We start from the raw sequence: 124,688 nt of genomic DNA, 5'->3' as shown, positions 1-124,688 counted from the left end.
CATCAGCAGAGCTCAAACAGCTAGCCAATCAGAGAGAGCCGAGGAAAAAACGTGGACTAGCTGAGTGTCTCCTGCAAGTTGGCAGGCACCCAGGGCAAGCGCCTTGCTTGCCCACCCCTGGCTAGGGCCCTGCACACCGGGGGCTTTGCTGGGGAGGACCACAGTCAGAGTGCATCAGGGGATGGGTGTGTGTGTGTGTGTCTGGCTAAGCTGGTTTGGCACATGTGGAACTCAGCCCCCCATTCCAGAGTGCTCTCTGGTCTGCTCCTCACCAGCACGGAGGAGGGTTTGCCCACCTGGCCACTGGCTAGGACTTAATAGCATCGTCCCATCACACTCACAGGGCAGAACATGCCAGAGCCAGGCATATAAGACTTGCAAATCAGCTAATGCTGAGGGCCCCCTAGGCCAGTGTCCCATCTGTGCTGGTGGCCAGCACCAGCTATGTTCGAGGAAGGCACAAGAACCACTTTAACAGGCAACAGGGAACTAACCTAAGCAGTGAGCAAGCGTCTTGCTGAACACAGGCAACCCGGGGCTGGTTTCTGGCCTGGTACCAGGCCTGGATTAATCAATGGGCACTCACTGCCCGTGCTCAGGGCTCCGATCTGAGGTCCCCGGACTGCTGGGGAAAAATAGTAACCTGAGTGGTGCTGCTACCCCAGGGCGCCACTCACTCCGATTTGGCCCAGATGCCCATGAGTGGTGTGGGGCCCTGTGGGTGCAGGTCGTGGGAGTATGGGACAGGCTGTGGGCGTTAGTGGAGCTGTTGGGGGGGGGTCAGGACTGGGAAGAGCAGCTCCAGTCTGGGACAGAAGCAGAGAGCTAAGGTGGGGCAGGGTGGAGGTGAGTGGCCAGGAGTGGGGGGAGGGGTGAATGGGGGATACTGGGGGGCTGTAGCATGAGGGGTTGGAGGAGTAATGGGGTAGGGAACATTGGGGGGCTGTGGAGTGGGGGTTGTGGTGTGAGAGGTGAGTGGGGTATGGTGGGGGGTGAGTGGGTGAGTGCGGTATGGTGGGGGGCTGTGGAGTGGTGGGGTTGGAGGTGTGGTGGTGAGTGGGGGACATTGGGATGCTGTGGAGTAGGGGGTTAAAGGTGTGAGGGAGTGTGGAGGGGTGTAGCTGGTGGGGGATATCGGTGGTCTGTGGAGTGGTGGGTTGGAGGTGTGAGGGAGTGGTGGGGGTGAGGGATGTTGGGAGGCTGTGGAGGGAAAGGGTGAGGGATGTTGGGGGGCTGTGGAGTGGGGATTGGAGGAGTGGTGGGGTGGGGGATTTTGGGGGGCTGTGGAGAGTGGGGTTGAGGGTGCAAGAGGGCTGGTGGAGTGGTGGGGTGGGGGACATTGGGGGCTGTGGAGTGTGGGGTTGGGGTGTGAGAAGGATGGTGGGGTGAGTTCTGGGGGCTGTGGGAAGAATTGGGATGTTGGAGCAGGTGGAGGGCTGTGGGAGCAATGGAAGAGGTTGGGGTGGGTTGTTGGGGGCTGGGGGACTGAGGTGTGGGGCTGCAGGGTTGGGTTGGGGGGCTGTCGGGATAAATGTGGCTGAGGGAAGTTGTTGGAGTATATAGGCTGAGGGGGCATGCAGAAGTGTAAGAGAGGGGTGGCCGGGCCAAAGCTGAGTGGTGCTGTGCCTTGGTGTTTGCCCTCCCCACCCCACCCCGCCTCACTTCGACTATAACCACTAACCATCCAAAGGTCTACGCTTGCTGGTAGGGGGCTGGCACAGGCATCCCAATGACATTCTGCCTAGACATTCCCTGTGGAGCCCCCAATTTTCATAGCACACAGGGTCCCACATTTCTTTACCCTGGGCCTGCCTGCCCCCAAAAATTGGGGATTGGTCCTGCTTTGAGCAGGGGATTGGACTAGATGACATCCTGAGGTCTCTTCCAACCCTGATATTCTATGATTCTATCCCACGTCATCTCATATAGATTCTGGACAGGGGTGCGACCAGAAGGCTCCTGCAGAGGGGGCCCAGGACACTCCCTCCCCTGCTGTGGCCCAGCTCTTGCCCCACTCTCACACCCAGGCCCTCCCCTCACCCCCTGCTGCCCTTGCACCTGACTGGGACTCTCCCCGTGCCCTCAGAGCCAAAACCACTCCCCTCCTGCTGCCCCATACCCAGCTCTGAGCTCCACCCTGCACCCAGACCTGTACCGTGCCCAGACCTGAGTGCAAAGGAGGCGGTCTGCCTGAAGAGTACCACCCCCAACAGCAGCCAGGCAGTTCTGGGAGCCCCTGACCCATGCACCTTCTGCACCTCTGCTTCCCCAGGAAGTACCAAAAGCTGGACCTACCCCTCCCGGGGCTGGGGGGTCCTTGTGCCCCCTGCCCTTCTTCTCCCCAGGCCCTGGGAGTGGCCACAGATGCCAGGACTGCAAAGAGGGGTGGGGGAATCAGGTATGAGGGGGGTTGCAATGCCACTCAATTTGGCCCAGCTGCCCTGAGTGGTTGGCCAAATTTCCAGCTCTGGTCAGGGGCTAAGGAGGGGACCTCAGCCCTCTACTCCCCCCTTTGTTACACCCCTGCCTCAGTAACAATTTAGCTAGTGCACATTCTGGGCAACCCATCTTCAGGACCCACAGCGTCTAATTGCAATAGACTTCTAAAACCTGGAGTCAGACAAATTGCTAGTTGCAGACATAGCCACTTATCACAGTCGTACTTTACATGTAGCAATGAAATAGCCCCATGCGGTGCTACGGCCCAGGAGATGGGGAAATAACCAATGGAAAACCAAGGAAAAACATGTCTGAGCTTTTTTTTACTGTCTGAGCAAGGCAAAAACGTCAGGCTTTTCTGGTTCCCTTGGATTCGATTTGCGTCTGCTAATTTAATTGTCTCGTCCCCTTGGCAGGATTGTAAAATACAGTCTGCCCATTTGTCAGGGTTGGGAAGGGAAGATGAAATATAACTAGGGCACTGAGTTTTGGCACCAGTTGAAATGGCTGCATGAGTTGTTCTCGGACGGTAATTGGAGGTGGGGGAAGGACGCCGGGGAGTGTGCTGTGGAGAGCAGCGGGCGATGGGCACAGTGGGCAGCACGTTTTTAGGACAGGCCTTTCTCAGCTGGTGCATTCGAAATGTTCTCCTCTTCAGCTGGCTGGAAAGCACTGCTCTAAACCAGACATTACTGCTTAGGAAAGCCTGACTCAGCCACTCGGTGACACAGCCTGTGGGATCCAGCCTCTCCCAATGTCCTAGACTCCACCCTGGCCATCTCTGCTCTCCTCCCTTTCCCAGGTGATACGGACATAGTTGAGGGAGGGACACAGCTCAGGAACTGAACTGGAGCAATCCCTCTCCTCACGTGGTAACCCTTAGGAGACTGGAGTTTCCAGGCAGAGAAGAATTCAAAGGAGCAGACTGGGGAGATATCCCAGCTCTGTCAGTGGGTGTCCGACCCCTGGGAAGAGGACAGGGTAGGATTATAGTCTAAGGTCATGTCTACACTACAGCCGCTAAGCACAGCTATGGTGCTGCAGCTGTGCTGTTATAGCACCCTAGATTTGTCCTATCCCCATCCATGCAGTTACTCCACCTCTCTGGGAGGTGGTAACTAGGTCAATGAAAGAATCCTTCCAACAACTGAGCTGTGTCTACACCAGCGACTAGGTCACTGTAACTACCGCGCACCATGTTTCACTGCCCTGCGCGCTGTGGCTAGGTTGATCTTATTTCTAAACGTAGCCCAGGTCTAGGCAGGAGAAGGGGGAACCAGCCGCTGGCTGGGTTGGGGGCGTATGAAGGGGAAATGGAAAGGGATTGGGGTGGGACCTGTTTTAGTAGGCGTGGAATCACTTGGCAGCGCGTGAAGGCAATGTAGACATTTGACAGTGGGACCCTAGCTAAGATGGGAGTGGTTTCCCGGCTCTAGCAGAGCAACCAGCAGCAGTGGTCCTATTACTTGTTATACACACCCTGCACTCTGGGCAGAATGGGTATTACAGCTGTTCTGGAGCAGGCCAGGCAGCTGGGACAGGAGAGATCTGGAGCTGAGAGCTGGTCTAGTCAAGGCTCATTCTCTCAGTGCAATTTCCCACAGCCATTGTTGGCTGTGTGCTAAAGCCGAGTGCTGCAGGCAGAACGAGGAGTTGTGAGAATGTTGGGCCATGTGCAGGCAGCTGCTGCACTGGCTGCCCAGACATAAACCTGCCAAGAGCCCCCCAGCCTCAGCCAGCTGAAACAGCCCTGCAGTCTGGGGATGCTGGGTGCTGGCTGGGGCCATGGGAGAAGCGTTTGTACTTGTGATGTGAGCGAGGCCGGGGTAGGGTCTTTGAGCTGAAAGCCACATTCACCTCCCCACAGTGCCCCAACAGTGTGAAATACACGCTCCAGTTTAGATTCCAAAGCGGGCAGCTAAGGAGAAGGCTGGGTTTGGCTGTGAAGCACAAATGGGGTTTTCCTCAGTCTTTGTCTGTTGCCTTCTGCCTGTGCACTGGAGACCCAGGAGCCGGCCCAGCCCCTTCTGCCCATGCACTGGGGGCCCAGAGCCCGGCCCAGCCCCTTCTGCCCTTGCACTAGCAGTTTCGGGGCCCAGCCCCTTCTGCCCACACACTAGGGGTCCAGGGGGCCCTTCTTATTTAATTTTGCCCATCTTTTCTGCAATATTTGTCCCCTCATCAGGATTCCCTCATCAGAATCTCTGTACCTGGTGCTCCCATCTCTCTAGGGGAATCCCCCCCCGGAGCATGCTGGGGCTCCCCCAGAAGCACTCCCCAGTGTGGGGGAGTACATTGGTCTTACGTTCATACAGGGCTTCTTCCCAAATCATCCCCAAGTGGTTCCCTGCAGCCCCCTCTGGAGGAAACGGGCCGGCTGTTTCAGAGCACCTAGTCCCAATGCCCGGGGGTGGCTCTTTGGAGTGCAGCTTCTTTCCCCTCTAGCTCACACCCCAATTGTCTCCCCATGCTCCCCTCACATGCCCCTGCCGCCCGCACATCCCCTCTCCCAGTGCTCAGCTTCCCAGAGCAGCTGGTTGGTGCACCTGGGGAGCCGGGGCAGGCAGGCTGGGGCTGTGATTAATAATGGCGATAACTCCATGCACGCTCAGCGTTCAAAGGGGGCTCTGTCTCTGAGCCTATGGATTGGTAGGACTCTGGTTGGTTAAGTCTGGGAGGTCACGGACAATTGGTAAAAGGTAAATATAGTGCCCATATTTTAAAAAGGGAAGAAAGAGAACCTGGAGAACTACAGACCAGTCAGCCTCATTTCAGTTCCCGGCAAATTCATGGTGCAGGTCCTCAAGGAATACATTTTGAAGCACTTGGAGGAGAGGAAGGTGATCAGGAACAGTCAACATGGATTCACCAAGGGCAAGTCATGTCTGACCAACCTGATTACCTTCTATGATGAGATAACAGGCTCTGTGGATATGGGGAAAGCAGTGGACGTGATATATCTTGACTTTAGCAAACCTTTTGATACGGTCTCCCATAGTATTCTTGCCAACAAGTTAACAAAGTATGGATTGGATGAATGGACTATAAGGTGGATAGAAAGCTGGCTAGATTGTCTGGCTCAACGGATAATGATCAACAGCTCGATGTCTAGTTGGCAGCCAGTATCAAGCAGAGTGTCCCAGGGGTTGGTCCTGGGACCAGTTTCATTAAACATCTTTTTTAACGATCTGGATGATGGGATTAATTGCACCCTCAGCAAATTCACAGATGATACTAAGCTTGGGGGAGAGGTAGATATGCTGGAGGGTAGGGATAGGGTCCAGAGTGACCTAGACAAATTGGAGGATTGGGCCAAAAGAAATCTGATGAGGTTCAACAAGGACAAGTGCAAAGTCCTGCACTTAGGAAGAAAGAATCCCATGCACTGCTACAGGCCGGGGACCGACTGACTAAGCAGCAGTTCTGCAGAAAAGGACCTGGGGATTACAGTGGACGAGAAGCTGGATATGAATCAGCAGTTATTGGCAAGGAGGCCAATGGCATATTGGGCTGTATTAGTAGGAGTGTTTCCAGCAGATCGAGAGAAGTGATTATTCCCCTCTATTTGGCACTGGTGAAGCCACACCTGGAGTACTGCATCCAGTTTTGGTCCCCCCACTACAGAAGGGATGAGGACAAATTGGAGAGAGTCCAGCGGAGGGTAACAAAAATGATTGGGGGCTGGGGCACATGACTTATGAGGAGAGGCTGAGGGAACTGGGCTTATTTAGTCTGCAGAAGAGAAGAGTGAGGGGGAATTTGATAGCAGCCTGCAACTACCTGAAGGGGGGTTCCAAAGAGGATGGAGCTTGGCTGTTCTCAGTGGTGGCAGATGACAGAACAAGAAGCAATGGTCTCAATTTGCAGTGGGGAGGTCTAGGTTGGATATTAGGAAAAAACTATTTCACTAGGAGGGTATTGAAGCACTAGAATGTGTTACCTAGGGAGGTGGTGGAATCTCCATCCTTAGAGGCTTTTAAGGCCTGGCTTGACAAAGCCCTGGCTGGGATGATTTAGTTGGGATTGGTCCTGCTTGGAGCAGGGTGTTGGACTAGAAGACCTCTTGAGGTCTCTTCCAACCCTAATATTCTATGATTCTAAGCAGAGGACCCCAAAGAAGGACGAGAGAAACAGGACAAAATTGCAACTGGAGCATTTTGCAACGTTCCCTCTGTGACTGACTGAATATCTTACTAAAACAATTAAACAGATGCTTCCATGGGAAAATGACTTTGCCAGACTGCGGGGCGAGGGGCCAATGGCTCAAGGGTGATTTCCACCATCTGAGGATCTGGCCTGCTACTCTAATGACTAAAATCCTTCTAAGTGCAAATCACAGTGCAGCCATAACTGTGGAACTGCCACCACTGCCTCTATCATTATAGGTGATAAATCATTACATCTCCATCTACTCAGCGTGGTTATAAAATATACCTGTTGATTTCTTCAAGATGAACCCATCACTTACAGGGAATAACTGGAAACAACTACAATAATGGGAGGAAGTTAGACAGACACTACATGCCCCCTCAGCATTACAGGCAGGCGGGCATGGAAACAAGAATCAATACACCTTGGAGGACATGGGCAGCATTACTGGAGGACATAACCATGCAAGGCTTGTGCATCAGACCAATCCAATGGAGGCTGGACACTCCTCAGAGCTGGTGTTCTCACCCGCTGGGGTCTACTGCAGTGTGAGCTAGAGGATGGCTGCCTAAGATGGGTTTGAATGTAGGACTAGATTGTGCCCTCGGACCATCTCCCCGCTGCATGTTATCCGTGGAGCTCAGAACGGCACCAGCCTGACGGCTGCCATCTGGCTCAAGCCATAGCTGGGCTCGCATGGTGCCCCGGCCAGCTCCTGGATGAAGGAATGGGATAGGTGCCACAGAACCACTTTCCTCCATCTGTCCAAGTCCTGCGCAGAGCACAGCTCAACCAAACCCAGGAATTTGGCGCTGAGGCTTCAGACTTTCCCAGCATTCCTGAGATGGTGTATTTCCTGCAGGGGGATAATTTTAGCCAGGGCAGAGCCAGACAAGTCACTTCTTTGCCTGGGTTTGTCCCGCTCCTGGCAGTAAATGGACATCACTCAATATCTGATCAGATGGTTTTCAGCTTCAGCACCTTGGAGAGTGGTTCCCTGGCACTCGAGTAGATGAGGTAGGAGCCCGCTGTTGTGTGAAACGCTTCCCAATCTCGACAGCCAAACGTCGGAAGACGATGAACCGCTACAAAGCCTTCATACCCTTGCCACCTGAAGCACAGAGGATATGCGTTAATACCCACAGCATGGGCTTGCATCTCCACTGGGCACCTCCCCACGCTAGTGACTCTGAAGGGCTGTCCACGCTGCAGTCAGCGGTGGGACTACAGCAGGTGTAGACGCACCCGAGCTAGCTCTGACCTAGCTAGCTCCAATAACAGCAGCAGTGAAGCCGCTGCAGCATGGGCCAAGCTAGCTAGATCAAAGCTAACTCAGGTATGTCCGCGCGTGCTGCAGTCACACCTCTGAGTGCAGCGTAGACAGACCCTTGCTAGTTCAAACTGACAGAAACATTGTCCCACAAAGATGCATTGGCCCCTCCCAGCCCCCATCACTCCATTGCATGCTTCCTTATCTGGAAGGGCTGTGACTGGAACAGAACTAGAGGAAGATCCCGCTGCTTGAGGCTTGGTGTTGTATTAGACCTCTCCCTGTCAGGGACATTTTGTCCAGAAGCAGACACTGGATTCATTCCCTGTCTGAACAGCTTCATACCTCTGCCCCCCTCCAGATGATGAGACACTGATGACTGGTCATGAAATACTGAACCTTTTCCCTCTAGGCTGGTGGTTGAAAAATTGCCCAGTAGTGGCCTAGAATGGTCACCTGATGGCTGGGTGGGGTGGCCTATGGGAAAAGGATTTGGTGGCCTCAGTCCAGGCCCTAGTGATCAGGGTCAGCACCGCCCCACAGGTCACTGAGAGCAGGTGGGCAGGCTCAGCAAAGGTCAAACAGCAGCCCAGCCATGGAGACTCTCGCCCTGGTGGTGGCACCTCCCGGTCAGGATTGCAGGGGGGCAGCGCGCAGAGCTCGCGGGGCTGCTGCCCACACAGCACCGGTCCCAAGCCCAACAGAAGCCTGCAGGACACTCGCTCGGGTGCACGTTAACAGCTCTGCATCCACTGGGAAAAGCCTGAGGGGAAAGGCCTCTGCATGGTCCCCTCTAGTCACTGCTTGTGGGCACTGAACCCAACACATCCACTGGCCACCAGAGAGCAGTGGAAGGTGCGGTCTCGCTCCTTCTCTCCTTGACTCCTCCTTCAGGCCCACTGCCTTCTTTTGCTGCTTTTGGCTGAAATGACCCAGCTCTTCATGGGTTAGAAAGACACTCGCTTTGCACTAGGGCCCATTCAGAGGTATGGATCTGCAATCAGGTAGCAAAAGTTGAAGGAAAGGGTGGAATAACCTCCCCTGTACATTTCCGGCTTGCTCTGCTTCTGGGCCACCTGGCCCCACGCAGAGTAGCCCAGATCCTGAGGAGGCAGAGCAGGGTGAAGGGACGAAGTGAATCACTCCAGCCTTCTGAGCCGTCTCTGTCTGCATTTCCTCTGGCCCTTGGCTGCAGACAATTGACAGTTCCTCTCCAACTGCCTGTGGCTCTAAGACGGGGCCGCCGCACCATTCAGGCACCGTTACCTGTATATAATACTGTTCACAGAGAAGGTGAATCCGTCAAAGGAGTTTGCTACCACCAGGAAATAATCTTCTCCCACTGAAAAGAACTCCCAGTCCAGAGCACTGTGATAGGGAGCAAGCACACAGATGGGTCATTAGAACTATCCCTAGAGAGGCTCACCAAGTCCCTTTGGGGCACCAGCCGCCATTCATCCCAGGGCAGCACAGAGACACAAAGCTGTTACCATCTGCTGGCCATTACCTGGGCTTTGTGATGAGTTGGTGGCTCCAGTACAGGTCCTAGTGTTCCCGGGACAGAGGCCATGACCGCAGCTGGCATGGAGTGGACGTGGCAGCAGGAAGGGATGATGGGTATAAAGTACCCTCCTCCCAACAGGTATGGTCTCCCCAGGTCAGAGTGGAGGCACATTGGTGGGACAGTTTGCTGGGCCACTGCCCACAATGCACTTCTTTTGTGGATAAACAGTTGCTAATTCAGCCCTTTCCAGAAGCACTTCATTCATAGCAAGCCTGGCCTCTGGTAACAGTGGCCGGTCCATATGTGGGCATGAGGTATTCATGCCACAGAGTCATGTCAGCCCTGGCCAGGTGAAGGCCATCATACCAAGCCTTGCAAACACAATGTGGGTCATTGCTGTGGCTGTACTGTGACATCTAGCACTACAAGAGGTTAGGATTTAAATGGGTGACAACACCTTACCTCCTTTCATCATGGTCAAATTGCACTGTGGTGTCCAGACCCAGAGGAACTGTTACAGGGAATCATTAGGGATCACAGCCAAGCTTTCCATTTGAGATATGCTTGCTGCTAAATTCAGAGCCACACATGACTGGGCTGGGCACTGAGGAGGACAGAACTGGGCCTGTATGCTGTATACAGAAGAGGCAAGATCACTTCTCCCTTAAAAGTGACTTACAAAAATTATGTCAGTTTGAGGGGAATGCAGCTATTTTTTTCATAGATTCATAGATACTAAGGTCAGAAGGGACCATTCTGATCATCTAGTCCGACCTCCTGCACAGCGCAGGCCACAGAATCCCACCCACTCCTATGAAAAACCTCACCCATGTCTGAGCTATTGAAGTCCTTAAATCATGGTTCAAAGACTTCAAGGAGCAGAGAAGCCTCCCTCAAGTCAACCATGCCCCATGCTACAGAGGAAGGCGAAAAACCTCCAGGGACTCTCCAATCTGCCCTGGAGGAAAATTCCTTCCCGACCCCAAATATGGCAATCAGCTAAACCCTGAGCATATGGGCAAGATTCACCAGCCAGATACCCAGGAAAGAATTTTCTATAGTAACTCAGATCCCATCCATCTAATATCCCACCTCAGGGGATTTGGCCTATTTACCCTGAATATTTCCATGTAGAGGCAGGTTTTCCCCAAGCTGCCTTCAGTTATAATACATTTTGAAAATAATCTTTTCAACAATTGATCCTCATGGATTTTAGTTCCTGACTATCATGTTCCAGAATGAGCTACCATTCAGCAGATTCCCAGTGTGGGTCAGTGGAGAGAGAATGGGGTAGTCAGTTATTTTTTGTCAAGCTCCACATTTCTCAGCTAAGGTACAGTCAAGGTCCAGACTCCAGAGAAACATTTTTCACACCGCAATAACAATAATATGTAAATAACAAGATTTCGGGGTCCGTTCAAAAGCAGTTGGTGGCCTGGATTTGGCCTGCAGACTGCCTATTGATTAACCCCGGGACAGGGTATGGGTGGGATCCAGCAGGTATTGCTGGTGCTTGCTATCAGACCTGATTTTAAGAAGTGCTGAGCAGCCCTGACGATGAAGCCACTAAGCTTGCTGCCGCCATTTCCTTCCCTGTAAAGAGGGCTAAAGCCCTAAGCTGAGTGGCTTGAAACTGGTGGCTGAGAACAGCCAGACTGGCACTGTTTGTTATTGCCACTCTTGAAGCTCCACCCACAGTGGGATTGGCTGGCAGAGATTTCATGGGGCACCTCTCCGCGTGTCCTGCAGACAGCTCCAAAGAAGATGACCTGAGTGCTTTGCTCTGGGGAATGAAGTAGGACACTGCTCGTACACAGGCCAAAGCACCAAGGACTCACCCACTTGCCTTTTCCGTAACGGCTGCGGGTTGTGAGAAGGAGCAGGATACAGCCAGCTATGGCAGGGGGCCTGAAACACACGACCTTGCTTTGGTCTCAGCCAAAAGAGACACGCTGCCCTTTGAGCAGCTGAGGTCATGTTGGGCTAGAACCCCATCTGAGCGGGCTGACAAACGATGGCCAAGTAGCTCACCTATGCCATGGTGCTGGTGCCACAGAAAGGCTGATTTCCCACAGGAGGAGGAGTTCAGTTAAAGACCTGCCAAGGTGCAGGTGGCTCACGGGTGTTACGCCAGTGCACAGGGCTGGCAGCACTCATGAGGGAGGGCTTGTCTGGGCTCAGTTTATTGTGGAGACTCTGATGTGGAAGCAGCTGGCTGAGGGAAGAGCAGTCCTGCCTGGCCCAGGGCTCTTACATTGCCAATCAGGCTTTACGATGTATCCATCCCCCTAGGGTCTGCACTCAGACCGAATGGGGAGAAGCCTCCTTTCTGCTGAGCTACAAATGGCCTGGCAACGCTCCCTTCTGTCCCCGGTCTCAGCACACACAAAGCTCCAGCACCAGGCCTTGAGGCCACGTGATCCACAGCTTCTGTTGGGCTTAGCACTCTGAAAACTAACCACACCCTGCCGGCAGAAGGACCTGGGCCTCCCCACTAGCCCGGCCAGAAGATCCACCTCAGCACAGAGGAATGTGTGGAGCAGAGCGAAGTGCGTGTATCTGGATGGGCTATGGGTATGGTGGGTCCCCACTGGGCACAGAGGGCTGGGGAAATGGACAGAGACAATGAAGGGGTGTTTTCTTTTGTTCTTGTCTGGCTTTGCTGGTGATACGGACTTCTTAACTGAGCTCTGCATAGGACACTGGGCCTGGTTCTCCTCTGCCTTGCACCTTGGGCAGCCTGTTACATGGTGCAAAGGGGACGTATAATGCAGCCACTGAAATCCAGTGTGGGGAGGGGAAAACTGGGTCCAAAGCGGGGGGGTTCCTCTAACCACCTTCTCCCAGTTCTACGCTAGTAGACCTGAGAGAGTAACTATCTAGATAGCTGTTCAACCTATGCTCCCAACTGCTAAACATCAGATAACCTCTGTGGCCAACTGTGTCCTCCTCTTACACAATGTGGTTCATTGAAACAAGATGGGAACAGACGCGTTGGTGGAACCTTCATTGACAAACACGGGACGCTCCTTCTTCTGAGCACCCCAGCCACCCCCAGTCATCAGTCATGTGCCACACTCTCCCTCCTTTGCTTGAATGGGAACATGCCTCAATTTCTAAATCTGGGGCCTGATTCTCAGCTGGTGTAAATCAGCACAGCTATTGAAGTTCATGGAAGTTGGCTGATTTAAGCTAGGTCAGGGTATGGGCCCTGGTGTCCCTACGTAGTGACTCCCTCTCATTATGTTTCCCGAAGGGAGGGGAAGCATAATCATAGGTGTAATTTGGGGGGGTCTCTGGGGCCACAGTCCCCTCCAACAGGGAAGACATGAAGGGGTCACTTGCCATTCCTTCCCCCCTATTTCTTTGAGCGCTCAGCTGCCCTGCAGGGCTTGTTCTGCTCAGCCTGGGGGGCAGGGAGAGAAGGGAACTTTTCATTGCCATCATTCCGGCTCTGGGATGGAGCAGGACTGAGTGAGCAGCTTTTCCTGGGTCCTAGTGCCCACCTGTTTCCTCTACAGCCATGAGTGCCCATGGGCGGGGGGGGGGGAACAGAGCAAGGGGGGTGTGGTGAGGAAAAGAGATAGTGGGGAAGGGAAGTCGGCTGGGGCAGAGGAAAGAGAAGGGGAGAGGAAGAGGGAGGGGATGGGGAAGAAAAGGGGATACAGGAATGGATGAGGGAAGCAGGAGCCCAGCATGTGGTGTTCCCTGGGCAGCAGCAGCCCCAGCAGGGAGGCAATTGCAGCAGCAGTAGAGCAGGGACATCACTGCAGCAGCCGGTGCTGGAGTGGCTGCCAGCAGCAGTTGGGGCTCCCCCATTATGCCCTTCTGTCCTCCCCAGCACCAGCAGCCCAGGTACAACTGTAGGCGGGGGGAGAGAGCCAGTGAACCAAGGGGACTGGCTTCAGCATGCACGTGTGGGTGCTTGCATGTGCATGGGTGCACTTTGCCCCCCCCCCAAATATAGCAGTCAAACTATACCTATGAGTTCAATTCCTGGCAGATGCAGGTATTATGTGAATCCCTGGGTTAAATTCTCTGCCCTGTGCTATGCAGAAGGTCACGGTCCCTTCTGGTCTGAAAAATCTACAAATATCTGACTCTGTGATCACTGGAAAGGATGTTGAATCGGGAATTCTCTGGGACCCGGTACAGATGTTTTTGCACTGAAAAGAGAGTTGGTACCTGTAGGTGAGAAGATCCTGAAACTTGACAAACATCTGTGCCGTGATGTTCAGTTCATAGATGGAGGAGTTGATGGCGTAGTAGTTGTTCGGCACTACGGTTGCACTGTCATAACTGTGACTATTAGCCACAGCGAGGAAGATTCTGTCTCCAATGCGGAAGACCTCCCAGTCGGCAGCACCAAAAGTCTAGGATGAAACGAAAAAGTGAACATGGGTAACATAGCTTTAGATTTTAGTCAGGTTTTTCACACCATCCTACATGACATTCTCATAAACAAAGCAGGGAAATGGGGTCTAGATGAAACGACCATAAAGTGGATGCCCAACTAGTTGAAAGACCATACTCAAGGAGTAGTTTTCAATGGTTTGCTGTGGAGGGTGTGCCTAGTGGGGTCCTGCAGGGGCCAATCCTGCATCCAGTATTAGTCAATATTTTCATTAATGTCTCGGATAATGGACTGGAGAGCGTGCTTATAAAATCTGCAGATGACACTGAGCTGGGAGGGGTTGCAAGCACTCTGCAGGACAGAATTCAAATTCAAAATGACCTTGCCAAATTGGAGAATTGGTCTGAAATCAGCAAGATGGAATTCAATAAAGACAAGTGCAAAATACTTTGCTTAGGAAGGAAAGATCAAATGCACAACTACAAAATGGGTAGTAGTATTGCTGAAAAGGACTTGGGGGTGAATATGAGTCAACAATGGATGCAGCTGCAAAAAAGACTAATATCATTCTGGGGCGTATTAGCACAAGTGTCATATGTAGGACCCAGGAGGTAATTGTCCTGCTCTACTTGTCACTGGTGAAGCCCCAGCTGGATACTGTGTCCTGTTCTGGGTGCCACACTTAAGGAAAGATGTGGACAATTGGAGAGAGTCCAGAGGAGTGCAACAAAAATGATAAAAAGTTTAGAAAACCTGACTAGAAGAATGGCTATAAAAAAGTGGGCATGTTTAGTCTTAAGAAAAGACAGCTCGGGGGAACCAAATAAAAGCCTTCAGATATGTTAAGGGTTGTTATAAAGAGGAAGGCGATCAATTGTTCTCTATGGTCACTGAAGGTAGGACACGGAGTAATGGGCTTAATCTTCAGCAAGAGATTTAGGTTAGATATTAGGAAAAACTTTCTAATTATAAGGGTAGTCACGCTCTGGAATAGGCTTCTAAAAGAGACTGTGGAATCTCCATCCTTGGAGGTTTTAAGAACAGGTTGGACAAACACCTGTGAGGGCTTGTCTAAGTTTACTTGGTCCTGCGACAATACAACAGACTGAACTTGGTGACTTCTTGAGGTCCCTTCCAGCCCGACATTTCCATGATTCAATGAATAAATTTTTAATGGAGGTCTCAAACCTATTACACAGGTGTGTGTAGGCCTGATTTAGGCCACATTTCAGGAGAGCATTTAAGCACATGCTTTACTTCAAGCATGTGTTAAGTCCCTTTATAGTGCATACTGAACTTAAAGGGTACTTGGTTGAAGAGAGATGGTTTACTGAATCAAGGCCTGAGAAGGCTGTTGTATGGGAGGACCAAAGCATTGTACAGTGCATCACCTCTTGGCCCCAGCAGCTTCACACTGTGATGCTATTATACATGTATCAGGAACAGATGTCATACATGCTATTTCAGAGTTGGTGATCCAGAGGCTACAATTGTCACAAATTGAGCAAAGCTGTGAAAGAGAAGAGATTCTGGCAGCTTCAGGACAGGCTTTTGGGACACAGGTTCTCCTCCCCAACACTAGCACAGTCTCTAGGTGACAACCTCCCTGCAAAGTGAAACAGATAGATAGGAAGCCCTACCTGTTAGAGTGACATGCTTAGGAAGATCAATGTCCAGGCAATTTGATGTTGAGGTCATAGCTTGCTTAGCTCTAGTTCTGAACTTTCTGTTCCTTTTATTAGCTCCTGCTGCTTTAGGGAGGCTAGGGATTTTCACAAATCTTTAAGGTAAATTTTAAAATCAAATTGGGAGTTTGTAATTTCCCATTAAAAAGAAATCAAGCTCTCCAGACATGGAGCAGTGTCCAAGAAATGGGACTGAAATGCATCTCCGCCTTGTGAGAATGTAGCTGCCACATTTCACTGGTTGCAATTTGGAGCTTGTTAAATACTCCTCTATGAAAGAAAGAACATACCCCAAGAGGGCAATCATGCCCTGCCAAAAACAACATCCACATAGGAACTGGCTGTTACGGCCTGAAGCAAGTCCTGCTGCTGGTAACTGGCAGAGAGCGGCAGCTTTCCGAATCCTCCAGTGGTTCTTTCTCATAGCGAAGTGTTCCAGTAAACCCAGACTTCCTCTCAGAACACTCTTTGCCCCAGTCCTCCAGGGACTGAAATCTCAGCACCATCATCATGGATTTAAAAATCACATGGAAGGGAAGGAAGGTGAAATTGTATAAATAATGAACCTTCCAAGAAGCCTTGTACAAGGGTGTGGCAACGCCACCAGGTGAGTGATTTGCTGATTTCAGCCAGTTGTTTTCTCAGAAGGATACAGCAGGTGACCTTGGTGATTCCCTTTCTTTTCTGAACCCTGGCTCTGTCTAATTAGGAACACAGGCTATTATTCAGTAGGCAGAACTTTTACTCTAGATCCAGCGAGACCCCGGTAGCTGCTATCCTGGATGTCACCCTCGGAGAGCACAGACTGCAGCTCTAAGGGCTGGGTGAGGAGACCAGCCAAGCACTGGTACTTGCTTTTAAAATGAGGACAGTTTGGAAGATTAACACTCAGGAGCTGGGTGAAACCTACGCTGAGTTCTTGCTCTTGCTGTGAAGGCAGCTCCTGGAGATAGAAAGAAACTCCCAGCAGTCAGCAGAGATTGCTCCAGTCAACGGGATGAGGGTGAAATTTAAGTCAATGGCAAAACTCCCATAGACCTCAGAGGGCTAGAGTTTCACCATCAGTGTCGGATGCTGCTTGGCTAACGGGCTGGGGAACACAGGGCCTGAGAGGGCAGAGGTGTGTATGAAGAGAAGGGCAGAAAGACGGAGCCTAACAGTTCTGTAGGGATGTAGAGAGCACTACGCTGCTGTCTCAGCCAAGGCTGCTCTCTCCATCAGCCCACCGAGCCCTGCTGCTCTGCTGATTTGGAGAGTGGTCTGCAGAGTGACTTGGGAGATCCCCACCCACCCAGCAATGTTTTCCCTAGGAAGATAACACAGCAGGGGCTGTATAAGTCACTTTTTCTATATCCAGAGTGATTGGAAATAGCTGTGGAGAGTTTGGGCTTGTTTGATGTTCACATGGTTTCTGCTGCATGTTTGAGTCAGCCCATGGCAGGATGCACTAGGAGCTGCTGTAAAGCTGTGAGGAAAGGCAGGCAGCGTTCAAGGAGCTGCCCCAGCTCTTCTCCTCAGCTTGTATGTTCGGGTCTCGGCCTCTGAGGGCATGGACATTGTCTTCCCAGCAGTCTCTAAAGTGCCTGACACATGACTGGGACTGTACAGTCAGCAAACACTAATATGTGCATTGACGAAAGCAGGTGTGTAATGGGGTTGGGGTTGCAACCAAGGTCACATAGCACCCCCGCCCTGTACTCTACTATTCCTCTCCTCTGCTGCCCCAAACCGGTTTGGCACCTTACCCAAGGGGGTACCTCCCAGCCACTGATGTCAGATAGCGACACTGTCACTGCATACAAAAAAACCCGGAACTTAGCAAGTCTTTAGGAAAGAAAACCCCAGCAGTACCCCAAGGGACTAGAGAACACTTCTCTCTACACTTATTATCTAGCATTGTCTCGAATCCCTGGAAGGCAGGAGACAGACTTCAGGCTATTACACTCAAGTAGCAAAAGACAAGAGAACAAAGCTGGGGAAGGGTGTACATTTTGTGAGAAGGAAGAAGCTTGATTAGTTTTCTATATTGATTTTTGTCTTCAGTGGGCTTCCACGAGTTCCGTGATCAAAGGAGACACTCTCAGCAGCTTTCGCTTTTTTCACCAATTCACGCACAAAGAGAGAGATTGTCGGTCTGTCCCCAGGCGATGAGCCATGGACCGCCTTCTACAGCCAGATCCCACTGGCCCCAGGAGCCGCACTTCCTCCTACGGCCAGATCCCACTGGCCCCAGGAGCTGCACCTCCTCCTACAGCCAGATCCCACTGGCCCCAGGAGCCGCACTTCCTCCTACAGACAGAGCCCACTGGCCCCAGGAGCCGCACCTCCGCCTAGAGCCAGATTCCACTGGCCTCCATGAGCCATGCACCTCCTCATAGAGCCATATCTGGCTGGCCTCACTTAGCTGGGAAGTCCCATTAAACTCACAGGAACTACTCAGTGCGAAAGGGAAGTCAAATCTGACTAATAGCAACTTCTTACCAGGATTGACTGGAAGAGCTGAAAGGAGCCACCGAGCCAGATGTAGATGTGGGAGTCGATCTTTGTAGATGTGCCATTAAATGTGTTGGCCACGACAAGGAAAGAGTAAGGTCCAACAGTAAAAAATTCCCAGTCGTAGGCTCCAGAGGTAGGAATGGTCTGGTTGGCTTCAAAAAGCCCAGTCCTGGGGTTCCACCAATATATGACACTATTGATGTTGTGATTATTCCCTGGGAATGACAGAAAAAGAAGAGGGCATTAGTAAACAGAATCCAGTTTGGTGATCAAAAGAAATGAGACAGTAACAGGACAGAGATTTAGTGAAGGCTCAGAGGAAATATACAAAAGGGGGGAAAGCAGCTAAACTGTCTGTCCCTTAGGGACTAATTTCTTCCCAAGAAGTAAACTAGCAGATGCTACCAATTCAGTTCCTCTCTCAGCCAATGACAGCATTAACCCAGCAAGGACAGGGAGGAGTAAGTAATACCTAAGTGGAAACCTCTCCTGGATATGTGGGGGCAATTCTAACAGTGCCTTGCAGCCCTCTGCCACTCAGTAGGGGAGCAGCTACAGAGTTTGGTGCTTGGGCACCACTGAAATGTTGCACTTCAAAGGGAATGTGCCTTTCACCCTGGGTAACTGCTGGGTGAGATTGGACCAGTCTTGCTTCCGAGAGACTTGAGGAGAGATTGCACAGGATGGATCAACAGAAAGGACAATCAGTTCCTCTCTGTGCATGTACAGATATAGACACTACAGTGTAATCCTGCCTGTTCACACACACACCCTGACTGGGCTCTACCAGCTCTTACATCTAGGGGTGAGGCTATGCTTTGGGCTGGGGTGTGATTTCCAGCTCGCAGAGACATACTGTGTTAGTTCTCCCTGAGCTAGTGCACTGAAAATAGAATGCAGCCCTGGCAGTATGAGCTGTGGGAAGGACTAACCACCCCACCTGTGTGCCCATCTGAGACCCTAGGCATGTACTTGGGGCAGCTAGACCATCCTGCAGCTCATGCCAGGCTATCCCTATGCCATGGCACTCCCTAACTGCCTGAATAACTCCTTAGGGCTGAGAGCAGCAGACATAATACAGAGCAGTCCTGAGTCTGCTCTGAGTCATGCCAGGGGCTGGACAAGCCCCATCCTCCTGATGCAAAGTTTGCTTAAAGTGACCTTTGGACTCAACTGTGCTGAGTACCTCTGGGCTGCAGCCATGGCACTAGCCCTGTGCGAAAGCAAGAGAACTTGATTCCCAAATACCAAACCTGGTTCCAAAATCCGCCGTGCATGAGAAAAAGTGAGAGGTGCTAGCGCTGTGACCAGACATCGGGGATGACACACAGATGTGCACAATGGAGAATGCTGTTTGGCCCAACTGGCTGGCTGCATTGCCAGCTTTCCCTTTCCCAGCAAAACACTTGAGAATAGAGCTCTCTACCCTCCCTTCCATCCTCCTCACCATGCAAAGTAACCTCCTGGGTGGCCTGATTTTGGGGCTTCCTTTTCATCTCTCCTCTGTGGAGTTACCCCGCACCTTTCAGCTCCCCCCCAGGGTCTTCTGGACCATAGTGCTGCCCGAACGTGTGAGTCACTCCAGCCTGCCTTTGGCACACAGCCTAATGCGTATTAATGCATGCGCAAGGACTAGAGCTGGTCTGAAAAATTACAGCCCAACAGTGTTCCATCGGCACATGCAGTTCCATCAAAATCTAAACACGTCACAAAATCATGTCAATTTCACCAACGTTTCAGAGACAAAGAGAGAGAAAATAGTTCCAGCAATCCCAGTGTTCCATCTCGGCATTTTCACAATGAAACATTTTCAGTTTTTCCTTTTGAAATGATTTTTTGTTGCAACATTTTTATGTTGTATTATATGATCTATTATAATAGAAAATAAAAGGTGATCCTTTTGATTTTCATACTGCTATTGAGCTAAAACAAGTCTCTTTCCTGAATTTTCTTTTCTTACAAGTATGTGTGTAATGGTGGGCCTCTAAAAATGCAGGACTGTTAGTTTTCATAGGCCTCTGATTACCTACTGTCAATATCTCCGATTCCTTCCTCCTGCGGTTCTGCGCCTAATTATTGCACAGCTGGTCATGTGGGATGGTTGGATGTTCGCTTGATTTACAGTGAGAAGGCTGAAATAAATCTTTCCACTTTATATTTGCAGCCGTGCAGTGATTCACACCTTCTCAGGCACATCAGTTTAAACCTGCATTTTTTATCGAATTTTTAATCGCTCATTTTTTTAACTGCAGAGAAGTGGAGTGGTTGATTGTACCGGTTATTTACTATAGAAGCGTAAAAAGAGAGGGTGACAGATATAGAAGAAAAATAGATATCAAGGAGGTTTCAGTTATGGACATGATTGTTTCTCAGGGGGAAATCAGATTTTAAATCAAGATTGAAGGTCTTTCTAATAATATGCTCTAGCTCAACCACAAATATGGACTGGATGCAGAAATCACTAAGAGCAAGTCTCTGGGCTATGGTGTACAGGAGGTCAGACTACATGGTCTAACAGGTCCTTCTGGCCTTCCAACCTATGAATTTATTAACTATTTCCTCACATCACCCTAATCCTTTAACAAACCTTGCTCTTTTCTTTGTGGTTGTGCCACTAGTAATAGAACAATGTGCTTTTCAGACAGATTCAGCTATTTTCATGAAACTGATTAAACCAATGGCTAGTCACTCTTTTTACCTTTGCCAGAGCCCTGACTGTAACTTACGGCCCTTTAGTGTTAAATAATTTGAATGCATCGTGGTTTTATACTAACATTCCCCTCTGGGTGGCAGCACGCTGCAACTTCATGCCTAGCCTCAGTGTGTGGAATAAAAAAAGGAGTTCTTGTGGCACCTTAGAGACTAACAAATTTATTTGAGCATAAGGTTTCGTGAGCTACAGCTCACTTCATTGGATGTATTCGGTGGAAAATACAGTGGGGAGATTTATATACACAGAGAACATGAAACAATGGGTATTACCATACACACTGTAACCAGAGTGATCACTTAAGGTGAGCTATTACCAGCAGGAGAGCGGGGCGTGGGGGGAGGAGGGAACCTTTTGTAGGGATAATCAAGGTGGGCCATTTCCAGTAGTTGACAAGAATGTCTGAAGAACAGTGGGGGGGGGGGGAATAAACATGGGGAAATAGTTTTACTTTGTGTAATGACCCATCCACTCCCAGTCTTTATTCAAGCCTAAGTTAATTGTATCCAGTTTGCAAATTAATTCCAATTCAGCAGTTGGTTGGAGTCTGTTTTTGAAGTTTTTTTGTTGAAGTATTGCCACTTTTAGGTCTGTAATCGAGTGACCAGAGAGATTGAAGTGTTCTCCAACTGGTTTTTGAATGTTATAATTCTTGACATCTGCTTTGTGTCCATTTATTCTTTTGCATAGAGACTGTCCAGTTTGGCCAATGTACATGGCAGAGGGGCATTACTGGCACATGATGGCATATATCACATTGGTAGATGTGCAGGTGAACGAGCCTCTGATGGTGTGGCTGATGTGATTAGGCCCTATGATGGTGTCCCCTGAATAGATATGTGGACACAGTTAGCAACGGGCTTTGTTGCAAGGATAGGTTCCTAGGTTAGTGGTTCTGTTGTGTGGTGTGTGGTTGCTGGTGAGTATTTGCTTCAGATTGGGGGGCTGTCTGTAAGCAAGGACTGGCCTGTCTCCCAAGATCTGTGAGAGTAATGGGTCATCCTTCAAGATAGGTTGTAGATCCTTGATGATGCGTTGGAGAGGTTTTAGTTGGGGACTGAAGGTGATGGCTAGTGGTGTTCTGTTATTTTCTATGTTGGGCCTGTCCTGTAGTAGGTGATTTCTGGGTACTCTTCTGGCTCTGTCAATCAGTTTCTTCACTTCAGCAGGTGGGTATTGTAGTTGTAAGAATGCATGATAGAGATCTTGTAGGTGTTTGTCTCTGTCTGAGGGGTTGGAGCAAATGCGGTTATATCGTGGAGCTTGGCTGTAGACAATGGATCGTGTGGTGTGGTCTGGATGAAAGCTGGAGGCATGTAGGTAGGGATAGCGGTCAGTAGGTTTCCGATATAGGGTGGTGTTTATGTGACCATCGCTTATTAGCACCGTAGTGTCCAGGAAGTGGATCTCTTGTGTGGACTGGTCCAGGCTGAGGTTGATGGTGGGATGGAGATTGTTGAAATCATGGTGGAATTCCTCAAGCGCTTCTTTTCCATGGGTCCAGATGATGAAAATATCATCAATGTAGCACAAGTAGAGTAGGGGCATTAGGGGACGAGAGCTGAGGAAGCGTTGTTCTAAGTCAGCCATAAAAATGTTGGCATACTGTGGGGCCATGCGGGTACCCATCGCAGTGCCACTGATTTGAAGGTATACATTGTACCCAAATGTGAAATAGTTATGGGTGAGGACAAAGTCACAAAGCTCAGCCACCAGGTTAGCCGTGACAGTATCGGGGATACTGTTCCTGACGGCTTGTAGTCCATCTTTGTGTGGAATGTTGGTGTAGAGGGCTTCTACATCCATAGTGGCTAGAATGGTGTTTTCAGGAAGATCACCAATGGACTGTAGTTTCCTCAGGAAGTCAGTGGTGACTCAAAGATAGCTGGGAGTGCTGGTAGCTGGGCCTAATCACATCAGCCACAATATCAGAGGCTCGTTCACCTGCACATCTACCAATGTGATATATGCCATTATGTGCCAGCAATGCCCCTCTGCCATGTACATTGGTCAAACTGGACAGTCTCTACGTAAAAGAATAAATGGACACAAATCAGACGTCAAGAATTATAACATTCAAAAACTGGTTGGAGAATACTTCAATCTCTCTGGTCACTCGATTACAGACCTAAAAATGGCAATACTTCAACAAAAAAACTTCAAAAACGGACTCCAACCAGAGACTGCTGAATTGGAATTAATTTGCAAACTGGATATAATTAATTTAGGCTTGAATAGAGACTGGGAGTGGATGGGTCATTACACAAAGTAAAACTATTTCCCCATGTTTATTCCCCGCCCCCAACTGTTCCTCAGACATTCTTGTCAACTGCTGGAAATGGCCCACCTTGATTATCCCTACAAAAGGTTCCCTACCCCCCTCTCCTCCCACCCCGCTCTCCTGCTGGTAATAGCTCACCTTAAGTGATCACTCTGGTTATACTGTGTATGGTAATACCCATTGTTTCATGTTCTCTGTGTATATAAATCTCCCTACTGTATTTTCCACTGAATGCATCCGATGAAGTAAGCTGTAGCTCACGAAACCTTATGCTCAAATAAATTTGTTAGTCTCTAAGGTGCCACAAGTACTCCTGTTCTTTTTGCAAATACAGACTAACATGGCTGCTACTCTGAAACCTGTCAGTGTGCGGAATGAGTCCAAACTCTTGCATCCTGTTAGTATGGACACAAGCTAGCCGTCAGTGGGAGCTGAAAACCACCAGTGCTCAATTCTGCAAGGTGCTGAGGGTTTGGGACTCAGTCCAGGGGCTTGGCGTTTGTGAGGAGTGCCACTGAAACCAAGCCCCAGGCACAATCCCACTGAAGTTTAAAGGTAAGCGTGTGTTTAAGTGCTTGGCTGGTGGTCAGCAACTCACAGGATCAAACATGCCCAGCACTTGGGAAAACTAGCCCTTAGCTGATGATGTTTGGAGATGCAGTTGATACACAGGGAAAGACCACACTGCTCTTAGAGGCCAAGGGAGAGGAGATGATGTGACAGCAACATGAACACTTTGGGGAAATAATGATGTTCACCTCATGCAAGGCCAGCACAAGGTCTGGGCACACGTAAGTCCCATGTAACCCCCATGCTGATGAGTGAAGGGGTGCACAGGCATTAAACCTAGAGATGTTCCCCGGGGAGGAGAATGATTGACAGCTGGAGTCTACCTATGGTAATTATCTGCTCCCGTTACCACAGCACCTGAGCACTTCCTAGTGGTTAACATATATAGGGCAGGGCTGTTATGCCCACCTTACAGATGGGGAAACCGAGGCCCAGAGAGGCTAAGTGACTCAACCAAAGTCCCACAGGCAGGATGTGACAGCAGGGAACTGACCCCACATTTCCCACACCCCAGTCTAGGACCCTAACCACTAGACCCTGCACCTCCCTTGCATCGTGGCCATGATGTGAGGCCTTGAGGATTCCAGCTGCGAAGCAGAGGTTTCCCCTAGAAATGAAACAGCTCCCAAGGTCTCCTCCCACTTCTTGCTGACTTCCCCAATTCCCCATTACAAACACAGGATTCATCGCTCAGATTCACCAGCCCATATTTGCTAGTTCTAGGTTTTCTGTAGGCAACTGCTGTTTTTACTCCTGCAGCCCACAGACTTTGCCTGTAGACTCCAGGGCTCTGGGGCTCTCTCTCCCCTGACAGGTGTCTCTTACTATATCACTCTCATTTTAGGACCCCACCAGGCCTTGCCTGGCGGTCAGATACAGGGCATAGAATTGTGGCTACAGCACTCAGTGGAAGACCTGACTTCTATTCCTGGCTCTGCGAAGACCAGGCAAGGAACATCATTTCTCTGGGCCTTGGTTTCCCCACCTTTAAAATGGGGAGAATGATACTGACTTCCTTTGTAAAGCACTTTGAGACCTACTAATGAAAAGTGCTGTATAAAGTCTAGCGAGCTATTACGGGAGATGCAAGTTGTGTAAGAGGAAAGGTACTTTCAGAGATTATTTTAACCCATTTAGAAACCAAGTGTGTTTTCACTGCTCCCCAGTAGAAGTACTATCTCTTTAAAACTCTTCTGATGAGCCTTTAGGAATGATGCCACATAATGCAGCCCATCCATTGAATCCATTGCAATATCCCTCCTGGCAGAACAAACCTCAGATGGGGGTGGTAGGTGAGCTATTAGGTAGGATATCACAATGCTCAGCCAGCTTGTATGGGGGTATCCAAATCCCGATCGCTAGATCATCACGGCTGGTGGTACAAACACCAGTGTGAACACATGGAATGAAGTCAGGCCAGCATGGTATGCTCATGGTTACTCCACATAGGATGGAGTTGGGGGTGGGGCAGATGCAAACACACTTTAATGAAGAAATGGCTCATGACTCTCAGTCCAAGCAGTCAATACAAGCAACAGTTAGTCAACCACCCTAGAGTATGTAGCAAGGACATATATGTACTCTGGAGAGTGTTACAAGGTAGTCTCTGTGCTCCCGATGGTTGCCCTAACTTGAGAGTTAAAGGGACACTTTTCTCTCAGGATGAGATGTGGCCAGGCGGACGGTGCCCTTTTGATGCAGATAATTCAGTCATTAACGTCTGACAGATCAGCAGAAGGAGCATCTTTAAAGGGCTGGTGTTTGTAAGGGTCTTCTGGGTGCAGCGAAACACGATTTGGCTAACTCAACAGGAGAAAGATACTGGTTTCTTCGCCGGCCTGGTGTTTCAAAGACCCACTTTTACACTATCCGCTTTCTCCAGTGTGAAGCAGGAACGTATGTCAAGGACTGCAGTGAGGCAATTGGGAACTGTGATAAACAAAAGGATTAGCGAGAAGCAACAACTGCTGGGTCATTAGCGAGGAGTTTCATCAGAGTCCATATGAAGTGGAATCCTTCACTTTAATTGTGAGAAGGGAAATTGTAACTCAAATGTATCATTTCATGTCTACAGCCACTCCGGGATAAGAGGGAGAGGGATCTCTACAAGGCAGAGATGCTGTGCTGGTGATGGGCTAGAAGTGGGCTATGGTGGAAGAGGTCACCTATGAATGACAGGGGATTGGGATTTCTTTGACCTAACAACCAGGGGAGCTCTATGTGTGGATGGCTGGCGGGATTGGAAATTTCCCACGGGGTAAAATGGATCATTGTACACCCTTCCTCCCAGCAATAACCACATTTCTTCCCATCACCACAGTTTGTTTGCTAACCAAAAATCACACCACCTTCTAGGAGGTGTTAGGGAGGCTCACGGTTAGTGGTTAAAGCACTGGAGCTGGGAGATCTGGTGTCTATTTCTAAGCAATTGGCTTATTGTCTGACTGTGGGCAAGACAATTGTGGGCAAGATGCTGTGCCTAGTTTCCCCACCTCGATAAGATGCAGACAATATTTTTCTCTCTCTGCGTGGTTTAATAATTTCTGCAGAGTGCTTTGCTATCTGTAGGTGGAAGGGGTAAGAAGGTTCTGCAGGTAAAAGAGAGGATGTTCAATGCCCTTCATTTACATTAGCGGGGTCAGGCTAATCCATGACAAGGATCAGTCTCTGCTGATTCCAGTAGCTACTATTATATCTTCTTCCGCCCACTTTCTCCTGACAGACAAATGGAAATGAATCACAATATCCAGCCAAAACAGTGCCCCCAAAGCAGTGCTAGCTCCTGCCTTTGCTGCAGACAACACGCTGAGAATGCAAAAGGCTACTGTTTAAAACTTTACTAGGCATCGGCCTTACCTGATACAAAAGCGTTTTCCCAGGGTTTGCATTTTATGAGTGATATCCTTGCCCTACTAAGGTCACTGGCAGAACTCCCATTGACGGCACTGGGACCAGGATCCCACCCCATGTTCCTGCTGTGGAGGTGCCCGCACAATAACGGGGAGATTAACGACACCATGAGGTTGGTCCAGAAAATCCCCACTCTCAAACGGGGCGTTACAGGCAGGATGGGTCCCCAAGTCCTCCTTCAACAGGTCCCAGATGGCCATATCCCACTAAACCTCCTGCACTCAACACCTACTGATCGAGCACTGCCAGGAAGAATAAGGGCAAGGTACCTTCTCGGTGGTTGGCAACCGCGAGGAAGGCCTCTCCCTCAATGTCAAAGGCCTCCCAGTCCCTAGCGCTGTTCGTGGCGATCCGCTGGTACGGGAAGAATTTCTCTGTTCTGTGGCTCCACTTGTAAATTACAGAGAACTCCTGACCCCTTTCATTCTGCTCAAAATTAGCCACTGCTAGGAAGATCTGAAAAATAACAAGCCAGAACATCTCAGTTTCTCCCCTTACAGGGAATGTTCAAGCGCAGGTGCAGTGAAAATGGGGCACACTTTGGAACAGAGTGCTGGGTGTGGCACATGGGCACATCCCACTGGGTCATGGCAGGGCCGGGCAGCAGGGCTACTATTGCTCCTTGGAGGGGCTGAAGGACAGTGCAGCTAAAGTGCACCCACTGCTGGCCACACAGAGCAGCTCTCTCTTCCCCTCCCCGTCCCTGCATCAGAGGGGAAGGAGAGGGAGGAGAGCCATGGAGGGAAAGAGCGGAAGAGAATGGACAGGGCATTCAGAGAGCTAGGAAGGCAGAGCTGAGCGGGTGAGCATTTGGGCCCCTGTAAAGACTCTACCAAGGCTGCTTTGTACCCCAACGGGGCTCTGTGGCACCAGCTGGAGGCATTCTGAGTCAGTCTAGTCTCCGTCTGCCCGCCTTTCCTTCCAGGTCCGTGAGCCCAGGGCTCAGATTGGCCCTTATCAATGATATCTTTGATGTCTATTGTGTCCATGGGGGAAGAGGGGAAGTGAGTTCTCCTGGTTAACAGTTACCTTCGTATCGCTCTGAAGGACACCCCAAATTCCTTGCAAGGTGAGGCTGCTCTGCAGAGCTCTACCGGGTAACAGAAGAGCCCCCTCCACCTGGACCCCAAATTCAAATAAAGTTTTTTTCTGAGGTTCAGAAAAGCAATGTTAACTGGTTTCCCCCACCTCTGAATCTGCAGCTTCTAGCTCGACCAATTAGACCCACGGCATCTGGTGCTAGCTGAGATAAGTGTCCCTTCATTTTGGCACTCCCTTTAGCTAATATCCAACTCCAAGGTGTCTGAGATTAGCTTTACAAAACCAGGCAAACCCATGGAGCTCGTGCAAACACTCGGCATTGCCACCAGCATCCCGGCCTGCATAGCACAGCTCCAATGGAAGCTTTCCGCACAGTCCTGGGCAACTTGTCCAAAGCTAAGGGAATCGTCCCTAGGGAATCCTTTCCAACTGCTAGCAGTTCAGGGCAGGAACTGTCATTTACTATCTCTTTGCACAATATGTCGCACACTGGGGCCCAACCTGGTTAGCCTCAAGGTGCTACCACAGTACAAATGTTTATGAAAATAAACAATAATATTAATGTGTCAATTATTGGGGGAAAAACCAACAGCAGATTAACTGATTTGACAATTAGGAACAATATTCTGTGGATTGACGGGGAATATTCTAAATGTAACCTGCCCTGCTTGGTTATGATTGGCCAGATAAGTCACACGATATTGCTTCTCTTCCCCGACTGGCTGAGCACAAAAACCCTTATAATATAAATATGTACACACATTTAAAATGTCCTTTCTGTGGCTACTCAGCATGCAACTCTGCCATTCTCTTTCTGCAAGCATTTTTGTCCGCTGAAGTCAATGGCTCTCATGTTTGTGGCAAGGGAGTACAAACAGGGCAGAGAGGTGGTGGTGGCAAAAAATTCATTTCATAATTCAAACCCACGGGAGTGGAAATTGCTTTGTGTTATTTGCCCAACTCTAGTGCTGACTTTGCACCCCATTGGCACCCGCAGAGTATGCTCAGTTACCATGCAATCCCGGTGGCTGACACAGCACTAGTCCAACATCCCTGCAATAGAGGATAGACAGGAACATGGCTGTGGGGACAATGAACATGGACCTGCTCTTCCTTTCTGTTCCTGTTTTCCTGCTCTCCTCCCCCCCCCCCCCCCGCCCCGGTCAAGTCCCTGTTAGAAACCCATAGAATTCTACCATACAAGGAGGAATTCATTGGCCCGAACACCTTGCTACTGTAGCATTTGGCCAATTAATTATCTATATTAACCTGCCACTTTGCCATAGACTTTAGTTCTGCCTATATACAGTATTTTCTAAATCATTAGAGACAGGCCTAAATTTGGGGGTGTCCAAAAATCTGCAGCTGAATTGCACATAGTATCTACTTGCCTGAATATGTGTGTGTGCAAGTGTGTCTACATGTGTGTGCACATGCATCCACACTCAATACATGAGTGTTTGTGCGAATCATCAGCAGTGGGGTAACTAGAAATATGTCTGCCACAACACCCATAGTCAGAGGAAGCTTGTAGCGCACTGGCTTTATGTAAAGGATTTCTGTGGTGCTCGTAGAGCACCCCATACATGTTACTGAATTTATGCTCACAGCACCTGGGCAAGGAGCAGTGAGGACACTTAATAATCTCATTCTGTTTTAGAGCTATTCCAGACCTCAGGGACTAACCACTGACTGTCTTCAGGACGAGAATGCACCCCCCATAGGAAAGTGATATTCCCATCAGAAAATGAGGCATAAAGGAACGTCACACAGGGTGTCTTGGGGTAGTGCCAGGCACCTAATGTATATCTCCTGAGTCCATCTTTGGTGGTCACCACCTCAGCCATAACACAGCTAGTTAACAATCCCACAAAGGCATTACAGAAACTCTGCTCCGTTGGTTCTTGATTGCTCAGAAAACACCCTGCCATGACAGCTGTTTGCCTAGCTAGCTACAGGCCTCGCTATATTTCCTAGGATGGAGAAGACCAGCTTTCTAGTAGGGCTGGGCAAACTTTTTCCATTGAAACCTTTTTCCCCCCCAAGGGAAAATTGGATTTTTCATTCAATAAATTTTTTCACAGAAAGTGTGTGTTTTCCCAGGACATTTTTGACAGAAAACTGAAAAATTGTCAGCCAAAAACCATATGTCTTTCCAGTTTTTGGCCTAATATTTTCCCATTTTCAGCAGTATTTGGCCAACATTTGTGGTTTTACAATTAAAAGTATTAAAGGTAGAGCTGGGTAGAAACAGTTTTCCTGCCCCACAAATATTTTTGAGATTTCAAAACATTTCTTGGTCCAGCTGAGAGGAACCCGAGGCCTTTTGAAAATTTTTGCAAGAAACGTGAGAGCGCTCCAATCCCCTGCTATAGGGTGGGTTTCTAGTTAACATTCTCAGAGTCTCCTGTTGGAGTTCTTCCACTTCATACGAACAATTAAATGTACTTTGGGCTAGAGAGACTGACTCTGTAGCCTGGTGGTTAGGGTCTGGGGATATGTGACACCTGGGATCAAGCTCCTGCTCTACTGAATATTTAATTATTTATACAAAGCAGAACAACTCTTACAGAAGAGCTTGTGAGCAACCTGCCACACAACAGCCAGATGGACAGGGCATTCACCAGAGATGTAGGAGACCTGGGTCCAAGTTCTTTCTCCAAATGAGGCTTAGCAGCGATCTCACCCTTGGGGGTAGCCATGCTGAAATCCTCTGCCCCGATACCTCCTCAGATGGTCCTTCTGGGTCACTTTAGATTTAGTCCTGGGCCCCAGCTGGATCCTGTACACTTGATTTATTTGGGTGAGCACTGTGTACGGTTGCTGCCAAGGTTCACTCAGCTTAGGGCTCGTACCCTTCTTTCCTCCTGGATTGTCAAACCAGTTTCCCTATACGACCCTTACGTCCTATAGCCTTTTCACTCTGGTAAAGGAGATCCTCACATTTTCCCTAGCAAAGGGGTAAACTTTTTCAGTTTTGCGTTGTAGGTTTCTACATGCTCCAAATGGTTGAAATCCCTTTGTTCCTTTCCAGAGAAGAGCTTTGCTGAGGTTCTCAGCTCCTGCCCAAACGTGAGGAGTACTGGGGTACACTGTGCACTCTCACTGACAGCCATTCTATAAGCTATCAAAAGGAATTAAATGTGCTGGTCCCAGTCCCTTTGGTGCTGTTCCACACAGGGAACCAGCTGAACCCCCCGAGTCCTACTGACCCTTTCCACCATCCCGTCAGACTGGGGCTGAGCTGGGGTTTGGTGGAATCCTAGAGTCTCGCAAGCCTATTGAAACATATTGGATTCAAAGCCTTGATCTGTATATAATTCACCTGGGACTCCAAATCTGGTGAAACATACGTTCACTGAAGCCCATGCTACTATCACAGCTTCTTGAGCCTGTATTAGATAAACCTCAGGACATAGCTAACAGCAAATGTTGATTGCCAGGCTCTGGCTCAGGCAAGGGCCCAAGAACATCAATAGCACAGTGCTTCACTGGTGCCCCCACATGAGACTGCTGTAAAGTGGCTCTCCTAGTCATAGGGGGCCCATTCTCAGCAATGCAAGCAACACATTCCTGCACCAGCTTTCTATATCTGTTTTCAATGTATCTGGCACAACCAGCTGGCACCTGTACCATCACTCACTGGCTTCCCCCATCTCTGACCTATAGGATACTCCATCTTTGAACTCCAAGCTTCCCCACTGTGACCAGAAAGCTTTTACTGTGGCCTTGGCAGGGGACACTACATCCAGGATTTTTTTGTTGGTTTTCCGATCACACACTATCCTGACATCAGGATCCTTTGTGGGAAGTTTGTAGTTGCTCTGGGGTCCATTCCTGCAACCCCACCCCCATTGTTCCCAAGAATGAACCAGGACCATGGGGACTTCTGCGAATTAGAGGAAGAGAGGCGTATCCATTCTCTTGAGCAGCCAATTCCTTGCTCTCCTGCTTGGGGCAGGGTTTGCAATTAGCTTCCCAACAAGGCTGTCCAAACAAGGCATCACCATTACATGGCCTGTGTATCAGTGTGAAATCACAGCACTGCAGTTTCTCCAACCCCCTGGCAAGCTACCCCTCAGGATTTCTGAATCTAAAGAGCCATTGCAGGGAAGCATGGTCTGTCCTGACCATAAAGAACTCCCCTCACAGATAGGGATGAAAATGTTCTGTAGATCTAACCACTGCCAGGAGTTCCTTTTGGGTGCTGTAATAATTTCTTTCCAGAGACCTTAGATGTTTGCTGTAATAAGCCACCACCCGCTCACGTCCCTTGTGTTCTTGTGTCAATACTGGCCCCAAACCATAAGCACCAGCATCTGTGTCCAATTTGAAAGAGGTTTCGAAACATGGACAGGCCAAGACAGGATTAGTCACCAGAGCCTTTTTCAACTCGGAAAATGCTACATCACAGTCTGCTGACCATAGAAATGGTTTCCCCTGTCTCACCCAGTCTATGCAGTGGGCTTGCAATATTGGCAAACCCACAAATAAACCCTGTGGAACAGGAGCAGAGCCCTGCAAATCTCTGTGCAAACGTGTGTTCAGGGAATTGGCCAGATCTGTACAGCCTCAGATTTCTTTTTGTCAAGGGAAATTCCCCCTCCCTGGTTGTGTGCCCAGGGCAGATTACCTCTATAAGCAAAAACTCACATTTCCCGGGGTTCAATTTCAGACTGGCAGCCATCAGTTTAGCACAGACCAGCTGGGGACCCTAGGTCTCAGAACAGGTTTCAATCACTCTCCATCATTCCCTTGCTGGAAAGCTATCACAGCACATAGCTGACATAGTGTCCATCCCCAGGGGCAAGAGAACTCATTCACTGCAAACAAGTGCCTACAAACCATTCGTCTCACCTGGGCTACATCTTTAAAAGGAATTTCCACAGACTGAATTTGGAGGACACCTTTCCTGGACACCTTTTATTGTCTCATCCACCATTTCAGCCACCCAGACTTCTTGTCTGAATTCCAGAGGACCAATATTCAAACTCAGTTTTCCCAAATTTTTGATGGGTGTCACTGTATCCATTTGAAACCAATTAGGTGCTTCTATTTTGGATCTCCTATCCCTAGCCTTTTTAGCACAGCTGGTCAAATAACTAAGGGCTTGTCTACACTTTAAATGGGGCAGCTGCATCGCTGTAGCACTTCAGTGTAGATACTCCAGACAGCAACAGTGGGAATACTCTCATCAGTGTAGGTAATCCACTTCCCCACAAGGCCATAGCTAGGTTGATGGAAGAATTCTCCAGTTTCCCTAGCACTGTCTACCGAACATTAGATTGGCTTAACTATGGGCATGGCTACACTTGCCGATGTAGCGTGCTTTGAGTTAAACCCGCCTTCGTAAAGCGCAGCAGGGAAAGCACTGCAGTCTGTCCACACTGACAGCTTCAAGCGCACTGGTGTGGCCGCATTTGCGGCACTTGCAGTGGTGCATTATGGGCAGCTATCCCAGCATGCAAATGGCTGCAATGTGCTTTTCAAATGGGGGGTGGGTGGAGTGTGACAGGGAGTGTGTTGTGTGTATGTGGGAGGAGAGAGACTGGGTTTCTGGGGGGCTGAGAGCATGTCAGCATGCTGTCTTGTAAGCTCAGACAGCAGCAGATCCCCTCGCCCCCCCACCTCTCTCTCTCAGCATTCCACACTAATGGTTGCTTTGTCCCGGAGCAGATAAGCAGCCAGCTGTCAGAAACGGAGCTTTCAAAGGGCATTTCCGCATTCCTACAGCCGATTCCAAACAATGACAAGAGTGGCCACTTGACTTAAGGGGATTAGGGGACTTCCGGAGGCTGATCAGAGTGCAGTAAAGAAACACCTCGTTCACACTGGTGTCATGGTGCTCCAGCAGGGGCGCAGCAAACATTTCACTCGCTGAGGTAGAGTACCAGCAGCGCTGTAGCCGCAGAGTCAGAGTGCTCTACGTGCCTTGCCAGTGTGGACTGATAGTGAGCTAGTGCACCCGGGGTTCCTTTATTGCACTGTATCTCGCAAGTATAGCCAAGCCCTATGTCGCTCACAGGTGTGGCTTTTTCACACCCCTAAGCAATGTAGCTGTGTCAACCTAACTTTTGAGTGAAGGCCAGGCCTGAGACACAAGGTGGGTGAGGTAATATCTTTTATTGGACCAACTTGTGTTAGTGAAAGAGACAAACTTTCCAGCTTACACAGAGCTCTTCATCAGGTCTAATAACTGTTATGTTTGAGCCTGTGTCAACTATTCCAATACACAGGATACATCCTATTACGCATTCAATAGCTAAACCCCCAATATAGCGCTTTAGCTGCCCAGATCTGGGGGTCTGATCCTTGTACCTCCCCCAAACTTTGTCCCTTCAGCTTTGTGTTCCCCATTTCCCAAACTAGGAAAGAGGTTTCATTAGACACCTCTGACAATTGGTCTTGGCCTGCCTTAAATTTATTACAATCTTCTTGTGGCCAGTTTTGTCACAGTATCAGCATTTAACTAAACTGTTTCCTTTAGTTTGTGCATTATTGCCAATTTCCTTTGTTTTACAAGCCAAATGTATCATTTTTTCTAATCATCCAAAAGTGTCATGAGCCAGATTAGCATCCCCTCTTTTATCACTCATATTAGACACAGCTGCACTTACCAGGCTCAGAGAGATCAGCTTCCAACTTCCTCACGCGTGGTTGCTTTTTCTTTTGATGCACTGCTGCAAAAAAAAAAAAAGTCTAGCTCGGTGGCAAATTCCACAGCCTCTTGTAGTGTTTGTGGCCTCCTTCCACTGATCTTGATCTGCAGATCCAACTCTAGGTGCGTATCTATAAATTGTTTATCCTGGAAGGTCATATTGGTATCTGGGTATGCCAGGAACACAAGTCTGTGCAGATCCTCTGCTGGTTCAGGTGAAGTTTCTTCTTTCCCTTTTCTCCTACCTCTTAGCTGTGCTCTGGCTAGCGCAAGATAGATCTACACTTAAACAGCTAGAGTGCCACTGTAGTGCTTCAGTGTAGATCAGTGGCTTTTGACCTATTTACCATTGTGGGCCGCATGAGCAGCCCACACTGTGTCATCTACCTGTTTGGGCCTGAGAATGTCACATGGGCCGCAGCTCTGTGTTGAATGGGCTGCAAGTTGACAACCACTGGTGTAGATCCTATGTACGCTGATGGGAGGGGTTCTCTCATTGCTTTAGGTATCCACCTCCTTGAGAGGCGGTAGCGAGGTTGATGGAAGAAATTTTTCATCAATCCAGGTCTGTCTATACCAGGTGTTTTGGTTGGCACAGCTGTGTCTCTCTGGGGTGTGGATATTTCACCCCTCTGAGAGACGTAGCTATGCTGATGTAAGTTCCCAGTTTAGCCAAGGCCTAAGTTAAATGGCTAGCTCCAAACCACATTTCAAAGGTTTGTCCTGGGTCTGGATAACTTAGTCTCTTTTCTGGGGGTAAGTTATGCAGTACCATCAGAGCTGGACCACCTAAGATAGCTGCTAATCATCACCCTCCTTCTGTGCCTCTTCCCAGCCATTCATTTGAACTATAGTGTTGAATTGAGCCAAATAAACCTCCAAGAGTTTAAGTTATTTGAGCTGGGACAGCCTGACCGCTCCCCTCTGGCCCTCTGCGCATTACAAACAGGGTAGCAAACGTCCCCTGGCTGGCCCAATTCATCATCCAGGCAACTGCTTTCTGCTATGGTCAATGCCCCTTTGATTTCCTTCAAAGGGGGGGTTGAACTGCTGCAACTCAGAGTAAGCAAGTTCCAAATTGGCCAAAGCTTGTTTGGTCTACACTACCTCATGGCAGAATTTCTGGTCTGTGGCAGTCAGGTTGTTGGTCACCCCTTCAATCTGTTAGGCCATTCCCAGCCTGGGAGTCGCAGCTGGGTTTCCCAATCCATCTGAGCACTTGGTAGTTGCTGATCCAGAAGGGATCTCATCTCAGCATGCATGTCACCTCTGAGCCCTTTCTGGGTAACCTCCAGCTCTCGCTCTAGATCCTGCTTTAGGTCTTGTTTTAATTTGTGCTGGGGATTTTTGATTTCTGGAAGTAACTCCATTATTTGTTCCATCTTGGTTCAACAGGAACAGCAGCTTACAGTCTTTCTAGTCTCTTTGGAAACTTGGTCCCACTCCTACACATGTGCTGCCCCTCTTTGATCCAAGTGGTTAGTCAAAGCTGGACGGATACATTGATGGAGGCTGCTATTTTCTTTGCTGACATCTTGTTTGGTTATAAAAGGTATTAAAAAAGGGAAGAAGGAGGATCCTGGGAACTACAGGCCGGTCAGCCTCACCTCAGTCCCTGGAAAAATCATGGAGCAGGTCCTCAAAGAATCAATCCTGAAGCACTTAGAGGAGAGGAAAGTGATCAGGAACAGTCAGCATGGATTCACCAAGGGAAGGTCATGCCTGACTAATCTAATCGCCTTTTATGATGAGATTACTGGTTCTGTGGATGAAGGGAAAGCAGTGGATGTATTGTTTCTTGACTTTAGCAAAGCTTTTGACACGGTCTCCCACAGCATTCTTGTCAGCAAGTTAAGGAAGTATGGGCTGGATGAATGCACTATAAGGTGGGTAGAAAGCTGGCTAGATTGTCGGGCTCAACGGGTAGTGATCAATGGCTCCATGTCTAGTTGGCAGCCGGTGTCAAGTGGAGTGCCCCAGGGGTCGGTCCTGGGGCCCGTTTGTTCAATATCTTCATAAATGATCTGGAGGATGGTGTGGATTGCACTCTCAGCAAATTTGCGGATGATACCAAACTGGGAGGAGTGGTAGATACGCTGGAGGGGAGGGATAGGATACAGAAGGACCTAGACAAATTGGAGGATTGGGCCAAAAGAAATCTAATGAGGTTCAATAAGGATAAATGCAGGGTCCTGCACTTAGGATGGAAGAATCCAATGCACCGCTACAGACTAGGGACCGAATGGCTCGGCAGCAGTTCTGCGGAAAAGGACCTAGGGGTGACAGTGGACGAGAAGCTGGATATGAGTCAGCAGTGTGCCCTTGTTGCCAAGAAGGCCAATGGCATTTTGGGTTGTATAAGTAGGGGCATAGCGAGCAGATCGAGGGACGTGATCGTTCCCCTCTATTCGACACTGGTGAGGCCTCATCTGGAGTACTGTGTCCAGTTTTGGGCCCCACACTACAGGAAGGATGTGGATAAATTGGAAAGAGTACAACGAAGGGCAACGAAAATGATTAGGGGTCTAGAGCACATGACTTATGAGGAGAGGCTGAGGGAGCTGGGATTGTTTAGTCTGCAGAAGAGAAGAATGAGGGGGGATTTGATAGCTGCTTTCAACTACCTGAAAGGGGGTTTCAAAGAGGATGGCTCTAGACTGTTCTCAATGGTAGCAGATGACAGAACGAGGAGTAATGGTCTCAAGTTGCAATGGGGAGGTTTAGATTGGATATTAGGAAAAACTTTTTCACTAAGAGGGTGGTGAAACACTGGAATGCGTTACCTAGGGAGGTGGTAGAATCTCCTTCCTTAGAGGTTTTTAAGGTCAGGCTTGACAAAGCCCTAGCTGGGATGATTTAACTGGGACTTGGTCCTGCTTTGAGCAGGGGGTTGGACTAGATGACCTTCTGGGGTCCCTTCCAACCCTGATATTCTATGATTCTATGATTCTATGATTCTATAAGGAACGTACAAAGTCCTGCTCCTCCAAATACAGAAGGACCAAGAACAAAGGGAGAAGTTTTAGCTCACAGGCACAAACCTCTTTAGCCAACAGACCCACAAGGTCTCTCTCTAGCTTTGCCAATGAATTTAGGCTCCCTGAAGGGAGAACCATGCCAGCGTTGCTTCCCACGGGGCCCTGGACTGGGATATGTGGAGAGGGAAGGAACATGTCCCCCACACACAGCCACTTAAGGGCTGTTGCCCAGATGCAGGTGGAGAGTCGAAGATTCCAGATTAGGGTCAGGGACCAGCCCCTCTACTGCCCTAACAGAGAGCAAGGGGCTGGAAATTGGGTATGCTACCTGCTAGGCTGCCTGGCTCTCCAAGCACCCTATCACAGAGCCTACAAATGACAGGCATCTGATCTGGCAGGTCATAGGCTTAAAAGGACTGCAATTTTATTTTTAACTGAACTTTGCTACAGAGTGAAGAAAAAAATTGCTTCCAGCAAAACTCACGAACGCAGCGAGTGCATGGGCCTCTCACAGCAGGGCTGTTTAGAGTGAGCAGCCACTCAAAGGCATGCAACAGGGGACTCTGCTTCATCCTGCAGCAAGGATGGATTTAGGAAGAGAAAAATAATCGCCTGTTTGCAATCTGTTTGCGAACGCATCCCTGATGAGATTGCTGTTGGAGTAGCTTAATGCCGGGGACCAGCAACCTTGGCTGTTTTCTTTTAACAAAAGCTGTTATTTCTACTGTTAGAATACCTCCCATTGCAAAGATGACTTACAAGGAGAGGCTGAGGGAACTAGGGTTATTTAGTCTGCAGAAGAGAAGAGTGAGGGGGGATTTGATAGCAGCCTTCAACTATCTGAAGGGGAGGTCCAAAGAAGATGGAGCTCGGCTGTTCTCAGTGGTGACAGATGACAGAACAAGGAGCAATGGTCTCAAGTTGCAGTGGGGGAGGTCTAGGTTGGATATTAGGAAACACTATTTCATTAGCAGGGTGGTGACGCACTGGAATGGGTTACCTAGAGAGGTGGTGGAATCTCCATCCTTAGAGGTTTTTAAGGCCTGGCTTGACAAAGCTTTGGCTGGGATGATTTAGTTGGTGTTGGTCCTGCTTTGAGCAGGGGATTGGACTAGATGATCTCCTGAGGTCTCTTCCAACCCTAATCTTCTATGATAGATTTCCCCAGATACCAGAGAGAAGACAAAAAGTGCCCATGTAATCACAATGTTAATTTCCATCCAATACTTTACCTTTTCATTCTCCAATAGCTTTCCTCACAGGTTGTGTAGTTGTAACATACCCTATTAAGAACCCTTGAATCATTTATGTGGTAACTGACCCCTAATTGATTAGGATACTCATATTGTTGGATTGTAATTTGTTGATGTGAATGACTATCATGTGGGAAACAGCAGACATTTGATGAACAATGTCAAACTAACGGTGACATTTTGGTGACATTACAAGTTCGATTGATAAAGGTAGTGGTACTGATGTAATACACTTGACTTCTGTAAGGCATCTGATTTGGTACCACATGACATTTTGATTAAAAAACTAGAACAATAGAAAGTCAACATGGAACACATTAAATAGGTTAAAAACCGGCTAATAGATCTCAAAATATAGTTGTACATAGAGAATTGTCATTGAACAGGTGTGTTTCTAGAGGAGTTCTACAGGAATTGGTTCTTGCAGGGGTGCTGGAATGGGGGGCTGGGGGCTACGGCCCCTCCACTTTTAAAAGAGGGAGGGCTATGCCATTCCACCTTTTATCAGCCCTAAGGATGAACAATGCGGGGAGGGGATGGTGTCTTGGGAGGGAAGAGGCTGTGTGGGAGCAGGGCCTCCAGGGAAGGAGCGGTGTGAGGGCAGGGGAGAAGGGGTGGCACGGGGGCAGGGGAAAGGGATGGCATGGAGGCAAGGACTTGGGGAGAAGGGGCGGTGCAGGGGCAGGACCTTAGGGGGAAGGGGAGGTGGAGCCTCGGATGAAGGGGTGGCATGGGGACAGGGCATCAGGGAAAGGGGTGCTTCAAGGGCAAGGGGCTCAGGGAAAGGGGCTGTATGGGGGTGTGGGGCCATGGTCCGGGCGCAGGTGGCCCTACCACTGTTCAGAAGCTTCCACCGCCCCTGGTTCTTGGCTCTATACTATTTAACATTTTTATCAGTGACCTGGAAGAAAACAAAATCATCACTGATAAAGTTTGCAGATGACACAAAAATGGAGGGAGTGGTAAATAATGAGGAGGAGAGGTCACTGATATGCAGCGATATGGACTGCTTGGTAAACTGGGTGCAAGCAAACAATGTGTGTTTTAATTTGGCTCAATGTAAATGTATCTGTATAGGAACAAAGAATGCAGGCCATACTTACAGGACGGGGGACTCTATCCTGGGAAGCAGTGACTCTGAAAAAGATTTGGGGGTCATGGTGGAGAATCAGCAGAACATGAGCCCCCAGTGTGATGCTGTGGCCAAAAGAACTAATGTGATGCTGGGATGCAAAAACAAGGGAATCTATATATTATAATTATATAATCTATATATATATATTAATCTATATATATTCTATAATCTATATTGTGAGCACTGCTGACATCCTGAATCCAGGTTGGTGCCCACAATTCAAGAAGGATGTTGAATCGTGAATGATTAATGGATTAGAAATATGCCTTATAGTGATAAGCTAAATAGCTTGAGCTCTTTGAGTCTAACAAAGAGAAGGTTAAGGGGTAACTTGATTGCAGCCTATAAGCACCCACATGGGGAACAGATATTTATGATGGGCTCTTGAATCTAGTAGAGAAATGTGTAAAAAAACTCCAGTGGCTGAAAGTTGAAACCAGACAATTTCAGACTGGAAAAAAGGCTTAAATTTTTAATAGTGATGGTAATTAAACCCTGGAACCAAAGATTTTGGCAGAGTCTTCATTACTGGAAATTTTTAAAGGAAGACAGACATTTTTCTAAAAGCTCTCCTCTAGGAATTATTTTAGGAACGTTCCCTGCCCTGTGTTATGCAGAAGGTCAGACTAAATGATCACAGTGGCCCCTTCTGGCTTTGGAATCGCTGAAAGTCATGCTCAGTCTGCAGATGTGGGCAGGGCTGGATGATAGCCAGAAGACATGGTCCCTCTATTAATATCTACCTAACAATGCAAAATATAGCAAGAATCACTCAGATAGAAAGGATCTTTAATGACAAGAGGTGGGAAAGTGAGACTCACTCGGGGTGAATATTGGATTATTTCTATTCAATGCATTGTCTGCGGCTGAGGGAGGGTTTATTGAAAGTAAAAAACAAAATCCAACCCCCACACACTTTACTTGCAAGATAATTTACCTTTCAGTCCATGTGATGCTCTGAAGAACAGCATCTGTAGAGTTCCATCCAGGTGGGGAAATACCTGGCTTCACATGATAATGTCCAGTCCCTTCTGGCTCTTTCTTCTTGCTCATGTGGGCAGAAGGCACTGTCAGATAGGGGTTTGATCCTAAGCTCAGTGGAGTCACTGCAAAGCTTCCTCTCTCTTGACTCCCTTGGGCACTGGGTCTGATGCTAGGACCATAATACCAGCTTCTTACAACCAGGCTAGCAGCAATCAGATTAGGAGCATTAACCTCAGAAATCCCCCTCAAACCATCTTGTTCAAGTGCACCAGGTTCGCTCTCACCTCACCCATTCTGCGTCATTCCCTCCACTTTGGCTGAGGAGGTTGTGAATGATGGGGCAGAGAGGCAGGGAGCTGAGTGCTAGGTTCTGTACAGCACAGATGGGAGAACTGATGAACACATAAATGAATACACCCTTACCCAGAGATCAGATTGTCCCATGAGCTGGTAAGGTAGGCTGTTGTCAGGGCGGCCTAGTAAAAATATTATCTGGCTTCTTATAGGTACTAGGCTACAGGCAGACTTAAAAAATCAGAGTTCACTTCCAAGGTGTGCACTTCAGAAACAACAGTGAAAACCAGGAGAGGACTCAGAAGAGCTACAAGAATGATTCAAGGTCATAAGAATATAAGAATGGCCATACTGGGTCAGATCAGTGGTCCATCTATTCCTCTATCCTGTGTTCCTACAGTGACCAGTGCCAGATGCTTCAGAGGGAATGAACAAAACAGGGCAATTATCAAGTGATCCCCCCGTCTTCCAGTCCCAGCATCTGGGAAGCACACCTTCCTGAAGGCCGTTAAAAACTGAAGGAGCTCAATCTCAATAGCTTATTGAAGAGAAGGTTCAGAGGCGACTTAATCATGGTCTACAAACACTTACAAGATGAGGAGCTTTCTGAGACCAGCAGGCTTTGTAATCTAGCTCTCACCAGCAGAACAAGATCCACAGCCTAGATGTGGAAGTTAGAAAAATTCAAATTGAAAAAATGCAATTTGTTAACAATGAAGATAAAGAACCATTGGAGCATCTTACTGAGTGAAATGGTACACTTATCACTTGAGAGCTTTGAATTGAGCTTGCATAGCTTTTGAAAAGACAGCACTAGCATAATCACAATTCATCAATGTAGCGGGTTTTGTACCTCGTCAACCCCTTGAGTCAGGGGGATGAGTGGTAACCCGCCTCTCTATGCCTATGTCTGTTTACACACACACACACACACCGGTAGTCAGCACAGTGTGGCCCAGTGGCCAGGGTCCATATACTGCCTCTCCCCCAATGGCGTAACACGGCCTAGCAGCCGGAGTCCATGCAATGTGCCCCTAGGACAGTGCAGCCCAATGGCCAGAGTCCACCTAATTCTCCCTCCCTTAGTGGGATAGCACAGCCTAGCAGCTGAAGTCCAAGCTGCCCACTTTGGAGACAAAACAGGGGTCAGGTAACTGGGGCAATTGCAAGGGGGTGGTGACCCCTGGTAGGGGGACCCGGATGCACCCAACTCCACCAGGCCCCGACCCAGGGCCCTGCCAGTGGCACAGCAGGATCAGCAGGGAATGCTACCGAAACACGCTGACCTCATTATGGTGGAAGGTACCACTCCCTTACCTTCCCTGGGTCACTTCCTACCAGTTCTCAAGCAGCAGTAATCCATATGGCATCAGGGTCTCCAGGTTCCCCAGCACCAGATGCTCCCTGGGGTTCTGATAGCTGCAAGCCTCTGGTCCAGGTTTCTGGCTCTTCAGCTCCGGGATCTCCAGGCTCCTCAGCACCCGACACTTCCTGGGCTTCTGATAGCGCTAGGCCTCTAGCCCAAGTTTCTGGATCTTCAGCTCTTGTAGGTAAGGGCTGTAGTGGCTCCTGGGTTGGAGCCTCTGCCACACGTCCTTCCTCCTCGGCAGCCAGCCCTGACTGAGCAGCTGAGCAGGCTTTTATAACTGACTTCCAGTTGGAGCATGCCCAGCAGAGCCTCAGGGGTGGGGCTTCCTCTGCTCGGAGGGAAGGATTAACCCTTTCGGTAGCAGTGCGGGGCCGATCCAATCAGACTTAATCACAATCAGACTTAAAACTGTCACAGAGCTGGATGAAAATGTTATCAGTGAATAGTGAATTTGCCAAAAAATGCTTTTTTCGGGGCACTGAAACTATTCACAAATTTAACATAAGAACAAAACAGCCATACTGGGTCATATCAATGGTTCATATAGCCCAGTATCCTGTATTCTGACAGTGGCCAATCATAGAATCATAGCAGATTAGGGTTGAAAGAGACTTCAGGAGGTCATCTAGTCCAACCCCCTCCTCAAAGCAGGACCAACCCCAACTAAACCACCAATGCCAGGTGCTTCAGAGGGAATGAATAGAACAGGTAATCATCAAGTGATCTATCCCATCGCCCATTCCCAGCTTCTGGCAAACAGAGGCTAGGGACACTTCAGAGTATGGTTTTGCATCCCTGCCCATCCTGGCTAATAGCCATTGTTGGACCTATCCTCCGTGAACTTATCTAGTTCTTTTTAGAACCCTTTTATAGTCTTGGCCTTCACAACATCCTCTGGCAAAGAATTCCACAGGTTGACTGCATGTTCTGTGAAGAAATACTTCCTTTTGTTTGTTTTAAACCTGCTGCCTATTAATTTCATTTGGTGACCCCTAGTTCTTGCATTATGAGAAGTAAATAACACTTCCTTATTTACTTTCTCCACACCAGTCATGATTTTATAGACTTGTATCATATTCTCCCTTAGTCATCTCTTTTCCAAGCTGAAAAGTCCCAGTCTCATAATTAATCTCTCCTCATATGGAAGCTGTTCTATACCCTTAATCATTTTTTTGTCCTTTTCTGAACCTTTTCCAAGTCCAATACATCTTTTTTGAGATAGGGTGACCACATATGCACACAGTAGTCAAGATGTGGGAGTTCCATGGATTTATAAAGAAACAACATGATATTTTCTGTCTTATTATCTATCCCTTTCCTAATGGTTCTCAGCATAGCTTTTTTGACTGCTGCTGCACATTGAGTGGCTATTTTCAGAGAACTATCCACAATGACTCCAAGATCTCTTTCTTGAGTGTAACAGTTAATTTAGACCCCATCATTTCATATGTATAGTTGGGATTATGCTTTCCAATGTGCATTATTTTGCATTTATCAACATTGAATTTCATCAGCCATTTTATTGCCAAGTCACCCAGTTTTGTGAAATCCCTTTGTAACTCTTCGCAGTCTGTTTTGGATTTAACTGTTTGGAATAATTTAGATAAAATTCGGCAAATAGTTTCAGGCAAAAAAAACCCTGATTTTGTTTCAGAAAGGCCAACATGTTTTGTTTTGACATTTTTTAAGCAAACCACTTTGACATTTCATTTTGAAAAGACATTTTCAAACCAAAATGTTGATTCGAAGCAACATTCAAAACGTTGCATTTGACCCATGCATAATAAGTTCAGTTTTTTAGCAAGAAAAAACAAACAAAAAAGAAATCAGTTTTGGTTTGAAATGCACTGGGTATTTTTTTTCCCTAATTTATTGGTTCAGCTACCGAACCAAAAATTCCATTGCTCACTCTAGTTTCCAAAATAAGGAAAAATAATTCCTTCTACTGCAAATGTTATCTTTGGTATATACGTTTGATATAGCTCCTTGTATAGTCAGTATTTCCCAAAGTCCCTTACAAGCAATAAGTTAGCTACTGGTACTCGTTCCAGAATAAATGTGTCCATGCAGAATGTTATTCATAGAATATAAGGCCAGATGGGACCATTAGAGCATCTAGTCTGACCTCCTGTATAGCACAGGCCAGAGAATTTCACCCAGGTTTTCCTGAATGTGATTAAACCTGTGTCTGACTAAAGCACACCTTTCAGAAAGGCAGCCAGGCTGAATTTGAAGAGAAAAGATGGAGAATCCACCACGTCCCTTGATAGTTCATGCCAGTGGTTAACCACCCCCATTGTCAACAATGTGTGCCTTGCTTCTCATTGAAACTTTGTCTGGCTTCAGCTTCCAGCCATTAGTTCTTGCTATACCATTTCCTGATAGATTAAAAAGCCCCAGGAAGGTCGTCAGACACTGTCATCTTCTGCTTGAGAAATTAAACAGATTGAGCTCTCTGGGAACATCTATACTGCAACCTCCCCCTGCCCTATTGCAGAAAGCTTCAGGGCCTGGTCAACTGGGCTTGTGGGGTTCACACTACAGGGCTCAATATAGCAGTGTAGACATTCCAGCCCGGGCTTCGAGATCCTCCTGTCCTGCTGGGCTTCAGAGCCGGGCACCTGAATCTACACTATTTTCTCCAGACCTTTCTCCATTTTTGTGGCTCTTTTCTGCACCCTCCACAATTTTTGAACATCCTTTTGAAAACATGGACACCAGAACTGGATGCAAGATTCCAGTATCGGTCTCCCCGATGCCATAGACCAGTGTTTACCAGATGGTGGGTCATGACACGCCAGTGGGTTGCAGGAAGGGTCTAGGTGGGTTGCATGTGCTCTCGCCCCACAGCCCACGCTCTCACTTCCCCTGGGCAGCAGGCAGCAGCATGGGGAGTGAGATCACAGCAGCAGAGTATAGGAAGCAGCGGAGCCAGCAAAGAGACAGTCAGCAGCCTGGTAGTGATCACGGCCCAGCCACAGGGAGAGAGGAGCTGGCTGGAGCTGGGGCTGAGGGAAGGGACAGGGCTGGGAAAGCTACTGCAAGGGAGTTGTGGGGGAGGAGCTCAGCAGGGGATTTGGACTGAGCAGCAGAGTGGAGATGGGGGAGCAGGGAGCTAAGAAGGGGCAGAGGGTGCAGGAGTAATGGTGGGCTCCCCAAAATGGTGGGTTGCATTATAAAATGTTGGGAGCCACAACCATATACAGAGGAGAAATAACCTCCCTACTACTCCCCTGTTTCTACATCCAAGGACCCCATCAGCCCTTTTACCACAGCTTCACACTGGGAGTTCAGGTTAAGCTGTGCACCCACTACAACCCCTAGATCCTTTCAGGGTCCCTGCTCACCAGGATACAGTCACCTGTTCTGTCTATGTGGCCTGCGTTCCTTGTCCTTAGATGTATAACTTTGCACTGGCTGTATAAAAATGTATTTTGCTTGAAATGGCCCACCTCATCAAGTGAGCCAGATCGCCCTGTAGAACTGCCCTGTCCTCATTATTATTTACCAACCTTTGTGTCATCCACAAATTTTATCAGCAGTGATTTTATATTTATTTCCAGATCACTGATGAACATGTTGAATAGTGTTGGGCCTAGAACTGATCCCTATGGATCCTCACTAAACACTCCACATTTGATGATGATTCCCCATTGACAACTACTTTTTGAGATCTCCCAGGTAACGAGTTCATTTAATGTATGCTTTACTGATATCACATAGTACTAATTTTTTAATCATGTGGTACTAAGTCAAATGCCCTACAAAACGCTAAGTCTATAACATCTCCGTAGTTACCTTTATCAGCCGAACTTGTAATCTCCTCTAAGAATAAAATCAGGTTTGTTTGACAAGACCTGTTTTCCATAGAGCCATATTGACTATCATTAATTGTATTCCTATTCTTTAGTAATTGAATCTCCTTATCAGCTTTTCCATTATTTTGCCCAGGACTTATGTGCAGCTAACTGTCCTATAGTTACTCAAGATATCCCACTTGTCCTTTTTGAATACTCGCACAACAGTAGCACTGTTTGAATCTCTGGAATTTCATTGGTATTTTGAGATTTATTAAAAATTAACATCAATGAACTGTCAGCTCTTTTAGGACTCTTGGGTGCAAGTTATCCAGGCCTACTGATTTTAAAATGTTTATCCTGAGTAGATGTATAACATCCTCCTTACTTAATAAGGGACTGGAAAGTACTTTGCCATCCTCATGCAATATAAGCACATCATCATGTTTTTTTCTAGATACAGAACAGAAATATTTATTGAATACTCTTGATTTTTCGGGATTATTATTAACAATTTTATCATCTCTATCTAGTAATGGGCCTATATCATTGCTATTATTTATTTTGTTCCTAATATACTTAAAAATCTCCTTCTGACTGTCCTTAGCACTTCTAGTCATGGATATTTCCCTTATGTCTTTAGCTTCCCTTATCAATTTTCTACACTTCATAACTTTTAATTTATATCAATTACTATCTATCTGCCCTGGTTTTCCATTTGTTATACTTTGCCATTTTATTTCTAGTTACTGCCTTCACTAAACCAAGATAGGTTTTAGTTAAAGTTGTCCTCTTTTATTATGGAATCGTGGCTTTTTTTCCATCTAATAAACTCTTCTTAAAGAACTCCCAATTTTCATTCAAATTTTTCTGTCTAAATGTTTTCTCCCAGTCAATTTCGCTCATAATTTTCCTCAGCTTTGGGAAAGTAGCCCTTTTGATGCCCCAAGTGCATATATCAATGATTGGGACTATCCTCTGTTTCCCCATGTTGAATGTAATCAGATCACATTCACTGGTCCTTAAGCAACCACCAATTTCCAGTCTAGTGATTAATTCATCTTTAGCCATCACAAGGAGGTCCAAAATAGAATTACCTTATGTTGGGCGCTATACCTTTTGTGTCAGAAAATTATCATCTATAATTTTTTAGAAACTGTAAACATGTTTTACTGCTAGTTGCACGAGACCTCCAGCATATGTCTCTCAAATTGAAGTCCCCCGCAACAACAGTTTTTCTTTCCACATCTTACAGACAGCAAGGAGCTTAAGGAGTAACTCATCCTGTCCTCTGGTTTGATTTGGCAGTTTGTTAGAGACCCCCGTGACCTCCCTCTTCTGGGCTTTGTTAGATAGCTCATTCAGCCAGACGCATTCATGGTCCTGTGGTTCTGAGTTATCGATAATTCTAAAACAAGCAGTGGTATCTTTAATTTAGAATGCCACCCCTCCACCTCCTTCCTGAGCACATTATAACCAATGATTTTAACATTCCAATACTGTGAATTGTCCCAGCAGGGTTAAGTAATGCCAATTATATCAAATTTCTTCTCATCAATGAGAATTTCCAGTTCCTGTTGCTTTTTACCCACACTCCTAGAATTGCTATATAAGCAATTGAAAACCGTATTCTCTTCACGTTATTTGCCTGTGGCTCATGCCCAGCATTTGGGACTGGAAGGACCGCTGAGAAGATCACTTGTGATAGTTACCTTCAGTAAATTTCCAAGTGCAGACAAGCTCTATGTTTCCAGCCCTTGTGGTTGCAGAGAAAAGCTTGACATGGAACTGGAATGTACCTTAGGCTCAGAAACCCGACGGCAAATAAAAAGAACTCAATATTTATTTTAAAAATATCTCATGCTTTTTGGGGCCTGATTTATGATTTTTGAATACTTGGGGTTGGCAATACTGCATAAGGATATGGCATTTCTTCATCAGTTTGTTTGCCATCAGTTTATAAACAGACGGGGCATGCAAATCCTTTTGGGCTGGGCACTAAGCAAGCTGGAAATGATTCTGTACTTTAAGAAAACCAAGGCAATCCATGGATTCCAAGGCCAGGAGAGACACTTGTGATCATCGACTCTGACCTCCTCTATAACACAGTCCAGAAAACAGCCCCAGGTAATTCCTGTTTGAACTAGGTCTTTTTTATTTTTATTTTTAATCCATTTGATTTTAAAGTTGCCAGTGATGGAGAATTCACCATGGTCCCTGGTAAATTGGTCCACTGCTTAATTACCCTCACTGTTAAAAATGTGCTCCTCATTTCTAATCTGAAATTGTCCAGCTTCAACTTCCAGCCATTCGACCTTATTATCCCTTTCTCTGCTAGACTGAAAAGTTCATTATTAAATATTTGTTTCCCATACAGGTACTTACAGACTGTGATCAAGTCACCCCTCAACCTTCTCTTGGTTAAACTAAATAGATGGAACTCCTTGAGTCTATCATTATAAGGCAGGTTTTCTAATCTTTTAATCATCTTGTGGCTCTTCTCTGACCCTTCTCCAACTGATCAACAAAACCATATCCTGAAAGCAACAATACATATTCCTTGACAAGTGATGACACCAAATGCCTTTCAATGCATGTTCACTTTAAGAAAAATGGGATCACTGTGTCTTCTAAGCAGATTAAAGCTTCTCGCAACCCACATGCAAAACTGGATGAGCTGCTGGCAAGAGGGCAGAGAATACAAGCAACAGAAAAGCTTGCATCAGCTCAAGACGTGCTTTCAGCAGCAACCTAAAGGACGCTTCCCTGACTTCCTCCTGTAATTTATATTTGACTATGTTTGGAGCTCCTTTTGGAAGGTTGATACACTGTGCTTGATAAGGCCAGTAGAATATTTCCACACACTTCTGACCAACATACTAACCCACAGAATCCTTCCTACCAACACTACAAAAAGAAGGATTCTGCGTGGACTCCTCCTGAAGGTCGAAACAACAGACTGGACTTCTACATAGAGTGCTTCCATCAATGTACCCAGGCTGAAATTGTGGAAAAGCAGCATCACTTGCCCCATAACCTCAGCCGTGCTGAACACAACGCCATCAACAGCCTCAGGAACAATTCTGATAGCATAATCAAAAAGGCTGCAAAGGAGGTGCTGTCGTCATCATGAATAAGTTGGTATATGAACAAGAGGCTGCTAGGCAGCTCCCCAACACCACATTCTACAGGCCATTATCCTCTAATCCCACTGAGGATTACCAAAAGAAACTACACCATCTGCTCAAGAAACTCCCTGAAAAAGCACATGGACAGATCTGTGCAGACACATGCCTAGAACCCTGACCAGGGGTATTCTATCTGCTACCCAAGATCCATAAACCTGGAAATCCTGGACGTCCCATCATCTCAGGCATTGGCACCCTGACAGCAGGATTCTCTGGCTATGTGGACTCTCTCCTCAGGCCCTACACTCCCAGCACTCCCAGCTATCTTCGAGACACCACTGACTTCCTGAGGAAACTACAATCCATTGGTGATCATCCTAAAAACACCATCCTAGCCACTATGGATGTAGAAGCCCTCTACACCAACATTCCACACCAAGGTGGACTACAAGTCGTCAGGAACAGTATCCCCGATAATGTCACGGCAAACCTGGTGGTTGAACTTTTGACTTTGTCCTCATCCACGACTATTTCACATTTGGGGACAATATATACCTTCAAGTCAGCGGCACTGTTGTGGGTACCCACATGGCCCAATAGTATGCTAACATTTTTATGGCTGACTTAGAACAACATCTTCTTAGCTCTCGTCCCCTAACACTCCTACTCTACTTGCGCTACATTGATGACATCTTCATCATCTAGACCCATGGAAAAGAAGCCCTTGAGGAATTCCACCATGATTTCAACAATTTCCATCCCACCATCAACCTCAGCCTAGACCAATCCAAACAAGCGGTCCATTTCCTGGACACTACTGTGCTAATAAATGATGGTCACATAAACACCAACCTATACTGGAAACCTACTGACCGCTATACTTACCTACATGCCTCCAGCTTCCATCCAGGACACACCACACGATCCATGGTCTACAGCCAAGCTCTACGATACAACCGCATTTGCTCCAATCCCTCAGACAAAAACAAACACCTACAAGATCTCTATCAAGCATTCTTAAAACTACAATACCCACCTGCTGAAGTGAAAAAACAGATTGGCAGAGCCAGAAGAGTACCCAGAAGTCACCCACTACAGGACAGGCCCAACAAAGAAAATAACAGAACGACACTAGCCGTCACCTTCAGTCCAGGGTGTCTGTGTGTTTGCGTCAGGGAAGCCTGGCTGTTTAAAAATAGCCGGAGCCTCGCGAACCAGCTGAGCGGCAGCGAACCAGCGGAGCAGCGGGGACAGCAGAGCAGCTCACAGCAGGAGTTTGCCTGGGACTGGTAAGTATCCGAGTGTGTGTGTTTGCTTGCTGAGGAAGTATCCGAGCGTGTGTTTGCTGGGAGGGAGCCTGAGTGAGTGTCTGATTGGCTGCTAGCCTGCAGGGGGCGGGCATTAGGGTGTCTGTGTGTTTGCGTCAGGGAAGCCTGGCTGTTTAAAAATAGCCGGAGCCTCGCGAACCAGCTGAGCAGCGGGGACAGCAGAGCAGCTCACAGCAGGAGTTTGCCTGGGAGTTCGCCTGGAGTGAGCCCAGTGAGGCTTACATCTTGCCAACGTCTCTGAGGAAGCTCCGTAGTAGGTAGGTGATATGGAAGGGGGGGATTCAGCTGTTGTGACCTGCACTGGATGTGCCATGTTTGTCTTTCTTCCACAGGACAGAAGCGACTTTGTCTGTACAAAGTGCAAGCTGGTCTCCATATTGGAAGAGAAGATTGAAGGTCTGGAGCAACAGGTAACGACCCTGCGTTGTATACGAGAGACTGAGGATTTTCTGGACCAAACTCAGGATAGCCTTCTAGGGGCACAAAGCTCTAAAGATGTAGAGCAGGTTGCACAGAGGAGCCAAGAGGCCAGTGAAGAAGCTTGGCAACATGTGACCTCCAGAAGAGGTAAGCGGAATGTCCGGGTTCCAGTAACACAGACACAGGTAACTAACCGCTTTCATGTTCTCTCCACAGGTACCATTGCGGAGAGTGGACCAGATGATATGTCTGGGGGGAGAAAGCAGAAGGAGACCCCGCTGGTTGGGAGGCATGAGATGCGATGTCCTGAGGTTGGGGGTTCCACGACCACCACTCCCAAGAGGAGAAGGCGGGTGGTGGTGGTCGGGGACTCTCTCCTCCGGGGGACTGAGTCATCTATCTGCCGCCCTGACCGGGAAAACCGAGAAGTCTGCTGCTTGCCAGGGGCTAAGATTCGTGATGTGACGGAGAGACTGCCGAGACTCATCAAGCCCTCGGATCGCTACCCCTTCCTGCTTCTCCACGTGGGCACCAATGATACTGCCAAGAATGACCTTGAGCGGATCACTGCGGACTACGTGGCTCTGGGAAGAAGGATAAAGGAGTTGGAGGCGCAAGTGGTGTTCTCGTCCATCCTCCCCGTGGAAGGAAAAGGCCTGGGTAGGGACCGTCGAATCGTGGAGGTCAACGAATGGCTACGCAGGTGGTGTCGGAGAGAAGGCTTTGGATTCTTTGACCATGGGATGGTGTTCCATGAAGGAGGAGTGCTGGGCAGAGACGGGCTCCATCTTACGAAGAGAGGGAAGAACATCTTTGCCAGCAGGCTGGCTAACCTAGTGAGGAGGGCTTTAAACTAGGTTCACCGGGGGAAGGAGACCAAAGCCCTGAGGTAAGTGGGAAAGCGGGATACCGGGAGGAAGCACAGGCAGGAATGTCTGAGAGGGGAGGGCTCCTGCCTCATACTGGGAATGAGGGGCGATCAACAGGTTATCTCAAGTGCTTATATACAAATGCACAAAGCCTTGGAAACAAGCAGGGAGAACTGGAGGTCCTGGTGATGTCAAGGAATTATGACGTGATTGGAATAACAGAGACTTGGTGGGATAACTCACATGACTGGAGTACAGTCATGGATGGTTATAAACTGTTCAGGAAGGACAGGCAGGGCAGAAAAGGTGGGGGAGTAGCACTGTATGTAAGGGAGCAGTATGACTGCTCAGAGCTCCGGTACGAAACTGTGGAAAAACCTGAGTGTCTCTGGATTAAGTTTAGAAGTGTGTGCAACAAGAGTGATGTCATGGTGGGAGTCTGCTATAGACCACCGGACCAGGGGGATGAGGTGGATGAGGCTTTCTTCCGGCAACTCACGGAAGCTACTAGATCGCATGCCCTGATTCTCATGGGTGACTTTAATTTTCCTGATATCTGCTGGGAGAGCAATACAGCGGTGCATAGACAATCCAGGAAGTTTTTGGAAAGCGTAGGGGACAATTTCCTGGTGCAAGTGCTAGGGGAGCCAACTAGGGGGAGCGCTTTTCTCGACCTGCTGCTCACAAACCGGGTAGAATTAGTGGGGGAAGCAAAAGTGGATGGGAATCTGGGAGGCAGTGACCATGAGTTGGTTGAGTTCAGGATCCTGACGCAGGGAAGAAAGGTAAGCAGCAGGATACGGACCCTGGACTTCAGGAAAGCAGACTTTGACTCCCTCAGGGAACAGATGGCCAGGATCCCCTGGGGGACTAACATGAAAGGGAAGGGAGTCCACGAGTGCTGGCTGTATTTCAAGGAATCCCTGTTGAGGTTACAGGGACAAACCATCCCGATGAGTCGAAAGAATAGTAAATATGGCAGGCGACCAGCTTGGCTTAATGGTGAAATCCTAGCGGATCTTAAACATAAAAAAGAAGCTTACAAGAAGTGGAAGGTTGGACATATGACCAGGGAAGAGTATAAAAATATTGCTCAGGCGTGTAGGAAAGATATCAGGAGGGCCAAATCGCACCTGGAGCTGCAGCTAGCAAGAGATGTCAAGAGTAACAAGAAGGGTTTCTTCAGGTATGTTGGCAACAAGAAGAAAGCCAAGGAAAGTGTGGGCCCCTTACTGAATGAGGGAGGCAAGCTAGTGACAGAGGATGTGGAAAAAGCTAATGTACTCAATGCTTTTTTTGCCTCTGTTTTCACTAACAAGGTCAGCTCCCAGACTGCTGTGCTGGGCAACACAAAATGGGGAAGAGATGGCCAGCCCTCTGTAGAGATAGAGGTGGTTAGGGACTATTTAGAAAAGCTGGACGTGCACAAGTCCATGGGGCCGGACGAATTGCATCCGAGAGTGCTGAAGGAATTGGCGGCTGTGATTGCAGAGCCCTTGGCCATTATCTTTGAAAACTCGTGGCGAACGGGGGAAGTCCCGGATGACTGGAAAAAGGCTAATGTAGTGCCCATCTTTAAAAAAGGGAAGAAGGAGGATCCTGGGAACTACAGGCCAGCCAGCCTCACCTCAGTCCCTGGAAAAATCATGGAGCAGGTCCTCAAAGAATCAATCCTGAAGCACTTAGAGGAGAGGAAAGTGATCAGGAACAGTCAGCATGGATTCACCAAGGGAAGGTCATGCCTGACTAATCTAATCGCCTTTTATGATGAGATTACTGGTTCTGTGGATGAAGGGAAAGCAGTGGATGTATTGTTTCTTGACTTTAGCAAAGCTTTTGACACGGTCTCCCACAGCATTCTTGTCAGCAAGTTAAGGAAGTATGGGCTGGATGAATGCACTATAAGGTGGGTAGAAAGCTGGCTAGATTGTCGGGCTCAACGGGTAGTGATCAATGGCTCCATGTCTAGTTGGCAGCCGGTGTCAAGTGGAGTGCCCCAGGGGTCGGTCCTGGGGCCCGTTTTGTTCAATATCTTCATAAATGATCTGGAGGATGGTGTGGATTGCACTCTCAGCAAATTTGCGGATGATACTAAACTGGGAGGAGTGGTAGATACGCTGGAGGGGAGGGATAGGATACAGAAGGACCTAGACAAATTGGAGGATTGGGCCAAAAGAAATCTAATGAGGTTCAATAAGGATAAATGCAGGGTCCTGCACTTAGGATGGAAGAATCCAATGCACCGCTACAGACTAGGGACCGAATGGCTCGGCAGCAGTTCTGCGGAAAAGGACCTAGGGGTGACAGTGGACGAGAAGCTGGATATGAGTCAGCAGTGTGCCCTTGTTGCCAAGAAGGCCAATGGCATTTTGGGTTGTATAAGTAGGGGCATAGCGAGCAGATCGAGGGACGTGATCGTTCCCCTCTATTCGACACTGGTGAGGCCTCATCTGGAGTACTGTGTCCAGTTTTGGGCCCCACACTACAGGACGGATGTGGATAAATTGGAAAGAGTACAACGAAGGGCAACGAAAATGATTAGGGGTCTAGAGCACATGACTTATGAGGAGAGGCTGAGGGAGCTGGGATTGTTTAGTCTGCAGAAGAGAAGAATGAGGGGGGATTTGATAGCTGCTTTCAACTACCTGAAAGGGGGTTTCAAAGAGGATGGCTCTAGACTGTTCTCAATGGTAGCAGATGACAGAACGAGAAGTAATGGTCTCAAGTTGCAATGGGGGAGGTTTAGATTGGATATTAGGAAAAACTTTTTCACTAAGAGGGTGGTGAAACACTGGAATGCGTTACCTAGGGAGGTGGTAGAATCTCCTTCCTTAGAGGTTTTTAAGGTCAGGCTTGACAAAGCCCTAGCTGGGATGATTTAACTGGGACTTGGTCCTGCTTTGAGCAGGGGGTTGGACTAGATGACCTTCTGGGGTCCCTTCCAACCCTGATATTCTATGATTCTATGATTCTATGATTCCACAACTAAAACCTCTCCAGCACATCATCACAGATTGACAACCTATCCTGAAGGATGATCCCTCACTCTCACAGATCTTGGGAGACAGACCAGTCCTTTCTTACAGACAACCCCACAACCTGAAGCAAATACTCACCAGCAACCACACACCACACAACAAAAACACTAACCCAGGAACCTATCCTTGCAGCAAAGCCCGATGCCAACTCTGTCCACATATTTATTCAAGGGACACCATCATAGGACCTAATTAGCCATGCCATCAGGGCCTCGTTCACCTGCACATCTACCAATGTGATATATGCCATCATGTGCCAGCAATGCCCCTCTGCCATGCACATTGGCCAAACCAGAATAAATGGACACAAATCTGACATCAGCAATCATAACATTCAAAAACCGGTAGGAGAACACTTCAACCTCTCTGGCCACTCAGTAATTAAGATTTAAGGGTGGCAATTTTGCAACAGAAAAGCTTCAAAAACATACTCCAACAAGAAACTGCTGAGCTTGAATTAATATGCAAACTAGATACTATTAACTTCGGTTTGAATAGAGACTGGGAGTGGCTGGGTCATTATACAAATTGAATCTATTTCCCTAAGTTAAGTATCCTCACACCTTCTTGTCAACTATCTAAATGGGCCATCTTGATTATTACTACAAAAGTTTTTTTCTCCTGCTGATAATAGCTCATCTCAACTAATTATCCTCTCACAGTTTGTGTGGCAACTTCCAGCTTATCTGTATGTATATATATATCTTCTTACTATATGTTTCATTCTATGCATCCGATGAAGTGAGCTGTAGCCCACGAAAGCTTATGCTCTAATAAATTTGTTAGTCTCTAAGGTGCCACAAGTACTCTTGTTCTTTTTGCGGATACAGACTAACACGGCTGCTACTCTGAAACAAGTAGAAATACAGGTTTTCTCTAGAAAGGGCCCCAGAAATACAGCAGAAGCTAATATCTTCATAATTTTTAAAAGGACTTTTTCAGAACCTGTCCCAACTTTTCTTTCAGTAAGATGCTATTACATTTTCTGGACAGCTAGACCAACTATTTATTTTATTATTCCTATCACTAAGGCTTCCACAACTGAGACATCCAGGGTACCCAGCATGAATTGAAGAGTACATCCAGGATCCTTAAGAAAAGGGGGCCAGTTCTTTCCCTTGCCACAATAGAAACTGGACAGGAGCACGATCATGTTGCAGGTGCTGCTGCAGTACCTGTTTACAATGGAATGAGAGTGGCAGAGAGGAAGAGGAGGAGAGGCAGGTACTGGCAGGCCACCCTGACTGCCTTCCTTATTCTGGCATGGTGAATTCTGGCTCCACGGAGTTCTATGCTTCAGCTGCACAAAGAGCTGGGATGTGATTGTTGGGGGGTTGGATTGGGAGGATTTGTGTATGGACAGAGGAGATGTACAGAGGTTGGGGAGGTCGTAAGCAGTGCATGTGCATAGTTGGGGAGGCCTTTGTTTTCAACATGCGTTTCAATCATAGCAGTATGTCCATGAGTGTGAAAAGACATTTCTCAAGTGTTTGCAGACAGCAGGCCAGCTCTCCCACGAGCTGCGGGCCCAGCTCCCTACCTCTGCCTGCAGGCACCAGAACAGAAGCCAGAGAACCACCACCAACAGCGGGATTCAAAGGGCCAGCTTTGCAAAAGATCCCAGGACCAAATTTTCAAGGTCTCCGCACTCCCAACTGGGGCCAGCTTTTCAAAAAAGCTCAGCCCCCAGCAGGCTCCAGGGAGAGCCACAGGAGCTGCTGAGAACTTTTGAAGATTCTGTGGCTGAGCAACGTTGGAAATCTGCCCCTTCAGACAGGAAGCACAAAGCGAGCGAGAGAACAAACACCCACCACAGCATCACCTGCACAGAGCTGCCAGCTCTCAGCCAAGAGCAGCCCCACTAACATTCCTTGGAGGACGCTGAACCCTGTGGTCTCCGAACCCTGGGGCCCAGCTGTTATGGTGGGCTTTGGAGCTGGTGAATTCCCGATGTGGTTCTCCTGTTCTCTCAATCTGGTAGGAAAGTGCTGCTGTTCTTCTACCAACACCTCCCTCCCCAGACCAACATACATTTTCCTGAATCTGGATATTCATGAACATCATCCAAATGTCAGACCCTTCAGAGCCAAACATAATCTAAATCCAAATACAAGCCTCTTTGCCCATCCCCAACAGACAGCATGTGCATACGGCAGAGCACGAAACATATGCACCCACCCTGCACAGAAAGCTCCCATGCGACTAGGAGCAAGGTGCCGAGCAGTGTGCAGAGCAAGAGGTCAGTGTGAAGGAGGTGGGGCTGAGATGTAATAACATAGGAATAATGCTACTACAGATCTGTATTCATTCACAAAGCTTGTATGTGACCAAGTCATGGGCAATGTGCACTTTAGAACTATATTGAATAGCAGAGGTAGCAGGAAGGGAACACAAATAGACAAGAAACCTTCGAATAAACCCTTGCAAGGGGCCTGGGCTAGTGAGCTAGGTTACACAGCTGTTTTGCCTGGGTTGGCACAGCCGGGTTCAAAGGACTGAAACAGATCAAAAGTGACTGCCAAGGAGGCAGTTGTCAGTGCCCATTTGTAGAGAAACAGACTGATACAGAGACAGGCCCTGTGGGACGGGTCTGTAGCAGCTGGTCCCTCTTGAGGGCCGGGCCTGGTCCGACCGACCAGTGTAAAGGCCTTCACTGTTTAAAATCCTCTCTCTCGTGATACTCTGTTTCCCTGCTGCTAAGGGGAAACAATCATTTGTTTTAAGAAGTCTGTTTGGTCACGCCCTGTGCTACTACCTGCTAAGCAGTCACAGGGCATTGCAGCCCACAGCCCAGTCTAAGACTAGGAGAGTCATGGGATTCCCTGCAGGACAGGTGAAGACACGAGGTCTGACACCGGGAGTGGGGTGCACTTGGGGAAACAAGAGTTGGGCCATTGGGGCAGCTGGCCCTGAACCACGACAGTCACACACATAACATAAGGTGCGATTCCATTTACGAGTACATCAGAAAAGGGAAAGCAAACTACAGCAGAAGCAATGTCCAATGTACTGATTCTGCACTCCATCACCCACAACTTTTATGCTGGAAATAGACTGGACAATCCATGGAGTCACAACAGCATAAAACCAGGACAATGGAGAAGAGAATCTGGCTCCAGATCTCGTAAATGGAAGCATGTCCTGGCTAAGATTCTAGAAGGTTCATGTTACAGTCATGGAGTTCTGCCCAGGTTTGGAAATCAAATTTATTTTCTGGACAGTGGGGACTTTTATGGAATCAAAGGGGGCATGTGTCACAAAGCCCAGTTCTCAGGAAAGCCAATTATTAGACTGGGAAAGTCATACCCAGTAGACTTATTAAAATCCATCCATGATACAATTCTGCTGGATACATGACCTGCATGGGAACAGGACACTGCGACATTCACAAATATGATTTTAATAGAAACCTATTAATGTCTGAGCTGAGAGCAGACAGAGTCCACCAGAAATCAGCAGCAACAAACTGTTGTTTTAGAGAGTCTTGAGAAGAAAATCATGGGCTTGGAGGCTTCATATAGACCTACATACTGTGGAGAATAGTAATTCAAGAAGGACTGACTGATGAGCTTTGAATGTTATGGAGAGACAAACAAGTATCTATTTCCTATGGCGTGTAAGTAACTGATATCAGCTTAGCTAGGATTTTTGCTGCTTTGTACAATAGTAAAACCAAAAAAAGCAACATTTCCTTCCCAGTCATCTATGTACAGTTGCAAATTAGCCATGGGGACAGCCCCATTATACCAGCACAACTCTAGTGAAATTAATTGAGCTACACTAATTTACACCAGCTAAGGATCTGGCCCTAAAACATTAACCCTGACAAGACTCAAAGTTGGGCCAGCCCTTCTGAGAAGAAACTGTCATCTAGCATTTGCAATTTGACACAGCACCAAAGGAATCCTAAAAGCGGAATTACCTTTTTTCCTATGGTGAAATAGCGCCAGGATTGAGCTTGGTAGGTGGGGATGTTTTGGTAAGACAGGAATTTTCCATCAGTCCATTTGTAAATAGCTGACCCAGGCGGAGTGTACCGATTGGCTGTGGCCGCAAAAACCCCCACCTTTGGAATGACGAAGGTCTCGATGCCCATGGTTTCAGAGTTGGTCATCAAGTTCTGATATTCTTCTACATAATCCAGCCTCTCTTTGACTAGGAAATAACAAAAAAGGATGGAAATGAAAAATAGATTCCTCCTTAGTTCAACTGTGTTCCAAAGTTCAATGGAGGGCTATATTTTTGGTTATTTTGTATGCATGGCACTGAGTAACCAAATTAAAAGTCCTGTGCTAAAGGGCTTAACAATCAAAGGGCAAGTTAATTTACTGTTGGGATCTACCTGCACAGTCCAGGCCTAGACAAAGTGACCTGACAAGTGATGGCCACAGACAATGGACAGCATGGAACAGGAAGACAAGGGTTCCGTAAACACAGCGCTGTGAGTGGAAGGATGTTACATGTATTGCAGAGGCCACTCTGTTTAAAGATGCAAAACAGTTGCCTTTGTACCTCCCTGTGCATAACACATACTGATCATTTTCCAACACATTCACCTCCAGAGCTGCATTCTGTGGTCTGGTCTCTGCCAGCCCATGAATGGTTCTAGAAAGTTGGAGCAAAATCCTTTCAGTCAGGCATTTTCCCACTATGAGAGGGTTAAAAAAGATCACCTTTTTTTAGTTTAAAAAGGGGTGAGGAAGGTCCCTGAACTTTGAATTTAATTGAGGAGACCATTGGAGGGAAGAAAAGCAGTTACAGCAGGTATAGCCTCTAGGGGAGAGCTGAGATCAGCTGGAGTTAAGCCCTCTCCCCAGCACCCCAGACCCAGAACTGTGCAAAGGATTCCCCTTTCAGGGACATCAGATCTCCCACCTTCCTATCAGCCACAGGTGGAAGACACTATTGGGAGGAGACAGCCAGAAACTCAGCCAGCCAGAGCTGAGCCTGGCAAAAAAAAAAAAATTGTGGTACTATCATGCCATAAACACGTCACTATAATATTGTTCACTCTGCTTGTATGTTATACTCCTTTCCCTTACCCTCCTCTCTCTTGTCTATCTAGATTGTAAGCTCCCCAAGGCAGTGTCCAGTTCTGGTGTCCCCCATTCAAGAAGGATGTTGATAAATTGGAGACGGGTTTAGATAAGAGCCATGAGAACGATGAAAGAATTAGAATACGTGCTTTAGAGTGATAGCCTCAAGGAGCTCAATCTATTTAGCTTTGCAAAGAGAAGGTTAAGGGGTGATGTGATTACAGTCTATAAGTATCTACATGGGGAACAAATATCTAATAATGGGCTCTTAAATCTAGTGAAGAAAGGTCTAACACAATCAATGGCTGGAAGTTGAAGCGAGACAAATTCAGATTGGAAATAAGATGTAAATTTTTAAGAGTGAGAGTAATTAACCACTGGAACAATTTACCCAGGGTCATGGTGGATTCTCCATCACTGACAATTTTTAAATCAAGACTGGGTGTTTTTCTAAAGGATCTGCTCTAGGGATTATTTTGGAGGAGTTCCCTGGCCTCCCTGATACAGAAAATCAGATTATCACAATGGTTCTTTCTAGCCTTATAATCTGTAAATCTAAGGTAGGGAGTGTCTCTTACACTATATATAGTGCCTAGCAAAATGGGGCGTGATCTTGGTTGGGGTCTTGGGTGCTACTGCAATACACATAAATAATAATCAACCTAAAAGCACATCCACAAGGAGTAGGAAATGCATGATTTAGACACCTGCAAAAACTGGAAGATAAAATGGAGAAGTTATGAAGGTTTGAAAATATTCCACAGCCCATGCTCAGTAGAAAAGAGCTTTTAGTCTGTAGGGCAGTAACCCAGTAATCCTCCTTTGTCCTAGACCTGTAGAGGTGTTATCTACCCACTTCACCTTGTGTGATCTCTTGCAACATGTATTAACTCCTTCTCTGTTCCACACTTGTATGTAGCTGTGACACTTTCAGTTCCTTTCCCAGACCTGAAGAAGAGCTCTGTATAACTTGAAGGCTTGTCTCTCTCACCAACAGAAGTTCATCCAGTAAAAGATATTACCTCACCCATCATCTCTGTCATTAGCTTTTACACAGCCATTTGAAACATGGGTGTAGTAACCATGCACACACAGCTATTTAACTATCCTCTGAAACACCCGCTACACCAAGAGAATTCAAAACATGCAAGCATAGGCACTGACTAGAGCAACATTTTTCAAATGCGGCCACTGGGGGTTTTTCATGCGGCCACGACAGTCTCCGGGGGAGCGGGGGCAAAGCATCGGCCCCTCCCTCCTTGTTGCTTCTGGATGCACCGCCTCTGGAGAGAAGTGGGGCACAATGCTGCAGGAGCAAGGTGAGTTCTTGACTCACCTTGGGGGAGGGGGTTTGGGCAGCATGCTCCAGCAGCGGGACTTCAGGAACCTGGCTGTGCAGCCACAGGCTCCAACTGACCACCCCCCACTCCCGCCCCCCCGGCTCTAGCCACATGGCCGTGGCCTCCAGCTACAGGGTTTCAGCCTCTGGATCCTGGTTCCAGCTGTATGGCAACAGGCACTGGCTCTCGGCTCCAGTCCTGAGCTCCAACCACACAGTGGCAGGTGCTGGCCACAGGCACCAACCCGCAGACCCAGCCACACGGGAGCGGGCTCCAACCATAGGACTTTGGGCGCCAACCCCTAGCTCTGGCGGCAGAGCTTCAGACTGCCTCTGGCAGTTCCAGCCATGCGGTGGTGGGCATTGGCCCCAGGCTCCAGCCACGTGGCCCTAGCCCCTGGTGCTGATCCTCTGCCCCAGTTGCATGGCAGCAGGCACCAAACCACAGCTCTGTTCCTGGGCTCCCGCCACATAGTGGTGGGAGCTGGCCCCAGGTGCCAACCCCTGGCCCTGGCCACACAGCAGCAAGTGCTGGCTCCAGCCACTCAATGGTGGGTGCTGACTCCTGGCTGCAGCCACAAACCCCTGGGCTCCAGCACCCACCTCCGAGCTCTGGCCATGCTGCGGCAGGCAATAGCCCTGGGCGCTGACCCACAGCTCCAGCTGCATGGCAGTGGGCTCCGATCCCTGGCTCCGGCCATGTAGTTCCTGTCCCCAGCTCTGGGTTCGGGTACTGAGCCTTGGACACATGGCAGCAGACACCAGGCCCTGCCTCTGGCCATGCAACAGTGGGGCTCATCACTGACCCTCATCACCCAGCCCCTGCTGCCTCCCACAGCCCTGTATCCATTCCCACCCATTGCCCCTGGACCCTGCTGCCTTTCTGGCCTCACATCCACCCCTACCCCCATTACCATGGGCCCCCACTGCCTTCCACAGCCCCACATCCATTCTCCCCACCCCCAGGACCCTTCAGCCTCCCCCAGCCCTGCATCCATCCCACCATCGCCTCTGGCCCCTGTTACCTCCCCACTTTGCCCTCCCCCTCCCCATCCAGGGCTTAATAGGTCCTGGGGCTTGCTGAGAAAAGTGATATTAACAAACATGCAAGTATCACTTTTCACAGCAGATTTACTAGCTATCTATGAAAAGTGATACCTGTATATTTGTTAATATCACTTATGCCTTTTCATAGCCTCCCAGGTAGCTACTAAGTGTGCTGTGATATTAACAAATATACAAATATCTCTGTTCACAGCAAGCTCCAAGACCCATTAAGCCCTGCACAGGGCGAGGGAGGGGAGGTGAAGTGAAGGGGGAGGCAGCATGATTTTTGTTATTGAGTCTGCCAAGAAACCCTACAAATACACATTACAATTATTTGGATGTGAATCTGTGCCTATGTAATTGTTTTTCCGAAAGATAGTTAAGTATTTTAGGGGGAAAGTGTCGGTGTGGCCACTAGCGAGAGTTGGTGGCTGCACCTGAGGCCACCCAAACATTTGTTATGAGAATCCCTGGACTATAGGCTGGAGCACACAAGGGGAAAAAATAGTGTGTGCTCTGCACCCATCAGCCACAGCTGCTGGCAGCCGGGGGGAGGCACTTGCAGGAAGGCAGAGAGCAGCAAACGGTAGATGGTCAGGGCCTTGGGGGAGGGGTTAGAGCAGGCCAGGAAGAGACAGAGATGGCAGAGCCTTGGGGAGGAGGGGGAGCAGGGGTGGGAAGAGGCAGAGCGGGGGGGGGGGGCTTGGAGCTGGGCAGCGGGGAGCACCCCCAGGGGAAAAAGAAAACTTAGCACTTATGCATGCAAGGAATGTTAAAAGCTGCTTTCTCCCCAACCACAAGACTTCACTGAAATCACACGGCTTAAAAGGAGAGTACAGAGAGGGTTTGAGTCTGCAGCTGAAGTTCCAGTCCCACCCCTATCACTGACCCACTTTAATTATACTTTGTACATAGCATTATTTTTCAGTTGCTCCTTAAAGCTCTTAACTATGCAGACCCCAGCTACATGTAAAACCTCTTTCATAATAGAGCCATTTTATACTTAATGCATAGCATTGTTCAGTCCCAGATCTCAACATGCATTATAAAGGCAGGTGAGTCTTGTTACAATGATTGAATTTGCTTTCACTCAGTAAGTTCTTCACACACAACCCGCCCACTCACACACAAACAGCTAGTCATGCTAGTTCTCCTGCAGGAGTGGAAGGCAGGCAGTAGATAAATGTTGCTACCATTTCTAAATATTGAGAGGTGCTTATGCTACATTGATGGGGTCAAATCCATGTCCAGTTTACAGATAGGTACACAGAATTGAAATGATTTCCCCAAGGCCATTTCATAACAGAGCTGGGAATAGAAACCAGGCACTCTGAACCCTAATTTAGTACCCTATGCAGTGCAGTTCTAGAGATGAATTTTCCTAGTACTAAGCAATCAAGCAGTTTTCAACCAGATGCTAAATAGGTGTGAAAGCCTGACCTTTGGTCTTTTAATATTCAGATTGTGATATCATTTTATTTCTTTTGAAAACCAAAAACCAACAAACACTCATGCTGATGCAACATTAAGGTTGAGAAATCAGAAGTCAGGAAGTACAGAGTAAGACTGAAAGCCATCCTTAGTTTTGACAACAACATTATCATAAATATAAAGGGAAGGGTAAACACCTTTAAAATCCCTCCTGGCCAGAGGAAAAACCCTTTCACCTGTAAAGGGTTCAGAAGCTAGGATAATCTCGCTGGCACCTGACCAAAATGACCAATGAGGAGACAAGATACTTTCAAAGCTGGAGGAGGGGAAGAAACAAAGGGTCTGGGTCTGCCTATGTGATGCTTTTGCCGGGGACAGAACAGGAATAGAGTCTTAGAACTTAGTAAGTAATCTAGCTAGATATGAGTTGGATTATGATTTCTTTAAATGGCTGAGAAGATAAGCTATGCTGAAGGGAATGTATATTCCTGTTTTTGTGTCTTTTTGTAACTTAAGGTTTTGCCTAGAGGGATTCTCTATGTCTTGAATCTAATTACTCTGTAAGGTATTTACCATCCTGATTTTATAGAGGTGATTCTTTTTACTTCTATTAAAATTCTTCTTTTAAGAAACTGAATGCTTTTTCATTGTTTTTAAGATCCAAGGGTTTGGGTCTGTGGTCACCTATGCAAATTGGTGAAGATTTTTACCAAATCTTCCTCAGGAAGGGGCGTGCAAGGTTTTGGTGAGGATTTTTGGGGGGAAAGACATTTCCAAATGGCTCTTTCCCAATAATAAACCCGGTTAGATGTTTGATGGTGGCAGTGGAAGTCTGTACCTTGGGGAAGTTTTAACCTAAGCTGGTAAAAATAAGCTTAGGAGGTTTTCATGCAGGTCCCCACATCTGTACCCTAGAGTTCAGAGTGGGGAAGGAACCTTGACAAACATAAAACATGATCACTCTTTTTATCATTAAATATTATTTACCAATGAATATAAAATTATAATAGAATGCAAACTGGGATTTCTGTTTGGAATTGACTTACAATAAATAACAGTGCATAACTGTTGAACTAGGAGGTTGGACTAAATGACATCCTGAGGTCCCTTCCAACCCTGATATTCTATGATTCTATAACTTCTTAAAACTTGGCTTGATTTTTAAGTCTCTATGCAATCTACAAAACAAACTAAGTTTGAAATTGGTTCAGTAATTTAAAAATGATGAAAGTTTAAAGCTGAATGGTTCAAAACTCCAGACAGTTTCCTACTTGTATAAAGCTTTCTTAGCAGCTCATACACAGAGCTATACTGGTTTTTACCTCATAACCAGCATCTCATTCCACACCTCAAACTGAGTGACTATAGACTTCTAAAGGTGTAGACTTCAGGTGTAGAACTGAGTGAAAATCAGAATTTCCAGTCTGGGGGAAATCCACAATTTCAACTTTTTATTTTTGTGGAATGAAAAGTTCAGAAGAATTTTGATTCAAAAATGTCTTGTGAATATATCTGCAGTCATGTGACTCCCGTGATGCACCATGCTGCTCAGGGTCAGTCTTCATTGCAGAGTTAACTCAAATGATCTACACTCGAGTTAATCCTCTTGAGTTAGCTTAGCTTGAGTGAGAGTAGCCATGTTGTGAAATGACACACTAGCTTCTGTGTCCACATTGGTGCTGCACTCACTTGTGTATGGTGCTAAAACTTTGGGGGCCCATCCTGTGGTTCTTTGCACTGCACTAAGGTCAGCTGCTGTATGATTCTTTCCCAGTGAATTGTGGAGAACTTGTCTGTCCTATTTGGGCACACAGGAAGAATCGTGGGAAGGCTCTGGAGGACTAGCAGCTCTTGAGTGGCACTAGCCTGTATCCACACTAGGGTGACCAGATGTCCCAATTTTATAGGGACAGTCCCGATTTTAGGGTCTCTCTCATATATAGGCTCCTTTTACCCCACCCCGTCCCGATTTTTCACACTTGCTGTCTGGTCATCCTAATCCACGCCACAGAGTGGTTGTGTTAGCAGCTAATTCAAGCTTTAGTCTCTACCTCCTGACAAGCTAGCCAACTTGAGTTAAAATCACCATCAGACTTGAGTTAAGGGGTTTTGTTTGTGGATGGGACTCGGGGAAACACTCGAGTTAGAACATGAGTTAACGCAGCGAAGACAAGCGCTAAATCAAAGGGGAGACCATGTTGCATTATGGGAGATGTAGTCCAGCCAGGGAGCCTGGAGAACAGGGAAGACTGGGGACATCAGGCACCCAAAGTACAACATCCATGAAGCAGTGTGCCACCATAGGGAGATCAAATGTAATGTTGAACTGACTTGAAAGAAACATTTCAGTTCAGTTTAGCAAATCAAAATATTTCAATTTGCATTGAACCATCCTGAAACAAAATAACCTGTTTTAATTTTCCATCAGGAAAAACTGAAAAATTTCACCCAGGAGTGGAAACTGCATTTTCTGTCGAAAAAACCCCAACACATTTGGATGGAAAAATTCTGACCAGCTTTAATCATAACAAAAAAGGTGTAACCCACAGGTTGGTAGGATTATTAGCACCATCCAGAATGGCAATAGGGGAAGAAAACAACCCAATGAGCAGATGCTTGAGGGGTATCACCTAATGCCAATAAAGGTCTGTATAAGTGGGGAAAGAGGCTGGGTGGTGCAATGAGGTAATTCACTAGCTATTCCTTTCAGGAGATCCTGACAATCTAGAGATGGATCAGAGTCATAGAGCAGTGCCAGAGGATGGATGTACATCCATACTGTGACATTGCACTCCATATGTTTTATGGAAATATGCTTATGAGTATGAATATGATGTAATTGGAATATGCTGTATGCAAAAGGTCTCTTATAAGGTATCAAACAAAGGTTATAACCAACTGAATATATTCCTCCTATTTGTATGCATGTATCATTCTTGTATCTGAAGCTAGAAATATGAAGTACAACGCTGAGGTCCTATTGTAATTATGCAAAGTGTGGGCCATTAATGGTGGTTTAGAATCCCATAGACTAGGACAACTGGTTGTAAATGGTTTATTTACCTGCAAGCCTTCCTGTGTGTGTGTGGGCCAACCCAGGAAGAATGGAGACTTGAGGTCTTACAATGACATGTGACCATGTCATATGATACTGGAATCCATCTTAATCCTTGTACTTTTCTATTACTGAGGTGAGGGTGGGGACAAGCACAGATAAAAGATTCCTGCCTGTGCCAAAGCTATAAAAGGGGGTGGAGGAGGACAAAAGGGGCCTGTCATGAGAAAATCCCTGCTTACCACCTGAGATGTCTGCTGGGGGATCTAACAAGGACTGTACCAGGGGAAAGGATTGGGCCCAGACTAGGAAGGAGTCTAGTCTGTGAAAGAAGCTTGTTGGAATATCTCTGAGAGTGAGATATTACCTGTAATCAGTTTCTTAATGTATTAGGCTTAGATTTGCATGGTTTTGCTTTATTTTGCTTGGTGACTTATTTTGTTCTGTCTGTTATTACTTGAAACCATTTAAATCCTACTTTTTATACTTAATAAAATCACTTGTTTATTAATAAACCCAGAGTAAGTGATTAATACCGGGTGGAGCAAACAGCTGTACATATCTCTCTATCAGTGTTATAGAGGGTGGAAAATTTATGAATTTACCATGTATAAGGTTTATACAGAGTAAAACAGATTTTATTTGGAGTTCAGGCTCCTAGAAAGGCTGAACACTGGGTGCTGGGAAAGTCCCTGTTAACTGAGAAGCTCCTTGGCTGAGTGAATCTGTTTCAGTGAACTGCAGAGAGACGTTGTCCAACCTTTGGGTCTGTGCTGGAGTGTCTAACTCAGCAAGACAGGAGTGGAGGGGCACCTGTTCTGGCAGGAGGGTTGTTCTCAGTGGTATTCCAGCTCATCGAGTGACACTCTCGAGGGGAGTCTCTGTGACAGAATCCATCACACAAAGAATGAAAAATGAGGGCAGGAGAGCAGTGAAAAAATCTTTCTGTACCTCTGCTGAGCTCTCACACACCCATTAGCAAAGAACAACCCTGCACAAGAGACAAAGAGAGAAAACATCTCATCTTGCCATACTTGCATCTTTTGTTAATCATCATTATTATTATTATTATTTATTATTCATATAGCACCAAATATATGCTAGGTGCTGTCACGTTTCAGGGAAACTGCACCTGTTTCCCCTCAGTGGCACAGCAAGGGCCCCTAGCTCCCCTGCCATCGCCTCTCTTGTGTGGAGACCTGTGTCTCTTTTCTTCCTGAATAGGGTGTCTACAGGCTGAACAATTCCCAGCCATCACTGTTATTCCCAGGAAAAGACAATCTGTCTAACCACACCTGCTTGCTTTATCTCCAAGGACTAATAGTGTTTGCTGGCCACAATTAAGCTACCACACAGCTCTTCCTAAGCAAGCATGTTTATTCTTTGGGTAAAAGCACTACAGAGAAAACATATTAAAAACGAGAAGAGAACCTATGTGCACACAGACAAGTTTACCAGAAGTCACTCCAACTCTACCATGGGCTATGGCAGGAGAAGTTCTTCCACACCTCACAAAGCGGTCTCTGCTGTAGTCAGAAGTCTCAGCTCAGAACCAGCACCCAGTCCTATGGGGCCTCAGATGGTCAAATCCCTCCAACCCTAAAGATTGGCGCCCTCTGTCGCCCAGAGGTCTTGTCCATTTGTTGGATCAGGGAGAAGACCCTGAGTCATCTTTCTGTGAAGTCCTTTCCGAGTCTGTAGGTCCCTGGAGAATCCAGATTGTGTCTCTGAACTGCCTGCATATAACAGGTCATCAATAGACAACAGGTGCCCCCCATAGGGTGAAGTTTCAAAGACTGAGTGTGTAGGTGGGGGGTTGCAATGCCCTCACCTCATGTATTTCCTAGGAGCTCCACTTCACACTTCTTGTCCCCAAAAAGTCCTCGGAAGTTCCTAATCCATCCCAGAGATTGTACTAGTCAGTCTCCTGTAGATGCTCCACAAAACACATCCACATTTGCATTTTTAATACAATAGACCCCAAGTATTAAACTTAATTCAATAATATTTATCTTAATTCCATAAGGTGTGTCCAGGGGAGTGTCAGACCAATCACAGGTGCTCCCAGATGAGAAGACTGAGTCCTAGCTCCACAGAGCTCGCAATCTAAATCTCTACCACTAGAAGCAACAAAGTGAGCCATAATAGCAGAGCTGTCCACCAATCACAGATTCCTTACCTTCTAGCATGGTGATCCATGCACTCCCATCACATAGATAGAGCCCTTTCTGAGAAGCGTTAAACCAGAACTGAGCCTTTTCATTCTTCGTGCAGGGAGGTCGGGATCCCAGAGTCACTTTCATGTCAGCCTCTGAACACAAAACAAAAGCAAACAGGTGCCCTCAGTACAATGAAAGATTAAATTGGACCATTAAAAATGGAGACCACTGCACGCTGCCCTGTCAGAGCATATAGCATAGGTAGCCTGGATTGGGTAGAGACTCCTACAGATCACAGTGGATTACATGACTTAGGACCCACACTCAGCAAAGCATCTAAGCACACACTTAGTTTCAAGTACATTAGCGTACCCCACTCATGTCAATTAGAGTACCGCTGTGCTTAATGTCAAGCATGTGCTTTAGTGTTGTGCTGAATGGGGCCTTCACTCACAAGAAAGAGACAGTATGTCCACTTTGCAGGAGCAATTAGCAAGGGCACTGTTCCAAGACAAAGCCAGACGCAGCAGATATGCTGCAGAGCTCCGAGGGCCTAATCTAGTCCATATCTGTTAAGGCACAAGGTCCAGAAATTTGGAGATATCATACAAATGTACAAGAGCTTAATTTGCATATTGATCACTATGCATTGCCTCATTTCCATATGTTTTAAAAGTGAAAAAAACTTTTCTTTTTTTAATTTTCTCCCCCTACTCCGAGCTCTCCCCCTGGTATCTCAGTTCAGCTGCTAGTTCAGTTTCTCTGAGCCACCTACTGCAGAACTCTCCAGAGCTCAGCGTCACCTAGTTCTGATTTGGGCTGGTGGGGTGGAACTGCTCTCGCTCTCTTCCCCCTCTTCTGGCTTACATCACCCCCTGCCACAACCACCTTACAAGCCACAGAGTGTGCTCTCGGATCCCCCTGATCTCAGTGTCTGGCTCTCCTTTGCTCTGCAGCGACTCCCGAAACTTGGGCCTGATTCTCCTCACTATTACACCTGTGCAAATCAGGGGTAACTTCACTGACATCCGAGGAATCACACTGGTGTGAGCCAGAGGAAACTCAGGCATGGAGATTTGTTAATGGATTCCTCCCAGAATTCCAGAGTGAGCTCCCTGCTCTATTCCCTTCGGAGACACAAAGACCTGGACCACACCATCCTTCCAGGTGCTACAAGCCCTGGAAGATGCTGTGCTATGCTTAGAATGATAGTAAATAGCCTGGAGGGGAAACAGAACCACAACAGTGCTTAGAATAACTGCATAGGGAATGGAGGACTTGTGGCACCTTAGAGACTAACAAATTTATTTGAGCATAAGCATTCGTGAGCTACAGCATCCAATGAAGTGAGCTGTAGCTCACGAAAGCTTATGCTCAAATAAATTTGTTAGTCTCTACGGTGCCACAAGTACTCCTTTTCTTTTTGCGAATACAGACTAACACGGCTGCTACTCTGAAACCTGCATAGGGAATAACACTGGGATGTTTTCTGAGCAAGAAAGACCAGCCCAGACCTGTTTCCACAGAGCTCCACACAGCAGTGCTTTAATGAGAATATTACTGTGCATTACAGGCATTACATCCCCAGGACAGCTTTCACAGGCTGATCTGCGATTCTGGTGGCAGGGCCTTGTTCCCTAGCAATTCTCAGAAGTGGCATTTGCAAACTGATACGTACTGCAAAGATCAGACTCAGAAACGCAGCTTCTCTTGCTATTTCCAAGGGATAAAACCAGCTTCCTTATTGACAGGGTTCTACAGAATTTGCCACCCAATCCACTCCTTGCCAGAACTGGATGCTAACCTAAGCTTTCATGTTAAAAAAAAAAAATTAAGATTGTAGCTATTATGGGACCGACAAACACCTTCCAAACAGGAACAGAATGCAAAATACAATAGTGCTATCGGCCTGAGTCTGCAGACAACTTGACACAATGAATATGAATGGCCTGAACTGTCCCCGTTCGATTTAATAAGCTCTTCACGCTGAAGTCTAATGAAGACTGAATGGGAGATTTATTTCAAGAGTGGGTCTCTGGACTGCTGTATGGGCCAACTCTCCTCCCTGTGTCATCCCGCTGGGCCCTCTCTCTATATGCCCCATCCTAAGACTATTCATTAGCGACAACTCTTACCCAGACCAATAGATTAGACCAAATCAGTTATTTCTGGGCCAAGCCATTCTGGAGTTATGACAAGCCAAAACAAACCTTCCTTTTTTAACCCTCATCTCTCTCAAAACCCTCGTCTCTCTCTCTCTTGACACGCCATTCACTTTTCAGAAAGATACCCACCCTAAAATCATCTAGGAAGCTTGTAGCAGAACAAGAAGCTGGGTCTGCTGCTACCCAGGCCCCTCACCGTAGTCACTTTACTATCCTTCTTCTAAATATGCTACCGTTTTAAGATAAGATTCTTCCTATGCTGTACTTACAGGAAATTGCTTAGGGAAATATATTATCTTGCATATTGTTGTTAACTAAGTGTTGTTTTGGGAAAGGACATGAGCTACTGCTATTCCTTCCAAGCTTGGCCCAGGTACCTGATGGGAAATACCCTCAAGATTGCTCTCTTCCATGACTGATTCTGCAAGTTTCCAAGAAAAGGAATAGGATAAAATCAATGGAAGACAAAAATTCCTTCCCCTGAGATGCTAAACACCTTACAACTCCTGCCTTCTTGCTATGCAGTCCACTCACCGTGGCTGGCTTTCCCATCAGACTAGTATCAGGCTACGTGCGGTTAGAAAGCAGCACTAAGGTTCTGCTCTAATGTTCTGCTAATGCTCGATGGTGAAGCACCTCATGAACTATCTGCTGCATGTTACTGACCGTAAGGGTATTTCAGCACCTCATTGCTCGCTGGCTTCACTGGGAGGTCCTGCAGTACTGGGGGGATGGAGACCACTGCTAGCTTAAAGTTCATGTTAGTGCACATCCTTGAGGTAGCATCAGATCCTGGCAACAGGACTAGCTGTCTTAACAAGCCCTGAAAAGAGAGGAAGAAAAACTAGGGAGATCAAATCCATCAAGACTGCAGGGCATGGGCAATGATAGGTGGTGGTCTGTGGTTTGAATTTCCCTTAAACTCCTACAGTCTGAATGGGTGTGATTCATGAACGAGGGTCAGAGTTTAATGACACCATCTTAGCTTTCCAAGATGTCCATCCACAGCAGTTCTAGAGCCATCATCATATTAATAAAAAGAAAAGGAGTACTTGTGGCACCTTAGAGACTAACAAATTTATTTGAGCATACGCTTTCATGAGCTACAGCTCACTTCATGGATGCATTCAGTGGAAAATACAGTGGGGCGATTTATATACATAGAGAACATGAAACAATGGGTGTTACCATACACACTGTAACCAGAATGATCACTTAAGGTGAGCTATTACCAGCAGGAGAGCGGGGAGGGGGGGCACTGTTTGTAGTGATAATCAAGGTGGGCCATTTCCAGCAGTTGAAAAGAACGTCTGAGGAACAGTGGTGGGTGAGGGGAGGATAAACATGGGGAAATAGTTTTACTTTGTGTAATGACCCATCCACTCCCAGTTTCTATTCAAGCCTAAGTTAATTGTATCCAGTTTGCAAATTAATTCCAATTTAGCCGTCTCATATTGGAGTCTGTTTTTGAAGTTTTTTTGTTGAAGTATTGACAATTTGAATAGAGACTGGGAGTAGATGGGTCATTATCTTCCCCCCACCCCCCACTGTTCCTCAGAAGTTCTTGTTAACTGATGGAAATGGCCCACCTTGATTATCACTACAAACGGTTCCCCTCCGTCCCCCTCCCCCCCCCCGCCGTGCTGGTAATAGCTCACCTTACATGATCACTCTCTTGTTCCAGTGTGTATGGTAACACCCATTGTTTCATGTTCTCTATGTATATAAATCTCCCCACTGTATTTTCCACTGAATGCATCCGATGAAGTGAGCTGTAGCTCACGAAAGCTTATGCTCAAATACATTTGTTAGTCTCTAAGGTGCCACAAGTCCTCCTTTTCTTTTTGCGAATACAGACTAACACGGCTGCTACTCTGAAACCCATCATATTAATGTCAATGATGAGACAATTAGCTTTAAAAAGACCTTGATGCCAAATTAGGGACCAAGAATGACCACAGGCAACTGTCCCCTTGCCTTTACAAAATCACTAACACTTCAAAAACCACATCAGTCCCATAGACAAGGGACAGTCAATATTTTTTCACACTTCTAAGATATTTGCTTAAAAACTTTTGAAATTTTAACAAACTGCCTGAGTCACTTTCTATGTGTCATGCAAGTGTGGGGAAATGAGAGGAAATGTTGGGTCAGATTCCAGTGCATGTGGCTAGCCTTCCTCTTGCATTTGCTTCAGCAATTTCACACACGGCACCTCACTCCCTATCAACCCACAGCATAGCCTGCTATGAATGGAGCATATGGCAGGCGTAGCTGACAAACTGACATTGGATTTCTGTGTACTGCACTTTTACATTTCCCATGCTCAGAGCCGGATCCACAGCCCATTGAAATCAATGGGAGTTGCTTTGGGTTAGGGAAGTAGGGGCAGATTTTTCAAAGGTGTTAAGGGATCTAAAGATGAACATAGCTGTCTAGTGGTATTTTCAAAACACACCTATACATCTAGTGGTATTTTCAAACTCTCCTAAGATACCTAATTTATGGGTTTCAATGGGAATTGGATGCCTAACTTGCTTAGGCACGTTGGAAAATCTCACTAGGCCTATGTCTGCATCTTTAGGCACCTAAATAATCTGGCTCTCAGTGCATAGATACGGCAGTGCTCAGCTTTGCATAAAACACCTAAACTACACAGATAGATTCATGCAGATTTCATTGGCCATTTTGTTCTCAGAACTGTCTCTAGTCTGGAACAGAGGAAACGCACACACTGTGCTCACTTTTGGAGACTTTACTTTTGTTCTTGCCTGCTGATTTCCTTAATCTAAAAGGCCAGTTATTTGAGACTGCAGGGGCGTGCTTTGTTCTTGCCTGTGGATACATAACAGCCAGCAGAGCTTGTTCTGTCTAGGGGTGGGCTTCAGATACATGACTGACATTCACCATGCCCACTTCTCTCAGAAAACACATGGGTTAACCTGATGTTTGTGCCAACGGCTTGGCAAAGGAAAAGCAGCTTGAAACACAGGCCTGACCATGCCATGCAGAGGAAGGATTATGTCCTTGCTGCACCACCATATGAGCTAAGGTCCCTGCCTTTGCTCACAGGGGATGGCAATTTACTGCTGGCATGTCTCAACAACAAATTGCTTCCCCGACTCTCTGCACTGGCCAGAAAAGGGGAGCCAATGCTCTGCCCATTCCCAGCCCAGCCCCACCCATCTGCCCCGCTCACTCCTGCACCTGGCCTCAGGGCCTGGACTTCTGTGTGGGGTAAAAGGCTGGCATTCATCCCCACAGGGGTGCCCAGGCCAAGCCACTGCCCTGCCCTTCGAGGGCTGCTCTTAAACCATGTCACCCTCGTGGTGAGCTGGGGGCAGAGCCCCGGTGTGGGTATGGCGCTGTACCTCTCCAAGGCCTTCCTCCTGGGAGCTGCGCTAGCGGCACTCCGAGCCCAACCCAGCTCCTGAATGGCCTCTGTCCTCGGGGATGTGACTCTGTCAGCAAAGTTGGGGGGAGGCAGGCCCTGAAGTGCCACCAGCCCCTTGCACAAGCAGAAGGCCCAGCACAGGGAGGTCCCTTCACCCCTCCCGCAGCCTCACCCTTACAGCCAAAGCCCCCTCATGCCCAAGTTTCCCCCCTCAGTCCTCCCAAACTGCCAGCCTCTCCTCTCCCCAAGCCCCTTGTCCTCCCTTCTCCCTCTTCCCCAGCCCCCTCATCCTCCCCTCCCCTTCCCACCAACCCCCAAATACTCACATCCCCAAACCCCTTCATCCTCCCCTCTTCCCCAGCCCCCTCATCTTCTCCTCCCTTCCTACCAATCCCCCAAACCTTCCCTCCCTCAACCCCCCAAATCCTCCCCTCTCCCAAAACACTCCCAAATACTCCCCTCCCCAGCCACCAACCCCCCAAATCTTCCCTCCCTCAAATCCCCAAATCCTCCCTGTCCCCACTCACCAAGCCCCCAAATCTTCCCTTCCTGCAATACCCTTATCCTCCCCTCCCCCCACCAACACCCTCATTTGCTGGAGGGGCCTATTTCCTGGAGCTCTGACAGCCCATCCAGAGGAAAGAACTTGGCATGTCCTGCAGGTGATTCAGCAATGGCACCCAACATGGTGAGTCCCACTGGCTGGATTGTGTGTCCTAGAGCAGCAAGAAACTACTCCATTAGCAATCCTTTTCCTCCATGGCGTGCTCCACACCTGAGCCCCCTCCACAACCTCCTTTGCAAGAGTCGCTCACCAAGTTCTCCACCTGTGCAGCTAGTAGTGGCAACTCAGTGGACTCTGGCTGACGGTTCTGACCCTGTGATCACAGGGGTGGCTGTAGGCTATTCTCTCACTTTCAAGTTATCCATTATGTCGCAAGCACGCTTTATTTCATATTTGTAGCCTCTGGATGTGGGCCTGGGGGAGGGAAGGTCTCCAGGGATAGATCACTGGGGCGGACAGTGTTGTATTTGTTATTGCTGTTTCAGTGAAGGATGAGGCTGGTTTCAGGACAACCCATTTATCGAACTAGCAACAAGAGATGAGAGACAGGGGAAACAAATTACTGCCTAATGTTTTAACAACTCACCTGGCTGCATAGCTGCCTCTGGAAAAGAGCTGTGAGATATTTCATCTCCTAACTGTCTGGGTGGTTAAGCACTGTAACAAATTGCCCAGGGACACTGTGGAATCTCCATCATTGGAGATTTTTAAGAGCAGGTTAGACAAACACCTAGCAGGGATGGTCTCGAGAATACTTAGTTCTGCCATGAGTGCAGGAGACTGGAGTAGATGACATCTTGAAGTCTCTTCCAGTTCTACGATTCTATGATATGATAACTAATTTTCCAATAATATTCGCTCCCACATTTAAATGAACTCTCTTTGGCCACATTTGCTGCCCTATATGCTTGCTTTCCGCAAACACCAAACCGATTGAGATTTACTCACATCAATGTTCAGAGAAACGCAAATTCAAAGTCATGTGTTTGAGTGTTTGTGGGAAACTAACTTTAAATCCCCACCCACAAGTATTTGGAGGTCCTTGCAATCTCATCGAGCCACAATACCATGTGACTTTCTGGCCACCACAGCTCAGATTTTAATTCTGAAATTCTCAGAGAGACCCATTCTCAATCAATTCAGAAAGTAAAAAACTAATTCAATGCAACATTTGCTGAATAAATGTGGATAACTAATACATTAAAGGAAAATCACCGGGGTCACAGATATTCACCAAGCAGCAGAGAGGCTAAATCTGGATGCATTTGTTGTGAATTATTTGCTCTGCTCTCCCAAGGAGCTCACCGTCAGGTTCCTGAGAAAGGGTGAAGCTCAGAGGCAGAAGACTAAATTTGTTAGTCTCTAAGGTGCCACAAGTACTCCTTTTCTTCTAGAGGCAGAAGTGTTGCAGTTTTTAACACAATGAAATAAATCCCCTCCCTAGTAGTCTAGGCCATGCGTGTAGTGCCCAGCTGCTAGACTGAATCCATCCCGCCACACTTAGCTCTTACACCCGTATGTACAAAGAGCTCTGCAAATGTCACACACTCCTAGGCTTTCACAGCTGAATGAAAATTAGGTTTTCCCCCAGCAGTGATTAGATCAGGGGTAGGCAAACTTTTTGGCCCGAGGGCCACATTGGGGTGCGAAACTGTATGGAGGGCCGGGTAGGGAAGGATGTGCCCCCCAAACAGCCTGGACCCCACCCCCTATTTGCCCCCTCCCACTTCCCGCCCCCTGACTGTCCCCCTCAGAACCCCTGACCCATCCAACCCCCCCTGCTCCTTGTCCCCTGACTGCCCCCTCCCAGGACCCCCGCCCCTAACTGCCCCTCCGGGACCCCACCCCCTTTCCAACCCGCACTGTTCCCTGTCCCCTGACTGTCCGTCCTGAACCCTATCCACACACCCACGCCCTATCCAACCCCCCCGTTCCCCGACCCCTTACTGCCCCAGAACCTCCGCCCCATCCAACCACCCCCTGCTCCCTGTCCTCTGACTGCCCCCTGGGACCCCTCCCACCCCAACTGCCCCCTGTTCCCTGTCCCCTGACTGCCCCCCAGGACCGCCGACCCAACCCCCCCACCACTGCCACCCCCTTACCATGCTGCTCAGAGCGGAAGGAGCTCGCAGCCCCACTGCCCACTCGGCGGCATAGCTGCAAGGGAGGGGGAACAGCGGGGAGGGGCCAGGGACTGGCTTCCAGGCCAGGAGCTCAGGGGCCGGGCAGGACAGTCCCACGGGCTGGATGTGGCCTGTGGGCCGTAGTCTGCCCACCTCTGGATTAGATGCTGATATAGCAAGCCCAGGCACATTGGATCATTTCAAGCCAATGCACCTGAATCTGGCCCCGCAGCCCACCCCCTTATTCCAGCCTTGATGCTCTCAGTGGTTGAGGCTGTCAGTTATGCTGGACTGTGTGGTGGCGAAGCTAAATGAATTCTTTTTATTGGTCTTCACTGCAGAGGATGTGCGGGAAATTCCCACACTTGAGCTGTTCTTTTTAGGTGGCAAATCTAAGGAACAGTCCCAGACTGATGAACAGCAATTATCACAAGACTAGCAACAAAATCACGAGAACTGGCACCATTGCATATGTTTGGGTTTAAACTTGTCACAAAGGGTTTGTAACTTAAACATGACCTGTGCAGGAAAGCCCCAGCATGAAACTGACTAGCTGCTCTTCCCAACCCAAGCTGCGAGAAATGTAAAGATTGAACAAACAACATAAATGGGGAGAGATCAATTAGATGTTTAGAATTCCTTTAATCTGATGCTATTGTGCCATGTCCTGGGTGTGCTTTGGTGCAGCAGAAAGTCCGTCAAAGTCAAGTAGGGGATTGGTACCTACACTCAACCCCACCCCCTGCTCAGGGGCACGGTCCATGATGACTCTCTCCCCTGGCAATGGGAGAGGGCGTCAGAATGGCAAAACCCATGCACAGTGTTTCCCCAGCTCTTTCGGGGAATGCTTTCCTCTGTGGTTCTCAGTCAGCTGGGAACATTCATTGGCTGTGCAGCCTAAGACAGGGTGCTCAATAGCTGCAGCTGTAGGGCAGGAATGGGGGTGGTACCCAGGAGGGCCATCCTCTGTGGTGATCAGGATGGGCACAACTTCTACCTCCACACCTGTGACTGGCCCCCTGAATCCCCCAAACTCCAGGACAGTCCTTATCATTTGACTTGAGGATTTATTGCTCTCTGTTTTTTGAGCACAGATGCAGCAGGGCCCAAACGTGCAGGACTGGGTGAGTTGCTGCAGAGCCAGCTAACTTGTTTTCCCTGCTCCTGCCTGCCAAGTGATATGAGCTTGGGACTTCTCTCATCCTGCTTTGCTACTAGTCCAAGCAAGGAAATGGTCTTTAAAAAGCAACAACGATCTTACCCATCATTTACTCAACCCCAAAACATAAAACCCTTTTGAAAAAAAGAAACAAAAGCTACAACAGACACATGGATCAGTCTCCAATATAAGACCCATGCACCTGTCAAGACTGTTATACTCTTCGCCTATTAAACTACATAGAAAACATTATTCTCATAGGAATTATAAGTAATTTGACAAAATACTGGTCAGTATTTTTGGTGGCCAGTTAATAAATACATTTAATGGACATTACTTCCCTGTTTGCCAACATCTTTTAAATGAAAATTATTTAGAGACCAAAACAAAGACAACAAAACTCCATCAAACCATTGGCCAGAGTGAAAGCTGTTCTTTTGTGATGAAATTGGTCTGATATTCTATAAGAATTATGCTGTTGTTGATTACATGGGCAGTGGAAGGTTTATTATTATAATTATTGGTATTATTGACAGAGATTTATATTGTGGTAACACACAAAGGTCCCATTCCTAATCGGGGCCTCTTGGTGCAAAGCGTGTAAGTAATAAACATGCATCAGTGCTCCATTGTACTGGGTGCTGTATAAACACAGAATAAAAAGTCAGTCTAAGTACAAGATGAGAGACAAAAGGCAGATATAAAAGGAGTAAGGCCTCGGTCTTGCAGAAAGAACCACATGGGTAAATCCATGTGCCCAGTGCTCATAATGGTACCACTGGAACTCCACACTGGCACAGCAATCCGCTTGCATGCTATCAGTTGCAGGGCCGGGGTCTACCCTATTAAGAAGTGACCCCAGATTTTCCAGGTTTGTTCTGTGACATTGGTCATGCTGTCTCACAGCTGAATTCTGTACTGGGTGCAAAGACTGCATGGGAAGAAGCACATGGTCTCGGCTCAGAAATGTGCTTGCGTTTGCAACGATAAATCAGCAGGGAACAGAAGCAGCCATGTTAATCTCTATCAGAATTCTGTAACTGCCATAATAGCGAAAGGAGAACCCCCAACAGTGCAGATCAGTGCTGTCCATCCTGGCTCCAATGCTGCAGGGTTTGCTCACATTAGCAGAGCCATCCAGAGAATTAGGGATAAGGCCTTGCACCCTCAGAGGAATCCAAAGAACTCTGCAAAGTATTAAGGGGTGTCCCAGCACTGGCCGCATACTGTGTATGGTGCAGGGCATGGGCTGTGGTTACTGGACGGAAGCCTGGGCTCATGAATAAAGAGCTGGAATGAAACCCAGTGTAGATACTATCAGAACAATGACCGAAGGCCAATGTGGCTGGGAGCCAGTATGTGCTCAGGAACTGCCTTGGCCATTAGATGCTGTTTAATGGAGGGAGACAATAGAGGCCAGCATACCAGGGAGCTCCTAAGCCTTTTTCAGATGGTGGGGTTTTAAACTGGGGTCCCCTCCCACTCCCTTTGGGAGCTTGGCTGAGAAATGTGCAGCCATCTTCACCAAAGGACAGCCTGGCACTCTGTGCTACCTGGGCCCAGTCTTCCTGAGATGAGTGTGTCTCAAACCAATGATGCTTCTGGCCCAGAGATGGGGGCAACCCTGCACTGCCACTGCTAACATATCTCACCGGAGCCCACATGAGCCAGAGCCCGCCCTGTGTCTGATAATTGTGTTCTCAGAGCACACCGAGCCAATCCCATGCCATTAGTGACACTTACCGTGAATAGCCCTTTTCTTCTCCTCCTGCTCCCAACATAAAACCTGGATCCCTTCACAGCCAAGGATGCGGGGAACGGTGTATCCACCACCCTGGAGGGATTACAATAAGAGGCACATGAGCACAGAGCAGCTAACTTCATGGCATCCACTGGTGACTGGAAAGACGAACTCTGGGCCTGCTGGCCTAAGGAGATTCGTGTAATTACAGTGCTCAGTTGGTAGGAAGATAAATGTAAACACAGGCCTTGCCAGACTAGTTCAGACCAATGCTCATCTAGCCTGGGATCCTGCCTCAAACAGTGGCTAGGATGGCTATTCATATTTGGACTCCTACTAAAAGACTTTTGCCTCAACAATGATTTCATGTGGCAGAGAGTTCCACAAGGAAATTCTGTGATGGGCACTAAAGTCGTTCCTTTTCTCTGGATTTTAGGGAAGAACCGGGTCTCACAGGCTGTTTTGACTCTGATCTGGACAGAACATTCGGCGACTTGTCAGATGACAAGTCCCCTACGCAGGACTTCAGTGAGATCACTTAAGCTGACACTGTCTCTGCTCCCCTTTACATCTGCCTACCAAATCCTCCCTCCCCATTTGTAACACTGCAGATGCCCCAGATTATCCCCTTCCGTCCAGGGAAGGCACCCACTCCCCCAGACCTTCCACCTGGGTAAGTACCTTCCTCCTGAGCCAGCCAAGCTACTGCTGAGCTCACCCCGCCCCGCCCCCAGTAACTCCTCTTCTCAAAAGGGGAGCCAATGATGGACCCTTCTCGCACTAAAGTCACCAGACAGCAGAGCCAATCAGCCTATGGACTGCCTGCAGCCAGTTTGGTGATTGCTATGTAGCATTTATACTGCAATAGCACCAAAGGCCCTTCTCCCCAACTGATCCATCTTGCCCTGGAGCTGGGAAATACACATTTTGAAGGGGTTGCAAAAATTTTGGAAAGAAAATGAACAGTTTTTGTTTTGTCCAATGTTTCACTTGGTTTCGGGTTTTCATTTTTCTATGAAAAATTGCAAAGTGAAAATGGAAATTTTTCATTTTATTTAGAAAAAATTCATTTTGATTCCAAAAATGTTTCAGTTTTAGGAGGGCTCCTTTCCCACACTTTTACTCCCCCTCCCTTTTTTTTAGTGTGGGGGACTAAGAGAAAGAGGGAATTTCTCCAGTATTTCCAAATGAACATTTAGAATTTTTTTTTCAAAATCTCCTTGAAAACAGGCATTTCAGGTTAAAAAAAAAGTCATTTTTCAATGAAACCCTGTTTTTAACTGGCTTTTTGGTGACATTTTTCCAGCCAGCCCCAACACAGCTTAGACCATCAGATCCCTGACCTGAAACACAGGCTAAAGAGACGAGACAAACACAACAGAGAAGTGGAGCATTTGCGGGGGATGAGATGAAAGCAAGAAGACACTTTCTTCTTTCCGTTCCCTACCTCCCCATTCCCAAAACATCTCCCCCACCCCCACCCAGCTTACCCTGCCAATGCTGCCTCACTGCACCCTCCTGCTGCCCTGCCCACCTCATGGCACCTCTCCAGGGTGACTGACAGCCTCTAGCCCAGCATGATTGGACTCCAGCCAGCTCTGTTCTTCGTAACTCTATGGCAGAATGGCTCAGAAAAGGGGAGACCGTGAACCTGGATTGTCTCAGTGCTCCCGCCCCGGAGGAGACGTTTGTGGAACTCCTCTTGGTGCAGGCAGGTCACCCCCAGTGACTGGAGGAGCCTGGCTCCAAACTTGGGGAAGAGAGCAGAGTCCTCCAAAAAATTGTTGACATTGCTGGGTACTCTCTGAGAATGCCAGGCTGGTGAAAGCTGGAGCAAGACTCTGCTTTCCAGGACTCCCTGCCTGAGGGCCAGGGACAGGACATAGAGTTCTGTCCTTTGTGCTGCATTGGGAAGCATCCAGGTTCTCTGCTTTGTTACGTGTTCCAGGGTGAGCTGGCAGGATTAGACAGAGCAATAGCAAAACCTGCAGAGTACCCACATCTGAAAAGCTTTCACCACCCCCCAGCCAGCCCTACACCCTGGAGGTCCCTCTGAATTGCACTTACTATACATACACGTCAATGGGGATACTGCAGTCCACAGTTAGGGAGAAGAATGGCCCAGACACGGCCAAGACAAGCGTGTGCCACTGGTTGTCAGTTAAGGAGATGCCCTGGAAGGTGACCTGGGTCTGCCAGCCGTTGGAGAACTCTCTGCTCCAGAAGAGGAAGTAGAGTTTGTTCAGCGAGTACCTGAGCCCAACCAGCACCATGTTGCTCTCCTCCTTCATCACAGTGAAGATATACTCGTTTTTCTGAAAGAGCAGGGAAAGGGCTAGTTCTGAGGCCAGCATTTGGGGCGTGGAGGCTGCGCATGGACGACTATACATTCAAACCTTTTAGCTCATTGATTGCACTGGAGAACTGAGAGCTCATAGGCAGGAAGGATGAGTTTGTGGTTGAGACACTGGAGTGCAACTCAGGTCTGGATATGAGCTTGGGTCCTAACCATTCACCACAGGGGAGGGGCATCCACACCCAGGGCTCTGGTGGAGGCGTGGTTGGTGTTTACCTTTGGTGGGATGCTGAGAACCCTCAGGGTGATGATGATGGAGAATTCCTCTGGGAAGAGGTCACAGTAGAGGAAAATCTGGGAAGCCGGGAAGCTCAGGGCATGGCGTGCTGATGCAGAGAACTGAAACCCACGTGCCCCCTGCACTTGGAGCATCCGAATCCCACTTCTCACACCACTAGTCGGAACCACTTCCGAGAGAATATCCAGGGGGCGCAAGTCTGTGTCAGAGAAATCACAGAGCCACATCACTAAGGTTGCTCACGACCCTTGCCAATGGCATGAAGATCATCAGTAGGACTAAGCTAATAATGGATTTTTCCATTTGGGTACCGAACCAGAAAAAAAATCTGGTTAATTCAAAACATTTTTTAAAAAAAAAAATTCCAATAAAAATTTGTTGGAATCAACTGAAATATTTTGGGTTGATTCAAAATGATTTTTGAGTTTTTCATTTCAAATTGGCTTTTTTCAGGTGTTTTTCACCCTTTGTGTGTGGGGGGGAGGGTTTTAATTGGCCAAATTTGAATTCAAAACACCTGTTTCAAAATGAAAAGGCCAAACAAGCTGTTTCTAAATGGCCAAAGTAAAACGTGTCGGCTTTTTCAAAAAGAAAGTTCATTTTTTTCCCTCAGCCAAAAACCATTTGTTGAATTTGACCCAAATTCACAAATAGTTTGGGAGCACTGAAAAATGCTTTTTGTGACCAGAAAATCAATTCAGCTAAATAAGTAACTAAAACCACCCAGCTGGAATCATCAACAAATGTTGGGGGGGGAGATGATGGATCAGATGTGGGGAGAGGGGCGTAACATACAAAACCCCCAATAGCACAGCTGCCATGCCATGTGCACATGCCTTACCAGAGTCCTGACCTGGACTGACCACTGTCAGTTCTGCCCACCTGCTTCCCCTCCCCCTGGTCTATTTCTAACCCTCAATATGCCGTGTCATTTTGGATGCAGGCTGTGCGCTCCTCTGGGTAGATGTGCCTGTGGTTGCTTTTGGGAGGTGCCTCCCACATTGTGGGGGCTCAGAAAGAATCCTGGACAAGCACTCATCACGACACTTGCAGATGGCTCACGCACTCCTCACGCTGCTGCATGGTGTCAGCACTGTAACATCCCTGGTTTGAGATGGCTGGATTCCTCATGAGCGGTGACACCCACTCACTTCTATAGCCCTGGACAGGGATTTGTTTGATGCCCTGTATTCTGCAGAGAGTCACAGAGTTTAAGGCCGGAAGGGGCCACTAGATCATAATCTGACCTGTACAGCACAAGCCCCCATCACCACCCAGCCACAGTGCTTGAAGTGGGGAGAGGGCACAAGGGATTGCAGACCTGGCTAAATAATAAATAAAATAAAATAATAATAATCATCATCATTTCAGGTGAGCTAGGGGATTGAGGGGGACACTTCAAGCACCATCTTACCAGAGCTGCTGCTCCCAGTTTCAGAGAGGAGCCCCCACCATTTTTTCAGACCACTTTGGGCACTGTTCAGCCACCTGCACGCCAAGCCCAACAACCTGAATTAACACAAAATATTGCAGTCCACAGGACACGAGACTATTGTGTGCCAAAGGCAGAGAATGGAGAGTCTGTGATGCACCAATGCCTGAGACCCCTGCATTAGCAGGAATGATTCAGTGAGAGATATCCAGATAATCTTGACAAGTGGCCTGCACCCATGCACTGCAAAGAAAGGTGAAACCCCCTGAGGTCACTGCCAATCTGATGTGGTGGAAAACTCCTTCCCGACCCCACATGGCGATCAGTTAGACATGTGAGCAAGACACAGCCAGCCAAGCACCAGAGAGAGAATGTCCCGTGCCATCTCAGAGCCCTGGCCCGCCCTGTCTAGTGTCCCATCTCCAGCCATGGCCATCCCTGATGCTTAGAAGACAACCTCTCCCCTCAAAAAATACACTGGGGGCGGGAGTTTCCTACCTGACCACAAAGGATTAAGTATGCTTTTTAACTCATGGGACTGGTCAATGAATCAGCGCCAGTTCACTCCGCATTGTAAACAACATCTGTATCCCTCTGCCTGTAAAGCCATCCCGGCTTGGAACCCAGAGTTCAGCTGTGCTTGGAGGGAGAGGAAAAATCACTGCTAATACATTTCAGATAATGCGACAGATTATCTCCCCCATATGCACTGGGGCCCAGGATCAGCCCAGGATCCACTTCAGTCTCTGCTGGCACAGATGCCCCGATTGATAGAGGGGGGGTGTAGATGGAAAGTGGTTTCTCCCTTCCCTCCACTGTGGGACCTGCATCAGAGTCGCCAGGGAAGCTCTGATCTAGCACGTCCTTTCCCATGGATCCCTGGCCATAAATTAATGCTGCCCACACCGAGCAGAATCACCAAGAGGGAATGCCGGGCTTAGCTCCACCTCCGAAAAAGGACTGGTGATGTCCACGTACAACCCAGCATGGATGGCTGACAAACTGTATTTGTCATGCACCTTTGAGCACCGCCCCTGCACTCCTCCCACCTTCCATGGGACTCACTCCAACATCGCAAACCTGTGAGATGCTTCAGACAACTGCTTAAAAAAACATTTCTTTCCTTCTTCAGCCCCCTACTCCCATCCTTCGGATGTGGATTTCCCCTCCCCACCACAGGGAAACAATGACCCTGCTCTGAGTTGCAGGGCAGTCGCTGCTCAGTCCTGTGCCAGGGACAGGTTTAAAGCCAGTAGCTCTTAATCCATCAGGCCAGCTTCCCGCTGAGACATAGCACTTGATTGCCAGCCCTGCTATGGCCCAGGAGATTGGCCCCTGCAATCCTGGCATTATAACAGCCACTCTAGGGATTTCTCAGTGGTGTTGCATTGAATCTGTGTGCTGCAGACATGCTCAAGGACTAGGCTAATCAATGACTAGGCCAATCAAGCATGCGGGAATGGGGGAAGTCGGATTTAGAATAGAATCCTGGCCCTTCTCTTCCAAAACTACTGGTCATTGTCACGTGAGCTAAAAGCCGTCTCCCTTCAATGGGGCTCATATCCTCACTGCCACTAGGGGGCAACGCACAAACACCTAGTATAACACAGTCTTTCAAGTACAGTATGGTATTGAGGTGCCTGGCTTTACATGCCCCCTGGGACACAAACAACAGCATCAGCACAGCTTTCTAAAGACTCCTGGAAGCGCAGAACACCCTGGGGAGGAATGTGGCCAGCCCAAACTCCTGCTGGTAAACGCTTTGTACAGCATCACCCCACCCACTGTGTGTCTGGCAGGCAGAGAGATGGGCAAAGGCGATGGAGTGTGGATCCCGATATAGTTTTAGGCTAGAAATCATCCTTAACCAGAGCCTGCATCTGCATTTGCAGAAGTTCAGGTCTGGATTTACACTATGATTCAGGCTGGAGGCTCAAGCAGCATTGGGGTTTGGGTGCAGAATCAAGGTCATCAAAGCCTCGGGAGCTGTTCCCACAGGAATTCAGTCAAAATGGGGGAAAGTCCTGGGAGCTGCGCCGCTCTCATGAAGTTTCAGAGACCCAGAATCCTACAGCGGGCTCTGAACATTTCTGCATCCGAACTGAGACCAAAGTTGTAGGGGCAGGTTTAGATCTGGGGCTCAGGATCCAGATGGCCCTGAAATTTGAAACAGTTCCAGGTTTTTTGGCTCATCCCTAATTATGCACCACCCACCTGCCTGCACACAGAGCCATAGGACATCGTTGTTAAAGAACTAACACCTACTCAGAGAAGAAAGCAATGCACAAGTGGCCTCAGGGTATCCCCCGGACTGAAAAACTCAGTGAGGAGACAGCCTTTGATTGGGCACAGCTGGGAAGTGCAGACATCAGCCTGGCAGCCCTAGGCCACCCAGAACCTGTCTGCAGCACTTCAAACCCATGCCAGCAATGCCAAATTATAGCCAGTTAAGAGCACCCACCGTTTGATCTCTTCACAAATACCGTGCTGTGGAGCAACTGCGAAAGAACAAACTTTGCCTGGGTGCTTCACCTATTAACTGGCATCAGCATCATGTCGGTCCAATTTTTCTTAATTGCTGTCGGTGTCCCTGACAACATTCTTTGTTTAACAAAAGTAGACCAGACCAGAGTGTTTGCACTGGTTGTGCACTTGAGTAAAGATCTGTCTGTTGCGCAGAATCTGGTGCACTGATGTTCCTCCCACCCTCAGCTACACTGATGCTTTTAAGGTGAAGATACTTTTCAGCAGAACTGTGCTAGACAGCGAGCTTATCTGGCTTTGGTATCTACTGGCTCCTGCTTGTAGGAGAAGATATTATTATTTGTATTACTGTAATGCCTAGAAGCCCTCATCATGGCCAAGACCCCCATTGTGCTAGATGCTGTACAAACTCAGAAGAAAGAGACCATCCTGCCCCAAAGAGCTTCGGGAACTCCCAGAATTCACTAAGAGATTCTCCAGGTGTCTGTAGCAAGTGATGGCCCCGCAATGGGCCAGATTCTGATCCCCTTATTCCTGGGAAGTAGCACCTTGCTCAGAGAGCAGGCTCACTGAACACAACAGAGTATGATGCTACTCCATGTGAGTCAGGGGGTCAGAATTTGGCCCACAGTTTGTATGAGGCAAACGACATCCCCTCAGAGGACAGAGGAAATGAAACCCGGCCTGTAGTGTCCCAGAAGCTATGGCAGGGCATTGGGTCTCACCCGGACGATCCCATTGTCCATTCCTGCGTCTCCAAGCATTTCCAATGGGCCGAAACCATAGGATCAGAGTGAAATAAAACTCACCAGGCACTCAGAAAACCTAAACCTCATCTGTGAAGCAGCTGGACTGGCTGACTGGCAGCACTCTGTGGCACCAAGGAGATGACCTTGGTTACCATTCTAGGTTCAATTTCTCACCATTCTGGGACACAGCCATTCTTGTTGCTTTGGGGTTTGTTGGCTCCGTGCTATAGCCTCCCTTTGAATTTGTTACATTTTAGGGAATGAAATTAACACATTTTTCGTACAAATTTGTCCTCATTTCCATAATCTGGTTAAACAGAGAAATTCCCAGGTTCCTAGTGGAGCACTCAATATCTAGTTGCGTTATGAGTGAACACATTATTTGGTGAATTTCACCTCTTCTTCTGCTTGTAAAAGGTTAGCAAACAAATCACAAAATTTTTGATTGCGTGTATTACACCAAACTCCTTGCTCATTTCTTCTGTGCTGTTTTCCTTATATGAAGGGCTCGTGAACACTCGGTTGGAAATGATCCTCATTTGAACTTGGAAAATAGCTCCACAATGGTTAATAACATAAGTCACAGGCTATTATTTCTGCCTCCTAATTTATGTAACGAACCACCAAATGTACAATTCAAACAAATTATAATTCAAAATTTCCTTTTAGCCAAAATGGGTGCTTTCAAGCTTAGCATTTGCTTTTAGCCTCTATTTATGCTAAGCCTTGACTGTTTAAATGTTCATGGCAAGCCAGCTGCAAAGGGTCATGAACAAGACTGAAACTGAATTTGTGTTTGAATTCAAATCAATGATCGTGGGAAAGTCCTCCCCCCAATTTACTCAGCTCTACTTTGCTACCATCAAATTCCAGCCCTCCCTCACAGCCTCTGGTCTGCGGGGGTCACCAGTTAGGAAGACCACCTGGTACACTTTTCTTCCAGAGAACAATGGCTGTCTCTCTAAGGGTAGGCCAGCGTTGCAGTCACGTGGTATGATGTAGCTGGAGTAGACCTACCTGAGCTAGCTCGCATCTGGCTAGCAGTGCAGAGAACTAGCCCCAGGTGGTTAGCCTGCACTGAAGCCTAGAGCTAGCTAGCTGTTTATGCCTGCTGCAGCCACACCTCTGGCAGCAGTGAGGCACACCCTCAGAAATACATTCCAGCTCAACCAACATTATGGGCTCCATGTAATAATCACTGGGTGATACTCTGTGGCCTGAGTTACACAGGCAGTCAGACTACATGAGCAGATGGTCCCTTCTGACCTTAACGTCTGTAAAAAGAAAAGGAGTACTTGTGGCACCTTAGAGACTAACAAATTTATTAGAGCATAAGCTTTCGTGAGCTACAGCTCACTTCATCGGATGCATTTGGTGGAAAAAACAGAGGAGAGATTTATATACACACACACAGAGAACATGAAACAATGGGTTTATCATACACACTGTAAGGAGAAAAGGAGTACTTGTGGCACCTTAGAGACTAACAAATTTATTAGAGCATAAGCTTTCGTGAGCTACAGCTCACTTCATCGGATGCATTTGGTGGAAAAAACAGAGAAGTGAGCTGTAGCTCACGAAAGCTTATGCTCTAATAAATTTGTTAGTCTCTAAGGTGCCACAAGTACTCCTTTTCTTTTTGCGAATACAGACTAACACGGCTGCTACTCTGAAAACTGTAAGGAGAGTGATCACTTAAGATAAGCCATCACCAACAGCAGGGGGGGGAAAATGCATCCGATGAAGTGAGCTGTAGCTCACGAAAGCTTATGCTCTAATAAATTTGTTAGTCTCTAAGGTGCCACAAGTACTCCTTTTCTTTTTGCGAATACAGACTAACACGGCTGCTACTCTGAAACCTGTGCTTAACGTCTGTGTAACTATGAATCGTTGCTAAGGGCTGGATCCTCCACTGCCTTGGAGCTTGTTTAGTCATTGGGACTCGGACATTAAAATACTGTCCAATCAGAATTTTCTACCGCCCTGGAGGTAGCCTTTTGTGACCCATGCACAGCTGATGGGTAGCTTACACCACTACTCAACATGACCCAGAGACTTCAGCGGGACCTGTAGCCTCTTACAACAGATTTGGATTTGCTCCGTTTCCTTGTACCCATGTACCTTTGCAGAACAAGTAGGAAAGAGGCGACATGTGAAATGATCCTGCAGTAGGGTTGCCAACTTTGCAATATTTAGAAACAGTAACACTCCAGCAGGAGTGCTGGAATCTCCCCCACCCGCCTCTTACCTGCAAGGCCCTGTCCCACCTCTTCCCGAGGCCCCGCTTCTGCCTCCAAGGCCCCATCCCCGTTCACTTCTCTTTCCCATCACTCACTGCTCTTGCCCCACTTCCCCCCCACCTACACAGGTCGGGAGGGACTTGCCTGTGGACAGGGCCTTCCCTAGCTATTCTGGAGCCCTACGCAGCCCCTCCTCAGTGGGCGGGGGGGGGGGCAGGCCTCCACAGGGGGTTGGCGGGCTGGGCCCTGCAATGACCTAACTCAGGGGTTCTCAAACTTCATTGCACCGCAACCCCCTTCTGACAACAAAAATTACTACACGACCCCAGGAGGGGGGACCGAGGCTCGAGCCCACCTGATTCCTGGCATCCCGGGGGAAGGGGTGGGGTGGGATGTCAAAGCCCAGGGGTTTCAGCACCAGGCAGGGGGCCTGTAGTCCCACCAAACAGTGGGGCTCAGGCTAAGTCAGCCCTGGGAACCCCATTAAAATGGGGTCAGGCCCACTTTGGGGTCCTGACCCACAGTTTGAGAACCGCTGACCTAACTTAACTCCAATTGAAGTCGATAGTAAAACACCTGCTGACTTCAATAGGAGCAGAGCTAGACCAATACTGAAGATCCCAGCCGAATGCATGCACCAACTCTGTATGCGTATCTGAGGTATGACAGGCCTGCCGACTGGGGGGAGGGAGGGGCAAAGGGGGCAATTGCCCAGAGGCCCAGGTGATTTAAAAGAGCCTGGGGGCCCCTGGCCACCGCCAGCAGCACAGCTGGGTGAAGGCAGGCTTCCTGCCAGCCCTTGCTCCGCACCACTTCCGGAAGTGGCCAGCACGTCCCTGTAGCCTCTGGGGAGGGGGTCTCCATGCACTGCCCCCACCCTGAGTGCCAACTCTGTAGCTCCTGTTGGCTGGGAACTGCAGCCAATGGGAGCTGTGGGGGTGGTGCCTGTGGGCAGCGGCACGCAGAGAGCCCTTGGGCCCCCCGCCTAGGAGCCAATGCCAGAGGGATGTGCCAGTTGCTTTCAGGAGCTGCCCAAGGTAAGCGCTGACCCCTGCCCCTCTCCTGCACCCTAACCCTCTGCCCCAGCCCAGAGCCTGCACCTCGCACCCAAAGTCCCTCCCAGAGCCTGACCCCTCACCCCCTCCCACACCCAAACTTCCTCCCAGAGCCTGCACCCAGCTCCCCAACCCCCTGCCCCAGCCTGGTGAAAGTGAGTGAGGGTGGGAGAGAGTGAGCAACAGAGGGAGGGGGGATGGAGTGAGCAGGGGGCGTGGTCTCAGGGAAGGACAAGGGTTTTAGGGTTTTTGCAATTAGACGGTTGGCAACCCTACCGGTCAGTTGGCAACCCTACTGGGCGGGCCGGAAGAGTGCACCCAGCAGCGGAGCCGGCAGCTCGCTGGGCACCAGCCAGTGCAGGCGCAGCACCGCCCAAATGTCAGGTGGACTATGCGGGTGTGGGGGCCCATTGACTATTCTGCCCTGGGGCTCAGACTTGCTGTTGGAGGCAGCCATGGACTGTAATGTTCTCCTGTGGCTGGCAACTCTCAGCAGAGGGTGATCTTATTTGGCTCATGAGGGAGACATCTGTACTTCTGAAACTGAAGAACTAGGGACCTAGGACTGTGTTTCCAGCTCTGTTTGGATTTACAGAGCCATTGGCTGTTAGCAGCCCATGGATTCTTTCCCTAATCACAGCTGTCTTGTGCAGATGAATCATCCAAAATTCATTTCCCACCGGGCTATGCATCTGGAATGAGGAGTTTCATAAGTTGTATTAATGGGAGCTGTTCTTGCACCCAAGCTCTCCATAGCTTGCAGTCAGATTTTAATACGATGGAGAGCCACCATCCCTCCAAGTTGATCTTCAGTTAAAACCAAAGACAAGGATTTGTGTTTTGGTTCAGCTCCCACATTACAGGCACTGTTAATGATTAAAACACAGTTGATGATTACACACAACCTCATTAATGATTAGAGCAGCAGCTGGGGTGGTCTAGAGCAGTTTGGCCAGTTTATAGATCCTGAAATCTGGCTGCTTTCATGTCTTGGAATCTGGTGAGCTACCTCTTACCTTTGGCAAAAAGGAATGCTATTCTTGGGTGGAAGCACTGCACAGACAAGAAAAAAAAGTCTGAATGCTCTTACAAGAAAATAGGTGCATTTCAGTGCGTAAGGGATTGGCTGAATGTATTATTGCATTTAGAGCCGGGCTTGCCAATGCGGAGAGCAAATATTGCCTGCACTCAAACCAGTCTGGTCATTTTTGTGAGACAAGGTGGGTGAACTAATGTCTTTTACTGGACATTTTTGTCTTTCTCACCAGCAGAAGTTGGTCCAATAAAAGATATGACCTCACCCACCTTGTCTCTCTACAATCATGGGACTGACACAGCTACCCCTACGCTGCATACAGCCATGGTCATTTCTGGGACTAGAACAGAACTACAAGTCACTGAAAGAGGCTGCCTTATTTGTATTACAGTGACCCCTCATTGCCTCAGTCCTGGCTCAGAGCCCCATTGTGCTAGGCACTGCACAAACACCTAACAGCGAGATTGTCCCTACCCTAAAGAGCTGACAATTGAAGTGTTAGAGCTGCCCAGAAAACAGAATTTCTGTCACAGGGGAAATTCAGAACTTCCCAAAATGTTTTTTGGTCCAAATTAGGAAGAAAAGTTGAAATTTAGAAATTTTCCCGAATGGAAATCCCAAAACATTTTTATCTGGAAAAATTAAAATGACCTTATTGAAAGGTTTCATTTTTATAATATTAAATATTTTACACACAAAATAATTGAATGAAAAGAACATTTGTAAGCTTGCAAAGTCAAGTACTCAACAGTTAGGAAATGCCAGAATTAATGTTGTCTGTGCAACCTAAATGTGGCCCCCTTGTGTGTGTGTGCGCATTATGATATGATCTTTAATGACATGATCACATAGTATTTTTTTCCACAGGACACCTGCCTCATTCAGTGCACAGGATGGATGGTGCTCACTTAATGAGCAGCCATTGAATATTTTGTATTCTCCTCATTCAGGGTGTGACCCCAGAACTTATTTATTGGAAACTATTCAAACTGTTCTCTAAAGGCAGAATTATTAATCTCCCCCGGTCTTTTCCATGGCCCTCATCATTATAGTATTCAAGTGCTTCATAGCTTATTATAACAACAGCCCTGTGAAATGATGGGTGTGGTATTATCTCCAGTTTACAGCTGAGAAACTGAGGCACAGAGTGCTGAAAGTCAAGAGTTTCCACTAATTTTGGGGCTCAATTTGAGACACCTAGGAATTCTGTGGCAGAGGCAGGGATAGAATCCAGTTCTCCAGGGCAGCGTTCAACTGCCTGAACCATGAGACCCTCCCTTCTCTACCTGCAAACCCTTGCCTCGTTCATTAATCACCTTTCAACCTCTGCAACAAATGAGACAGGGCCTACAGACAAAAGCCTCATTCACTACACAGGTTTCAGAGTAGCAGCTGTGTTAGTCTGCAAAAAGAACAGGAGTACTTGTGGCACCTTAGAGACTAACAAATTTATTCATCCCCAGAGCAACTTTGTCCTGTGCCCTGAATGAGGTAGGGGTCCTGTGGAAAAAATAGAATATGATCATATATTTAAAAACTGTCTCATAATGTATACACCAAATTCTATCTTGTGGCATTGTATTGACACCTGCATGATTAATCAGCAGGGTTGGAATTGTTAGATCCACTGCACAGAGCTCTGCCGCTCAAGCTAACAGAGTATCTGAGAGATGTAGTAGGTTGTTATCCTCTATGTGGACCAGCACTAAAGGGGAACAAAACATGCACTTTGCCATCTGGATGCCAGTAGGTTTCATAGCCAGTCGGAGTTCATAGGCATCTGAGGTTCCATTTCATGCTCTAGAGGGGAGTGTGCTCTAGTGGTCAGACTCTTCTGCCCATTTTCCCCTTCTGCCCTGGCCCCTCCAATCTGTCCCTGTCCCAGTCAGCTCTTCCCCACCACTGGCTCCTTCTTTCAGTCCCATTCTCCTTGCTTACCCAGGACCAGTCTCCACTCTCAGGCTTCACATCCCAATCCCATTCCCCTTGCTCAGCCAGTCCCAGTTCCCCGCTCACAACTCTTGGCCCGATCAGTCTTTCCCCTCCCCCACCACTGGCTTCCAGTCCCAGACTCCCTCCTTGGGCTCCTCATCCAATCTCAGCCTCCCTACACCATCCCTTCCCTGGCTTTTGGCCCAGCCAGTCCCATTCCTCTCCCCCCCACCCCTCCCCCATCTCCTTTATCAAATGCCAATTTGTCAGAACAATCTTTTGGCAGGAATGCACCAGTCTCAGTCTGGACTAAATTTGCGTCAGGGCCAGGGAGGAATCTGTGGCCAGAGAAAGACAGTCACCTTCCCTAGACCAGCCAGCATCCAGGGGACTAGGTCAGGCACCTGGGATATGGAGGAGCCAGGTTCAAGGGCCTGGTCTGAATCAGACAGCGCTGGCTCTTGTACCTGGGTCCCGCACAGCCCAGGTGAGTGCCTGAATCACTGGACTATTGGCTCAGCTCTGCTCACGATTCCATCCTGACGAAGAACAAGACAATACCTGAAATCGTAGAAACGTTCATGGGCCAGGAAACCCAGTTCCCAGCCTGCCTTGAGCACCCCAGAGCTGCCTCAAACCACCATGAGACAGACCAAGAGGAGAGCCAGCTAAGCATTTCTGAGGGGTATATCTAAGAAACCCCATTTCCTTTGCACTTCAATTCACCCTTTATGCTCTGTTCCTCCTCTCCCTTCCCCCAGTCGGGGCATTTCAGACTAAAAATGCAACACAAGCTGGGTGCAGAACCAGCCTCCCAGAAGGGCACCACCAGCACCAAGCCCAGCCCTTGGGATGCCAGCTCCCAGCCCTGCTCCTGCCACGCCAAGCAGTGTCCCTTGCCTCCCACTGGCGTCATTCCAGCTCACTCCTCTGAGCACCACCCCTCAGCGCTCCCATGCCCTTCCCTTGGCCTCGGTACTGGCCCCAGCCCAGCTGCAGCGCAGGTCCTGCAGGTGGGGTACCACCCTGTGCTGGGGTTCTCCACTCACTGGTCACAGCGCTAAGGTGTGTGGGCATGGCTAGACCTCCTCCCCTGGTTGAGATGCACACCTGCCTCCATGGGCCATCAAACCCCCTGAGAGCTGAGTGACGTAACATTGGCATAAAAATGGTCTCCTTCCAGCCTCCTCCCCATTTCTGCCCCTCCCGCCTATCAGGGTCTCCTCCCCTTATGCCGAAGTAGAGCTGTGGAGAAGGTTCTGTGAATGGGATCCCCCAGCAGCTCTCCCCGCATCCTAGGGGCAGCACTAGAATGGCACCCAGTGCACAGCAAGCTCACAAGACGGCTCTCCGAATCGCAGCACTACCAGCCTGTCCCAGCACCACAATCTCTTCAACTGGAAACATCCACCTTCAATTTTGCAATATGAATTGGGTCGTGTTACCCATTCCCTGCAAGGATGCTGGTGCTGTCTGGGCAAGGCCTGGGTATTGAGGGCTGCTTTCCTTACCCTTCCGTTCTTAGTGTTTTCATTTAGGCCTTGTGTTAAGCACGTCATGAATCCGCTCAGAGAGCACACTGTGAATGCAGCCGCCACTCCTTGCTTTAGCTGCCGGAGCAGCAGGGACAGAACTGACTCTAATTCCAAGATGATCATGAAGCAAGAGCGTGCGCCCACCCCTGAGCAGCAGGAACAGAGCCTAACCCTGGCTCTGACACTGATTTCTCTGTGACCTTGGGCAAAACACATAATCTCTGCCTCAATTTCCCCGGCTGTGAAGTGAGGATAATAGCACCTACTTAGGTACCTCCCGGAGCTGTTGGAAGGGGTGTTCGGTGCCTGCAAAGCACTTAAAGATGTTAAATGCTTTGCACTGTTATTACACGCAGCAGGCTCAGGCTTGTGGGCTCACCATGAGCCCTGACTCTCCCCTGGCAGAGATGACTAACTCCATCAGTGCCATGGTAAAGGATCCCAGGGACAGCCTGTCCAGAAAGGGATTCAAACCTCTTCCTGGTGTGTGGACCTGAACCAGCGCATACAAGCTCAATGGCATGGACCTGCCATGGGCACACGGCTCAGGCCCCACCTCATACAGGACCTACACAATGCACAGCAGATCAGGATCTACTCTGGCATTTATAAGGGATGTTGCCACTAAATCTTTGGGCTCAGCAGTGCCTTGCAGGTCTGTACACAGTCTGAAGAGTGAGCGCCACTATCTGCTGGGGCTACTCTCACCTACTGTAACCGCAAGACACAATCTGGTGCTGCCCCTCCCTCCAGTCCTCCAGCACCCCAATGTCAGCCTTGCTGCACCCGACACTGTAAACCCAGCATGCATGTGAAGCAAGGAGGCAATGGGGTTTCAGGCTGAGGAGCTGGCAGACCCCGGCTGTGGGACGGGGACAGGCAGACATCATCACCTGCACCTGCCCTGCTGCCCAACACCCAGCTTGGGGGCACTGCTGGGGCCTGGCTGGATGGGGACACATCACTAAGCGGCCCCACTAGTTAATCAGCTGTGGCTGCTGTGCAGCAGAAATGCTCAGCCTTCCCTTTGCCCACTGGCTCCTCATGGCAGGTCTCCTGCCAGGGGGGCTAGGGACCACCCTGAGGTCAAAGCACTGCCAGTCCTGCTCCCACCCCACTTCCCATCCTCCATCATCATGGCCAGTCCCCATCACTCACTGATCTCCTTGTGCCCCCGTTCCACTCAGCAGTCTTCCCTTTCCCCAGCTCCCAGCCATAGCCTCGTCTCTGCTCCATCACAGTGCTGGTTCAGATCCCACTCCCCACACTCCATCCCTCTGCCCCCCAGCAGCATCCAGCCAGAGTCCCTGTCCCACCCTGCACCCCCTTCCACACACTCCTCACCACCTGCCCGAGTCCTGATTCCCCCCGAGCTATATTCCCCTGCAACTATCCTCCTGCACATGGGCAGCCCCTTGTCCCTGCCACGCTGTATTCATGGGTTTCTGCAAGCAGAGGATGCCACTGGAGGCAGGAGAACAAGGTGGCAGCCCCACAAGGGCCACTCCTCCTCCTCCTCTAACATGTGCTATATATTGCCCACTCTTCCCCCCTTCCATGCCCCCATCCAGCCTGTCCACTCCCAGCTGCCACAGCCCTACCAGGAACTCCGTCTTTGTCAGCTATCACCTTGCACCATGGGACTCCGGAGTCCCTGGGGAGATTTGCTGATGGGAGGAACTGGAACTAGCCCCTACTGGAAAGATGGGCAAAGAGCTAGGGCCTTGGGAGACCCAGCTTTCATTCTCGCCTCAGCCACGGACTTCCTGGGTGACCTTGCCAAGTGATATCATCCGCCCTGTGTTGTGGTTCCCTGCCTACTAAATGGGGATCTAACACCCCACACACACACCCTCCCAGGAGGCAGGGTTGCAAGGATCAAGTTCCATTAATGATGGCGATGCTTAGAGGGCCAGATGAGCACCCAGGTCAGTTGCTGTGACAGTTCAGGATGGAGGACATTTGGGCTGGGTTCTGAAATGGCTCTAGCTGGCCCAAACAAAGCCCTAGGCACCATCAATAGCCCCATGCCCCTTTTACACTAGCAAATCCAGGAGGCTGGTAGTTGCCTCAGTCCTTTGCTTACAACCCTCACACACCCTCCTAAGCAATATAGGCCATGGAGATAACAGCATATCCTGGCTGATTAAATCCGTGTAACTATTGGCCACATCTTCTGCAGCCCCCAGCCAACGGCAGCTGTAATACTCCAGGCCCGGAATGCCTGATTTCCTCCCTTATTTTTAGCGGAGGTCATTGGATGAATGGCAGGGCACATGCTATTCATCACACTACTTGGTATGGTGCCAAAGCCAGCTCGTTAGCAGATAAATCAGGTCATCTTTAATAAATTGCAGAGCCAAAAGCCCACAAGCAGACCCAGCAGTTCACTTAGCCCTGGCTCAGTCAGATGCCCCACCTGCTTTTACAAATTTCCGTCCATAGGTTACAGTTTGGGGATTTTTTTCTGCAAAAACTGCAAGAGCCTTTGACTTGAGGTTCCGATCATTGTGACTGGAAGCCAAACTAAAGCAAAGCAAAACGTCCAGAGGCGGCAGCACAAGATCCTCGAGGGAGAAGGAAACAAACACAGCTGTGCTTCTGAGAGCGGATTAGGACACTTCGCCGGATAGAGGTTCCCGGGCAAGCAGGACTCATGGGCTCTCATGGAAGAGAGAAATATCCAAAATATCCGGCATGTCCACCAACTTAATTCGGCCCTAAGTCAGAGTCAGCACTGAAGGGTGAGTGCCAGAGGACATTGTCAGTGGCAGAGCCATGCTGGGTGTAGTTCCACATCAGGGTCCCTGGACTGCAGCTGTGGCTCTTCCAGAGGAGGGATGTTTGACACGTTTGTGATGATCTCCCAGATTTGGAAGAGCAGCGTTGAGCGCAGAGGTTGGATTGCAAGCTCCTCCACACCCAGCTCCCCACCCCCACACCCAGCAAGATGGCTAATCGTTGCTTATCAAACGACTTATACTAACTCCCAAGACAAGCTGCTCCTACCTGTGCAATGTCTCCATGACGTCCCTCCGCTGGCCAGGTAGCTGGTGAACCTTGAGTGCAGGAGCACAGCCCAGACCACCAGCAAAGCAGACATCAGGGGACCTTCTTCACTGGCTCCATGCACAAGAACACTCCTGCCCTCCTGTCTTCAGACCCCAGGCAAGTGGCACTCTGCTCAGGAACCCGCTCCAATTTCTCATAACCAGCTCACAGGACAACCACTTCTGGAGACCTCCTCATTCTGGATGTAAGCACCCTCCCTCCCCCGCACAACCTCCCCCCCCCCGGGCACTTCCAGGAGCAGGACTCTGCCAAGGCTCTCACTGTAGTAGCCTCACAGCTTCAACTGCTCCTCTGACAACTGGCCACGCAGCCTGCCCTTCCGCTTTGCTTCTCCTCCCAGCCACACGTGCCGGCTGATCCCAGTCTCCACAGGCCTCTTAGCTGGCATTAGGTAGAGAAAAGGTTTCCAGAAGGAAGCACAAAAATTAGCACTGAGGTGGGAGGCTCAGAAAAGAGGAAGCATAGGAACTGCCTGTGTCAGCTGGCACATGTGGCCGGTGAGCCTCGGAGAGGCCAGTGCCCTAGCCCGAAGGAGACTTTCTCCCAGCAGCCACAAAAGCAACTCTAGCTGGAGCCTGTCTTTGCAGACATTTAAAGGAGAAGTCAGTTGTCAAGAGGAGGAGTCCCACTGCCTTGGAGAGCTTTGTATCTTTTGCCCAGCCCTCTTGAGGTTGTTTCTTTTTGTTTGTTTTCAGCAGGGGGTGGTAGGAATCTTCGGTAGAGGAATTTCCCTCTCCAGAGAAATCAGAGAGGGAATCAAATGGGAACAAGGGGAAGACACGGCTTTGCGCACCTGAGTGCTTTAGTGTCTACACTGCCGCTAGCTTGCAGTTAGCACACAAGGGTGTGGGTGGGGTGGGTGTGAGCCCATCTATTTAATTACACCCCTCTTTTGTGCAAAAAGGTTTTGTTTTAATGATTCCTGGCAAGGCGGTGCTGCACAGCTGCTGCTGGGATCCTCTTTGAATATTATTATGGCTCAAGGAAATAACTGCCTGCCTAAATGCCAGACAACAAAACCTGATCTGCTAGAAAGGAAGCACTTGAAGAAAGAACTGCTCAAGAGTGTCGCTTTAGAAACCCTGGAGGTAAAAATATTCAAACAGACTGAGCAATGGAAAATCTCCCCGAATGCAGCAAGCTCCATTTGGTGTCTATAGCCACACAAAAAAAGAAAAAGAAAAGGGACTTCTATTCTTAGAACAATGCAATTAGCATCCTCCCAGTTCCCCTACAAGACAAGTTACAAAATGGAAAACTGCTGTCCAGGAAGAACTGCCAAGAAGTTTCAGTTAAAACTTGGGTTTGATTTGTTTTTTAAAGAACTCAAGATGACAACTTAACGAGGGGCTTCTTTGTGGGGCCTAATCTGACCAAGCGCTGTGCGTGAGGGGACAGACCCCCCCAATGGGGCACTCATACAGAGTCGGGACCACAGAGGGACTTAATGATGATTTTAATGCACTTAATGCAACTCAGCTGACACTTCCTCCTTTTTCTTTGTTCTTGCCATTTAAAATTCTTTGTATCATTCAACTCGCATTTGTCTTTTTAATTACATGAACATAAAAGATTAAATATAGATCCTGGCATAGTGCTTGGCAGCAGGAGATCGCAGAGTGCTTTACAAAGGAGGTCAGCAGCATTAGCTACATTTTACAGGTGGGGAAACTGAGGCACATAAGGGGGAGTGACTTGCCCAAGATCACCCAGCAGGCCAGTGGCAGAGCCAGATCTAGAACCCAAGTCTCCTGAGTCCCCATTAAGTGCTCTATCCACTAGACCAAACTGCCTCAAGCCAATCGCATCAAAGACAGGAACCTAAAGTTAGGTGTCACAAACACACACAGGCACTCTCATTCGACCTTATTCCTATTTACACTAAGGCTGCTCACTGGGTGTAGGGGTAATTTACTCATTTTAAGGCCCTTACCTACTGCCAGCAAGGGGCTTTGGTATAAATGAGAATCTGGCCAAGTGAGTTCAGTGGGGCTACTCATGTGTGTGAAGTTAAGCATGTGGGTAAGTGTTTGTAGGATCAGGGCCTTAATCCTTAGGTAGCTCTTACATGGCCTGATTTTCAGGCATGTCAGCATGTAGCATCTTCCACTGAAGCCACAGGCTGGTTTAGGCTGTCGCTGATGATTTTCCATAAAGACATAGATCAGCCAAATCTACATATTTGTCTACCTGAAGCCTGTGCCAGCTGCTTGGGTCACTTAACACCTGCATTCAAATACAATCATCGACAAATGAACAGTGACATTATCCTTGTTAGTCCAACAGTGAGATTGGAGGAAGCAAGTTCTCAGAGGCTGGATCAGAGCTGGGCTCCTGTCTCGGACCATGACTAGCACCAGCTGCTTCAGAGGAAGGGGCAAGTACCCCCACTGAGCAATTATGGAATGACCAGTTCCTCCTTCCCTCCTACTCTGCAGAGCTTGGTGTATCCTGTCCTCATTTTTTTAAATCCCTGTCTAATGTAACTATAGACATCCCCTCATCTATATAAACGGATGATCCTTTTTCTTGAGTCCTGCTTAGCTCTTCAGATCTTGTGGCAATGAGTTCCCCAGGCTTCTTATGTGGGGAAAAGTGTTTCCTTTTATCTACCATGCAGTTTGACCAAGTGTTTCTTTCTCCAACACCTCTGCAAAGGCCTGGAGAGATTGGGGGAGTTCTGCCATGTGTAATTGCCAGACTGACCCAATTTATACTAGCTGGATAAGAGCACTCACAGGTGGATCTTTCTGTGTATAAAATAGGCTAGGAAGTATGTTTCCTTATTCATATCTAAGGCTGATGGCAGTTCATGCCACAGGAAATTCAACCTAGCCCACACAATGCTTGCATTTTTCTGAGAAAACAGCTGATATTTGTCAAGACTGCTGAAATCTCTGAATTCGCCCCAGACAGCTCTAAGGTAACAAACTATGCAAGGCCCTCATACCATGTTCATGCATTTGCAAGGCTTGTGACAGGAAGCTCTGCAACAAGTGGTAAATTATTAATCCCTTTGGCATTCTAGATGCCCCACGATTAGTCAGGAGGAAATATTTTACATGTATTAGTGTAGTTTGGGATTACAAACCCTGGCCTTCAGAGATAGGGGCATAGTACAGGACAGAGGGTTTAGGCACACTCGAGTTTGGTTTCACTAAGTCGCAAAGTTGGTCACTCTGGTATGGGAGAGACTCTCCAAATTCCTTTTAGGTGAGGTGACCATGCACTAAGCTGGGAAGGTTCCAGCCTCACCTCTCAGCTGTTTATATTTCAGTTTTCAGAGTAGCAGCCGTGTTAGTCTGTATCTGTAAAAAGAAAAGGAGTACTTGTGGCACCTTAGAGACTAACAAATATATTTGAGCATAAGCTTTCATGAGCTACAGCTCACTTCATCGGATGCATGCAGTGGAAAATATAGTGGGGAGATTTTATATACACAGAGAACATGAAACAATGGGTGTTACCATACACACTGTAATGAGAGTGATCAGGTAAGGTGAGCTATTACCAGCAGGAGAGTGTGGGGGGTTGGGGGAGAACATTTTGTAGTGATAATCAAGGTGGGTCATTTCCAGCAGTTGACAAGAACAGTAGGAGGGGAAATAAACAAGGGGAAATAGTTTTATTTTGTGTAATGACCCATCCACTCCCAGTCTTTATTCAAGACTAAGTTAATTGTATCCAGTTTGCAAATTAATTCCAGTTCAGCAGTCTCTCCTTGGAGTCTGTTTTTGAAGGTTTTTTTGTTGAAGAATTGCCACTTTTTGGTCTGTAATCGAGAGACCAAAGAGATTGAAGTGTTCTCTGACTGGTTTTTGAATGTTATAATTCTTGACGTCTGATTTGTGTCCATTAATTCTTTTACGTAGAGACTGTCCAGTTTGGCCAATGTACATGGCAGAGGGGCATTACTGGCACACGATGGCATATATCACATTGGTAGATGTGCAGGTGAACGAGCCTCTGATAGTGTGGCTGATGTGATTAGGCCCTATGACGGTGTCCCCTGAATAGATATGTGGACACAGTTGGCAACAGGCTTTGTTGCAAGGATAGGTTCCTGGGTTAGTGTTTTTCTTGTGTGGTGTGTGGTTGCTGGTGAGTATTTGCTTCAGGTTGGGGGGCTGTCTGTAAGCAAGGACTGGCCTGTCTCCCAAGATCTGTGAGAGTGATGGGTCATCCTTCATGATAGGTTGTAGATCTTTGTTGATGCTTTGGAGAGGTTTTAGTTGGGGCTTCACCTTCAAACAGCTGTAGCTCACGAAAGCTTATGCTCTAATAAATTTGTTAGTCTCTAAGGTGCCACAAGTACTCCTTTTCTTTATATTTCAGTGCAATTCCTAGCCCAGATCATTGGCCAAGACTTCAGACACCTACCCTCCAAGGCAGTCTAACCACAGCTTCCATTTTATAAATAAGGTAAGAGCAACTGCACGACCTCAGCTGATGCAGAGGTGAAAACAGAACCTGCAACAGGAAAAGCGCAAGTCTCATGCACACCATGCTGAGCATCTGAAATGCCATGTGTCCTGAGCTGCTCCGTCTGCACAGCACATTCCCCTTCGGAGCCAGGATGAAAATGCTGGTCCCCCAACTCCTATTGATATCTAATAGCTCACAACTCTGGCAAAATGTGTGCTGCTTCCCTCCCTCGCAGCTGGCCCATGTGGATTCTAACACTGGCCGTTTAGCTTGGGTCAATGCTCAGGGGCTGGGAAAGGTAGTCCTGGGGAGGGCTGGCTGTTGCTCCTGGGATGCGTCCCTTGGACAGGGATGGAGGAGCAGCAGGCAGGCTGCTCTCCCTGCAAAAAGCCCATCTCAGACACCCGTACATCCAGCCCTGTCCCCAAACCAGCAGCTCACCCCTCCGCACTGTCTCCACATGCACCTGTGCCCTTGCCTGGGACCCCGGAGCCCAGCATCACATGGCCCTGATTGCCATCAGCACTGGCCACGGGCTAGTGCCAGGGCCCTGGAGACTGCCACTCTTTGTCCAGCTGCTGCAGGTTGGTTATTCCACAATTACAGCCAGCTTCTCTGAGTCTCCATCCATCCCACCAACTGGGGCTGCTTGACCTATGCTATCCCCTAGTGACCACCCAGGTATGGTACTGCTGGGATCCTGCAGGCAAGCCCCTCTTCTGCTGAGAACCTCATACCAGGCAAGTCCTGCACGCAGGCCATGGCCACCTGAGCAGGCCAATGCTGACAGCTGAGCAGGTCTCTGCTCGAGTGCCCAGCTTCATTTCCTCTCCCTCCCGGATCCAGACTGGCTCCTAGGCCTGGCTGCACAGCCCCCAGCAGCACAAAGCCTCCCGCAGAGCGGGGCAAGGGTGCAAGGCAAGCCTCCCCACCCCCTGAGGGTACAAGAAGGGTGTGGAGTCTAGAGCATGTGTGCATTTAGGGCACCTACAGAGGAAGCTCCCCTGGAAGGGCACCCAGGAAGCCCCAGTTGCTCCCTGAAGTAGAACCTGGGGGGGAGGAGGGGGTCAGGCTGAGCACTGCCTATGCTGCTGTGGGGGGTCCACGCTCAGAGATACCAGCCCCCACTGGAGCAGTGATGTACCATGGGCACCAGCCACGTCTGTGTGAATGAAGGGAGCTGTCAGGCCCTGGACTATGATGGGTGTTTTAATGCCCTGATACAGCAATTCATTACCACTGCAAGTACTGTGGCAGTATCTGACAGCCCCAGATGGGTTCCATTACACCAGGTGCTGTACATATCCCGAAGAGCTCACACTCCGAACAGACAAGACAGAATGAGTGCTGTGGGGCGAGGATTGTATACCCAAGCAGAGTGAACAAGGTGATGGCCTGCCAGTGTCACGTAAGTGGCAAGGTTTTTTTATGGGGTGGGTAGTAAAAATGTTTCTGCACTGAGGCAAAGTTCAGGATCTGTCAAGCCTATGTTGCTGGATGGTGGTGATGCAGAAACCTGGACCCTCTTACAGCCAGGCTTGGAGCAGTTAGAGGCCTTCCTTAAGCACTCGCAGCACCAAATCCTGAGCACAAAGTGTGAAATGTCAATCTCACAGGCATCTGGCCTTTCTTCAGTCACAAATTACAGTCAAAAGTAGCGCTGCAGCTCTTCAGCTGGACAAAACACCCAGCACACCATTCTCCCCAACTCACCAGCGACACACAAAGGTGTGCACGTTTGGTGCCGCCACAAAGATTCATGGATTTGCATAACTGGGAACTTCACTACACAATATAAACTGGCAACCAGGAAGTTTAGACTTGAAATTAGATGAAGGTTTCTAACTATCAGAGGAGTGAAGTTTTGGAATAGCCTTCCAAGGGAAGCAGTGGGGGCAAAAGATCTATCTGGCTTTAAGATTAAACTCAATAAGTTTATGGAGGAGATGGTATGATGGGATAACGTGATTTTGGTAATTAATTGATCTTTAAATATTCATAGTAAATAGGCCTAATGACCTATAATGGGATGTTAGATGGGGTGGGATCTGAGTTACCCAGGAAAGAATTTTCTGTATCTGGCTGGTGAATCTTGCCTATATGCTCAGGGTTTAGCTGATCGCCATATTTGGGGTCGGGAAGGAATTTTCCTCCAGCGCAGCTTGGAAGAGGCCCTGGAGTTTTTTCGCCTTCCTCTGTAGCATGGGGCATGGATCACTTGCTGGAGGATTCTCTGCTCCTTGAAATCTTTAAGCCATGATTTGAGGACTTCAATAGCTCAGACATAGGTGAGGTTTTTTGCAGGAGTGGGCGGGTGAAATTCTGTGGCCTGCATGGTACAGGGGGTCAGACTAGATGATCCGAATGGTCCCTTCTGACCTTAGTATCTATGAATCTATGAATTCCAGGTGCAACACCATAAACCATGGCCACGCCAGTGGGTGGAACGGTCCTAGGCAGGCTGCAGGTGTTTGATGCGGCTGTAACGGTCTCCTGCTTGCAGAGGAGGAAAGCAAGGCGTATGGGAAATGGCTCGTCCTACGTGCCGGCTGTGGGGGAGAGGCGGCAGGCACATTCCAGGGGCCAAGAGAGCTGATGACTAGCACAGCAGCAGACTGAGGAAATGCCAAACTCTTGTTTATCAGCTCAAGGGGCAATAAAAGAGGCCGTTAAAGGAGCAGTCGGAACTTTGACGGCTTGTCATTATCAAGGAGTCCTGGCCTGGCCTCTGTCATTAGATGTTCCAGTTTTGTTGCCATTGCTAGAAGACAGGCAAACCAAATGGATCATTAAGGGCTTGGCTACACTTGCGAGTTACAGCACATTAAAAGGAGCCCTGGGCGCACTAGCTCACTACCCGTCCACACTGGCAAGGCACGGGGAGCGCTCTGACCCCGCGGCTGGCCTGCTCCTGGTACTCCACCTCGGCGAGTGGAATAACGTTTGGTGTGCCCCCGCTGGAGCGCCGCGGCGCCAGTGTGGACGCCCTGGTCTGTTAGTGCGCTCTGATCGGCCTCCAGAAGTGTCCCACAATGCCTGTGCTAGCCACTCTGGTCATCACTTTGAACTCTACTGCCCTGCCCTCAGGTGACCAACCGTCAGACCCACCCTTTAAATTCTCTGGGAATTTTGAAAATCCCCTTCCTGTTTACTCAGCCAGGTGTGGAGTGCTATCAGCGAATCTTTCCAGGTGACCATGCCTCCACGCGCCAGGTGATCCCTAGCGAGGTGGCAAAGTTTGCAGATGATACTGAACTGTTCAAGATAGTTAAAACCAAAGCAGACTGTGAAGACCTTCAAAAAGATCTCACAAAACTAAGTGATTGGGCAACAAAATGGCAAATGAAATTTAATGTGGATAAATGTAAAGGTAAAGCACACTGGAAAAAATAACCCCAACTATATATACACAATATGATGGGGGCTAATTTAGCTACAACTAATCAGGAAAAAGATCTTGGAGTCATCATGGATAGTTCTCTGAAGACGTCCATGCAGCGTGCAGTGGTAGTCAAAAAAGCAAATGGGATGTTTGGAATCATTAAAAATGGGATAGAGAATAAGATGGAGAATATCTTATTGCCCTTATATAAATCCATGGAACACCCACATCTTGAATACTGCATACAGATGTAGCCCCTCATCTCAAAAAAAGATATACTGGCATTAGAAAAGGTTCAGAAAAGGGCAACTAAAATGATTAGGGGTTTGGAACAGGTCTCATATGAGGAGAGATTAAAGAGGAAAGGACTTTTCAGCTTGGAAAAGAGGAGACTAAGGGGGGATATGATAGAGGTATATAAAATCATGAGTGGTATGGAGAAAGTGAATAAGGAAAAGTTATTTACTTGTTCCCATAATATAAGAACTAGGGGCCACCAAATGAAATTAATGGGTAGCAGGTTTAAAACAAATAAAAGGAAGTTCTTCTTCACTCAGTGCACAGTCAACCTGTGGAACTCCTTGCCTGAGGAGGTTGTGAAGGCTAGGACTATAACAGGATTTAAAAGAGAACTGGATAAATTCCTGGAGGTTAAGTCCATTAATGGCTATTAGCCAGGATGGGTAAGGAATGGTGTCCCTAGCCTCTGTTTGTCAGAGGGTGGAGATGGATGGCAGGAGAGAGATCACTAGATCATTACCTGTTAGGTTCACTCCCTCTGGGGCACATGGCATTGGCTACTGTTGGTAGACAGGATACTGAGCTGGATGGATCTTTGGTCTGACCTAGTATAGCCAACTTTATGTTCTTAATGGGGAGGTGCTAGAACTCATCAGTGTTTGGGGGGAAGAAGCTGTCCAATCTGAACTGCGCTCCAGCCATAGGAATTATGATACCTTCAGGCAGATATCAACGGACATGATGGAAAGGAGCCATGACCGGCACGCACTGCAGTGCAGGGTTAAAGTGGAGGAGCCGTGGAATGCCTATCCCAAAGCCCACAAGCCAAACAGCCGCTCCGGTGCTGCCCCTGTGACCTGCCTTTTCTACAAAGAGCTGGACGTGATACTTAGGGGCGAACCCACCTCCACTCCGAGGACCACCATGGACACTTCAGAGCCCAGTGCAACAAGGCAGGAGGAGGAGGAACAAAGTGGGAGCGAGGGTGCTGAGGTGGAGGAAGACACCCTGGAATCCCTAGATGCGTGCAGCCAGGAGCTGTTCTCAAGCCAGGAGGAAGGTAGCCAGTCACGGCAGTCGGTGCTTGGGGAAGGACAAACACCAGAGGAGGTTCCCAGTAAGCGGCTTTTATTTTCGGAAGGAAGTTATTCGGTGCAGGCTCTTGGGGCGAGGAGGGTTAGGGCTGAATGCATGCCTCGATGCGTAATAGGGCATTGATGTGCTCTCTCACATCGTGGTAATTGGCCACAGTGATCTCTTCAAAGGTCTCATCCAGAATTTGGGCAATGCGCTTGTGCAGGTTTCTCAGGAGAACCACTCTGTTCCTTGTCCCAGTCAGGCTAACGGCCATGCCACTGTGCCATGTGGGGTGGGGCGGACCATTGCTGCACACAGGCAAGCTGCATATGGGCCAGGGCGGAATCCGCATTGCAGTAAAAGACTCTCCCTTGCTTCCCAGGTCACCCTCAGCAGTGAGATATCTTCCAGGACGAACTCCTGTGGAAAATGTAGGGACAGTGTTCAGTATAGGGGGCCCCTGCAGCTGTTGCCTCTTCCCAAGGCACAGAAACCCAGAGGGCAGTACAGCCAGGAAAGAATCAGTCCCCCTTGATCATGTGCTGACTCACCATGTTGGGGCTCCAAGGGGTTATGTGCACTCACTTTAGGACAGGCAAATTATGCAATTGAGTAGACTGTGCTTGCCCTCCTTAAGTACAGGGGAATCATTGCTCTGTCTGGTGTGAACAATGCTGCCTCTGTTAAGTGTTGCATTTTGCCTTTTCACATGCAACCTTGAGATCTCAGCCGTCTGTGTTATCACCGGCTGAGAGACTGCAAAGAACCAGGAAGAGGCCACGTAGAAGCAAAGAAGACATGCTGCATGAAGTCATGTAACACTTCCTTAATGAAAATCAAAAAGTGCAGGAGTGGCAGGCGAGTGAAAGGAGGGTCCGCCAGCAGAATGCAGATTGCTGGCACCAAAGCTCAGAGCGGCTGATAAGCATCATTGAGCACCAAGCAGACTCGAGCCAGGCGCTCATAGCCATGCAGGCGGAGCACTACTGTGCCCCCACCCCGCAGCCCTTGTCCCAAAACTCTTTCCCTTGTGCCCCCATGTCACCTCCAACCCACTTTCCCCAACATTCGGATTCTTATCACCACCAGCTGCCTGCAACACCTGTGACTTCACCACCCAGCCCCGAAAACTACGATCCTTATCCATTGCACTCAGCCCCCATCACCAGGCAGTTCAGCCACCTTGAAGTGCAGCACTCATTGCACAGCACTCCAAAGAGGAAGGCTGAGTATGATAACAGGACACATGCAAATCTGTGATTGTACCGTTCCCCGCCCAGTCCCTTGCCCTGTGTGTTTCCCAAGCTGTTGTGTTTCTTTTCATTAAATGGATTTTTTTGCTTTGAAAACATTCTTTATTATTGCATAAAGTAAAAGCTACCTTAGCCCAGGAAAGAAACAGGCACTGCAAGTCAGCGTAGCAAACACAGATTCCTACTAACATTGGAACCACTACACTTCACTCCCGGGCAGGGCACCAGACATTACTGGTGGCTTTCAGCCTCAAATTGCTCCTTCAAGGCATCCCTAATCCTTGCAGCCCCACGCTAGGCCCCTCTAATAGCCCGGCTCTCTGGCTGTTCAAATTCAGCCTCCAGGTGTTGAACCTCTGAGTTCCATGCCTGAATGAATCTTTCATCCTTCCCTTCACAAATGTTATGGAGGGTGCAGCACGTGGATATAACCGCAGGGATGGTGTTATCGGCCAGGTCCAGCTTCCCATACAGAGAGCGCCAGTGGCCCTTTAAACGGCCAAAAGCACACTCCACAGTCATTCTGCACCAGCTCAGCCTCTTGAACCGCTCCTTGCTGCTGTCAAGGCTACCTGTGTAGGGTTTCACGAGCCATGGCATTAAAGGGTAAGCGGGGTCTCCAAGGATCACAATGGGCATTTCAACTTCCCCTATGGTGATCTTCTGGTCTGGGAAAAAATCAGTCCTAGGCTTGCAGCTTCCGTGACATGCCAGGCCAGGTTCCATAAAGATGCTTGCGTCTGAACACTTTTCCGGCCATAGCTGCGGTTAATGTCAATGAAATGCCCACAGTGATCCACAATTACCTGGAGAACCATCGAGAAATACACCTTCCAATTCATGTACTCGGAGGCTAGGTGGGCTGGTGCCAGAATTGGAATATGCGTGCCATCTATCGCCCCTCCGCAGTTAGGGAAACCCATTTGTGCAAAGCCAGCCACAATGTCATGCATGTTACCCAGAATCACCGTTCTTCTGAGCAGGATGTGATTAATGGCCCTGCAAACTTGCATGAACACGATTCCAACGGTCGACTTCCCCACTCCAAACTGGTTAGCGACTGATCAGTAGCTGTCTGGAGTTGCCAGCTTCCAGATTGCAATCGCCACCTGCTTCTCCACCATCAGGGCAACTCTCAATCTCATGTCCTTGCGCCGCAGGGTGGGCGCGAGCTCCTCACACAGTCCCATGAAAGTGCCTTTTCTCATCCGAAAGTTTGGCAGCCACTACTTGTCATTCCATGAAGATGTGATCCCACCACTCGGTGTTTGTTTTCCAAGCCCAAAGGCGCTGTTCCATGGTGGTGAGCATGTCCATGAAAGCCACAAGCAATCTCGTGCCATATGCATTACTCGCGTCAATATCATGGTCCAAGTCCTCGCTGTCATTTTGGATCATAAGGAATAACTCGACTGCCAAACTTGACGTGCTGGCGAGACTCATCAGCATACTCCTCAGCAGTTCGGGCTCCATTCCCGCAGACCGAAAGGGAAGACAGAACGCGCAGTACAAAAAACATTGAAAGATGGTGCCAATTGTGAATGGAAGCAGAGGGATTGCTGGGATGCGAACCGATGCATCATGGGGCATTGGGACAGGACCCAGAATGCCCCATACCCCCTGCCCCCTTCCCACAATCCACAGCGCCAGAATGGGAAGAGGTGCTCTGTGCAATAGCTGCCCACAATGCACCGCTCCCAATGCCTCTGCAAGTGCTGCAAATGTGGACATGCCAGTGCGCTTGCAGCTGTCAGCGTGGACAGACTGCAGCACTTTCCCTACTGCACCCTATGAAGGCTGGTTTAACTCAAAGCGCTCTACATCTGCAAATGTAGCTATGCCCTAAGAAAGAGTGGGACTTTCAAAGGTGGCTTGGGAAGTTCAGTGAGACACTAATGGGAATCATGTCTTCAAATCCCTTGGGAAATCCTGGCCTGGTACTGTTAGCACTCCTGACATGGAGAAGTTTGCTTGTACTTGATGCTCCAACCTCAATGGCATTGTTCATATGGTTGGGGAACTAGACTATGGTGTTCAATAAGAAACTGGGATCCATATTTTTGCATGATGTCAAAGCAATAAGATGCTATGTACAATACACTTCTGGGGGAGGCCTTGGATGGTGGCTTCTGACCAGGACCAGGAATGCGCTGGCATTTTCAGTCAGGACAATGCGTTTCTCCTACCAATGATTCTTTGCTATTCATCACATCTCAAGGCATCCTTCTGCCCTGTCCATTTTCAGCCTTGATTTGATTGCTGATAATGGAAAGTTCTTTCGCCATGAAGCATATCACTTAGCTAACACCTGGCTGCACCACCCTACCATAGCCTCTCTCTCAGTCAGGGCTCTGTCAGGGGACACATGGGGGCAAATCCTGCAGGCCCTTGCTCTCTGTGAAACCCATGGACTTCAACAGTGTGGGCTGGGGTGCACAGCTGAATCTGGGTCACAGAAGTTCTAGCCCAGCCCCCCAGCTAGAACCACAGCCATCTATTTACTCCAGTGGAGTGTTGACTCACGTGGAGTAATCCCACGAGCCCCAGCACCTCCTAGACTCTGCCTCACAGCAGCCCAGTGAGGTAGGGAAGGATAACTAGCCCTATTTTACCTTCTGGGAACCAAATCCCAGAGAGGGTCAGTGACAAGCCCAAGGTCCCACAGCAGGTCAGAAGCAAAGCTGGGAATAGAAGCCAGCTCTCCCAAGGCCCATCCCAGGCTGTTCTGGTGTGGAAATGTGTCCCGGTGAATTAGCAGATCCTGCCAGGTGTCTGTGCCATCCAGCCCTGGGGTTGGCTGCATCCTGGCCCTGTCTGCTCCATGTTCTCAGAACAGCCTGAGGAGCTGGGAAAGCTCAGGAACAAGAAGAGGGCACGTCTGAGCATGGCCAGGCCTGTTCTCCCTCAGCTGACTGAGCCTCTGCTGTCCTAAAGTGCAGACACTTTACACTGGCAGGGCTGTCAAAGCGCCAAAGAATGAGGTGGTGATAAAGCCAGGCCTGCAGGACTTTCCATGGGACAATCCCCCAGACAGGGGGTGCTGCCTGCTCCTCCCCTATGCGTGACTTGTGGAAGGGACCCTACACGGTTTTAGAGATGGGGTACGGTAGACCGGGCAGTAATTGCACCCTGGTGCATCAAGCGCCAGCATACCAGGCCAAGTTCCAGGTTGGCCTCTAGGTGGTTGGGAGCGAATAGAGTTTTGATCTCTATTAACTCCACCAGGGAAACCTTCCATTGCCCATTGAGTAGCTGCAGCAGGAGCCAGCAAATGGCAGAGTGGCTCCCATAGGAGGCCCAGAAAAGAGCCAGGCAGAGTGGTAGTCAATGCTATCTATACAGCCAGGGCCTCTGCATCCTCTCCTGAAGCCTCATTACAATGCTGCACCCAAGAGAACCTCCCTAAATGTGCCAGGCCCTCAACATTGCAGGGGGAAGTCAGCTGGAAAAGGCCATGAGCAATCGCTCAGCCTGCCTGTGCTGGAGATGGATGTGCCTGGGAATTGCAAACCAGCTGTAAACTGCCCCTGCAAGACTGCATGAGCTGTTCCACACTGCTCGACAATGGGGGGGGGGAGAGGGGTGCAGGTGTCATTTTCAAAGCAAATGCGGGGCAGCTTCCGCACCAGCTGGGAAACATCAGGTGGAGAAAGAAGCCTTGACAAAGCAAGGTGCGTTTTCATTCACTTGTATAAATTACAGCAAGAAAGGCTCCAAATCATTCCTTGTAGCTGCTAGCATGGCTCCAGGGAGGGGATTGGAACAAAGATCCTAAGAAGACTCAGGAGGCAAGAGCCCAAACAGGGGAAGATGACAAATAACAGGTGCTTCCTTCTTCAGACCACACAGATGATGATGACATTTTAGATAAATAAACTCTGGGAACCTGATTTTCAGTCACACTAAGACCCTGCTACATTGCTCCAGGTGTGCAACAGGCTGTAACAGGGCAGTGAATGACAATTCCAACTGGCATGGTGCAAAGGGGCTGGAGTGAAACAATTAAAACATGCCCCTTATCTCTAACCCACTCAGCGCAGGTGTTAGACAGTTTTGTTCAAAAGGACTGTGTTTCCCTCACACGGCGTGGGATGCCATGTGTGCAAAGCTCATTAAAAGTACCAGAGCCTGCAGTCAGATGTATCAAAATAGCCCCCAGGGCCTGAGTCTCTGCTCACACTGGTCTAAATCAGGAGTAATGCCACTCAAGTCACAGTGACTCTGTGGTCAGAGAGAGAAGCAGCAAGGGGAGGGATTAAAATGCCCTTCCACAGGGCTGAGATCTGCTCTAGGATTCTTGTAGGTCATGAATTAATTACTCTGATGAAACAAGCCAAACTAAGGGAAGAACCAGCTGGTGCGATTGACTTGCACTGCACCTCTGCCTGTTCATTTCCTGGAGTCATACATAGCTCGTTAGTGCTTGATTGATAGATCAGAGCCCAGCCCAGTCCTTATAAGTCAGGCAATAAGGCCAAGATTTGTGCCAGAAATGGTCTTCCCATAGCAGCTCTCCAGCAGGGTTAGTTTGATCAACAAACATAGAGAATAAGACACACTTATTGTTTTAATACCAGTAATCTGTGCCTGTTCTCCTGTTGGCCTGCATGGGCGATTGTGGGAAGAATAGCCTTGCGATCCAGTCTGCTGACGTCAGAATTACATATTCTAGGCTAAAAGAAAAGGAGTACTTGTGGCACCTTAGAGACTAACAAATTTATTAGAGCATAAGCTTTCGTGAGCTACAGCTCACTTCATTGGATGCATTTCGTGAGCTGTAGTTCACGAAAGCTTATGCTCTAATAAATTTGTTAGTCTCTAAGGTGCCACAAGTACTCCTTTTCTTTTTGCGAATACAGACTAACACGGCTGCTACTATGAAACATATTCTAGGATGATTCATTCCTCTACCCCAGACCTCTTTCACTGTCCCCAGCCCCAGAGGGATCCATGCTGGGGCGGCAGCCAGAGAGATAGGGCCAGGGAAGGCACCGTCTCAGGATAGAACACTATACTGGAGCCCCCTATGCACCGGGAACCCCATTTTCAGGGGGCAGTGCTAACTGGGGTAGCTCTGGGAGAGTAGTAGAGGGCACAGACCTACCCCGGAGGCCTTCTGAACAGCAGCTCTCTCGGGCTTGTGTGGGTCCCAGGGATGGGGATGGTTTGAGGGGCTCAGCCCCCCCCCCAAGCTGTTTCAGTGGGACGCAAACCCAGCTCCCTCAATCCAATGGGCTGAAGGGAACCTTATGGAGATTTCTCCTCGTAGGCACTGTCCTGTGCTTGGCCCCCTACGGGGGCAACCAGCCCTGCTGTTCCCATTTCACAGTAGACCACGCTGCCAGGCTGGCTCCGAAGTACTAACTTTAGCCCTATTGATCTCTGAACACCCCTGCTTTCTCCCCCACCATCCAGCCCACCCCATCCCACACGCCGCACCGGCCCAAGCAGTCAGCTCCTCCGTGTGTGCAGCCCGTGCTGCGGCCGAGAGTCACATCCACTCCCATGCCTCTGTTCTCAACAGTTGCCATTTAACCCTGTTCCCCCCACACAAGGCATGCCTGCACCGTACAACCCAACCTCTGGATGCTTTCAACACCTTCCATGCCCCTTCTTTAGAAAGAAGAGGTGAGATCCTGGCCCCACTGAAGTTAGCGAGAAACCACCCAAGAGTTCCCAAAATGGATTTCTGCTTCCTAGTCTTTTTGCCTAGCCCTGTCACAGCTGAAACGATCTTGAACCTGCAGAGCAGAGCGTTGCACTTCACTATAGCATGTCCAGCTTTCCCTAGTAGTTTTGTAGGAGGCAGTTGGCTAAAGACTCAGTCCTGCAAGGTGCTGAGTGCTCTCTGTGCCTATTGAACATCCTAGGATCAAGGGTCCTCCGTACCTGCCTGGATTGGACTTCTATCCCTTTGGTTTGCTTTCACCATTGGATCAGATTTCTGCCCCTCATTCTCGCCAGTTGAAGAAGTGGCTGCAAAGTTCAGGCATTGTTGGACCAAATGCCCTGGCAAAAACGGCCGTTTGGCCACACAAGTGGTTGAATGACAGAAAGTAGCAGATGACAGAACGAGGAGTAATGGTCTCAAGTTAGCAGATGACAGAACGAGGAGTAATGGTCTCAAGTTGCAATGGGGGAGGTTTAGATTGGATATTAGGAAAAACTTTTTCACTAAGAGGGTGGTGAAACACTGGAATGCGTTACCTAGGGAGGTGGTAGAATCTCCTTCCTTAGAGGTTTTTAAGGTCAGGCTTGACAAAGCCCTAGCTGGGATGATTTAACTGGGACTTGGTCCTGCTTTGAGCAGGGGGTTGGACTAGATGACCTTCTGGGGTCCCTTCCAACCCTGATATTCTATGATTCTATGAATGACCAACCTCCACCCTGCAGAGTACAAATCAGCTTGACATTTTCATTTTCTTTTATTCCTAGTTCACAATGCCCAAAGCAGCGTTAAACACAGATCCACTTGCCAAACGTAACATTTGGGATAAGAGACAGTACCCAATAAGACACAGATGCAGTTTATCTTGGGAATGTCAGTTTCTTTTTATTATTATTTACTATTTATACTGCAATGGTGCCCATCCGCCAACCAGGTTGGGCCCTATGGTGCCAGGCACTGTACAAACATGTGGAACATTAGAGTCCCTGTCTCCAAGACATTGCAGTCTAAAAGAGGAGACATCATGGGTGATGAGACAAACACGAAGATCAGAGCATGGAGCAGGCGAGAGAGGGTAACAAAAACAACAGGTTAGGCACCCTTCTTAGCCAGTTCTTAGACTGGCTTAAAGGCAAAATCCCACCCAACTGGTTAGTGCAATTCCTGAGCTCCGTGCCTCGGCCACTGGCATAGTTAGGAGTGGACCCTGGATGGGAAATTTTTTACCAAAAAACACGTGAATGGGGCGGAAAACTTTTTTTTTTTTTTTTAAAACCTGGTATCTTTTTTGCAAGGTTTATTGTCATAAGGAAAAAAAAAATATGGAAAAGTTTGTGAAAAATATTGAAAAGACCAGGAATGGGGAGGGGAGAGACCCTACCAGAGCAGGTAAAATCTTCACACTGCAAACGTTTTCACTAGAGTCACAAGCAGTGAAGCATTTACATGTAGCTGGATAGGGTTACATATTCCCCACCCCAGCTTTGGGTCAGCTATCAATTTCCTATTGGCCAGCAGCATACTGACAGGAAGCGGTAAAATGACACCTCTGACAAGATGTAAACCCCTGAAGTCTCCTTCTCCTAAATATCTAACAACAGCATTTGCCTAGGCTCTTTTATGACTCCTATTACCATGGCATCTATAGTCCTCCCCAAAGAAGCAGTAATTATATGTTATCAATACGCTCAATTTAAACAGGTGTGAGACCATGATCTGCACTGCCTGTGTGTGGATAACAAGCACACGCTACAGCCACATACATGTCAGACACATACTGAACCAAAGCCCTATGGAGTCACTAAAAAAAAAAAAAAAAACCATTTGGCAGAAGGCTTTGGATCAGAGCCACAGGGTGTGTCAGAGACACGTGAGCCAGGAGTAGAGATACTGCCCATCTGCAAAGCTCCTTACTGGACCAGACTGAGATATCCAGGTTCTGTTATTTCCAAGCTGTGTTTTGCAGAAGACTTCCAGGGTGACACAGTGTCCTTTGAAAAGATATACTATTTGCTTTTGACCTCAGTTTAAAAAAAAAAAACCCACCGTCTTGTAAAAGCAATAAACTGAGCTCCCGAGGCCAAGCACAAGAATGCTGAGGCTTGGTTCCTCGTTTCTCACTTGCTGCATGAAAAGCACTGCCCACACATGTTCCTGGCCCTTCTGCACGCTGACTCGCTAATGATTTATAAAACACAGCCTATGCACATTGTGGGAAGAGGTTGTGGGCTGACAGAGAACATGGTGCAATCGGTGTTGAGAGACAGGGAAGAATTACAGATGTGTAAACCTTCCCTCCGTCAGGAGCTACAATTAGAATTAATATGCAAACCAGGACCCAATTAATTTTTTCTGGTCCCGACCCCAAAACATATTTGTGGGCCCTCATGGGGGCAATGGAACATGGCACGAGGAGGTCAGTCCCCGAAGACAGGGGCTGGCCAGGGGCAATGGGGCATGGCATGGACAGACCCACTCCACCCAGTGCAAGGGCACTGTTTACAAACTGGCAGTTGCCAGATGCACACTAGCCCACCCTGCCCTGTAATGCCAGCATGTCCCTTCCCCTTGGAGGCAGGACCATGCCACATCACACAGCCCCCCAGCACTCCCCAGACCCGCTATGCCCAGCACCGCCACCCACAAATGCACAGTGCCCTGCACACCACCACCCCTGCACAGCACCCTCAGTCCCACCACACAGCCCAGCACCCCACAGAGAACCCCCACTCCCGCATGCATCTCCCCCACCCATTGCCCATTGTCCTTCCCGACAGCATCTCAGACCCCACAACTGACCACCACCCCAACATGCATAGATCTCCCCCACCCCCACTGCCCAGTACCCTTTCCCACAGCCCCACCACAACCACACAGCACCCCCTCAGACCTCCACTGCCCAACACCCCAAAAACACACAACCTCACCCCCCCTGCCTGAGCCTTCTGCCTCCTCACAGCCCAGCATCTGCCCCACAGACCTTGCTGAGCCAATGCAGCAGGGATCCCCCCCGCACAGCTGAAGCTTGGGAGCACAGAGCAGTCCCATCCCCAAGGGCCCACCCAGCCCTACCCGCCTGGTGCTAGTGGTGCTCATGGCAGAGGAGCAGTTTCCTTGCATGGGGTGGCAGCCGCCAACTCCCCCAGCCTGCAGCTTCCACAGAGCGGCAGGGAGAGGTGGGCCCCGCCCCTAGGTAGGCAGGAGTGGCAGCTGCTGAAGGTTCCTCTCTGTCCCAGTCTCCATCGGCGGCTGCCGGCTGGTGACAGGGACAGAGAAAAGCCCGGGACGGCTGAGAAGAGCGAGCTGGGGGCAGGCAGGAGTCAGCTGCTCCAGGTGCAAGTGGAGTGGGCTGGGCCATGGCCCCTTTTGAGCATGGGCCTGGCGCCATGGTGCCACTGGCGCCATTGTAAACCCAGTACTGATGCAAGCCTAAGGGTTCCCTGTATTGAAATCTAATAAAAAAAAAAAAAGGGCTGGGTGAATGGCCACTGAAGGAGTGCTGTACACGGCTAAGCGGGTGATCTTGGGATAAAACCTGGCTTTGAGGTTTTGTTGGCATCACACTTGAGCACTGAGGGTTAGTGCTCTCAGTAAGGAAGACTAGTTTCCTGTCTACAAAGCCAGGGAGATCCCCCTCTGAAAGGTTTGCAATGCACAGCTTTCTTGGAAGCTTACCATTTAGTACTTGATCTGGGCAGCCCCGGACTGCCAGGGGTGGCCTCTTGCACTAAAAGGGGGTGTTATTAAATACTAACACAAAGTCCTGAGGCTAACATAGGGGAAAGGCAGCCTGAGTTGTTTTGTTTTTCCTGACCTCAATCACTAGCCCTGCACTGAAGTAAGTGAAAGGTGGACTACTACAAACCTAGGTGTGGACACAGTAAGGCAACCCCTGGGGGTCAGTCATGAAATGCAAAAAGGGCTAAGATTCTGGGGTGTATTAACAGGAGCGTCATATGTAAGACAAGGGCGGTAATTGTTCCACTCTACTAGGCACCAGGGAGGCTTCTGAGGGCATAGTTTCCAATTCCGGGCACCACAGTTTAGGAAAGATATGGACAATTCAAGAGAGTCCTAAGCAAAGCAACAAATGACCAAAGGTTTAGAAAAACCTGACCTCTGAGGAAAGGTTTAACAAAAAAAAAAAAAAAAAAACCACACCCCACAAAACTGGGCATGTTTAGTCTTCAGAAAAGATGACAGATAACAGTCCCTGATAACAGTGTTCTAATATGTGAAGGGCTGTTCAAGAGAGAATGGGGATCAATTGTTCTCCACCTCCACTGAAGGCAAGACAAGTAGTAATGGGTTTAATTTGCAGCAAAGGGAGGTTTAGGTTAGAGATTAGGAAAAGCTTTCTAAGGGCTTGTCTACACTTACATTTTATAGCGCTTTAACTTGCTGGCTCAGGGGTGTGAAAAAAATCTCACACACACACACACACACACACACACACACACACACACCCCTCCTGCCCCCCGCCCCGAGCGCAGCAAGTCTGAGCACTTTAAAGCGCTAGTGTAGACAGGCGCTGGGAGTTAATCCCTCATGGGGGTGGATTACCAGAAGCGCTGGGAGAGCTGTCTCCCAGCACTCGACCACACTCGCACTTCAAAGCGCTGCCGTGGGAGCGTTCCCACAGCAGTGCTTTGAAGTTTCCAACGTAGACATAAGTACCCTAACTCTCAGGGTAGTTAACTCTGAAACAGGCTTCCAAGGGAGGTTGTGGAATCCCTGTCACTGGAGGTTTAAAAACCAAACACCGGACCAGATTGGTCTACGTTTACTTGGTCCTGCCTTAGCATAGGGGGCTGGGCCTACATTTCTCATTCTATGACATGGTCCTTAGATGTGTGATTTTTAAGGTCACAAAGGTTCGTTCTTTCCCTTTACCCTCTGGTCTCAGCCTTCAGGTTGCACTCAGGTCATGGTTTTAAGCTTTTCTGAGCAACCACGAGAGCCAGATGCTTCCTTTGTCTTTGCAATGGAAGCTGCGATTCTCCTACACTGACAGCAGCTTTAAAGGGAAAAACGCACACAAGCTATCACAAACTTTGTGACCAAAAAAGAAACCACCCACAAGTTAGCAAGACTGCAGCCATTCACATAGCCAATGGACTTCAGCATTTGAATACTAAAGTACACGTTTTACTGCTACAGGCCTTTACTGCTTCCCTGGCCTTTATTACTGGGTTTACTTAATAAACTCCTTATTGTTTGCACCAGAATAAGTGTAACGAACTGGCTCTCAAGTCAAATCAAACTGACAGTGTGTCTCCTCACTGAGCCTTCTGGATACCAGCCTTCAGACAGAGCCTCTTTCTTATCTCACCACCAGCATCTAGGCAGCTGTGGACCTCCAAGAGAATAGGTTTTCAGACATTTTGGAAGTGGCAGAGGAGATCTTCTCTCACAATAAGTAAACTATGGTAGTTAGTTAATTTCCACCATTAATTTTTAATATCACCTAGGCAACTGCTGAATATTGGTTATACTACAGAAGCCCATGGTGTGCCCAGTGAAGTTCAGTGCTCTCTCGCAAAGAGCATGGGCACAACATACAGCTGCCACCATTACAATCTGAATAGATAAGACTGATAAATGGTGGTAGGAGGAATTGAGGCTTGGGGAACAGAAGTGATTTGGCTCACTGTCACAGAACAAGACAGTGGTGGCGTTGGGAACACAACCCAGCTTTTCTGACTCAGCCCAGTGCTCTACCCACTAGGAAACCCTCCCCTGCAGAAATATGCTACATTTAAACAAACACCTAATGAAACAAACATCAGCCGCAGACATGGCTTTCTGCAGTTTGGAAATCCTGCTGTTAGAGTTAAACCTGGGAAAAGATCGAGTAAGAGAAACCTCCTCTTCCTTCTACCTCTAGCACCAGAATGAGCTCCGAGATTGCAGAGACCTTTGCCCTGCTAATAGGCTAATTTTCTTTTGCTCAGAAGGGACAGTTAGTTAAAGACTGGCTGGGTCATACTATCTAGGAGGCCTTGATGACAGGGCATCCTCTTGCCTGAAGCTACAGCAAAGCCCAGAAGTTACAATTCCCTTTGTCTTGTTAGTAGACACATACTGAGCCTCATTCAGACCTGGTATAAGTCACTGCCATTCTAGTAAAGTCAAGTGAGCTTCCCCACTGCCAGCAAGCCAGATTTGGCCCCCAGATTCCCAGTTACAATGGATTTTCTTTGATAATTCATTGCCTTGAAAGGTATTGTCCCATTTCCCACAAGCAGGGCTTTGCCCTAAGGTTGTGGTACACAAAGCAGATGCTGTCTGGGCTTCTCACACCTCATAGGATTCTCTGCGACACTCAACTCTTGAAAAGAGAAAAGGTGTACTTGTGGCACCTTAGAGACTAAAATTTATTTGAGCATAAGCTTTCGTGAGCTACAGCTCACTTCATCGGATGCATCCAATGAAGTGAGCTGTAGCTCACGAAAGCTTATGCTCAAATAAGTTTGTTAGTCTCTAAGGTGCCACAAGTACTCCTTTTCTCTTTGTGAATACAGACTAACAGGGCTGCTACTCTGAAACCTCTCAACTCTTGCTAACCTCTCTCCATACAAAACTGAGAGGATTTATCTTATCTTCTAGGCAAACAGGAACCGGTTTTCAGTGAGCTCTCTTTGACCAGAGGGCATTTAACACCTTCCAAGAAATAGCTTCATTTACATGCAAATGAACAATTCCCTCAGATACTTCCAGGTTGCAGGTGCACTGAGGAGTACAATGTGAAAGAGACTAATATTTCTAAAAAGAAAATGAGGACTTGTGGCACCTCAAAGACTAACAAATTTATTTGAGCATAAGCTTTCGTGAGTTACAGCTCACTTCATCGGAACGCTTATGCTCATGAAAGCTTATGCTCAAATAAATTTGTTAGTCTCTAAGGTGCCACAAGTACTCCTTTTCTTTTTGCGAATACAAACCAACATGGCTGCTACTCTGAAACCTAATATTTCTAATTAGACGCAATACCTCATGTAAATACATATGAGCCTCTTTGTGACAAATACACGAAACCGCTTCAGTGGGTTTGTTTTGTCCATGACACTCACTCTCCCTGGCTATCTTATCTGTCACAGGGCTCATTTCATTGTGCTGCTCAGGTCCCAAGCGATAAATGCAAAGAACACAGTGAGCTCAGGTAGGTAGATGAGGAAGCTACATAGCTCCTCATCAGAGCGTCAGACAATCTAACCTACTCCACCTCACACCACCCAGGGAGCAGGACAGGGCAGGGCTGTTATCCCCATTGTACACATGGGGAACTGAGGCACAGAGAGGCTAAGTGCCAAGGGCAAGAGCAGGCTGTGGCAAAGAACAGAATTGAACCTGGTCTCAAGTCCTAGGCTAATGCCCCAATTACCGGGCCATCCTTCCTCTGCAGCATGCCTGCCTGGCAGGGGATCTCATTTACACAAAGGCCCCTTTACGCCACCCTGGCAGAATAAGAGGGCTGTAGCATGGGCATATATTACATTGTTGCACCTCTCTGGCAGTGCAGCGGATCAGGGTCTATAGCTCCCAGTGACTAAGCTGGTAATAGTTGAGCTCATCTGGCTGCATCCAGAGGTGAAAGTAAGCCAGTACGCCCTGGTATGGTGTACCGGCAAGAGCCAGTGCACCGTACTGGGGCAGCCCGGCTTCCCCAGGGGGCAATTTAAAAGGGCCTGGGGCTCCCAGCAGTGGCTGGAGCCCCAGGCCCTTTAACTTGCCTCCAGAGCCCCACTGCAGGGCTCCGGCAGCTATTTAAAGGGCCTGAAGCTCCTCTGCTTCTACTGCCCGGGCCCTTTAAATAGCCACTGGAGCCCCGCCGCCGCTACCCCAGGGCTCCAGCAGCTATTTAAAGGGCCGGGGCAGTAGAAGCAGGGGAGCCGTGGGCCCTTTAAATAGCCCCCAGAGCCCTGGGCTGCTGCTGCTACCCCGAGGGGGGGAGCCGGGGACACTTACCTTACAGGGTGGGCTGGGGCTGGCTCTGACCCCCTCAACCCTGCCCCAGGCCCCGCCCTTCCAGGGGCCAGAGCTGGCCCCAGAGTACCGGTAAGTCACTCGACTTGCAGCCAGGGATGAAAGTATCCTAGATCTGTTGTGAAAAGCAGTAACCAGCAGAGAGAGTGACAGTTGGTCATCCCTCAGCAATGTTCTGCCTCCTGGGTCAGGTGAAGAGGAGTGAGGCAAAGAATCCTTGTGCCTCATGCAAGTCCTGGCTGTGGAAACCTGGTGAGATTTGTTGAACGGGTTCAGCAAGCCATGCGCCATCCACTGCTTTCACCAAGAAACAGGATGTTGTCACAAGTGGGGATGGCAAAGGGATTCATTTGAATGCTGTATTCCTTTCCCAGAGGCTTATTTTTAAATTGGGTCCAGTATTATTCACACACACACACACACACACACACACACACGCCCCAGATGACCATTTCCATTCTGCTACAATGCACTTGCAGATGCAGTGAAAGTTTGTTCTTTTCCTTACTAGCTGATTCCTGATCATTTTGGACCTGATGCTTATTCCTCTTCATCTAGGGCCTGTCATGTCACTTACTCCTTTGAGTAACCTTCATTCCAGCAGGTAGTACATCCATGACACTACTCCCATGAGTAAGGCTTTGGAGGATCAGGCTTTTGCAATGACTTTGCTGTGTCTGTCTCTCTTTTGGTTTGATAAAACGAAGTGCTGCTTTAACACATTTGTTTCGGGGGAAATCTGTCAGTTGCTAAGTGGAACCCACAGGGCTTGGAAGCATATCCATTTACAGAGAGAGAATGCAGAGTCACAGGGGAAGTGGAATGCTGGAATAACTCACTCTATGTTCGCTTCTGTATCAGTGCCTAGCTGTAATGGGTGAGAGTAGGCACCAATGCCTTGTATATATTGGGCCAGTTAACAGTGAGAGATGGGCCTCTCTCAGGGCCTGGATCTTGGCTACAGAGCTCGCTCTTGTCAGAAACAAGAATGGCCATGGGACTAACCATGTTCAGAACTAAACAAACGCATCTCTGTGACTAAATCTTGCCTCAGGAGCTCTATACATACACACCAAACCTACAAACACTCTGTATAACAATCCAGCTATTTCTCTTCCTACATTAGAACCTACATTACTATCAAATACTCATGGCGATGAGAGCCATAGAAGCCTAGATAAAATAGGATCAAGAGATGTGGGAAAAGGATCATAGTTACAGGCAATGCCTTGTTTCTTTCCTGCTTGTTCCATTGAAAGACCTGGGCTCCTAAATCACTCGGTGCTTATGAAACTCACCCCCTTAGGGAATATCATGGAATGAAATAAGATCTGCCAGTCATTTGGATGCTTGAGCAAATTTGTTCATGGATACCAAAAGACCGATGAGCAGCACCTCTATGCATTGGCCTTAGCGGTCCCAATTGTTTCATTTTTGCCCCCACCTTGATCAACAAGATCACCTGCTCAGATATGGCATGCAGCTCAGTCCAGGCCAGAAATCAATCAATCCTTCAGCAAATGAGGAGAAACATCAACTGGGATTTTTAGCTCATTGCTTCTGTTTAGTGGAAAATACCATCTGAGGTTCAGGAATCAGATTCTTTGCTGGGAGGTGGGAAGGAGCGGTAGGAAAACTCATTGCTGGGGGACATTCCATGCCTGCCAATCGTCCCAGGGATACACCAGATCTGTTTTCTCACCATGGCAGAGGGGGAAACAGATTAAAATTGTGCAAACAAAAAACAAACAAAGGAAACAGGGCCTTCCCACCATTTATTGCTTAGTGCCTCATTTTTACATATGGCTATCATGATCATCAAATGCCAATATGCCCAGGAAACTGACATCGCATATATAGTACGCCAGTTTTCTAGAGATATCAAAGAGGTCATAAATATTGGGCAATGATCGATTGCTGTGCCAGTTTGGCACAGATATTAAATAGCTGTCTGTGGAGCTATTAGTTTAAGATGCCAAAGTCCAATCAACGCATAAAAGAACGAACATTTGTTAAGGCTCCACAACTGGCAGGGGTGAAAGCAACTTAAGGGACTTACCGCTATGCAGGGCTGGGGTCCTGAGCAATACCCAGGCCCTTTAAATCGCTGCTGCTACCCCATGGCTCCGGTGGTGATTTAAAGGGCCCGGGGCCCAGGCAGCGGTAGTAGTGGCCAGGAGCCCCGGGCCCTTTAAATCAACGCCAGAGCCCCATGGTCGTGGTAGCTGCGGCAGCAGCTGGGAATCCTGGGGCTCTGGCGGTGATTTAAAGGGCCCGGGGCCCTTTTAAATTGCTGACCTGGAAAAGCTGCCCCCTGCCAGTACGGTCAGCTGTGTACCAGCTCTTGCCGGTATGCAGTACCGGACCGGCTTGGCTTATTTTTCCTGTTGTCAGAAGTGAAAGTAAATCACTCTCCACCATCCATTCTTGAATTTGGCACCCTACATTGTGAAAGATTGCAGGAGACTTTGGGTTAGTCTTTCATTGGGGGAGATGCAGGGCTACATTTGCTCTGCCTGAAAGGAGACTGAGAACTCAAACATCTTTCTCCAGTTTATCTTTGCATGTGGCACAGCCTGATTCTGGTACAAAAGGGGATGAGCAAAACCACCTGGAGTACCAGAGAGCATGTGAAGGAGAAGAAAAGAACAGGT

General features: G+C 48.4%; 1 protein-coding gene across 1 annotated transcript; it reads right to left on the bottom strand.

The window, feature by feature from the left end:
- Positions 1 to 5,606: 5,606 nt before the first annotated feature.
- TSPEAR (thrombospondin type laminin G domain and EAR repeats) lies at positions 5,607 to 98,698 on the bottom strand. Its single transcript, XM_038416929.2, has 12 exons — positions 97,941 to 98,698; positions 82,447 to 82,667; positions 81,951 to 82,189; positions 79,877 to 79,967; positions 71,559 to 71,715; positions 68,748 to 68,879; positions 58,583 to 58,815; positions 26,638 to 26,824; positions 17,883 to 18,112; positions 13,548 to 13,735; positions 9,125 to 9,226; positions 5,607 to 7,699 (listed from the first exon to the last, which is right to left on the bottom strand). The coding sequence occupies exons 1-12, from the start codon at positions 98,032 to 98,034 to the stop codon at positions 7,546 to 7,548; spliced, it is 2,028 nt and encodes a 675-aa protein (XP_038272857.1). The 5' UTR covers positions 98,035 to 98,698; the 3' UTR covers positions 5,607 to 7,545.
- Positions 98,699 to 124,688: the final 25,990 nt, after the last annotated feature.

Source organism: Dermochelys coriacea, chromosome 9 (genome assembly GCF_009764565.3).
Source record: "Dermochelys coriacea isolate rDerCor1 chromosome 9, rDerCor1.pri.v4, whole genome shotgun sequence".
Lineage (NCBI taxonomy): Eukaryota > Metazoa > Chordata > Testudines > Dermochelyidae > Dermochelys > Dermochelys coriacea.
Note: the sequence above shows the minus strand (reverse complement) of the source record. Positions and strands in the feature narration are given on the sequence as shown.

Coding starts and splice junctions, on each gene's coding strand:
- TSPEAR (XM_038416929.2), bottom strand. CDS start 98,034: ATGTCTGCTTTGCTGGTGGTCTGGGCTGTGCTCCTGCACTCAAGGTTC. Junction 82,190..82,446: donor TTCTCAGCATCCCACCAAAG/GTAAACACCAAC, acceptor CTGCTCTTTCAG/AAAAACGAGTATATCTTCAC. Junction 13,736..17,882: donor AGCTCTTCCAGTCAATCCTG/GTAAGAAGTTGC, acceptor GTTTCATCCTAG/ACTTTTGGTGCTGCCGACTG.